Source organism: Theropithecus gelada, chromosome 8 (assembly GCF_003255815.1).
Source record: "Theropithecus gelada isolate Dixy chromosome 8, Tgel_1.0, whole genome shotgun sequence".
Taxonomy (NCBI): Eukaryota; Metazoa; Chordata; class Mammalia; order Primates; family Cercopithecidae; genus Theropithecus; species Theropithecus gelada.
In genome coordinates this window covers 134,843,190-134,987,368 of record NC_037676.1, presented here as the reverse complement: position 1 = coordinate 134,987,368, position 144,179 = coordinate 134,843,190, and the positions used below count along the sequence as shown (strand labels likewise).

General features: G+C 40.1%; 1 protein-coding gene across 8 annotated transcripts; it reads left to right on the top strand.

The window, feature by feature from the left end:
• Positions 1-25,849: 25,849 nt before the first annotated feature.
• LRRC6 (leucine rich repeat containing 6) lies at positions 25,850-120,704 on the top strand. Of its 8 annotated transcripts, XM_025393944.1 has the most exons (13): positions 26,035-26,923; positions 39,619-39,786; positions 44,233-44,310; positions 51,283-51,596; positions 56,886-57,058; positions 62,119-62,342; positions 68,652-68,834; positions 71,444-71,521; positions 76,941-77,000; positions 80,665-80,734; positions 81,780-81,875; positions 107,540-107,625; positions 118,644-120,704. In XM_025393944.1, exons 5-13 carry the CDS (start codon positions 56,990-56,992, stop codon positions 118,816-118,818), a joined length of 1,041 nt encoding a protein of 346 aa, XP_025249729.1. In that variant the 5' UTR covers positions 26,035-26,923; positions 39,619-39,786; positions 44,233-44,310; positions 51,283-51,596; positions 56,886-56,989; the 3' UTR covers positions 118,819-120,704. The 8 variants fall into 8 exon arrangements, with proteins under 8 accessions (XP_025249723.1, XP_025249724.1, XP_025249725.1 ...); XM_025393938.1 differs by lacking the exons at positions 26,035-26,923; positions 51,283-51,596 and adding an exon at positions 25,850-25,992; XM_025393936.1 differs by lacking the exon at positions 51,283-51,596 and having other exon boundaries at positions 25,957-26,202.
• Positions 120,705-144,179: the final 23,475 nt, after the last annotated feature.

The following is a 144,179-nucleotide window of genomic DNA, read 5'->3' as shown; positions in this document are numbered from 1 at the left end:
GCTACTTAACTGCTTTCACTTTGGACAAACGATTTCACCTTTCTAAGCTTTAATTTCCTAGTCTTTAAAATGAGATAAAAATATTACCTAATTCATCTAACTTTTGTGAGATTAAACAAGTTCATGCAGGCAAAAAGCTTAACACTTCAAACAGTGCTACATCATAAGCTTTTCTGAAGAGGGAGCTGCCATTATTATTATTATCATTATTATTGTATAATAATAGTAGTGGTGACAGTAGTAGTAGTAGTAGCATTTATGACTTCTGGGACAATGGAAATTCTTCTATTATTGGGTGAGAAGATAGAAAGGAGAGACTAACTGTGGGCTGAGGCTTAGCTACAGCCATGTTAATCTAGCTGAATAAATACTTCTTCCTATATTTAACACAAGTTAGAATGGTATAAAACCAAAATACAGATTTTGAGGTCAGATAGACACATATGTAGACTTAGACCCAGACATAGACTCTGGCTGATCCACCATTTCTAGCTTTGTGATATTGGACCTATTGGTCAACTTCTTTGACCCTCACTTTGCTCATTGATAAAACAGGCCTGATTTCATGACTTGTGGCCTTCTCTGAAGTGCTTGCTGCAGTATGGAGTGATCGATCGTATGGCTTTGTTGTCATAGAGAAGACCAAATAAGAGAAAGTAAGCTTATATAGTGGCATGAGAAAAGATTGGCTTTAAAAATAACTTCTTTAATTCAATTTTCTTTATTTTGAAAGTGACTCACCATCATTTTATTTAAATAGGAAGGAAAGAATTCAAATAAGCAAAAGAGAAGAAATTACACATCATCCCTCAACTCAAGAATAGCCACAGCCAACATCTTGATGTTTATCCAAGAAAATTATCTTGGCTGCAAGGTTGATGAGTTATGAGAGCAGGCCACCTAGAGAGGGGGACTTTGGGCCTAGGAGCCGCCACCATCTGGGGTCAGTCATGTGGCCATTGCTCTGTTGGAAGCAAAGGGCTCTACCAGATGACAGGCTCAGCCCCCTGCTGTGATTTATTGTCAGGGAAGTGCCATCAGCTGTCACACTGTACCAGTGTTGTCCCACTTCCCATCCCCAACCTGGGGGCAAGATGGCTACACAATAAAAGTTAGTTTTAAAGACACTTTATCCAAAGGGAAGCAGGACAAAAACTAAAATCTAGTGCATTCGGTGTGTCTTCCCACCTTCCTTTTCTCCCTCCCTCATTTTTTCTTCAACTCTCAGCCCCTTTGTTAGTTCTGGGGTCCATGCAGCTCAGGGGCTCACAGTCAAGATGGAGACAACTCCAGGTAGCCCTTCCCATCTCTGCCTGGATAACAGAAAGACAGACAGAAAAGCTTCCCAGGCATCCTCTGTACTTCCCGGCACAGTGCTCAGCACACTGGTCTAAATCCAGTGTCCGTCTTTCCTCATGACGACAAGCTCCAGGAGGGCGAAGACCATTTCCTCTGTGGTCATTACTCTACTCCCAGTGCCTCTGGGGAGGTACTTGGTAACTGTTGATCAGACTGCTGCTATTGAAAGAATATATGAGCCAGGTGGTATTTGTAGTGAACAGTGGTTGTCCTGTTCCGTATCCCAGTGCTATGGTTTGAATGTTTATCCCCTCCAAAACTCATGTTAAAATTTCATTGCCATTGTAGCAGTGCTAAGAGGTGGGACCCTTAAAAAAGGTGATTAGGCCATGAGGGCTCCCTCTTCATAGACAAGGTTGGTGCCATTATAAAAGAGCAAGCCCCCTCTTGCTCATTCTTGCCCTTCCATCTTTCTCCATGGGTACCACAGCAAGAAAGTTCTTGCAAGATACCAACCCCTTGATCTTGAACTTCTCACATTCCAGAACTGTGAGCCGATACATTTCTGTATTATAAATTACCAAGTATGTGGTATTCTGTCATGGCAGCATAAACATAAGTAAGACATGCCCAGGCATGGTGGCTCACGCCTGTAATCCCAGCACTTTGGGAGACCAAGGCGGGCAGATCACAAGGTCAGGAGATCAAGACCATCCTGGCTAACAAGGTGAAACACCATCTCTACTAAAAATACAAAAAATAAATCAGCCGGCATGGTGGCGGGCGCCTGTAGTCCCAGCTACTTGGGAGGCTGAGGCAGGAGAATGGCGTGAACCTGGGAGGTGGAGTTGGCAGTGAGCCGAAGTCACGCCACTGCACTTCAGCCTGGGCGACAGAGCAAGACTCCATCTCAAAAAAAAAAAAAAACAAAAAAAAAAAAACAAAAAAAACAAACAAACAAAAAAGAAAATGAGGAAGATACTCTATCACTTTGTAGGAACCTCACTGCCTTTCCCATCAATCTCTCCTTTTAAGTTAGTCAGAACACATTTATGTTGCTTGCTACAAAAAAGAAAATAATATATATCAAATACGCTCTTTTTGTCTTTAAAAAGTTTAATTGAGGTGAAGTTCACGTGACATAACATTTCCCACTTAAAGGTGTACAATTCAGTATCATTTAGCACAGTTGCAGTGCTGTGAACCACAACACTGTGGTTCCAGAACACAGTCTACCAAGTTCCAAAACATTTTTTTAACCTGAAGAGAAAATCCTGTACTCATTAAGAAGTCGCTCTCCATTCCGTCCTTCCCTGGCCCCTGGCAACCACTAGTCTTCTCTCTATGGATTTATTCTGGCTATTTCATATAATTGGAATCATATGATATGTGATCTTTTGCATTTGGTTTCTTTCACTTAACATAATGTGTGTATGTGTATCCTACTCACATCCTAGCATGTGTTAGCACTTCTTTCCTTTCCATGGCTGAATAATAGTTCATTGTGTGGATATATCACATTTTGTATATTCATTCACCCACTGGTGGATGTTTGGGTTGTTACCACTTTTGGGGCTATTGTGAATAGCTGTGAAATGCTCTTGAAAAAAAAAAGAGTGAGCTTGGCAGGTAAGGAAAATGGAAAGGATATTTGAAGGAAAGGGAGCAACTTATTCCAGGGCAGAGGTTTTCCTACCTGGCCTTCCCTCTTTTCACTCTCCCAGGCTGCAGTCTCCACGCAGCAATTAACAGTGATCTCTCTAAAGCTGGCATCAGGCCACATGGCTTCCTTGTTAATTACCTTCAATCCCACCTTACATTTCCTCTTGCTTACTACACCATGGCATGTAGCGCTGCTCCCCTTTCTATTCTTATAACATCACCAAGCTCAGCTCTACCTCAAGGCTGTGACACTTGTAGGACACTAACACAGAACTTCTCATGGCCAACTTCCTCTCATCATGCAAATACCTCCCCCATAGAGAGGACGTCCCTAGCATCTTAGGGATGTTCTCCCTATTCATGCACGCCACCCCTGGTCACTCAACTATCTCATTATCAGAAATTATCATTCTTTTTTTTTTTTTGAGATGGAGTTTCACTCTGTTGCCCAGGCTGGAGTGCAGTGGTGTGATCTCAGCTCACTGTAACTTTTGCCTCTTGGACTCAAGCAATTCTTCTGCCTCAGCCTCCCAAATAACTGGGATTACAGGCAACCGCCATGGCTAATTTATATATATATATATATTTTTAAGTAGAAACAGGGTTTGCCATGTTGACCAGGCTGGTCTTGAACTCCTGAGTTCAGGTGATCAGTCCGCCTTGGCCTCCCAAAGTGCTGGGATTACAGGTGTGCACCATCACACCCAGCCAGAAATTATAATTCTTATTCATTGGTGGTGTGTGAATGTTGTTGGTTTGGTTTGGTTTTTGGTTCCTCTCTGTTCTGCCCTATTTTTTTCATCAGAACAGATGCTCTAAGAATAAGTAATTGCTTAAGGAGTGGATGGCTGTATATGACCCATTAGTGAACTGGCAAGGAATATATTGTGTCTGGTGCAGAGAAATAGAGCTTCAGGTGGCGCAGCATGTGGTAGAAATATTGACTGTGCCCAGATTATTCAAGATGCCCTCTGTATACCAGGCACACTCTAATTTAGCTTTAGAAATTCCGTGGCGTGAGGATTTCACAGTACCAAAGGGAACTGAGGCTTGTCTATTATTTCTCTTTCAGAGTCAGCATAGAAACCCTGGAAGAGAGTTGCTCCTGAAAAGCAGCTTTGCAAAGCGGGGGCAGCATGGTGGCTGGGAGGGGTCAGAAGATCTATGTTCTCTTTTAGTGCTGTGTGGCTTTGGGCAAATCATCTAACCTCTCTGAAATTCGGGTTTCTCGTTAGCACAAATGAACAGAATATGAGGAGAAGAGTTTTCCATGGTCTATTACAAAATGTGAGATAGGTTTGTGCATACTTACTCTAGTTTCATGCTCAGAACACTCTGCCTTATGTTGTGCTGTGAGGTTGATAGGGATTATAGTTCTCATTTGACAGGTGAGGGTCCAGGAGGGTGAGTCGCTTGCTTGAGGTCAATTGTCAACCACTGGAAGAGTCAAAGTGACGTCTGCCTCCAAGTCCAGTACGTTTTCCACTTGTGCTTCCCTGCCTACCTCACGGGGTGTTGTGATAATTAATGACAAGTTATAAATACATATATTTTATTATTATTTTCTGTCCCATGCTTATTGTACCACTGGCCCTAGAAGTAAGATTGAGGTCCTCCTTGCTTCTCATTGCACCTACTGGATGATTATCCCCTCTTCTCCCCTAAAACCTCCAGTTTTGAAGCTCGTGACACCAGTCTGCACTATCTGCTGCCACTTCTGGATGCAAATACTAACCCCTCATTTCTTGAAGACTTTAGCATCTCTCTCATTGTCAATCTTTCTGGTACAATTCCAGTCATTCTTGGTGAACTCCACATACACATGGATTTCCCCTCTCATACTCAGGCCCATCAGTTTCTTTATTTTTATTTTTGGATTTTTATTTTTTTTTCTTTTTGAGATGGGGGTCTCGCTCTGTCTCCCAGGCTGGAGTGCAGTGGCAAAATCTCAGCTCACTGCAACCTCTTCCTCCCAAGTTCAAGTGATTCTCCTTCCTCAGCCTCCCAAGCAGTGGGGATTACAGGTGCACACCACCACACCCAGCTAATTTTTGTATTTTTAGTAGAGACGGGGTTTTGCCATTTTGGCCAGGCTGCTCTCGAACTCCTGACCTCAAGTGATCCGCCCACCTCAGCCTCCCAAAGTGCTGGGATTATTTTGAATATTTTTAAAAAACTGCTTCATTGAGTTACAATTTATACAAGATAACATTCACTTGTTTCAAGTATACAATTTAATGGTTTTTAGTTTTACAGTTATGCAAGCATTATTGAAGTCCAATTTTAGAAAATGTGTATCACCCCCAAAAAGATCCCTCTGCCATTTGCAGTCACTTTTCATTCCCATCCCTCAGCCCCAGGCTACTAACCACTAATCTACCAACAGTCTATAGAACTGCCTATTCTGGACATTTCATGTAAATGGAATCATACAATATGTGGCCTTTGTGTTTTTAACTTTTTTAACTTTTATTTTAGGTTCAGCAGTACATGTGCAGGTTTGTTATGTAGGTAAACTCATGTTATGTCATGAGGCTTTGTTGTACAGATTATTTTGTGTCCAGATACTAAGCCTAGTAACCAATAGTTATTTTTTCTGCTCCTCTCCCTCCTCCCACCGTCCACCTTCAAGTGGCCTCAGTGTCTGTTGTTCCCCTCTTTGGGTCCGTGGCTTCTCATCATCTAGCTCCCACTTATAAGTGAGAACATGTGTTATTTGGTGTTCTGTTTCCTCATTCGTTTGCTAAGAATAATGGCCTCCAGCTCCATTCTTGCAAAAGACGTGATCTCATTCTTGCAAAAGACATGGTCTCATTCTTTTCTATGGCTGCATAGTATTCCATGGTGTATATGCACCACATTTTCTTTATCCAATCTTGTCATTGATTTCATGTGGCATAATGTTTACAAGGCGTACCCGTGCTGCAACATGAATCACTACTTTGTTCCTTTTTATAGTAGAATAATATTCTACTGTGTACGTATATCACATTTATTTATCCATTCACCAATTGATGGACATTTTGGCTGTTTCTACCCTTCGGTTATTACGAAAAATGCTGCTATGAAATTCACACACATGACTTTGTGGAGACAGGTACTTTAATTTCTTTGGAGTAGATACCTAGGAATGAAATTGCTGGGTCATATGGTCAATTTGTGCCTAACTTTTTAAGAAAATGCCACACTGGTTTTCAGAGTGGGTGTACTATTATGTATTCTCAGCCATGGGGTGTGATTATTCCAGTTTCTCCACATCCTCTCCAGTGCTTCATAATGTCTATCTTTTCTATTCTAGCCAACTCTGAGTGGATGTGAAGTAGTATATTATTGTGGTTTTGATTTGTATTTCATTGATGGCTAATGATGTTGATTATCTTTTCATGTGCATTTTTCCTGGCCACTCACTTTCTCTGCTTCTTTCCTGCTTATAATTTTGTCTCTTAACCCTAAATTAGGCATTTGCACTCACAGTCAAGCCCTGGACCTTGTCATTCCCATAACTGCACCTCCCCCATGCTATCAATATTGAACATTCCACTTTTAACCATCACCATCTTTCCAGCTCGTTCTTTCTTCCAATGATTTTTCAATGACTGGGATCAAATTCCACTGGTCCTGACACCTTTTCACTTATCCCCAATCATATATTCCTTTGTGTTCTTATTCGGCTTAGATTCCATGCGCTGTCAATAAAATCATTCCCTTGTATCTCTCTCCATTCATTGTACTTTCCGGGTTAAATTCTAATTCTGGTTGAATCGAATACTCTATTATTCAGCTTCACCCACATGCTAAACATGCCTTGTGAAAAAAACACACAGCCGGGCCTTTCTTTGAATTCATAACCACAAGCCTCCTGGTGTGTTTGGTGGTGCCTCGCAATCATCTTACCATGTCCTATTAATTCACTTTCCCATTCTCCGGGTGATTATTTCGTACTTATCCTCTCTCCTCAAAGCTTCAGTACCTCCTTGCCCAGTGTCATTCTTAGATGATGTCCTTCCTTTCTATTTTACTGAGAAAATAGAAGCAATTATGAAGATACAGCTAGCTATTGCCACCTCATATATCCCACCTACGGGCATCTGTTCCTACTCTGCCTTCCTTCCTGTTTCTATAGAAGGAAAATTCTTGCTGCTGTCTAAGGCCAATTTACCACTCATGCATTGCAGCCCACCCTCTCTTATCTACTTATAAAAATTGCTCCAGGAATTGTCCCCTCCCTCCTACAGCAGTAGCATGCCAGCGTGTTGTAATAATACCTGTCTTAAATAAGACCTCTTTTGATTCTTCACTGCTTAGACCGATTCCCCTCCTCCATTCCTCTGCTTACAGTAGCAGTAAAACTCCTTGGTAGATTTGAGTTCTATGCCTATTTGTCTCCCATTCTTCTCTTTCAAGTCTTTCTCAAACCCACCCCAATCAGGATTTGACTCCTACCGTCCACACAAGTAGCCCATGTTAAAGACGTCAACAACCTTCAATGTTGTTAAATCCAATGGTCAGTTCTTAGTCCACATTTGACTTGACCTAGCAGTATTTGATGTAATGACTCCCTCCTTCTTAAAGCACTTTTCCCACTTGGCTTCTCAGTTTACCAAACTGTTTTTATATCTCCTTTGGTAATTCTTCCACATGTTTTCAGCATTTAAATTTTGGAGTATGCCAAACCTCTTCTCTGTCTAAATTCACTTCTAGAGTGGTGTCATCCGTACTCACGACTGTAAACCATGACTCCTTCAACTAGATCTCCAGCCTGGACCTTGTTTCTCATGCGTATGCCAAAGTTAATTCGCAAAATTTCCATCTGGATGGCTAAGACATATCTCAAACTTGACATGTCCAAAATAGAGTTTGTAGTTCCCACTTCCTCCAAACCTGTCCCTCTACTGTCTTCACTATTTTAGTTAATGGCAATGGCATCATTCAAAAATTTAGGATTCATCTTTGCCTTGTATTAGTTTGCTAGGGTTGCTGTAACAAAGTATTATAAACTGAGTGACTTAAACAACAAAGCTGTATTTTCTCATAGTGACAGAGGCCAGAGGTCTGAGATCAAGGTGTCGGCAGGGTTGGTTTCTTCTAAGGCCTCTCCTCTTGGCTTGTGAATGGCCATCTTCTCCCTGCATCTTCACATCATCTTCTTCCTTATGTGTCTGTGTCTGTGTCCAATTTTCCCCTTCTTATGAGGACACCAGTCATATTGGATTAGGCCCACACTGATGATCTCACTTTAACTTCATTAACTCTGTACAAATTTGGGTGGGAGGGCACAACTGAGTCTACAACAGTTCCTTTCTTTCTCTTACAACCTATATCCACTCTATATATTGGATCCTTCAGTTGGGTCCACCTTGAAAATATAGCTTACACCTGCTTACCAGCTTCTATGTTATTATCCCCTCTTGTTTAGTTTACTGCAATTGCCTCTTCAGCTGATGTCTCTGCTTCTGATCTTTGCTCCTAGAGCCTACTGTCAACACAGTAGCCACAGTAATCCTGTTACAACAAAAATCAGAGTATAACATTCCTTCGCCCAAATCTTCCACTTGCTCCCATGTCCTTCAAGGAAAAGCCAAAGTTCTCAAAGCCTTCAAGTCTCCACATGCTGTGGCTCCAGCTCCATCTCTGTCCTCATCCAATACTCACTTCAGCACGTGGATCACCGTGCCCTTCCCTGGGCATGTTTGAGCACTCTCCTCATCAGGCATTGCCATTTGCTGCTCCCCTGTCTGGAACCGTCTCCCAAGACATCCATACTGTCCATTCTCAAATGTCACCTTCTCCTAAATAAGGAAGCAACCCTCTCCAGCACTCACATCTCCTTCCTCTGCTTGCTTTCCCCCACCCCATTAGCACTTAGTAGTACCTGACATGCCATGAAATTACCTGTTTATTAGTTTGCTATATCTTCCTGTATAACTATAAGCTTCTTGAGGGCAGGCACTCTCTTTTGTTGTAGTTGTTTTACTGCTGTATCTCCAACACCAAGAACAGTGCCCATTACCTAGTGTAACTATGTAATATACACATGCACACACACACATACACTCACATACATTTACATATACATATAAACATGTTTTTTATATATTTATATACATTTGTATTGTGGATATACATAAATGTGCACATACATATCTATGTATTCTATATTTGTTGAATAAAGTAATGGCATATGTCCATATGGAAAGAATGAAGCAACAGTAGTGAAATGCTTTCTCCCTCCATTTTTCCTTTTTCTTTTTTTCCTGTGTGCATATGCTCACTCTGAATCTATGGCTTTTTTTCACCTCCCAGGTCTTGCTTTCTCTCTGTCCCTGGATCCCCTTCTCCCTTGCCCTTCATTCTCCTTCCTGGTTCTGCAGTCATCAGAGGGAGGCCACTTCCAGCCTGCTGCTGCAGCCACCTGCATTCTTCATCCCCACCTGGCTCGTTCACCAGCATGATGGACTTAGAGTCACCAGGACGTGATGTGGTTCTGTCCTAGAGTTGTTGATGTGTCCATTTTCCATTGATGGAAGCTGCTCCTTATAGATACATGTATTTGTAGATGAGAAGAAATCAGGAATGCTTATTTGGTTCTGAGCTATAATAAGCTCAAGTGTTGTAATCAACTTAGCATGTTTCTATTCCTTCTGCCATCACACACAACTGGTTCAAATGGACACTTTTCTCCCCTCAGGGAAACAGGGAGGAAAGGAAAGTCAGGAATGAGTAATGCTAGCCCTTGGCAAGGTGGAGGTTGTGAATGGACCTGGCAACATAGGTAGCTGGGAATTGGGAGACGGTCAGGTTGGAGATAGAAGATATGCACACGATGGTGAAGTGGTGCAAGGGTTTGGGTTTGAGCACCTTCACAAGGCACTGGGCCAGAGCTGGATTTTGGCTGCCTAATGACTAGGGTATATCAATACCTACATGTCAGAAATACCTCTTGTTCTGTGTGCATTTGTCTCCCCCACTGACTCCTTGCTCCTGGATCAAAATCTCTCAGTGTTAACAATTTAAGAGCTGTGCCTGGCTGCACGCAGTTCTGCAGGTTGGCCAGCTTGGAAGCTCATCAAGCTGATGGACACTCTAAAATGATCTGATCCAACCTCCTTTTTTATTGACGAGGAAACTCGAGCCCAGCAGAGGAATTGAATGACTCAGGTCATTGGGAGAGTTAGGTATATTTATGATACAAATTGTTATTTAAAAAGAAATTAGTTCATTTCTATGACTTGGGTGGTCATTCTTGAGGTCTCTCTTTACCTTAACCCTCAATCAAATAATCAGGAAGCCCTATTGGCTCCCTACCCCCCACCCCAGTTTATACAACAGTCACTACTTGTCACTATTTTCACTGTCACTACTTCTGTAAAACAGTATCACTAGCCTCCAAACTGGTCTCCCTACTTCTACTCTTACTTTCTCACCCAGCCCCCTACTAGTCTCTTTTTCATACAGCAGCCAGAATAGTCTCCTTCAAAGTAAATTATATTACATCACTTTCCTACTTAGACCATACATTGTTTCTCCTTGTTCCAAAAAATGGTCTCCAAACATTTTGATATGGACCATAGGCGGCTGCATCTCCTACGTGGTCTGCTCTGTAGTCTCATCTAAAACACTCATACCCCTTGTTCATAATCCTCCAGCCACATGGGCCTTCCTCTGGTTCGGCTTGTGTCCCCACCCAAATCTCATCTTGAATTGTAATCCCCAGTTGTTTAGGGAGAGACCTGGTGGGAAGTGACTGGATGATGGGGGTGGTTTCCCTCATGCTGTTCTCATGGTAATGAGTGAATTCTCACCAGATCTGATGGTTTTATACATGGTAGTTTATTTTTAAAAGTCTCTCTCTCATCTGCTGTCATGTAAGACTGTGACTGTTTCCCCTTCTAGCATGATTGTAAGTTTCCTGAGACCTCCCCAACCATGCAGAACTGTGAATCAATTAAACTTTTTTCTTTATAAATTACCCAGTCTCAGGTATGTCTTTTTAGCAGTATGAGAACCCATCTTGGTTTCTAATATCATTCTCCAATGAAAGAAACCAGAGATCCTTGGAGAATAACTGATTCTAGGGCTGGAGATATGAAACATACAAGATGAACCTGGGCTGTCATGTAGTGCCAGAAATTAAGGAAGTGCTCAAAACAAAACAAAACAAAATAACCAAACTCATAATGACAGGTGTAGGTCAAAGTGACCTAGAAACTAACTGAAAGAGTTTCTAATGGTCAAAGATGAACTAATTTGAACAATAAATTAAAATAATAGTGGATTCTAACCCAAAGTAGAAAGTAAATATCCATGAGTCTATACTGATATAAATAAGTAATAAAATAACTAAGTTAATGGAGGAGAATAAACTCTTCTCTGGAGAAGAAGTTCAAATAATCTACAGACACTACACACTGAGAGGGCAGCATAACTTCCCACTCCTTCAGTGTGGGCTACACATTGTGACTTTCTTCCAAAGAACACAGAATGGAAAGGAGGCAGGGAGGAGGAAGGTGGAAAGAGTTACTTTACAGAGAAGAAATCCGACAAATACTACTTTAGCCAAGGCCAACATAAGCAGTGATACTTCATGTGACCAATACCTGTGATGTTATGAAAATCGTATTTTATCTCTGCAGTCTTCCTCTCAAAAATCTATTACCCCAGTTTAATAACAAGAAACACAGCAGACAATCACTGCTGAAGGACATTCTATACAATACTTAACCAGGGCTTTGTAAAACTTGCAAATATATGATCAAAAGCAAGAGGAGCCTGAGAAACTGTCATGGCAAAGAAGAGCCTAAGGAGACAGGACTAAATGCAATGTGGTAACCTGGGTTGGATCCTGGAATAGAAAACTGACATTAGGTAACAGCTAAGGCAATCTAAATAAAATGTGGAGTTTATTTCATAATAATGTATCAACATTGATTATTTGATTGTAACAAATACAGTACACTAGTTGTATTAGTCCATTTGTTATAAAGATACTTCTTGAGACTGGGTAATTTATAAACAAAGGAAGTTTAATTGACTCACAGTTCGGCAAGGGTAGGGAGACCTCAGGAAACTTACAATCGTGGTGGAAGGGGAAGCAGGCACTTTCTTCACAGGGCAGCAGGAGAAAGAAGAGGGAGGAACTTCTAAACACTTATAAAACCGTTAGATCTCATGAGAACTCACTATCACAAGAACAGCATGAGGGAAACTGTCCCATGATCCAATCACCTCCCTTCCTCGACATGTAGGGATTACAAATCAGGATGAGATTTGGGTGGGGACATAGAGTCAAACCATATCACCAATGTAAGATTTTAATAACAGAGGAAACAGGATACCTATATAATGGGACCTCTCTGTACTATCTTTGCAATTTTTCTAAAAATCTCAAACTGAAAATCTAAAAATTAAAATTTAATTAAAAAATAATTCAGGTAACATAACTCAAACTACTGCATATCAAGCGGTTTTTAAAAATATGAGTCAAGTGTGGTGGTTCATGCCTGTAATCCCAGCCCTTTGGGAGGCCAAAGCAGGGAGATCACTTTAGGCCAGGGATTTGAAAACTGCCTGGTCAACACAGTGAGACTCTATCTCTACAAAAAGGAAATAAATATTCACAGGATGCCGTGGTGCACGCCTATAGTCCCAGCTACTTGGGAGGCTGAAGCAAAGGATTGCTTGAATAAGGCTACAGTGAACCATGATTGTGCCACTGCACTTCAGCATGGGTGGCAGAGTGAGACACTGTCTCTCTCTCTCTCTCTCTCTCTCTCTCTCTATATATATATATATATATATATATATACACACACATATATATACACACACACACACATATGTGTATATGAGTCAAATCACTATTTCTTGTCACAGAGAATTGTCATAGTATATTTTACTTTTTTAAAAAAGCAAATTTTAAATTAATGTGTATAGTATATTCCTATTATAAAAACAATAAAAAGAATGTGGAAGGTACACAAGAAACAATGGCGTTCATTTCAGGGAGTGACATTGAACTGCTGAGGTGATATTATTGACTTTTTCCTTGTATATCTTTGTATTTTTGACCTGATATAATAAGCATATATTAATTTAAATTGGTTAAAGTCAATGAATAAATAAAGCAAAACCCCAGATGATTCTGATAATCAGGTTTGGACACCAAAACTCTAGTTCCCCCCATCTCTATGACAATTATATTTCAAGTACAAATAAGGACAACTGACATTCGTAAGTACTTCGTAGCTTCTAAAATCCGTTAATAGAAATACTCTAATGTCCAACCAGCTCTTAAAAATAAGTTTTATTATCACCCCATTTTATGAAAGAGGCTACTCAAGGACTTGCTCAAAGTTGCACAGCTCATCAGTTGGAGAACAAGGAGTAACTGTAGGTTTTGCGACATGTGCCATCTTTCCTCTCTAATCACATCACCCAGGCACAAATACCTCCTAGTAGCCTACATAACAGAAAATAATGATTTTTGAGCCAGATTCAAAATGTTCTAGAAAAAATAGGCCATGTTATTTTAAATTATCTTGAATTAAACTCCTAAGGAAACTGGTAAAACACTCTTAGTTCCCTTACATGAATTAGAATAAATATCCACCAGTCTTTTAAACAGTATTTTTGACATAAGTGATTTTGAATATATTAATAAGGGTATATTAATAACGGATCTGTCAGTTGCAAGTTAGTGACATCCAACTCAAACTAATTTAAGGGAAGGAACATTAAGATCCCATATATACAAAAAGTCCAAGGGTGATTTTCAGGTACGGCTTGATCCAGATGTGCTCACCATGACTTCAGGGATCTCTCTCCACCTTTTTGTTCTTCTCTCCCATATATTGGCTTTATTCTGATGCAGGGCGCTCTATTTCAGTGGTCAGAGAGCTGCCAGCAACCTCAGCAGAAAATAAGTGTACCTAAGAGTTCCGGCAACAGTCTCAGGTTTGACCCTCATTGGTTGTCATTATTTGACTTGTTGTCCCAGCTTGGGCCATGTGTTCAATACTGTCATTAAAGAAAGGCAGAATTGTTACTGGCCAGGCCTTAGAGAGGATATTTTTCCGCAGCCTGGAGGTGGGGTCAGCCACACCAAACCCTCATGGAGAGTAGAGGGGAATCTCCTTCGTGAAAATTCAGGGTGCTGTTACCAGAAGAGAGAATGGACACCAGGTAGGCAGAGCCAAGAGATGTCTTCAACGCTAAGTGTAAAATATTCCCCACAGGGAACCAGATGTCTAGATTACTGGGTTGGGTAATATCTAAAATGTGAAAGAGAAATTGCTATGGTTTGAATGTGTCTCCCAATGTGGCTGTATTGGAAACTTAATCCCCAATGCAACAGTGTTGAGAGCCGGGACCTTTATGAGGTAATCAGGTCATGAGGGCTCTATGCATTAATGCTGTTATTGCAGCATTTGAACCAGATTTGAGCCAAAACTTTGTTATTTACATGATATTAAGAATTAGGAAAAAAAGAATGAGAAATATGAGTGGTAATGGAGTAGATATAAGGATGTCACATTTTTATATTGCTTCATAGTTTACATGAAGTAACTTAGTATCCTAACTTAGTGGTAATTTAATGTCCTGTATGATTTATATCTGGCTTAAATACTCTCAGGAAAGCTAAGAAAACCATGCAGTTCCTGGAGGACTACTTCACAGTTGGTGTGTAATGGGCTCTGTGGTAAATTACCATACAGTTAATGCAGGTAAATATCGAAACCAAAAGCAGCATAATTTAGTGATCGAAAGCATGAGCTTTGGAGTCAGGCAGATTTGAGTTCAGGCCCTGGGCTCTTACCTTGGGCGAGTCACTTATCCCTTCAGCTTCCATTTCTTCATTTGTAAAACAGAAACAACAATGCCAACCACACAATGGGTTAGGATTAAACAGGAGAATGCACACGAAACTGGCAGCACCTGGTGAGAACTCATTGAAGGTGTGGGTCTGCCTACCGATGAGGGAACCTGTTACAGCAGCCTGTCTGAAGAGATGAGATGAGGCAACCCTTGCTCTGGGAAGGCAGAGTCACCTGGTATCATCAAAGTATGATAAGAAAAAAGACTCTCTGGAGAGCAGGGTAATAATGACTTCATTATTCTGCTAGAATGTAAGCTTCCAAAGGGCAGTGATCTTTTTCTATGTTATACATTGATGCCCCCAAGTGCTTAGAAAAGTGTCTGGCACAAAGTGGCTGTTCGGAAATTATACGTTGAATGAATGAATGAATGAATCATTTGCATTCTGATATTTGATCACTCATGTAAGCAGGCACTAAATGGAAATACCTATGTAAATATATATGGCCAAAATCTTAATATATTGTCAATATATTATCCTTTGTAATTTTTATTAGCTTTCCCTTCTTGATATCTGCTTTGCAACAGACTACAACTGGGAGTAGACTCCTTCATGTATTATTTTATTTAATTATTCATTCAGCAAATGTTTCCTGGTTCATTGAGTGTCTTCTGTGGGTGAGGCACTGTGCGTGGTGTTGGGGAAATTAAATTGGAAAAAGCAAAGTTTTCTGTCATCATGAAGTTCACAGTTCAGCAGAGACAGACTAGTGGTGGGATAGTTAATAAGTCAAACGTGATCAATGATACATAAAATACTAGCAATACAGGAGCCAGTGGGAGGACAGAGGCAGGCATCGAAAACTTAACATGTTCCAAATCTTTATTTATACACCTTCAAATCCATCCCTCCTCCATTCTTCCCCTTCAATCTTCATTTCAGGAAACACAGTCAGCAAGAAAGTAGGAGGCTTCATTGATTCCTCCTCTTTTCTCAATGTAAGTTCCAGGATCTCTTCTCTCAAAACTGTCCTAAATATCCCCACTTCCCTGTATCACTACTGCTCTCCTCCTAGTCCAGCTGACTCATGATCTACCTGGGTGTCTGCTGCAGAAGCTTCTTTCTTGCTCTCACTCCTCCCAGTCTTTCCACTCATACCCACCACCATAGCATAATCCAGGTTCCACAATGCAGTATTGTTGGAATACTGCATTCCACAATCCAATATTGTGGAAATGCTGCATTGTGTAGTAAAACAATATTTTAAAGATGTGAATTAGAACAAATCATCTCTAAACCATGTAAAGATGTCCCGTCCCATTTGGAATGACACCTTGTCTCCTTACAAACATGATTATTTGCTTCCTTCCCAACCCTTCCATTCCTCCCTGCTCCCCTGCCTCACCATGTTGGGCTCCTTTTTCTGTTCTTTGAGCAAACTAGGCTCTCCCAGTCTAATAATTTTTTGCATTTTTCTCTCTCTGGGAAAAAATCTTCCTTTGTTCTTCATATAACTGTTTCCTTCTCCTTCTCAGGTCTCACCCCAATTGTCATCTGTTCAGAGATGACATTTGATGACTGCCTTTGACTATGAAATCAGCTCTTCACTCTCATTCTGTCATCACTCTACTTTTCTTTCATAGCCCATGTCATCATCTTCAGTCTTCTCTTGTGGTATTTATGTGTTGACTCGTTCATTGTATGGTCACTCTGAATGAGTATAGAAACTTCAGCATGATCAAAATCTTTTCAATCTTGGCGACTGCTTTATTCCCAGCCCCCAGGGGCTCAATACTATTTGCTGGGGTGGGGGGAAATGGGTCATTGGATTAATAGGACCCTTATGTCCACCCAAATTAGAAATCTTTACACTAACTACACCATGTTCTTGAAACACAATTATTTGGGCACACACACATATTCAAGTAGGTGAGATACAGGGCAGGTGGAAAATTACATTAAAAGTAGAGTGCAGAATAAATATTGTCAGTCTTCTTCATTAAGGCAGTGAAAGCCTTGAAAATATGATTCTCTCTAAGCTGGAAGGGGCAAGTGTGAACTGTAGAAGATTTGTGGCTAAGACCTCTCTCTGCTTTTGGACAAATGGTGCCTAACAGAGCTGTGTGACAGAGAAAGGTGAGATCATTTTTAGCAGATGTCAGCCAACGTCAGAAGGGTTGACTGATGTGACAAAGTCTTTTCACAAAAAACTCAAATCAAAGAAGATGACTGACAGTGAAGTAAACATTTTAGAACTAGAGTAATTAGGAATATATTAGCAATTAAAATAAACTTATTATCATTAGCAAAACTGGCAGTTACTGGCAATTTCCCCAGGGGCCTCATTTCAAGTTCATCTTAGTTGATTATATTAAAAAGGATTAATGTGTTCAGAGATATGGTTTTAATTTTTGTGCATTTCATGTACTCACATCCCTATTCATAATTAGTTGAACTTAATGGTTCTGAAATAATAATCTTGTGGATACCACGTTTTCTATGAGTTGGACCCGGGTATTCTAACACTAAAACTGAATAAAGCTATTGTTTACTTACTTCTCAGAGAAAATTAAATTAGTTTCTTAGAATTATTAAATTAAATTAGATATGTTTCTTAGTTTTTTCCTCTATAATTTCTTTAGGCCTTTAGCACCTGCTACCACTTGTCTGCTAGGAAGTAACAGAAAATGACAAAAACCCTGGACTTAAAGCAAATAAACTGACCAAGTAAAAACTCTGAATACCACCCTTCTCAGATTAATAGGGTCTTCACTGTGTGGAAATGTGTGTGATGGATGAGACATCACATGGTAAGAGGGAAAGGATTGAACTCTCTATTTCCTTCACCCTTTGGTTCTTCTCTTCTCACAATGGGGAGGCTACTTTTTAGCATCACAAGACATCAGTGCTTTATCACTTAGCATTATTTGTTGCTAGCAATGAAAATGACCCTGGCAACAGAATCAAAAGGATTAGAAGAATATTGGGGAGCTCATATGAATTATGGAAATCTGAGTAGGTTTGTAGCAAATAATTTGTCCTTGACCAAAGAGAAAGACTGGCCTTTGTGATCAGTTTCTAGGAGGCAACTCTAGTGTCTTTATTTATCTGGGGACATTGGGTAACACTGGTTAGTCCAACAATGTGATTTAGGGGACTCATGTAGTCTTAGGGTGGGGATTTTCCATGCCAGAAAGACCAATCATGTAACTTAGTATGGGGGTGAGGGCTTTGGCTCACATGATATCAGTCAACCAAGCGACTGAGATTAACTACATGGACAATCAATCAGTCAATCAATTATGCCTATGTGATGAAACCCCAATAAAAAGTCTGGACAATGAAGCTCAGGTGAGCTTTCTTGGTTGGCAGTGTTCTATACCTGTGAGCAAACATTGGTGCTGGGAGAGTAATGTGTCCTGACTCCACGAGGAGAGAGCAACAAAAGCCTCTGGACTCTGCCCCATGTATCTCTTCATTTGGCTGATTTAATCTACATCCTTTTTCTTTAATAAACTGTAGCTGTTTCTGTAACAACTTCCAGGAAGTTCTGTGAGTTCATCTAGTGAACTGATGAAACTGAGGGTGGTTTTTCGAAATCCCTGAAATTGCAGTTGGTGTCAGAAGTGAAGGAAGTGTTGTATGGAGAAAGTGCCTTCTAAAACTTTGTAGTTGGTCTTAAAAATTTGCTGTAGCTGCACCAAAGCTTGCAATGGGCAAAAACCGGGGGTGCCATGGAGTGCCAAGAAGGTAGAATCAAGAGGCATATCAACCAGGTAAAACAGTCTGGCCAGGACACCATGGGGATGACTCCACTAATCTTTCTGTCTACAGGTGTTCCCTAAAGAGAAGACCTACATGACCTCACCATATGAGCAAAGTGAGGTCATGTATTCCCACACTGGCCATTCTTCCAGGGGTGGGAGGAAAATAGGAGGGGTCACTTTTAGCTTTTCCAGCAGAAAACTGGCAACTGGACTTGCCCTCCAAAGAGATCCAGGGGAAAAGACGCTGGGTACCAAACATGGCACATTCCTACTTCAAAAGTAGCACATGAGAAACTATCAATAGCAGCAAGATTCCATTTTGTGTTAGAGATACTCTATGCAGAAGAACCTGAAGGCTTGGTCTCCTCCTACTGAGGCTGTGTAGGGGCCAGAAACAATAGCTGCCTACCCCCAGGGACACTGGCAGGATGGAGCTGGGAGGCAAAGGAGAAGGCTGGACTGAGGGGCAAATAAGGAAACAGGTCAGGAGACCAAAAAGAACGAGGGAGGGCATGTTATTCTAGGTGCCCATCCAAGAGTAGCTGACCTGGTGGGAGGCTGTGCTGGCTGGGTTGTTCTGGGCACATTGAGGATATGCCTCAATGGGCTCAGAGGGGACCAAGGGGCGTCTTTAGCTCAATGATTTTCCAACCCTATTTTTGTGGAGTATCTTATGAGCTGGGTTCATGTGTTCCCCCTTCAACATCAAACAAAATCCAATACTTCTCTTTTCCCAGGTCTACATAGACAAGACATTGATTAGATTGTCTCAGTTCTCCTCAGGTTGGTCCTCATGGTCATTGACCCCTGATTCAACCTGAAAAGATCCTTTTTTATTTGTCCTGTATATTAGGATTTGTATAGAAGACTTAGGCTGCTAAATCAAAGCTCAAATACCTTGGAATCCAGCTGCTATTATGTGGATTTGATTTTTCCCCTCCAAATCTCATTTTTAAAATTTGATTCCCAGTGTTGGAGGTGGGGCCTAATGGTAGTGTTTGAGTTATTGGAGCAGATCCCTAATAAACAGATGAGTGCCTTCCCTTGGGGGTGAGTGCATTCTCGCTCTGTTAATACCAGAGAGAGTTGGTTGTTAAAAAGAGCCTTGTCTCTCTTGCCTCCTCTCTTGCCTTGTGGTCCCTGCACAGGCTAGCTCTCCATCATCCTCTGCCATGAGTGGAAGTGTCCTGAAGCCCTTACCAGATGCAGATGCCCAACCCTGAACTTTTCAGCCATCAGAATCATGAGCCAAATAAGTATTTTTTCTTTATAAATTACACAGCCTCATGTATTACTTTATAGCAACACAAAATGAGCTAAGACACTAGTTTGTTACCTACGTAAAGTGTCACCTTCTACTGGAGGAGTAATGTGTCCACACTGCTGACCTATCCCATTAAAAACAGTAGTGAAAGGGGCTTGTTCACTTCCCAAGTCAGTGTATTAAAATTAGTCCCATATTTAAAACAGATATTTGACTATATCTCATGATTCTGTGGGTCAAAAATTCTACCAGGGATCAGCTGGATGATTGTTCTGTTCCTTGTGGCATTGACAGTGGTCAGTCACTCAGTGATATTCAGCTGATGGATGAAATGGTTCAGAGAGTCCAAGACAGCATCAGTGATGTGTCTGGTGCCTTGGCAGGAAGGGCTGGAAGGCTGGGGCTGGGCTGCAGGGGGCGTCTACATTCCAGATGGAAAAAAAAGTTAATCTCTTATATTGGATGCAACAGATCTACTTAAGCAATGCTGCCCTCCTCCAGTTTTCTCTGCAAAACAGTTAAGTTTGATTTTTTTCAGATCTTTTTCACTATGTTGATACAAAGCAGACTGAATTTCTTTATCTGTAAGATGGAGACAGTAATTGTACCCACTTTTTAGGGTAACCATCTATGGATTGCTTTGTTTCAAAAAAAAAAAAAAGGAATAGTTGGCTGGGTGTGGTTCCTCACGTCTGTAATCCCAGCACTTTGGGAGACTGAGGCAGGTGGATAACGTGAGGTCAGGAGTTCAAGACCAATCTAACCAACATGGAGAAACCCCATCTCTACTAAAAATACAAAATTAGCCAGGCGTGGTGGTACATGCCTGTAATCCCAGCTACTTGGGAGGCCGAGGCAGGAGAATCTCTTGAACCCAGAAAGCAGAGGTTGCAGTGAGCCAAGATCACACCATTACACTCCAGCCTGGGCAACAAGAGTGAAACTCCGTCTCAAAAAAAAAAAAAAAAAGTTATTGGGTGCAAAAGGAATTGCAAAAACCGCAATTCCTGTTGCACCAACCTAAAAGCTCATACTGAGTATTTTCTACATGTTAAATACTCTTCTTAGTGTTTTACATGTAATGTGTCAATTAGTCCTCAAGGTGCCTGGTATATGGAAGGCACTCAATAAATACATGCTGATGGAAATAAAGAAGGAAGGAGGGAAGAAATGAACCAAGAAGGGAAGGAAGGAAGGGAGGGGGAAAAAAAAAGAAAGGAAGGAAGGGAAGAGAGGAGGGGGAAAGGGGTAAGAAAAAAGGGATAAGGGAACAGGAGGATGAAAGGAAGGAACTGAGACTTGTAGTGGTGCTGGTAAACTTGGGAGGTTGGTTTACCTTTCATAAAGTTGCAATGAAGAAACTTTTCTGAAGAAAAAAATGCAAAGTATGGTGTAATTCTAGTCACAATATTGGTTACACATCATAAAAATATGAACTTATATAAATTAAAATGAAAATAAAAAGAACTAAATTGCTTTCTAGGCCAATGTCCCTGGAATTTATCCAGCATAAAAGAAGTAGGAGGACTATTTTGCTGTTACTGGAATTAATGAAAAAAAACAAACTGTTTAAGATTTATTTTTTCTACTTGTATACATGAAATGTCACAACTGTTTTTTCAGGAAGCACAGCTCATCTTGTTATAGTTCCAAGAGTCAAAGAAATAAGTCTATTTGGACAACAATTGGCATAAACAGACACACGTCGCAACTCTTTAAACTCTTTCGTTCACTTTGAGTGAAATGAACTTGACTTACTTAAAGCTGTCACATTGTGATTTCCCGATTGTTCTCCCTGTCAGTGGACTGTGACAATCACAGCGCACTGTCCACATGTCCTTCATAGCCCCTGGGTCCTCTGTTTCTAAGAAACACAGTGGCTGTGATGTTGGGTTGAGGAAGGACACATCATAACCAGCCCAGCCTGGCCCATGACAAACTGCAAAGAAGAGATTGTTGATTTCCTTGCTTTCTCACCCAAAGCTTTTCTCTGCTTGTATCAGTCTGTTTTCATGCTGCTGATAAAGACATACCCAAGACTGGGCAATGTGCAAAAGAAAGAGGTTTAACTGGACTTACAGTTCCATGTGGCTGGGAAGGCCTCACAATCATGGCAGAAGGCAAGGAAGAGCAAGTCCCATCTTATGTGGATGTCAGCAGGCAAAGAGAAAAGCTTGTGCAGAGAAACTCCCAGTTTTAAAACCATCGGATCTTGTGAGATCCATTTACTACCACGAGAACAGCAAGAGAAAGACCCACCCCATGGTTTACCTCCCACCAGTTCCCTCCCACAACACGTGGGAATTATGGGCACTACAAGAGGAGAATTGGGTGGGGACACAGAGCCAAACACTGCTCCACCAGAGCGTCAGGACGATCTGTCAAGACCTTGCCTCTGGAACCAGATCTTATCCTAGATTTTGGTTAAAAGGTCCCAAGAAAAGGTACTGTCCAATGACCAGAGAATAAGGTACCCTTCCTGGTAAACGTGCTAGATCCCTTTACAGCAGGGACACCTCTGTGGTTGGTGATCCTACTGAAGTGACAAGATGTGGGCCTTACACCCAAGACAGCCAAGCTCTTGAAGAAATTGGCTCACTGACTCATTCATTCAATCATTCAACAAATATTTATTGAGCACCCAACGAGCGTCAGGAATTGTGCTGAGAGCTAGGATTCAGGGATGGAAACAAACAAACAACAACAACAAAATTTCCTCTCTGGCCTCGAGTAGCTCTCAGTCTAAAAAGTGATGCAGTATAGAATTCAGGTTTAGGCACAACATTCTGATTCACCATGCTTTAGTAAAATAGTATCACCGGGCTTTGGTTTCCTAATCTGTAATATGTTCATGACAATATGACCTCCTCGAGGGTTACTGTGAGAACTGAGTTAGTAATTTCAAAGTACATGGGCAGTGTTGAGCGCACAGTGATTAAAAATACCTTAGAGATTTTTCTCCAGTAGAATGACAGCCTCGTTGTTTATTCATTTATGAATGAATGAACAGAATGCTTGAGTCCCACAGATGTAAAATTTCACAGGAAAAAATTCAAGACACGTGTCCTAGTCTATTGGTACTTCTATAATGAAATATCTAAGACTAAGTCATTTATCAAGAATAAAAATTTATTTTTATTCTTGATAAAAGTCCAATATTGGAAGTCCAATATAAGGGCACTAGGCACCAGTTGCAGTAGCTCACGCCTATAATCTCAGCCCTTTAGGACGCCCAGGCGGGAGGATCCCTTGAGGCCAGGAGTTCAAGACCAGCCTGGGCAACATAGTGAGATCTTATCTCTACAAAAAAAAAAAAATTAAAAAAATATTAGCCAGACATGATGGTGCTCACACATAGTCCCAGCTACTTGGGAGGCTGAGGTGGGCGGACTGCTTGAGCTCAGGAGTTCAAGGCTGCAGTGAGCCATGATCACTGCACTTCATCCTGGGCGACACACTGAGACTCTGTGTCTAAAATAAAAATCAGGGTGCTGGTACGTTGGGTGCCTGATGAAGCCTGGTCTCCACACTTCCAAGACGGTGCCTCGTTGCTGCCTTCTTCTGAGGAAAGGAGCCCTCTGTCCTCACATGACAGAAGGGATAGAAAAGGCGAAAAGGGGTGAACTCCATTTGGCTAGCCCTTTTATAAGGGCATCTCATCCTATTCATGAGGGTGGAGCCCCTACAACTCAATCACCTCCTTAAGGCCATGCCTCTTAATACTGCGACACAGGGGATTAAATTTCAACATGAATTTTGGAAGGGACAAAAACATTCAAACCACAGCAGCCCCTTTGACAACTAGAGAGTTTAAGAGTAAGATTGAGAGTTCAAGAGTGATGAGAAAGAAAATAAACTTTCCATCTGAGGAATGGGAGCCCCCTTTAAATTATCAGGCCCAGAGAGGCACTGAAATGTGACAGCAGTCAAGTTCCAGTCAAGTTCCAATCCCATTAAGCTAAGTAATTGTTTCAAAGCTGCCTGCCATAATGTCTCTAGACTGAGTGTTACCACCGATGGCTATAAATTAACCTAACAATGCTGTACACTGGACATCATAACTCACTCCCCATAGTTTAACAACGTACAGCCAATAACTAATCAATGTTATTTCTGTAAACAAGTGAGAATTCCTAACAAGCAACTTTCGTTGTCACCCCTCTCCTGATTAGTCCTTTTTTCTTTAAAACTGGAGCCTCAACTTTGTTCCGCAGAGCACTTCCCAGTGTTTCCCAGGCTTCAGTCCTCAACCTTGGCCCAAATAAAACTCCCTACCTATATTAATTTTACCTCAGTTTCTTTTTTTAGGTCAACAATGAGTAGGTCTGAGAATGAGGATAGAAGCTTAGAGCCAACATATCAAACACCTGGGTTGCAATTGCTCTTGAGAACTATCTACGGTCTGGAGTGGCTCCCTTTGTCTCCTGATCCAGAGGCTGAGATCCTTTTTTTTTATTATTTTTTAAAATTTTTGTTAAGAGACATAGTTTCTTTGTGTCACCCAAGCTAGAGAGCAATGGCACAATCCTAGTTCACTGCAAGCTGAGATCCTTTATAGTAGGCCTGACCTCATGGCTCTGTCAGCTTAAAAACTAACCTTTCTACCCAGTAGCAGCTTCCTTCCAGAAGCTAGATCCTTTTTAGCCTTGATGAACCCCTTGTTGTTAAAATGCACAATTCAAGCACAGGCGTATCTGCTAAACTTGCCTGCTGCTCATAGCATTTTATCTCCTTTGTGAGTAATCAGACATCAGCATTCAGACCTGTCAGTGGCACAGCCACGGATGTTTACCCATATTGTCATCTTCATGTGGAAATAGAGAAGTTGCAGCTTTCGAAGGTGAAGTCATCTGTCTGATGCCACACAGTAATAAATCTGTGTATTTAATCTATGTTTCCAATGCCAGAGCTAATACTGTTCACCTCACACTAACCTGCTTTCAGAAAAATAATAGTGGATGTCAGGCAAGTTTATAGTTTGAGTGCCTTTTGGCCTCCTTGGAAATCCAAATATTTCACTCCTTAGAAATCCAAATATTCAGGGAAATAGTGCCTGAAATCCCACTCTTCCAGTTCAATTCCTTTGGCCTGGCATTTAAGGCCCCCATTACCCCCGATCTAAACTCTCATTCTTACTGTTTGAAGATCTCTTCTATCTAGCTCTCTTTATTGTCAAACTAATGTGTCTGCTTCCCCCCATCACCTCAGTCTGTTAGACTTTCCTGCCTCTCTGTCCAAGTTCATGAACTTGTCTCTACCTGGCAAACTCTAATAATTGCCAGCTGTAAATGCTTAACAGCTATTTGCTAGAAAAATTAATTTCTTTGCACTCAGCATTGCTCTAGGAATCTTCTTTTAAAATGCAAACATAATACACATATCAAGATAAGAAGCACGCACTCCATACTGTTTACGACGACTTTTGGAGAAGGGTCTGGGGAAACGTGAGGGGAGTGTGGGGCTGTAGGAGATATACTTCCTACATTTTACAATTAAGAGACTGGAGAATAGGGAAATTGATGGAGGGGGTAATGGGTGCCGTTTATGGAAAACTTGTTAGCCGGAAATGGGTGTTGGGGAGTGACTTTAAAAAACTGGACTATGACAATGACAACGAACCTTTATAGTGAGCCTGTTGATTTTATAGTGTCCTTCCTTCGTTCAAATTATCTAAAGCTTCACAGTGATCCTCTTAGGTTATTACTTCTCATCTTACAGATGTGGAAACTGAGGAGAAGTAAGTGTAAGGTCACGCCGCTGGTAGAGTAGAGGGCGAAATCCAGATCTCTTGGCTCTGGAAGCTTGAAATCAAACACAAAAAGGAAAAAGTCAAAGGCGGTCTGGAAGGCACAGGAAAGAGGAGCGTCCTGATTCTTTGTTCAGTCTGGACCAGTGGGAGAGGGAAGCAGTCTGTGGCAAGTCGGAGGTGGGACGAGGACGAAGACTGGGTTTGGGTTGGAGAGCCCCTGTCTGCTGAGACCCTTCACTGCAGTCTCCTCCGCTTGCTCCGCGGAGCTCAGGAAACGTGTCTTGGCCCCGCGCGGCCGCCGTAGAGTCCCCGTTGCCATGGCTCCCGAATTCCAATGGGGACGCGCTGAGGAGGGGAGCTGAAGGGTGAAAAGCGTCCTTCGGGGTCCGGGTCCGGCTTGCGGGGCCAGCGAACTGGAGAGGCGCCATGGGCTGGAGTAAGCCCCCCTCCACCTTCCGTCCTCGGTCGTTCCCCTTGTGGACATCGTCCCGGGTCCCGTGGGATCCTTGTCGCCGGCACCAGCCCCGCGCTGTCGGTTCCCCGGCGCCTGGGCGGACCCCAGCCCCACCCGGCCCTCCGCCCCGCAGCCCCGGCTGCGCTAGGTCCTCTGCAGACTGGCCGGGCAGCCTGGCCTTTTCCAGCTCAGGTTCCTAATCTGTAAAATGGGCGGGGCCGTGGGAAGCAGAGGAAGAGGCAGAAAGGCACTGGACTCCAGGAAAGGGGGTCGGGAAGGTGCAGGGTATTTGGCGTTAGACACACCGGGTTCCGGCCAAGCGGCTCCTTACTCGCTGTGAACGTGGGCCAGTCACTGTCTCCAAGCCGCAATCTTCGGACTCATTCCGGAAGGCAGTGTAGCCTAGCGGTGGAGGGTCCCGACTCTGGAGCCAGGGTTGAAGTCCTCCCTCTTCTTGTGACTTTGAGCGAGTGACTTCACCCCTTGGGCCTCAGCTTCTTCATCTCCAAAATAAAGGCAATCATAGTACTGTTTTAGACACAGTAAGTGTTATAAACGTGTTTTGTTGTTGTTATTTTTGTTTGAGACGGAGTCTTGCTCTGTCGCCAGGCTGGAGTGCAGCGGCGCGATCTCAGCTCACTGCAGCTTCCGCCTCCCAGGTTCAAGCAATTCTCCTGCCTCAGCCTCCTGAGTAGCTGGGATTACAGGCGTGCGCCACCACGCCAGGCTAATTTTTGTATTTTTAGTAGAGACGGGGTTTCGCCATATTGGCCAGGCTGGTCTCGAACTCCTGACCTCAGGTGATCCACCCGCCTGGGCCTCCCAAAGTGCTGGGATTACAGGCGTGAGCCACCGCGCCCGGTCGTAAACGTGTTTCTTAAAAAATATACTAACAGACTGCAAGGTGATGCGGGTAATTTATTTATGTTGGATGAACCATTTTGATATCAACAACGTTTTTGAGCTCCCCATATGGCAGTTTTGTACAGCTCCACCTAAACGATCACTTATCATTGTAAAAATGTCATAATTAACTTCTTTTTAAATCAAGAGACCGCTCCAGATGATGGGCTTTCTGCCCCGGAAAACCTGACAGCCTGCAAGTGGGAGGGGCGGGGTGGGGGGAGTGATTTGTAGATGTTAGAACTCCTTTCCTAAACCAGCTGCTGATAGTTCTTCCTCTCTTCTCAGGGCTGTTTCCCCATGCCCTGGTGTCACCCTAGTTGTTGTTGTTGTTGTTGTTGTTGTTGTTTCCTTCTTCTTCTCTTAGCTTTTTTATGTCGTGAATTTTCCTTTGCCCTCTTTCTCTGAGTCGCGTCCACTTTGACTTGTTAAATCATTAACTTCTCAGACTTGCATTGGAGTGTTTACCTTGAGTCAGGTATTCAATGCAGGAAACAGTGAGGAAGGAGACAGATGTAGACCTGCCCTCCTGGGGAGAGAGAAGACAAACACAAGCATGGTGGTTACAGCCGGGAGAGAGAGGGGTGCCTGCACCCTGAGGGCATGGGTGGGTGGAGGCTTCTCTGAGGAAGCGGTGCTGTCTGGAAGGGAAACAGGAAGGCACAGTGAATTGCCCAAAGGTGAGAAAGAGCAGGGCTTCTTGGTGGCTAATTGTCACTGACAGGAACTGGCGTGAGACAGAAAGAAGGAGTGGAGGGCAAAGAGAGAAGCAAGGCCTGACAGGTAGGCAGGGATCGGCTTATACAGGTTTTGTACTTAAGATTTAGAAATGTATCAAAAGAGCCACAGGGAAACCAAAAGGTTTTGTTCACGGGCATGGCTTGGCCCTGTAGGAGACTGAGTGGGAGACAGTAGTCTGAACTGAGGTCATGGCAGCAGGACAGATGACAAGCACTCCTCCAATGAGTAGCTCTGATGTGCCAGGCTTGGTTAACATGCTTTACCTTCATTCTCCTGTTTGATCTTCCCAGCAGCCTTTTAAGGCAGGGAAGGATTACTGACATCTCCATTTCTGAGGTGAGGCACAGAGAGTAAATCACATAGTAACTGTCAGCGCTGGGAACAGAACCCATGAAGATTTCCTCTGGGTCCTGCATTACACTGCACTGCCTCCCACAGGACTGAGGCTAAGTGGACAGATTTGAAAGATGTGGATGGAGAAAGTGGTCCTCTCTTGCTGTGCCACAAACCCTTTTTACGTGTTCTCTCTCTCCCGTGCTTCCCAATAAATGGCCTTCTGCCTCTTGCCAACATCTCCTGACTGCTCCTGTGTGCCCTTTTTTCCACTGCCTTTCCTGTATTTTCCAGAAAAATATGCAGGGATGTCATTAGTACAGGTTTTAGAGAGACCATGCTCAAAATATCATCTAGTGTACCTGTTCATTTTAGAGATGAGAAGGGGAACATTGATCCAGCCAATGTCACATCCCGTCAGTCAGGAGAGACGTTGGACCTAGGATATGAGCTTCTCGGCTTTCACTGCTCTTTCCACAGTTCTCAGCTTCCTACAGCTGAAGGAGAAATTTGGGCCCCTGAGAAAGGATGATAATAATAGCTCACTCACACTTATTGAGCTGCTTATTGCCTTCTAGTCAGTATTCTGAAAGTTTCTGTGTGTGTGTACTCATTGAATTCTCACAAAAATCTTTTGAGGTAGTCACTAGTATCATCGTATCCATTTTGCAGATGAGGAATCTGGAGCACAAAGAGGTTAAGCAGCGTGCCCAGTGTCACACAGTAAGTGGTATATCTGGGATGGTAAGCAGAGCCCACACTCTTGCATATGGTTGCTATATTGTCTCTTATGAGTAAGAGACAGTTTGGTGAGAAAAAGAGAGGTCATGGTGCAAATTCTCATGTAAAGTGGAAGAGGCTGCTATTTTTGGTGTTCGTGTCTGCTCAGGAGGACCAATACTGAGCCTGGGGATGGTGGCAAGAGGAAAATGAATTAGTTCCTCTCTGTGCATTTAATCTGGTGTGTATTGTGATTTAGAGAAGATCTAGGGTCTTTGTTTTTAAATTTTATATGATTGAATGCATTTTGTGTTACTGTGACACCTTTGTCATCTATGGATCTTCTTTGGTGAAATGACTTCAGGTATTTTGCCCATTTTATACATTGATTTGTTTTCTTATCATTGAGTTTTAAGAGTCCTCTATATATTCTGGATATAAGACATCAGATATATGATTTGCAAATATTTTCTCCCCATCTATGGCTTATATTTTCCTTCTCTTAATTATTTTGAAAGAAGTTTTAAATTTTGAGGTTTAATTTATTATTTTATAGATCTTGCTTTTGGTGTCATATCCAAGAAATCTTTGCTAAGTTTACATAGATTTTTCTCTTTTTTTTCCTAGAAATTTTATAATTTTTGGTTTTATACTATTCCATCATTCATTTGACTCAATTTTTGTATATGATGTGAGATGTAGATTAAATTGTTGTTGTTGTGTGTGTGTGTGTGTGTGTGTGTTTAATGTGGAAATCCAGTAGTACCAGCAACACTTGTTAAGGACTATGTTCTCTCCATTAAATTGAACCTTTGGATAAACCCGTAGCATGAATATGTGTGTTCTGGACTTTCTTTTCTGATTTACTGATTTATTTGTCTTCCTTTGTGCCAATTTCACACTCTCTTGATTACTGGAGCTTTGTAATAAGTAGTCTTGAAATCCAGTAGTGTTTTTCCTCTAAATTTTTTTTATCTATCAAAGTTGTTTTAGGTGTTCAGCTCCTTTGCATTTCTCTATGAATTTGAGTAGTATCTTGCCAATTTGTACAAAAATAAGTCTCCTGGGATTTTGACCTGGATTGTGTGAAATCGGTAGCTCAATTTGGGGAGAATGAGCATCTTAACAATATTGAATCTTCTGACCCCAAAACAAGGGATATATCTCCATTTATTTAGATCTTATAAAATGTCTACAATATTTTTGAAGTTTTCAATAGACAGACTTTGCACATATTTTTCTGATTTATCTCTAAGTACTTCATATTTTTGATGGCATTGTAAATGGTTAATATATAGAAGTATACTTGATTCTTTCATATAGATCTTATATTCTGCAATCTTGCCAAACTTTCCTGTTCAAGTAGCTTTTTATATGAATTCCATTTGATGTTCTCTGTAAACAGTCATATCATCCGCAAATAGAAATAATTCTACTTCTCTACTACGTGAATGCCTTTTTTTCCCCTTGCCTATTGCTAGAACCTTCAGTATAATGTTGAAGAGGAGAGAATGGATTTCCTGGCCTTTTTTCCTGATTCTTAGGGGAAAAGTCTTTCTCCACTCGATATAATATTGCTTATAGGTCTTTTATGGATGCTCCTTATCAAGTTGAGTTCCTTTTTATTTCTGGTTTTCCGAGTTGTTGTCTTTTTAAAATCAGGAATGGATGGTGGATTTTGTCAACTGCTGTTTTGCATCTCCTGACATTATCACTTTGTTAGTTTATTAATATTGTATGTCACATGGATTTCTGAGCATTATATCAACCTTGTATACATTGGATAATCCCCCCCTTAGTTATAATGTATAATCTTTGTATTACATTATTGGATTGGATTTGCTAACTTTTTTGCCTAGGATTTTTACATATGTGTTCATGAGGTACATGGGTCTGTAGTTTTCTTTTCTTGTAATGCATTTGATTGGTTGTAATTCTGGCCTTACAGAATATAATGGGAAGTATTTTTCCTTTTCAATTTTCTACAAGAGTTTGTGTATATGGGGTATTATTTTCCCCTAAGTTCTTGGTAGAAGTAGTCAAATGAGACATCTGTGCCATAGTTTTATTTGTGGAAAGAAAGGTGTTTAACTACATATCCAGTAGATACAGGGCTGTTCCGCTCATCTATATATTCTTGAGTGAGTTTTTGTAAGTTGTGTCTTTTAAGGGATTCACCCATTTAATTTAAGTTCTTAAATTTATTGGCATAAAGTTACTTATATTTTTTATCATTTTAATATCTGTAGAATACATATGCTGTCACCTCTCTCACTCCTAATATTGCCAATTTGTGTATTCTCTCTTTTTTGCTGATAAGTCTGACTAAAAGTTTACCAATTTTATTTTCTTAAAGAGCCAGCTTTGATCTTTATTGATTTTTCTCTGTTTTTTCCTGCTTTTCATTTCATTGATTTCTGTTATAATCTTCATAATTTACTTTCTTCTGCTTATTTTGGATTTTATTTGTTCTTTTTCTAGATCCTTAAAGTGGAAGCCAATATTCGATACCTTTTTTATTCCTACTATAAGTATTTAATGCTATACATTTACCGCTAAGTAATGTTTTAGCTGTATCCCGTAAATTTTGATATGTAGCTTTTTTGTGTGTGATTTTTAATTCTGTTCAAAATACTTTCTAATTTTCCTTTTTATTTCCTTATGCCCAAGTTTAAAAAATTACTTTTGTATGGTTTGTATAGATTTTTAGTTATTTTGGGCTAGAGGGTAAACCCTGTTTTATTACTCTATTATGTCCAGAACCTGATGTCACTGCTAATCTTATGATGAAGTACTGGTCCTAGCCCTCAGCTTTCTCTGTCCTCTGGTTTCAGGAAATGAAAACCTCTTCATAGTGCTCCCAATGCGGTCCTCTGGTTTTACACTTCCTCTGTCAGCCTTTCCTGATTAGTTGTGTCTAGCAGCAGCCTTTATACGATACAATATAATTGTTCTTTAAGTTACTGTTTCTCTCACATTTCTCTAACACCTGACATGTTACACTTACTAGTACATTCCCTTCTGCTTGTATCCTATCTCTGTTCAACACCAGGGCAAGTCTTTACAACTACATATCTGCCTTGGGCCAGTAACTATCTATGTTCTGCCTACCAGGAATAACAGTGTCCTTGCCACTCTGGCAACCTGTAATCTGACTCCAAAATCCTATCTTCATTAGCATCTGCTTTCATGCACCACTTCTGGTATCAACTCTTTCAGGTTGGGCTCCTCAAGAAGCTGAAATCTAGGTGGGAATTAGCATGCAGGAGGTTTATTAGGGAGCATCGTTGGGGTGGGTAGGAAAGAAATCAAAATAGAGCAGAGGGAGAAGTTGGGCTGTGATGCATCTAACAAAGGCCTTAGGAAACCAACCAGGAGATCTGAACTTGGAATGAACCTTCTGACTTGCCCAAGTTGGGGTGAAGAACTGGGTCTTTACAGCCCCTACATTAACCAGTCATTGAATGTGGACTTTCCCGGGAAAGGAAAGGGCATGACCTTGGTTGAACAATCTCTTCAGCTGAGGCAGCTCAGGAAGAAGGTGGGCAGCCCAGGGCTGTCTGTCAATAAAGCCCCCAGCAGCTAGAGGAATTAATCCTTCAGTTTTGAAGAGGGACCTGAGAAGTGCATCATGTCATCCACGATGGCCTGAGATGCCCTTTCCTGGTTTATCTAACAAACATCTACTCATATTTCAAGATTCAACTCAGGGCCAGGCGCAGTGGCTCACGCCTGTAATCCCAGGACTTTGGGAGGCCGAGGTGGGTGGAACACGAGCTCAAGAGATCGAGACCATCGTGGCTCGATTTCTATTAAGAGACCCCGTCTCTATTAAAAATACAAAAAAAAAAAAAATTAGCTGGGCGTGGTGGCGGGTGCCTGTAGTCCCAGCTACTCGAGAGGCTGAGGCAGGAGAATGGTGTGAACCTGGGAGGCGGAGCTTGCTTTTAGCGCCGCTGCACTCCAGCCTGGGCGACAGAGCGAGACTCCGTCTCAAAAAAAAAAAAAAAAAAAAAAAAGATTTAGCTCAGACTCCTCCTCCATGAAGCTTCTTCTGACCTCCCTTTTCTCAGTAGCACCGATCACTCTCCTGCACACTCATCATACTTTCTATGTGGTTCTCTCAGTGCCCCATAGCACTTAGTGCTTCTGAGTAGCACACTCTACTAAGTAGTCCCTAAAGATATCACTAGACTGGGGTGCCATATGGCTGTTGCCGCAAATTATGATGAGCCTGGGTCAGCAAGAAAAGACAGGCAAGTGTACAATCCTGCTTTTAAGAGTTTCCATTGAAAATGGTTAAAAAATGTTTTAGATGCTGCAAGAGGTGACCTTCACCCGTTTGTAACCCCTTCATTCTATTAAATCTCAATTTCATGTACATATCTGATAGGTCTTTCAAGATGTCTGAAAATGCTACAAAATCTTCAATAAATACATATTGGTTGATTTTATTCTAATCTAGCAGGGAAAAAGAGTTGCTTACAAAACATGATGTAAAGCCTGAAGGAATGAACACTCAATTATTGGCTTTGGGAGTTTTTAGAACTTTGCTCAATGTAATGAAAAACTTTAGAAGCAAACACAGCAGGATAGCCTCCAGTGTCCCAGAAACCTCCTCAGCGTGCCCTCTGTCCCTGCTCCCTGCAAAGTCATTTTACTGATACACCCTCAAATTTTGGAGAACCCATTCATATTAATGAATTGGAAAGAAACTTACGTGAGCTGGATGTGTTTTGATTAAACCCTTGGATCCCTTCACCGCATCTTTTAGTGAGGGGAGTATGCATCTGTGGTTGAAGCTGTCAATATCCTTCATCAAGTACTTATTTCTCCAGTCATGCAGGTATTGGTTAGCACTCACCCATCTGCATCTTATATTTTGCTATTTGAAATTTCCTAAAATAAGGAAGTGAAAGCAGTATGTTTTATATTGTGCCTTGGCATATTTTTCTTCCATACCACATAATAGGTACTATAATACCGTTTCTCTTGAAATAGTCTTATGATAACATATTAATGTTTCCAAAGCATTTTATTATTTATTTATTTATTTACATACTTACAGAAAAAGGGAACTAACATTTATTGACCAATGACTGTATACCAGGCACTGTGCTAAGGGCTTTACTTAATTATTTAATCCTCAAAAAAATTTTAAGAAATAATTACTAACATTATCTCCAGTTTACAGATGAGAAAACTGAAAATAGATGAACAGTTTTGCCCAAATCTGTGTATCATAAACAGGTAGAGAATGGTGGGGCAAAGATTTGACATCATCTTTTCATGACAACACTACACACCGCATCCCTTAGGTTACGTTCTGGTTCTAAATTATAGCACAAGTTCATTCTAAGTCCTTAGCTCTCCAGGGCTCTTTACCGTGGACTCAGACTTGCCTAGCTTTTTTATATTTCCCGATTCCTTCAATGCTTTGCTCTAGCCATAATGAATGCCACATAATTTACGGAATCCTCTATGGCCTCTCTTCTTCTGAGCTTGCTTCTTGGAATTGTCTTTTATCTGCTCCATTCTCTTGAATAATCTTACTCATCCTCCATGTCTCAGCTGAAGATAGGGGCCTTTCCATCTTCTCCGAAGACTGGATTAGAAGCTCTGGGTATCCCAGACCATCCACATGACCCCAGTGGTATGCACACCGTACTTCTTTTCTGCCTGTTCTACCAGGCAACCTCCATGAAAGTAAGGACTGTCTGCCATTGTGTCTACAACATCATTACTGAAGGTATGTTCACTATATTCTTGCTGCAAAGTGAATGAAGATACCCTTGCTCCCTGGCCTTTGCACTGTGCTGTTTCTTCTGCTCCACTCTCTTCCTTTTTTCTGGTTAATTCTCATGTGTGCTGTGTATCTCTGTCAACATTCCCTGCTTCTGAAGCTGCAGCTGGGTTGGGTGCTCCTCCTAGGTGTTTCACAGTATCCAGCTCTTCTCTCAAGCTCATCATTCATCTTGCACTGTTGTCACTGCCTTTTATTAATTCTGGACTGAAAATTCCTCGAGGGCAGAGTTTATATCTTTTTTTATTTAACTTTTTAATTTTGTTTTCATTTGACACATTATTGTACATATTTATGGGATACATTGTGATGTTTCCATACATATACTGTATAGTAATCAGATCAGGGTAATTAGCATATCCATTATCTAAAACATTTATCATTTCTTTGTGTTGGAAACTTTCAATATAGTCCTTCTAGCTATTCCAAACTGTGTATTATTGTTTTTAATTTTATATTCAGAGGATACATGTGCAGGTTTGTTACATGGGTATATTGGATGATGCTGGGGTCTGAGCTTCAAGTGAACCCCTCACCCAAATAGTGAACATAGTACCCAGTAGGTCATTTTTCAACCCTTCCCTCCCCTCCTTCCTCCATTTTGGAATCCCTAGTGTCTATTGTTTCCATCTTTATGTCCTTGTGTACCCACTGTTTAGCTCCCACTTGTAAGTGAGAACATGCGGTATTTGATTTTCTGTTTGTGCATGAATTCACTTAGGATAATGACCTCCAGCTGTATCCATGTTGCTGCCAAGGACATGTTTTTTTTTTTTTTTTTTTATGGCTGCATAGTATTCCATGGTGTATGTGTACCAGATTTTCTCTATCCAATCCGCTGTTGATGGGGACTTGGGTTGAATACATGACTCTGATATTGTGAATAGTGCTGCAGTAGCACACGAGTACAGGTGTCTTTGTGACTGAATGATTGATTTTCCTTTGGGTAGATACCCAGTAGTGAGATTGTTGGGTTGAATGTTCATTCTGTTTTTAGTTCTTTGAGAAATCTCCATTCTGTTTTCCATAGGGGTTGAACTGATTTGCATTCCCACCAACAGAGTATAAGTGTTCCCTTTTCTCTGGATCCTTGCCAACATCTATTATTTTATGACTTTCATAATAATAGCCATTCTGACTGGTGTGAGATGGTATCTCATTGTAGTTTTAATTTGCATCTCTCTGATGACTAGTGATGTGGAGCTTTTTTTTATGTTTGTTGGGCACTTGTATGTCTTCCCAAAGCATTTTTAAATCTCTAGAATAATCTCACGTAAGTGCAGTGCTATATTATTTGGAGTAGAAATTTCTAAAGGCGAATAATGCTCCTTGGACTTAAAGAATGTTTGCTCTAAATTAGATAGTCTATAAAACTGAAAATGCTTTCCTGTTCAAAAGCATGAAACACTATAATCTCCATGCACCATGTAGATATCTTTATACATTTCTTCTTGGGAGCTCTGGTTTTTGTTCTGATGTTTGCCATTACAGGTGAAGCAGCATTGGGTAACAACAATTTCCTCCATGCTATAAAATGGTAAGCCACATGGCAGTTTGCTTGTGATAGGAGAGTTTAGAAAAGGTCCACTGGGAAATTCCAGATCTTCACAGTTCTATCCTCCTCTGTGATTCTCCATTTTCTTTTAATGTATCCTAATTGTATATAATCATTGCTGTCCAGGCAAACGTCTCTGTTGTGCCTCTTCTTTCCTTTGTGTGTGTGTGTAATTTAGTTATTCATGCTAAGGGAGGTTCCCTAAACTCCACCTCTTTAAACTAATAGGGATTTTTCTCATCTTCAGTCTCATGGTTAGAACATATGAATCAACATAATTATTTCCTAATATCTACATGCCTTCAAAAGAGAAGATCTGACAGTTGCATAAAGTTGTCGATTTTACACACATAATACCTTGATGAAGAGAGTTTCTTAGCTAGTCGCAGTGGCTCACACCTATAATCCCAGTACTTTGGGAAGCCAAGGCAGGTGGATCGCTTGAGTCCAGGAGTCTGAGACCAACATGGGTACCATGGTGAAACCCTGTCTTTACAAAAAAAAAAAAAAAAAAAATTGGTGTGGTGGCATATGCCTGTAGTTCCAGCTACTCAGGAGGCAGAGGTAGGAGGATCCCTTGATCCTGGGCTGCAGTGAACCATAATTGTGCCACTGCACCCCAGCCTGGGTGACAGAGTGAGACCCTGTCTCAACAGAAGAAAAAAAGAGTTTCTTAAATGTTCAGAGGTATAGCAAAAGAATACTAAAAGGATATTTGGTATTGGTAGAAACTTTGTCAACCCTGCAAATCTTTAAGAGTGGGCAATTTGGAAAAGTGTAGAGTATAGACTAAGGGCACCTGTGATACCTTCAGAGTGTAGACTAGAGGTGCCTGTGACACCTTGAGCAGCCCTGCAAGTCAGAAAGTCCAACATGGCAATATGAGGCCAGAGACCAAGTGATGCTTAGGATGCTATCAGAAGTCCCCTGAACACATTCGACTTAAGCGTGGATGACAGCTCCTTTGGAATTCAAATTAGGTTATATCTTCAATATGGATACAAAACTAAGACTTCAACCAGAATCTGAGGCAAGAGTATAAGTAAAGGCCTATGTATCAAGTTATAAACCAAACTGCTAAATAAAATACGTCTCCCTCCCTTAACTAGTATACTTTCATAACAACCCAAGGGCTGCATTTCCTATGCTGGAGTTCTATGACAGAGCATGGTGGCTTGGGGAAATCTTGCCGTCTGGCCCTCTCTTCCCTTTTCTTCCCATCTCTGACTCTATCCTGTCCCCTCACGCCCATGTATGAGCATGGACACTTCAGCCTAGACATCCATGCCATCCACCTCCCTGACAAACAGCTGATCCTTGGACACCCCTAGGCATTGGGATATGTACCTGATGTCATGGTCTGTCTTCAGGAATGAACCTGGAGAAACTGCCATTGCAAGGTTTGGAGTAAGGCTTGGAGCCCCTTGGACAGAGAATCCCATCATTCCCTCCATGGATCATGGTCCAGAGAGGAAGACTTGGGCCCTGGATGGGCACGTCCTCCTGGCCCCATGGACTCCAGTTCTAATAGAAGCAAGGCCTCCAACAATCCACCCCCTTGCTCTATGGATTTGAGTAGTCTAAGTTACAGATATACCGTTAGTCATTGAGGGTCTTATTACTAGTGGTCAATAATTTCCACATTTTGTTAAATGTACAGATAACAAGGGTTGTGCTATCTCAACCCCTTGACCCATGTTGTATCCTTGCTAAGATAATTCTTATAGGCAAATAACAGATACAGATCATACATTTTACTTTACATGGGAGCATTGCTCTATCCTCTGGCTGTACCCATTTATTCATTATCAGTTGATTTAAGCTGTTAGAACCAACTTTGGTTAGGAATATAGAGAGTAGTTTTAATGCTTTTCTCTTACAGGTTTGGTTTTTCTCTTTTCCTTGATTATAGCACTCTATTTAAGCTGGTTCGCAAACCATCAGTGAAATTCCAGGGACAGCTGAATGGTGCTGGCAGCAAGGGTCCCAGCGAGCCAGACTGGTGGTGTACTGTTAGCCTCCGTCCTTGGTGCTTTGGGCTGTCCCTTACCAGGATCTGATTTGTGACTATTTCTGCCTGTTAGTTAAGCCAAGGCTTAGAGCAGCAAGGACTTTCCCCATGTATGGTATTTAAATCTCCCAACCTCTACATTACTCTGGTCCTTCTTCCAAAGAACTGTCATTGCCAGCACCCGTATCTCCTACCACTGAAAGTAGCAGAGAGTTTAGCGAACTCCACATGAATGATCAAGTTTTTACATGTTTTTACATTTAATAAAAAGGCAAACTCCACTTTTAAGGATGTGACATAGAGATGTGGTAGCAGAAGTTGCTGTGAAGAACTCTGTCTCAGTTAGAGGCGTCTGCACCTTCAGGAAACCTGGAATTTCTAGAGGCTGTTATTTGCTTACATGTGAGGCAGTGGAGCATAGTGGTTAAGAGCAGGTGGTCTGGCACTGAACTGTGAATTTAAAACCTGGCTCTAGCACTCATCACCAAGACCCAGGTAAGTTATTTAAACTCTCTGTGCTTTATTTCCTCATCTGACAAATGGCAATAGTAACTCCAGATAGTCATATATTAATACATGCAAAGCATTTAGAATAGTACCTGGCACCTTGTAAGTGACAGTGAGTCTTTATTATCTCCTGGGGTAGACATACAATATTTCCATATCCTACAGAAGATGTGAGGGTTCAACAAATACCATTTTTAGTGGCAGTGGGAAATGCTTGGTTCCTACTTGTCATTACCTCTTTGGTTTCAATGCATCTTTATGAAGATGATTCATGATCTTGTGCTTGGCTGTGACTGTGGACCATAGATAGCGCTATGTCCAGTCTCCTGGCGCATCTTCATCACATACTGCTGACCTTCTGTGGCAGGCGAACCCAGGGCAACACATCACTCTTGTCAGAGGGATGGGAGCTCCTATGACACCTCCTCCTGTGAGGGGCTTTCAAAAACACTTCTCCTGGAAACACAACAGGTGGTGGCTGCTTTATAAGACTGCTGTGCAAGATCTAAGGCGTTCCTTTTCTTTCTTTCAAGCTTCAGTTAAATTAACAAACATTGGTTAAATGAATGACCCATGACCTTTATCTTCTGAATGGTGGAAGATGCTTTCATATTTCTGCCCTCTGACAGCCCAGTTGTGCCTCTCAGTAACAAGTTGCTCTGTCTCAGATTAGTTAGTGGATCTCATCCATTTTAACATGGTACCATCGTAAGATTCCATGTAAACATTTTTATAGCCATTAACTCTCAACTCCATCTCCATCCATACAGCAAAATATATGTAGACCCTTCACATTCAAAGGCAAATATAATATCATCATGTCTTCTTCTTCCCTCTGATTCACATCGTGCATCACAAAACCTCCAGGAGGAGGTACCATTTTCTCTTTCACTTTGAAACTCTCTTGGGCCTGGAGAATTGACATTTAACTGCAAAAATAAAATAAAATAAAATAAAACAAATGTGTTAACAACACAATAATCTTACAATGAACAATGGGGACAGAAATGTAATATGTAACACATTTTTTTTCAGTCACAGAAGATCTTATTAGACGGAATGCTGAACACAATGACTGTGTCATTTTTTCCCTGGAGGAACTCTCCTTGCATCAGCAAGAAATAGAAAGACTAGAACACATTGATAAATGGTGCCGGGATTTAAAAATTCTCTATCTTCAAAATAATCTTATTGGGAAAATTGGTAAGTTTCAGTACTTAGTTCTTATGGTTTCTTTAACATTGTGAATGAGAGAACTTTGGAAAGTGCTGTGTTATTTTTAGAAGAAGACAATCACTGAAAAAGAATTCCATGGGAAAACAGACACAGCCATCTCTCAGTGGCTGTGTGGGGGACATTTGCCTAAACATTTCTGTGTGTAGTGAAAACAATTTCCAACAAGAAGTTGGGAGAGTAGGTAAAGGTGAGGAATACATTAGTTAACCTGATCATCTAAAAAGACAGAGAACACATCAGACCTGATTTTTTTTTTTTAAGTTTGAAAGGGAGGAGGTATTTGTCATCGTTTTACATCACACTGCAAGACAAATTTATATGAGAATTGAGGGAGTCCTTGTCAGGTGACTGCAGAATTCAACAGCTAGTTTTGCTATATTTATTGTGACCATATATGTGCAACGCATTGGGTTCAGTATTGGGTATTGAGGGGCTTCCAATTTGGAATGGAAATTAGAGGTAAATGCAGGAATCGGGTCAGTGAAGATAAAAATATCAGCATTATAACTGATAAAGCTCTTCTAAGAAAGTGGCTTAGACTTGCAGCCAAGTGGGCTTGCTAATATTGCCCTCAGAATTAACTTACCCACCCAGTTACATGCAGAATTGGATAACCACAAGTTTCTTCTACCCAGGTGGGCCTTTGCTTTATGTCAGGAGGTAGGTTGAGACCACGTGCTGTCTGCTGGTAGGAAGATCCCAGAAACCAGGAAAGAGGGTAGGACTGGGCATGCTCAGTTTCTTCTCTTGATTAACCTATCAGATAAGTTGGTCTTCCTTCCCCCACCACACCTGACTTCTCTCACAGAAGAATGATGAATTAAAGGGCAGAGGGAAGGGAGGCATGTGGAGTTACTCTAATGGAGGTCCTGCCACATGCACACAGAAGGAGAATCCCCAGGACCCAGAAAGAGAAAGCACAGGCTCTGGCATCAGGTAGACCTGAGTCAGAACACTGCCTCTGCCGTCTCCCTCTACGCAGTGTGAAATTTGACAAGTCAGTTACTTGCCCAAGTCTTAGTTTTGCCATCCACAAAATGGCTAATAATGCCTAATGTATAAATTGGCATAGGGATTACATGAAATGATATGCTTAGTGCTTGCTCACCATGAGATAAGTACTCATTACAGGATAGCTGCTGTGCTGCTGCTGTTATCAATTTGATCATTTACCCCAGTGTCTCCAGGCTAGCCAAATGAAGGTAGGAGCAGAAAGGAGAAGCCAATGGAGTTGGAGGAAAAGGGATGGAGTCAGGGCTGATGAGGCAGAGTGAGTGCCAACCCCTGTGTGCCCTGGCACGAGAACCCAGAGGTCAGCTTGCAGGATTATATTTAACTTCCCATGGTGATGTGCAGTGGTTCACAACAGGGGCATTTGGCAATGTCTGGAGATATTTTTAGTTGTCGCATGTGTATAGGAGGATGGGGAGGGGATGCTATTGGCATCTAGTGTACAGAGGCCAGGAATACTGCAAACCATCCTACAGGGTTCAGGATGCCCCCCAACACACACACAAGAAAGAGGCCCAAAATGCTAGTATTGCTGAGGTTGAGAAACCCTGGTGATGTGGTTGCTTCTAGTTTCGTGGATAATTGAAAATTGGCTTCAGGCTTGCAAAAAGCCTAGATTTGCATCATTTTTGGAAGATTTACTAAAATTCTCTGTATTTTTTCAGTTAATTATTTTTGGCATCTTTAACTTGACCAGAAATTAGAAACTCTGGCACATTGTTCAATTAAAAAGGCTATTACAGAAAACCACCAGCTTTTATGCATGGGGGCATGAAAGAACGGTTCTAATTGTACAGATCTAAAAGAGTTCCCAAAATTTTAATCTCCACAGCTGGGTCCATCACAATTACTAATTAGGAGCATGGTATTTCAGTCCTTTTCAGAGCTGTGAGAAAGCTTAAATTTTTGCTTCCAAAGTACTCTTAAATTAAACACTCTTTTAAATCCTAATAATGGGATTTTTCAGTGCTACTCCACCCATAGGCATTTAGGCACTTATTTAGCAAGTAAAACCACCCCTCTAGGATTCAGACTCGCTCTTGTGCCATTGAGGTAGAAGTTTGTGAAGCAATTGCCTTTCCTAAAGCCCTGTTGCCCACGGGAAGACACAGATGGTCTGCGGAGGAAGGTGCTGCTTAGAGGTGACCCAAGAGGGAGCCCAGGGGCCATGTGGGGTCTTGTCAAGTGCCCTGCCCCCAGACCTACTGAATCAGAATCTGTGGGCTCCTGGAATCAACCCTTTCAACAGCTTCCCAATGGGCTGCATGCCTGGGCCAAGCTGAGAGCCACAGAGCTTCTTAAATCCCAGAAGGCAGAGGGTCTACTCCAAGTTCACGGGCCTGCTTAGTTGATGAGAACTGTTTCTAGAATGGTCTCGCTAGAACTCGGAGTCCCTTTTCACTACCCAAGAGGCCCTTCCATTTTGACTTACAGAGCCTTTTTTTTCCCTCTCTGTCCAAGTTGGGCCCTGTGGTTTTGAGGAATTAACTTAGGAAACCCTCCCTGAGCAAATCTTACTTTTCTATCATATGACTCCTTTAGTGTTTACAGGGTGGATGCATATAACAAAGGTGGAGAAGGGAAATCCTATTTTGAAGAGGTATTTTATTGTGGGCTGGCCATTTTAACAATAATAAAGTATTTTGTTCAGGATATGGATGAGACTCTCATAGTTCTTAGCACATAGAAACCTCCAAATCTGCTGGGCACGGTGGCTCACGCCTGTAATCCCAACACTTTGGGAGGCTGAGGTTGGCGTATCACGAGATCAGGAGATTGAGACCATCCTGGCTAACACAGTGAAACTCTGACTCCAATAAAAATACGAAAATTAGCCGGGTATGGTGGCAGGTGCCTGTAGTACCAGCTACTCGGGAGGCTGAGGCAGGAGAATGGTGTGAACCCGGCAGGCGGACCTTGCAGTGAGCCAAGATTGTGCCACTGCACTCCAGCCTGGGCAACAGAGTGAGACTCCGTCACTTAAAAAAAAAAAAAAAAAAAAAAAGAAACTTCCTTATCTTTGACTCTTGAATGCTCGGATGTTTCTAAAGAGCTTTTTCAAACATTAGGATTACTTAGAATAATTTAAATTCTGAGAGAAATGTTTGTAGTTTTTTCCCCCAAATCCTCCATTTAAACAATGCATAAATTGAGATTCAGAGATGTGAACTGTTATGTTCAGGTCTATGGAAACAAATATATGATGTTTTGTACATTTTAGATTAACTATTAGTGGTGATAAGGGTGATGATTATAAATCACCATGTTTGAGCTTCATGATACCCCTGAGAAATGGGCAGAGGATGCACTAATTGAGTGAGGCTGCCCCCAGTGCACATTCCTTAGCAAAGGTTTCTACATTCCTGTCATCTTAGAAAGGACTGTTCTTTTAAAGTGTACTACAATGATTTAGTTCCAGGTTCTGAAGTCAGATTTCCTAGCTCTACCACTTAACCTTGGACAAGTGAATTAATTCTCTGTACCTTGGCATTGTGATTTGAAAGAAGGAGACAATAGTTTTGACCTCATAGGTTCATGATGAGGATTAAATAAGGTAATATGTACTAAATGCTTAGAACATTGTGTGACATGTGATAAGCACTCTTGCTATGGTATTATTCACTGTTTTTCAAAGGCCCCATTCTGCAGCAGTTCTGTGACTTGTTTATGCTTGTTGTTCTGCCTGTATGAGCTTTCATGTTTATTAAATAAAATAATTCTGTATCAGGTTGATTTTGGTTTCAAGTCAAAGAACCCCAACTAAATGTGGCAGAACAGTAAGGAAGTCAATTATCTTACCCAACTTTAAGTCTAGAGGTAGAGCAGACTCCAGAATCAGACAGGGTTGGTCGATTCCTTCTCTCTGCTCTACCAGCTCTCAGGCTTTGTCCTGCAGCTGCTTCCCTTATGATTGAGTATAAGTATCAATAGAGATAGTAATTCCTTATTAACATCCAGCAGGAAATAGAGATAAGAACGCCCCAAGCATGGAATATAGATCCTTCCCTTCTATCTGATTAGGAGCACTGGGTGTGCATGTCCTCTCCTGTATTACACAGTTGTCAAGAGACTGCCATGGCTTAAACTTAGGTTCCTGAGCCATCACTAGCGAGAGAGATTGGATTGTCATGCACTGGCCCAACTTGGCTAAACCTAATTGCCTGGAGTTAGGGCTAGGTAGAGACATGAGCAAAACTGGGTGTCATCAGGAAGGATGGAGGGAGCAATGGGTCCTCCTTAGGCAGCCACCATGTCTGATGTACAGGTATAGATTTGGAAAAGCAACATGGTTTTGATAACCATAATAATAATCTTTAGATTTTCTTTATTATTTTAGTAATAGATTACATAAAAGTGTCTTTATTTTGAAGATTATCTTAATTACATTATCTTGTATTTCAGAAAATGTTAGCAAACTCAAGAAACTTGAATATTTGAATTTAGCTTTAAACAACATTGAAAAAATAGAAAACTTAGAAGGTAAGAATGTTTCTTCTATTATGCTATTATGAATTAAAATTGAGATTTAAAGTTAGAAGGTCAGGTGCGGTGGCTCATTCCTGTAATCCTAGCGCTTTGGGAGGCCGAGGCAGGCAGATCACCTGAAGTCAGGAGTTCGAGACCAGTCTGACCAATATGATGAAACCCCATCTCTACTAAAAATACAAATTTTAGCCAGGTGTGGTGGCATGCACCTGTAATTCCAGCTACTCAGGAGGCTGAGACAGAATTGCTTGAACCCTGAAGGCGGAGGTTGCAGTGAGCTAAGATCGCGCCATTGCACTCCAGCCTGAACAACAAGAGTGAAACTCTGTCCCCGCCCCCCACCCAAAAAAGAAAAAAGTTAGATTTAAACAGTCTTGTAAAAAATAGATATGCTTTTAAAAATAACATTTTACATACATCTTATAGTTATTCTTCTTATAAAAATTCAAGCAATAAGGTGATATGTAAATTCAAAAATGGAAGTCCACTTTACCCCTTCCTAAGTAGCCAGAATTAACACTTGGGTGTATACAGGTAGCCAGAATTAACACCTGGGTGTATACAGGGTGATTTTATTTCATTTTGCTTTCTATTAATGGTATCATACTATGAGTATTGTTTTGAAAATTAGTTTTTTCCCTACAATTACCTTGCTTTTTTGATATCCAGGAAAGGGGGTGTGGGGCTACGTACTGGAATCATTGTAGACTGATTTATCTAACCATCTGTCTGCAAATGGACATTTGGGTGCGTTCCAGTGTTTTGCTATAAAAAGCATGGCTACAGTGAGCCTCCTTCTACATTTTACTTTGTGTACATGTGCACAGTTTTTTCTAGGACAGACACTTAGAAATGGAATTCCTGCATTTAAATCAGCATATTTTGAAAGATACTGCCAAATTGTTCTCCAAAATATTTATTGTATCGATTTGTACTTATACTGATAGTCCATGTGAGTACTGACCTCTACACAGCTTCACTAATACTTTCTATAAACAATATTTTTTAAGATAGGAAGATATTTTTGTTTATTTTTATAGTAGCCATCCTATCCTAATAGGTGTGAAGTGGTGTGTTATTGTGCTTCTGATTTGCGTTTACCTAATGACTAATGATGTTGAGCATTTTTTATGTGCTTACTGGCCATTTGAATATCTTTTTTGGAAAAATGTTTATTCAAAGCTTTGGCCCATTTTTAAATTAGTTATACTATTTGTCTTTTCACTGCTAAGTTATAAGTGTACTTTATATATTCTAGATGCTAGACTTTGATCAGATATTTGATTTGCAGATATATTCTTCCAATTCGTGGGTTTTCTTTTCAACTTTTGTGATGGTGACCTCTGGGGCACAATTGTTCCTAGTTTTGTCTGTAGTTTTTTTGTTTGTTTGTTTGCTTTCCCTATAAGTGTCTTTGGTTTTACTGTCTGGAGAGTATGGGCCTTTATAGAATGAGTTGAGAATTGCTTCTTAATCAATTTTTTTCAAAGAGCTTGTAAAAAAATTTGTGTTAATTCCTCTTTAAATATTTGTTAGAATACACCAGGAAAGCCATCTGGTCCTGGACCTTTCTTTGGGAAAATTTATTGATTATTAATTTAATCTCTTTGTTTGTTGGAGGTCTATTCAGATTTTCTGTTTCTTCTTGACTCAGTTTTGGAAGGTTATGTCTTTCTAGAATTTGTCTATTTCACTTAGGTTATCTCATTTTTCACCATACAGTTGTTTTTACTACTCCCTTGTCATCTTTTTCATTTTTTTAAATGTCAACAGTAAAGGCTCATCTGTCATTCCTGATTTACTAAATTTGAGTGTTCTCTTTTTTTTCTGGTTAATGTGTAGCTAACAGTTTGTCAGTCTGGTCAATCTTTTCAAAGAACCAACTTTTGATTTTGTTGATTTTGTCTATTGTTTTATATTCTCTATTTTGTTTGTTTCCATTGTAATCCTTATTATTTCTTTCTCTTTGTGTTTTCTCTTTTTTCTAGTTTCTTAAGACAGACAATTAGGTTATTGATTTGAGTCATTCTTTTTTATGGAGGTATAAATAAAATTATATGAATTTTCCTCTGAGCATTATTTTTTTGCATCTGTTTTGATATGTTGTGCTTTTGTTTTAATTAATCTCAAAGTATTTTCTGATTTTTTTTCCAATTTTTTTCTTTAACCCATTACTTATATAGCAGTGTTAATTTCCACATCTTTGTGACTTTCCAACATTTTCTTATTTTACTGATTTCTAGTTTCATTCCATTGAGATCAAATAAATACTTTCTTTGATTTTAATTACTTTTAGCTTATTGAGACTTGTTTTATGGCCCAACATTTGATCTATCCTAGAGGCTGTTCTGTGTACATTTGAGAAGAATGTACATTCTGCTATTCTTGGGTTTAATGCTCTAAATATGCGTGTTAGGTCTAGCCTGTGTTTCTTTCTTTCCTACTCTTCTATTTCCTTGCTGATATTCTGTCTAATTGTTTCATCTATTATTAAAAGCAGGTTATTGATGTCTCCAACTATTATTGTTGAATTGTCTCTAGCTCTCTTCAATAATGTTAGTTTTTGCTTTATGTATTTTGGGACTCTGCTCTTAGGTGCATATGTGTTTATAATTATTTTATCTTTTTGATGAATTGATGTTATTATTATTATAAAATGTCATTTTTTGTCTATAGTAACAATGTTTGCCTTAAAGTTTATTTTGTCAGGTATTGATATAGTCACTCCAGCTCTCCCTTTTTTCTTTTTGGTTACCATTTGTATGGTATAACTTTTCCTATCTTTTACCTTTCCAACTATTTCTATCTTTGAATCTAAAATGTTTCTCTTTAAATAACGTATAGATGAATCATATTTTGATTTTTAATCTATCCTGTCAATCTCTGGCTTTTAATTGGGGAGATTAACCCATTTACACTTAATGTAATTAGCAATAAGGCAGAATTTCTGTCTGTTATTTGCAATGTTTTTCTATATATCTTATGTCAAACTTGTTCTGTTTTTGGATTACTGTTTTCATTTTTGTTATTTTTGTGTGTACCATTTTAATTCCCTTGTTCTTTCTTTTATGTGTATTTTTGAGTTTTTTTAGTGGTTTCCATGGGAATTAAAATTCTAGTTCAAATTAATACCAACTTCATTTCAATAGTATACAGACTTTGCTCCTGTATAGTTTAGTTTCCCTCTCTTCATTTATGCTGTTATGGTCACATATCACGTCTTCACATATCATATGCCTATTAACATAGATTTATAATTATTTCTTTTTGCAGTCATCTTTTAAATAATTTAGCAGAAGAAAATAGGTACAAACAAAAATAAATTTATGTTGTCTTTTATATTTACTTATATAGTTACCTTTAGTAATTATTCTTATTTTATTAAATGAATTTGAGTTTCTCCCTAGTGTCTTTTCATTTCAGCCTGAAATACACTCTTTACTATTTCATGTAGCATAAATCTGTTAGTGAAAAACTCTCATTTTTTCTATCTAAAAATATCTTAATTTATTTTCTATTTTTGAAGGGGAGTTTTCCCAGATAGAAAATTACTTTTTGACAATTACGTTTTTACCATTTCTTCTTTCCTTCCTCCCTTCCTTCTTCCATCTATCCATCCATCTATCTATTATGTTTTCCAATAACTTTTTTTGTGTTTTTTAAATCTCCCCAAGAACTTCTTTCAATTGGATTTTTAGTAGTATTATACTGATCTTTTGTGCCTTTTAACTTGCATCTTTTATTTAAATCCATTTTTGTTGATATTGTACATTTTGAAATATTTCACCAGATTCAAATTCCAAATAATCATTTCCTTTTCATCCCTGTTCATTTTATAGTTCAGTCCATCTACAATTAACTCTTTAATTTGGCCATACTTTTTTTATTATTTTAGTTTAAGTTCTGGGATACATGTGCAGAACGTGCAGGTTTGTTACATAGATATACACATGTCATGGTGGTTTGCTCCACCCATCAACCTATCATCTACATTAGGTATTTCTCCTAATGTTCTCCCTCACCTAGCCCCCCAACCCCCAACAGGCCCCAGTGTGTGATGTTCCCCTCCTGTGTCCATGTGTTCTTATTTTCAACTCCCAGTTATAAGTGAGAACGTGCAGTGTTTGGTTTTCTGTTCTTGTGTTAGTTTGCTGAGAATGATGGTTTCCAGCATCATCCATGTCCCTGCAAAGGACATGAACTCACCCTTTTTCATGGCTGCATAGTATTCCATGGTGTATATGTGAATTTTGGCCATGCTTTTTATTCTTCTGAACTTACTTCTGTGTTCTGATTATTTCGTTCCTGTGGTGTGTATTCTTATTTTATGGATGAGATATCTTCTAAATCTCTTTGGAGATACTCGTTAGAAATTTTCGCTGCCATTTTTTTTTTTCATCCCCTGAATTATCTTCTTCATCTGAGGTTTTCTGTTTTATTTTGCAGACTTCTATCTTGTGCTATTTTTCTCTAAATGTCTGATAACATTTGGTGTCTGATTACAGTCACAAAGGATTTCGTGTATTAGGTGGCTTGTGTGACTTATTCTGCAGTTGTAAGGTTCTGCTTGCCTATCCAGCCTCAGCCTGCCTGGCAGAGCCACTGTGCACTCTGCCAGTGGGTGGGGCATGCTGACTGGCAGACTTCACTTTAGAGTGCAGCCATGGAATAGAGGCAGACAACCTGTTCTCTTCACCCCATTGCCATCTGCTAATAGGTGAAATTAGGAGGACTGTACTTAGGTCATGGCAGATTTTAGCCTATTTGCCTACTAGGGTAAAAATGGATATTCCAGTGATTATCAAGGTTAGGTATTTACAATTACATAAATCTGCCTCATATATTTTCATTTTTCCTTCTCAAAAAATTACCATTACCAAAGCCCTCAAACCTGGCCTCAGTTCTGGGATCAAGATGATCCTTTTAATCATTGGCATTTTTCTGCATTAGAAGAGGAGTCATTGCTGTCTCCCAGCTAACACTTTACAGCCCTATTCTCCTGTGAACAAATGGAATAACAAAATTTACTCTATGTCCATGTTTTGTGGTAATGAATTTTCTATCTAAAATGACAAAGAAATAATTAAAACTGGGACTCTTGGCTTAGTTGTCCAGGGCTTGTTAGTTTTGTGAAGTAAGTATTCTTACACCGTATGAGAAGTTCTGTTTGTGTGATTTGTTTTATTTATGGACCACTAGAGGGCAGCATCGTCACTATTGTCTTTTTGAGCTTGGCAAACTGCAGGCCAGCCCCACTCCTGCCTTTTACCTGGACAGGTCTCTTTGTGCTCTGCTTTCCAGCTTTAACACAGATGAACTGGGTGTAGGGAAGGATTGTTTGGTGAGGGTGGTGGAGGGGGATGGGGGAATGGAGAATGCATCCTATCTGCTGGCAAATATGTACTTTTGTTTAATTTTAAGGGCTTGAGGTGACAGAGGAGGAAGATGCGGATACACCTTCAGCCCACCTGCTTAAGTAAATCTCAAAATAATTTAAGAAATAAGTTGTTTTGCTTTTTTACTTTTTTTCCTTGGATGGCAAAAACATAGCTGGTATCTTTTTTTTTTTTTTTTTTCCCCCTCCTGTTGAGGATTCACCAGGGTAGAATAAAATGCTTTTGTTTTCCATCCCTTACCCTAACCTAGAAGGAGAGGTAGAATTTTCCATAGCATGAGCTCCCCCACCCACCTTGGGCAGTCAGTATTGTTGATTTCCGTGATTTTTAGACGCCAGAGGGTCACTGAGCTGGATCTCCGCAGAACAGGAGATAGAGGCTGGGACTCCACTGCAGGAAGCACTGTCGAACTCCAGAGACGAGATTTTCTCAAGCTTGGTCAGTTTGGCAAGAATTGTTCATGTTTAGGATGACAAACGTAGTTTAATTTCTTAATTGTAGGCCAAGTAGACATTACGATTTGATACTTTGAAAAATATAATGAACATTTGGAGGGTTCTTTATCTACAAAATTATAGCAACATCCAAAGATATATGACATTTTTACCTCATTGGAATCTTTCAAATGTCACTTTTTTCTTATATGAAAGAAAAATGTAATTAAAATATCTTCTGGAGCCTCCTAAATTAAACTTAAGAAATGCCACCTAACCTATCTTAAGTCAGTTTACCCCAAATATATCTTCCACATTTATAAAATTCATCTGTCATTTTGCCAATGTAAACTAAACATACAAACATAGAGATATAGACTTAGTTTTATTTATAGATATAGTTTTGTACACATCCTTCATGTAGTGGCTGAGTCTACATTTTTATAATTTAACAACTTCATTATCAAGTTTATTGATGTGTTTTAAATGCAACCTTATTGTTTGGTGCTGGAGGTGTTTTTAATTATGTTCGTTATTATGAATATAACTGTTCTGAGCAGAATTGTACGAGTTACCTCTGTTTCCAGTTGAGATATTTGGCTCGGACTTTTCTTCCCGCAGATGAAATTCTAGCAATGGAGGAGAAAAGAATTTAAAAGCCTATTTTATATATTGACAGACTGCATGCTGAAAGGTATAACTCTTATGTCACAGGCTTGCCGATATATGTTTTTAATATTATCCACGTTTTTATTAATTTAATAGAAATAATGATTTTGTTTCTCCCTTTCATTTATATAGTTATTTTTGAAGATGTGAAGTTAATGAATTTCACCTATATAGTAAAATCTAGAATATATAAAAGCATGTATTTGTTCTTGTACATTTTTGATACTTATCTTTTGCACAATCAATATTTTTAGCATAGTAATAGTTCACAAGGTCACAGTGCTATACTTATGTCCCTTGTCAATCCCCTCAGACCTCTAAGTCCTACTGCCCAGAGGTAGCTACTCACAATTCCCCTTGCTTGTTCTATTACAAGTGTCTAAATAATGCACTCAGTATTATGCTTATCTCCCAAGTATTGCACTTACATCATGCTTATCTGCTGTTTCTTGATATTCCTATTTTAGATGTCATCTATTGACTTCCCAATGTGGAAGATGCAGATTTTGTTCTCTCACACCATCCACAAGGTTCTCAATTTTCTCCTACCCACCCTCCATGTACTTTCATATAACATTAACAGGATATCATAATGAAATATGGGATCTGGACCCATTTACAGGGACTGGTCTTTTGAATTAACTCTGTGTTGGGAGGAGATGTTACACTCGCTGCCCAACTCTCCCACATCTAATCTCGGCCTTTCTTATCCCACCTGCCTCCTCCTGCCTTCTTCCAAGCTGGTCTGCCCATCTCCACCTGTGTCATGAATTCCAGTCAGGTCAGTCCTGGGCCACGCCTCTGCTGGCTGGTGACAACTGCTTTTACTTACAGACTCAAATATGTGTTCCACAGAATTCTAGCTTGAGAATTTTAAGATGAAGATGATGATGATATTTTAGTAATAAATAGCTAACACTGGCAAAGAAACTCTGTAGCACAGGGGTCCCCAAACCCTGGCAGAGGACTGATACCTCTGGCCTGTTAGGAAGCCACCGCACAGCAGGAGGTGAGCAGTGGGCCAAGAGGGCCATAGTGTCTGAGCTCCACCTCCTGTCCGAACAGCCGCTGTTTTAGATCCTCATAGGAGCGGAGCCCCATTGTGAACTGATCTTGCGAGGGATGGAGGTTGCGTGCTCCTATGAGAACTTAACTAATGCCTGATGATCTGAGGTGAGACAGTTTCATCCCGAAACCATCCCACCCCACCATCCGTGGAAAAATGGTCTTCCATGTAACCAGTCCCTGGTGCCAAAAAGGGTGGAGACCGCTGCTCTAACATATCAGTTCAGAGAATCTTTTCAGGTGGGCCAACCTGGGTCCAAATCCCAACTCATCCATTTAGGAGCTGTGTAAATTTTGGTAACTCCTTAGCTCATTTGCATTGCAGTTGCAAGTATCTATTGCCAGATAGATCCCAGAAGCAGCCGTTGCTGGAGGATCCACCTCCAAGATGGTTGCTTCAGTTACCATCTGGCGCCGCTTCTGGGCTGTTTCTTTCCACAGAAGCAGGTTTCCTTCTCTCTCACTGCTTTACGATTCTCCAGGTGGCTCAGGGTCTCTGAGTGTGGTGGAGTAAAGGTAGCCAGACACTTGATGTGGCTTCTGACATGTCCCAGAGCAATTGTTTGTAGGGCAGTCCTTCCAGTGTGAGCATTTCAGACATCTAGGCAGCCCCAGAGCTTCAGTGGTGCCCCAGTCTGTTGGTCAGGCAAGTCCCTGGGGCCAGCCCCAGTGTAGAGAGAAGGCGAAGGATTCGATGCCATCTCTCCATGAGAAATGGCATGCGTGCACATAATGATGGGCATCTCGGAGCCAAGTGCCCACACTGAGCTATCTGACCTTCAAATAAAGATAGTAATTGTGATATTTCTCTCATAGGCATGATGTTAGTATTGAATAAGATACTGTATATGGAAGAGCTTAATATAGTCAACAGCAAATAAATATTAGCCATGTAGTTAATAAGCTTGTTATGTACCTGGAGCATACTTATCACATTTGAGAAAACTATGCTAACTTATATCTTAGTTTTCTGTCAGTTTTATGTATTTTATCTATTTGTATACTTTAAAAAATTCCCAACTATAACCATGTTGCAAAATTTTGAAAAACAGAATGATGTTTAATCTTAATTCCACCATTGCTATTATCATTTTGCTGTATTTGTTTTTCTGCCTTTTACATTGTTGTAATTTTGGCGCATGGGCGATGTTATATCTTGCTTTTTCCATTTTCATTATATCATGAGCTCTCCTCTTCCATGCTGTGATAGTTTTCATAACCATCATTTTAGATGTATTTATAACATTAAACATTGAATAGATGTATTAGAGTTTGCTTAACCATTTTTCTACATTGAGTCTCTTCCTACATGTGCTTATTTATTTTATATCATGTAATTATATTTACTAGAATTTAATGTCCAACTATAATAGTCACCTACACTCAGTCTTGTCAATTCCATTTTTCCCCTCAGTTGCTCAATTATCTTTAAAGTTGTCTTTCCTTTAGTTTTCACCTGAGCCAACTAACTAATCTATCTGTTGACTTATCTGCTGCACTTACCCATTTTCCTTCTTTGTCTTTCTCATTCTTTCTTTTCTCCTCCCCTCTCTTCCTCCTCCCACCTCTTCATTTCTTCTACAAGTATTTCTTGACCTTCTATCTTATGCCAAGGCATTTTTTACGTATGGGAAATAAAGTAATTAACAAGTCAATCTTCCCCTCTCCATGGAGCTTAAATTCTAATGGGGAAGACAGGTCATAAACACTCAAACAAAAAAGAAAAACATCAGATATGACAAAGGATGTACACAAAATTAAAATGAAACAATATGTGTGTTAGAGAGTATCTGATTGCCATAAAAAGAACCAAAGAAAAGACAGTGTCTACCAAGTTTCTCTACTGTAACATTACTATATTTCACTTTTAACCAATGAGTAATTTGTGGGAAGATACTTGAACATTATGTAGATATCCTATTCCTCATCATACTTTCATGCACTGGTTTTAACATTCTAATGACTTGTTTTCATTCCATCATTCTTTTCATATTTATTAGATGACATTCTTCTTTAAGAAAAAACTTTGCCTTCTCCCCTAATTTATTCGTATTTCTTATATTGGCATAGACTCATGGATTCTTGTTTTGTTCAACGAATTATGTTACTACCATTATTTAGTTTAATGATCACAATGTCCCAGGTTTGGCTACAGAAGCCCTTCCAAGTAGACTCTTCTGACATTTTAAAATGTTCTTATCTTCCTTTGAGTACTTTCTTGCTTAGTGGTACATCAAGAAGTTCTAGACTCCTCTTTTCTTTTCCTACTTTTATCTGTTCTTTCCTTCTTTCAAACTGTTTATATTCTTGAAATAAGTATATGAAGGAGATTATTACCATATTTCATTGCAAAAGGTGATAAGAACCTGGGGTATGGATAATAAGATTATAGTAGACAGAAAGTATATGATAAAATTTAGGAGTTAAGGTCTCTGGGACTTGGCTAATGACATGAAGGAGTTAAGAGAGTAATTTAACTTTTAAATTTATGACTTGACCCTTAGATGTGTCAAATTCATGTCTAAAACCAAAATAGTGATAGTATTGAAAGAGTTCAGACATAAACAAGGCAGAGAAGCTGTGTTGAGGAATAGAGAATAAGAGGAAATAGGGAGAATTCCATTTTGAACATGTTGAATGTAATATGTCTTGCAGACATTTGGAAATAGGAGTATGATATTCAGATAGTGGGTTATCATTTGGAAATCATCAGAATCTGGGGTTAGTTAAGCCAATAACCATGACTGTTGTCATCAAGAAGATGATGATAGAAAATACTGGGTCAAGGGTGGAACTCTGGGATATATCACCATTGAAGGGATAGAGAAGTTTATAAAAGAGATGAAGAAGAACAGACTACATTATAAGGAGAACAAGAAGAGAGTAGTATCACTGTTACCAAGACGGCTGAGAATTTTAAGAGATAATTCATGAATAATTGTGCCATATGCAGCAGATTGTTCTAGTGAAAAGTGGGTTGAAGACGGTCGATTAGACTGCTAATATCATGGTCCTTGGTCACCTTTAGAGAAGCAGATCTTATAGAATGCCAGGAACAATGAGTTGAGCGATGAATGGGAATTGAGAAAGAACCAATGAATATAGGTTTAGGGTAGCTTTCAATGTCTAATGGGCATTGCCTACTTCTGGATTCTGTGTTTGCACATTTAATTTTCTTTTCCTTGTATTTTTTTTCTCTTTTTATATTTTCTCTATGTTAGACATAAGTGTGAACTCAGGGACTATGTTTTTTTTTTTTTTTATCAGTTTATTCTAAAGACCTTGCTTGGCAACATCTATGTAGCAGGCACCCTGCAACTCCTGCGTGGGTGGATGAATGAATGGATAGATGGATATAGAATGAGGTCATACATCTGAAAGTTCTAAGATAGAGGTTGCTTATTTGGAGGAGATTGGCTTGGGGTCTGACTTAATAAGAAGAAAACATGAAATTCTGGACCAGATTGAGTCAGGTGATAGAATAAGGGAACAGGAAGGGAACACCATCATTTAATGAAATTGATTCCATTATATAGCCTTCAGAAATGAGGAAACCTCACCAAAGGTGACACAGTTGCATAGCTGTAAACCAATCCAAATCAAATTCATATTGATGACATTAATCTATCAGGAACTGAAATTCACTCTAAATTATATAGCCACAGAAAAATTACAAAAAAATAGATAATAAGGAATCATAATGGAAAGGTGTGTAGAACTTTGAAGAAATAAATGCAGAACAAGGTGGACCTGGGGTATTAGCTGGGGAAGGCTTTCTAGACATTGGAGGTTGCAAAATCTGCCATGTTAATCCCACAAGCATGAGGCAGTCATAGTGAGAGATAATCTTATATTGAACCAAGCCCACAAAGGCTGCTGCCTAAACTAGGTCAACTCTTCTTAGTTCACGGAAAGAAACTGTAAGGTTTCTGCTCATGAGACAGCTGTGCTTGCTTCTTTCCCTATAGGTACATTGTCCAAGAAGTCATATGATAATTAGAGTGCTCATTGAGCTATTCTAATCATAGCTCATGTTTACTGACACTCTCAGTGGCAAGCATTATGCTAAGCGCTTTACATGAGTCATCTTATGTTATTTTCACAACTTCTGACTCTGGTACCAATACTATTATAATTCTATAGATGAGCAGGCTGAAGCTTGTAACTTACCCAAGGTCACATTAGCAAGGATAAGGTAGAGGAAGCACTTGAACTTGTATCTGTCTAATTCCCAAGTCTGGACTCCTAGCCACCAAATTTGCATGGAATGTGAATGAGGGGATTAATTCAAATTCAAATTTAGATTCGATTCAAGTTTCTATAGCATCTGGCTCTCTCTGTAATGAAGGTGGATGGGTCAGATTTACTATAAAACCCTACTTCAGTGACTCACCCTTTTTCTATTATTCCTTCGAACATCAAAACATCTTATTCTTCACTTTTGTTAATACCTTCAGTTCAGTTCTTGGTGGCCTTAGAGCCATTCTCTCTCTGCTAGGTGACTTTGCAAATATTGGTTCTGATGCACTGGTTTTATGAAATGCCTTTCTTTTTGGAGAAACTTTCCACTATCATCCTCCAAGATGAAATATGTCCTACTGACCTGCTAAAACTCAAGAGGACAGGTTCCAGGTGCCCTCTCTAGTAGGAGTTTTGTTCTGAGGTAGCACCCACTGTAGTAGCAGCTTATACTTTTGCTTTTTTCATGCCAGATAGTGACCAAATCAAAAAAAATTAACCAGTCTTGTTGTGAGCAGGGAAAGTGATTTCCCCTGGCTGGAAGGACTCAGAGGGTGAAAATAAGGGGAGACAGAAATAGAAAAATGAGTTAAGATGAAGCCTTTGAGTTGATATTTCTGAAGAATCACTTCATGGTAAGCAATGCAATAAATCAGCAGACTGAAAATACTACAACTGTTACTTCTGTTATGTGCTATTACACATGCTTTATTACCACTGTGATTTTTCTTTATTTGCTTTGTTTTCATTTTATTTTTCTCAACAGGATGCGAAGAGCTGGCAAAACTTGACTTGACTGTAAATTTCATTGGAGAGCTGAGCAGCATTAAAACCTTGAAGCACAATATCCATCTGAAGGAGCTCTTTCTCATGGGGAACCCATGTGCTTTCTTTGACCACTATAGAGAGTTCGTGGTAGCAACTCTTCCACAATTAAAGGTACGGTTATTTTAATGGTACAGAAATCACAGAGAAATGAGCATGAGCAACTATAATAATTCCTGCTTTACTTGCAGCAACAATGAATGTGTTGTTTCAGATAATGGAATATTCCAAAGAGCCCAAAGTAATTATCTGAGTGGCTAGACCTTTAATATTGTTTGAATAGTTTTAATAAATCCCTGAAAAATAAATTGCATATTTTTCACCTTTCTCATCCAAAACATACAGAACTTAATTTGACTTTTTCTCAATGAGTTCAAATCATAGTTACAAAGAACATTCATCATTACTGATTAGAATTCATTATTACTTGTAGCAAACCAAAAGTTTAGGGTTTTAGAAGTAGCTACAGCTATGTACCTTTGCATTACATAGTCTTAAGCTACTGTGCTTTTATAATTATTATTTTTTATCATTGCTTTTTCTTAACATTTTCTCTGTAGCAGTGGTTCACTATCTTTTTTAAATTTTTCTTTCTTTTTTTTTTTTTTTTTTTTGAGAAGGAGTTTCACTCTTGTTCTCTTCTTGCGCAGGCTGGAGTACAATGGCATGATCTCAGTTCACTGCAACCTACGCCTCCCAGGTTCAAGTGATTCTCCTGCCTCAGCTTCCCAAGTAGCTGGGATTACAGGCATATGCCACCACACCCGCCTACTTTTGTATTTTTAGTAGAGATGAGATTTCACCATGTTGGCCAGGCTAGTCTTGAACTCCTGACCTCAGGTGATCCACCTGCCTCGGCCTCCCAAAGTGCTGGGATTACAGGCGTGAACTGCTGTGCCCGGCAAGTTCACAGTCTTTGGTGTGCATCAGAACACGTGGAGGCCTTTTCAAAACACAGACTGCTGTGCTCCTCCCCCAGGGTTTCTGGGTCAGGTCTGACATGGGGCCTGAGATTTCACATTTCTAACAAAATCTGTAAGTGCTGCTGCTGGTGCAGGGACCTCATTTGACAACTACGACTGTTTATGTTACTCTTATACCATATCCCCCCAATCGAATAATTTTAGAACTGAGGGGAAAATATTATTTCTTGAGAAATCATACAACAGAGAATATTAAAATAGCAATGTTAAGTTTCATGTAAGTCCAAGAGTTCCCAGCCTGCATGTGGCTCCATGTTCCTGGAAAGAGAATGCATGGATACATCGCCTGTGCAACAGGCATTTTTTCAGTTCTCAAAGGATATTTGTTTCTTAGACTTCTGTGTTCTCTGCAGTCAAGAGACTGCTGACTGCTGGATTAATGGAATACATTTCTTCTACTGTAAAATTTCTCAGATTAAGAGAATGAGTGATTCAGGTAATTGAATATAGAATAAATAATAAATTGTCTCATATGTAACCTAAACTGATCGTTATTATACAGTGATTTCCTAGAAAATGAACTGATGAGACCCAGACTATCATAGAACTAGGTCTTGTAGTGTAATGCTGTGAGCCATGCCCTTGGAAGGGCTAAGGGTCCAGGAGTCCTCGTGGCCACCACAGCTGAGCCTGTGGCAGTGCCGCAGCTGAGCCTGGTCAGGCTAGAGGTGTGAGAGCCATCATATGGCTGCCGCAGACAGGGTCAGAGGTTGTGCCAGGTACTTTGTGCACAGTGTTTCTGATCCTCCCAGACCCAATCAGGGAGACAATTAGGTGCATTCAGAGCTCGGGGAGTTAATGCTGCTTGTTTAGGCTGACACATCTGGCAAGTGACGCCAGTGGGATTTGAACCTACATGAGTCCAACCTTGATGCCTCCACCATTCACACTATACCCACACTCACTGCTTCTCTCTGGGTTAAATTACAGGCTTTGGATCAAGTCTTCCCTTTCAGAAAGACTTCTCCAAATCAACTGCTTCAATAGAAAACAACCCCTTTTTGAAAAATAGCATTCATATATTTATTAATATTTTAAAATAGTTTGATATACTATAGAATCTTAATTACCATTTCATTGAAAGCTTGTGAGCTGCTTGAAAGGAATTGTGTCAATAAATGTATTACTTTCCTAGGGCTGCTGTAACAAAGTACTGCAAACTAGATGGCTTAAACAACAGAAATGTGTCATCTTATAGCTCTGAAGGCCAGACGTTCAAATTCAAGATGTTGATGGGGTTGGTTCCTTCCAGGGGCTGCAAGGGAGAATCTGCTCCATGCCTCCCTCCTAGCTTCTGCTGATTTGCCGGCCAATCTTTGGCATTCTTGAGCTTGTAGATACATTACCCGAGGGTCTCTGCCTTCCTCTTCACAGGGCTCTATCTTTATAAAGACACCAGTTATATTGGCTTGGGGCCCACCTGCTTCAGGATGATTTAGTCTCAACGAATTACATCCATAATGACTCTGTTGCCAAAAAGTCCATGATTTGAGCTGCTGGGGGTTAGGACTTCAACATCTTTTTTTTGTCAATTCTACCCATAATAGCAGAGTAGTTATTTTAGATAGTCACATAGAAGAGGTGTGAGGAGAGTCAGCCCTTCTCAAGGATTTTCTTCCCAGTGTCTGAGCCACTCCAGAAGTAGGTAGACCCTGCAGTGCAGTGGGAAACAGATTTGTTAGCAGACAAACCAAGGTCTGACACCTGCTTCCCCTGCCTGTGAATTGCGTGCCTCATTTTACTGATGTATAGCGGGATCATAATTCCTACCTCACGGGAGTTCTGTGAGGCCTTCAATACACCTTAGTGTCCCTTTCTCTGCTTCAGCACTTGCACAGTTATTACCAATAAGTGTGGACACTCCACCTTTGTGCTGCAGGAATCCTGGGTGAAGAAAGATAAAGAAACGCTCAGCTTAAAACTGAATCTATGATTCTTAGGCCTTCTAAACTCAGACGTGATTTTGGCTTGAAGGAAATGTGGGCCAATTTCAAAGATGAACAGAAATCACCAAAAAAGTGAGGTTCCTAGAATAGGTGCTGGGGTACAGTCCCAAACTTGTCATTAGTTATTATTATGAGGTCTTTTGCCTCCTGTCAGTAAAGTGACAGAGGGTTCAGTTGTCATAGCCTTTTAGGAATAGTAGTGCTAATTAAGTCAAAATACACTTAAACCGTTTATAAGACAGAAATCAATCAATCAATGTACTTCAATTACAAAGAAGAAAAGATCACCTTGCTCCCCAGGGTTCTGTTGGGAAAAAATCTCAGTCGAAAGAAATTATCTGTAATAAGCTAGAGTTTTCTAGCTTATTATAATACACAGTTATATATAATGTATTTATGTTAATAATATATATTTATATATAAATTATACTATATAAATTAATATAACAAAGTACTACAAATTGGATGACTTAACAGAAATTTATGAAAGTACTATATTTATATAGTATTAATTATATAAAAATATATTTATAATTATGTTGATTCATATATTTATATTAGTGTATTTACTTATGTACACTTACAAAATAAGTAAATTTCATTTATCCCAAAATTTCCAAATTGATTTGATCCCAACCCTGTATTAAACTAGATCAGATTAAGTATGTGGACCACAATTACTTAATGCCTTAAATAATAGGTTTTATTGCATTGGGTTTATCATTATGGCCTCATACATAATGGTATGAGGATACCTTTATTGAAGGATACGACAAGAAACAGCCCTGTGAAACCTGTGACTGTATGGACATATTTCTGGAGAAACAATGCCTGACATCTCTCAAGGTCTCCATTATGAAACTCTGTGCTAGAAGTGTGTTTTAGAGCTGCATGTTAGAGGAAAGCTACAAACTGTATTTTTTCCTTAAAGACCATGAAAATTGTGTAACTAATTACGTTTTTCTATTTCACTTTGGCTGCCAAGAAGCTAGGAACCAAATCTGCAGCCCATCTATAGCAACCATATGAGTTCTTATGACCAAAGCATATTTGGAATTATCTTTTTAGCAAATCTCTACATAATTTTGACTTATAATTCAGCTGATTCTAATAATTTTTTAATTTGTATTTTACTAAATCTTTCTGTGTATTTTTCCCCCTTTTATATGTTTCTTATTGCTGCTGTAACAAATTGAGACAAATTTAGTGACTTAAAACAATACAAATGTATTACCTTATGATTTTGGAGATCAAAAGCCTGAAATGGTTTCACTGGGCTAAAATCAAGGTGTTGTCAGGGCTATTCTTTCTTCAGGCTCTAGGAGAGAATCCCTTACTTTGCCCCTTTCAGCTTCTAGAGGATACTTGCATTTTTAGGCTCATGGCCTCTTCCTCCATCTCCAAAGACATCAGTATGCCAACTTTACATTTCTCCCTAACTCTGACACTCATGTCTCTCTCTCGTACTTATAAGGACCTCTGTGGTCCTTACAAGAATCACCCTGATCACCAAGATCCTTAACCTAATCAAACCTGTAAAGTCCCTTTTGCCATGTAAGGTAACATTCATGGAGATTAGAACATGGACATTCTTGGGGAACCATTATCTTCCAACCACACCTTCCTCAATACCTCACCTCATTTTGCAGAATAAGGCTGGGTAGATAAATAGGTATCTGTTAGCGCTAACATTTTAGGTTGTAATTGACACTTTTATTTTAATATTTTACTTTGGAAAATCATAATTGAAGTATCAGATGTAAACAATGCTGTAACAATAGCCTATCTATCTTGTTAAGGGTGAAACATGGGCTCATTTGTATTAGAGCCCAATCATGCGTAATATTCAAGGCCTTTTTTTTTTCTGTAGAGAGCTTTTGAGAAGTGCCATTGTTGTACTTTGAAGCTATGATTTGACTTAAGCATTGACATTTTTGACATAGTGAGCAATTATAAAATTAACATAAAATATTTTGAGAGTTTGTATTAATTATCATTTTTAACAGAAGACCTAATCATTATTATTGCCAGTAAAGGTATTTTTAAAACTGTGTAAATTGTATGAAATAAACATTGATTTAGAACAATGTTCTGATATTTCCCATTAATTATATTGTTTTAATTCTCTATCACTGTGGTGTATTATTATTTCTAAGTTTCAAAAGTTCTAATCAAAATCAACCTGGGGCTGATTCACACTGCTACTTTTGAACAATTGTACTATATTTATTGTTTTTTGTTTAAGTGGTTGGATGGTAAAGAAATAGAGCCTTCAGAAAGGATTAAGGCATTGCAGGAGTATTCAGTAATTGAACCACAAATCAGAGAGCAGGAAAAAGATCACTGTCTTAAACGAGCCAAACTCAAGGAAGAGGCTCAGAGGAAACACCAAGAAGAGGATAAAAATGAAGACAAGAGAAGTAATGCAGGCTTTGATGGACGTTGGTACACAGACATCAATGCTACTCTGTATGTAAATTATTAGTTTACTTTCTAGTCAACTTTTGTTAAAAGCAGCAAACTGTATTCTCTTTCCAAGTTCTTTGCAGTACACTTATATTCCGGATTAATTTGAAGAATAAAATATGATGTGAATTTTGGATGGAAGAATATGAGCATCCCATAGCTTGTGACAATTCTGTAAGGCTTTCTTTCCTTGGGGGAAAAATTCCTTTTTAAACTAGTAACTTTAATTTCCATCTAAAATTATTCTCAGAAAAATCCATAAAATATGTACAGAAAAGATGAATTAACAGGTGTACTTTGATTTACAAACTAGGAGTATTTTAGAAAAGTTAAATACAAATCACATTATTATAATTTGATTAATTCTAATTGTATCATACAACATTCTGTTTTCTTAATTATATACTGAACACATTCTTAATATGATTAATAACTTTTTTAAATTAAAATTTTCATGTTTATGTATTTTAAGTGAATTGCAACTATAGTCAGTTGATTTGATTCCATACAGTTAAAGTATAAGGTATTTACATAACAGAATCCCTTAAAATTGGGGAAATAATACTTATAGAGTATTTCAGACATACATAAATGTTTGAAAATAGTTATATAGGTAGCTTGTAGTTCTACCACCTACATTTAATAAATGACAATATGTTTGCTTTGGATCTTTTTTTAAATAAGAAATAAAATATCATTAAGAGTGTAGAAGCTCCTTAAGTACTTCCCCTTCATCCCATTCCTCTCTTCATCCTGGTGGCGTCTGCTATCCTGAAGCTGGTGCGTATTTGATATATGTTGATTCATTCATATTTTTAATACCTTTATTTCACAGGTATGCCTCCTTAAACAATAGTAGTTTGAGTATGTGTGTTTAGCATGAATGATATCTTTCTATAGCTTTGCTTTTCATGCAACATGTTTTTGAGATTTATGCATATAAAGACATGTAAAACTAATTCATTTTAAGTATAGAATAATATCCAGTTGGATGAATAAATTATAATTTATCCCAGAGGTAATATTCAAAATAGTTAATAGCCAGTATTTCACTTGCCCTGACCAATCAGAAGGTGCAGCAGCTCCAACAACACATGCGATCCTTCTAGTGGTGCCAGCCGGTCAACCTGGACACAGCCATCCCTCTTTGGCTGGCCATGCACGTTGTTTTCCCTATTCCCATTTCCAATTCTCACAAGAATAGAATCTCCTGAAAGTAGCATCATGGTCTATCTTGGCCAGGGCTGTATCTCTGGTGCGTGGCACAACAGAAAATGCCCAATAAATATTTCTCGAATCCATGTTGAACATTTGTTGAGATATTCAAGCAGTGTTGCCCTTGTCTCCTTGTTCAGGTATGAAAGTTTCTTCAGGGTATTTAGCAATGGCATTGCTACAACAATCATGACATCTTTTCAACTTTATACATATTGCCAAATTGTTTTCTAGAGTAATTGTAATAATTTATACTAATATATCAATATACAGGAGTTTTCAATCTTTGCCAATACTGGATAATATATTTTAAAATATTGGCTAATCAAGTGTGTTGCATAGTATATAGTATCCTCTATTTTTAAAAAATTTAATTTGCATTTCTATAGTTACTAGTGAATTTGAATATTTTAAACATCTTTTATATGTTTGTTGGTTATTCAGATATCCTCTATTCAAGTCCCCTACTTGTTTTAAATAAGTTGTTAAGTTTTTTTCTTATTGATAGTTCTTTTATATTCTGGATACAAATAAAAAATATATTCTTTGGTGGTTATGTGCTTTACAAGTGTCTTCTCCCAGTCTGTGACTTGTGTTTAATTATAAGTCCTTGTGTTTTATGAAGTTTAAAAATATTAATGTAGTTAAACTTATTTGTACATTTTTGTCTTGTTTATGGAATGCTTCTTTATCCCAGTACCATATCTGTTTGTATCTTTTTATCTGGAATTAACCTTTGCCAATGTATAGGGTAGGGTACTAATGGTTTTTCATATGGGTAGCTAATTGTCTCTGTACCATTTATTAAGGTGCTATTCTTTTCCCACTGATCTGAAATGCCACCCTTACTAATCCCTTCAAACCATGTATTCATGGGTTCATCTCTGAGTTCCCTAGACTGTTCCATAGGAGCACTTCTACCTGGTTTTAGTTTGTATAGATTTATAGCATATCTTGATATTTGGTAGGAGATATTCTCATTTTTCAAAGTTATCTTGGCTATTTTTAGTTCCTTACTTGTCTGTATGAGTTTTAGAATCCGCTGCTAATCAAATTCCTTAAAAATCCCTAGTGGAATTTTGATTGAAATTGCATTTAATTTGTATGTTAATTGGGGGAAAGTTGGCATCTTTATGACATTGATTCTTTCCTTGCTGAACTTTGGAAGAGCTCTATTTACTTAGACCTTCTTCTGAGTCATTCAATGAGGTTTTAAATTTTCACTATAAAAGTCTTACACCATCTTTCATTGTCTCTATTTCTAAGTATCTTGTAGAATAAGATTTTAAAAATAGATGTAATTGGTTTTGCTGATATTTAAAGGGACAAATTATTTCTGTATACTGATACTGTATTAATCTTGCTAACCTTTATGAAAGAGGCAATCCTGCATTTTCTAACTGGAAAAATACATTGTTTGTAAGCAGTAACTTGAAAATTGTTTTCCAATCCCTCTCCTTCTACTTTATTTTCTTCATGTTGCCTGCAAAGGTCTCCAGTATGGAGTGGAATAGTAGCGTTAAGAATGGGTATCTGTATCTTGTTTCTGACTTTAAAAAGAATGTTTGCAATTTCTCATCATTAAGTATAATGTTTGCCATGGGTTTCTGGGTCTTGTTAAGTAAGCTTCCTTCTATTCTTAGTTGATGAGGAGCTTTTATCATCACATGCATTATATTGATTTTTATTAAATGCTTTCCCCAAATTTATTGAGATAATAGTGTTTTTCTGTTACTGTGTTGAATTACATTAATAGAATTTCTAATGTTAAACCATCCTTGAATTTCTGGGATAAACATCCTTTGTCCATGATTATTTGCTAATGCATTGCTCCATTGATTTTGCTAATATCTTATTTTAATATTTGAACCTGTGTTCATAAGTGAGTTTATGCTATAATATCCTTGTCTCATTGTATTTTTTTCCTGCTGTTTGGCATCAAAGTTATGTAATAGGCACATACAATATCTTGGAGATAATTTACTATCCTTGGCTTTTAAAAGTTTACAAAAGTTAAAATGATCTGTTCCTTGTATTTTAGTAGAAGGTTACAGTGGGGTTTCTTGCAGGTGCCTTCTTGCCTCCCCCATAGACCTGGCTGATCCTTAAGTCTTCACCATTCTCACCCTATTTAGCCTGTTTGAACAGAAACATAGACATTCTGGAGGAGAATCATTGAAATCCTGAATCATTGAATTAGTTGGTGAAGAGTAGGAGGTTATTTCCCTCTCAAGGCTTCAAGAAGAAACACTACAGAGAATCAGAGGCTGCAAGAAAGGGAGATGGACATTTACCTCTTGACTAGGTAGAGCCTGCCTCCAGCCTGGAGAATTGAAAAGATAGAAAGTGACCTGGAGCAGAGGGATCAGGGAAGAAGGTATTAATGGCAACAGCTCACACTTCATATGCCAAGGATTTTGTGAATATCTTTTTTTTTTTTTTTTTTTTTTTAAATCAGACAGAGTCTCACTCTGTCTCCCAGGCTGGAGTGCAATGATGCGATCTCGGCTCACTGCAACCTCTGCCTCCTGGGTTCAAGCGATTCTCCTGCCTCAGCCTCCTGAGTAGCTGGGATTACAGGTATGTGCCACCATGCCTGAGTAATTTTTGTACCTTTAGTAGAGATGGATTTCACCATGTTGGTCAGGCTAGTCTCTCACTCCTGACCTCGTGATATGCCCACCTCGGCCTCCCAAAGTGCTGGGATTACAGGCGTGAGCCACCCCACCCAGCCAGGATTTGTGAATATTGTATAGACCAAGTGGACATGGTAGAAGAGCTGGATTTGAACTGTCTTGAAGAGATGCTGTCCAATAGGACAGCAGCGATAAGAAACTAAGGGGTGGATTATCAGTGGCAGAAGCTGGGGAGTTATCACAAAAGGAGCCAGGAAGTATATTGACCACCTCAACAGTGAACAGTACACTTGGAGGGTTCTTGTAGTGTCTCCAAGAATGACAAAGGTGCTTGCAGGAAGAGAAAGCCAGGATCTGGATATTGGTCCCAGCGAGGGTAGCAATAGCCAGGTTATGATAGGAGTGGTCATATAAGAGATGTTCACCACCTTCTCCTCATTCATCTTCCCAGGCCCCAAATTCTGAAGGCAGGAAGCCTCTGAACCTAAGAGGCCCAGTGGTATGGGATTCAGAGGAAGGAATGGATGACAATGAAAAGTGGGAGAGGGTGTCCCTCTTCCCATGCACACCCCAATCTGAAACAGGGCCAGGAGAGAGAATGGGTTGGAGAGGGAGGGAATGGCTTCGATTTGAAACTTAGGTCTGAACTTTTATTTAAACTTTAGACGCTTTAGTATCTGAAAGTGAATGTTTAGCTGAGATTATCCTGTTCTTAAAAGTGACTATAGAGCTGTGGGATCTGCTTATGGATGAGTAGAGAGTTCTGAGAGAGCAGGTTTGAAGGCAGTGGTTGAAGAGAAAGTTTTTTTGATCAGACACTAATGAGCTCACTTTGTTTCATCAACCAGCTACACACATTTATATGCATTTTGCCTTGGAGACATGTTATTTAGCTGATATCTCTGATAATTTTTCTTAAGTGCTGTTATTTTTATGTTTTTATAATTATTATTTTAGCTTGCAAAAGGCCAGATTGAACCAATTAGTCACTTTCCAGGAAAAATATAATTTAAATGGTTAAATGAGAATGGAACCAATTATTTCAGTGGCATTTATCTAGAATATTGTAGAATATTATAGATACCCTTCATAGATTATTCTTTCAATGCCATAAAGAACTGTAGCTGTATAGCAAAATGATTTATTTATTTTCAGCAATTTGCATTATTTTGCTTATTGAAATATTTAGTTGCATTGTATCTGTAAAGACAGCAGAATTTTGCTATATATTCTATTGATGCTACTTAAATTTCATGTTCTAGTATTTTTGGTTCATCCCTTTGAAAAATATCTTTCACAATATTTTCGAGATAAAGAAAATATATTTGAAAAGATATTGTCAAAATGAAGAAAATATCTTTAGTTTGAAGATCAACTAAAGGAGCCTTTCTTGTCACCTCATTCAATAACAAAACCCAACATGTATTGAGTACCTACTATTTTCTATAGTTGGTATTAAAGGCATCATGTAATTTTTTTCATTTAATGTCATCTAATAAAGTGTCTATTCTAGGGAGAGGTAAGGGGAGAGAGACTATACCTAATGTTTATTGCTTGAATGATGTCATTTTCTTGCCACAAGAATAGAATCTCCCTGAAAGTAGTGTCATGGTTTGTGTAGGCCAGGGTTGTATCTCTGGTGTCTGGCACAACAGAAGATGCTCAATAAATATTTTTGGGATCCATGTTGAATAAATGTTGACTATCTCACATAATACCCATTTGGTGACATATAGAGACATTGTTTAATTCTCTGACAGTCTGCAAAACATGAATAAAAGGGAAGAGAGACCTGTTACCATATAAAGCTACATAATCAGAAGTTATCCATGAAAAATAAACTAGGTACAGGCCATACTATAAAAAGTGTCATATGTCCTACAAGCAAATTTTGGAGATAAGAGAGTCATTAAAAAACCTAGAAATAATGTGATCCAATTTGCCTGCTAGAAAGGTCCCTCTGGGAGTAGTGTGGAGAGTGTAACTGACAGGTACGAGATTAGAAGTGGGGTGATTGCTTGTCTGATCATCAGAATCTCCTGCAAAATATAAAACACAGATTCCCAGGCTTCAGATCTACTACTTCAGAACTACTTCAGATCTACTGAATAGGCTTTCTGATGAGAACCCAGGAATCTGTACTTTTTATAAAGCTCCCCAGGTGATTCTTAGCAGTCAGGTCTGTGAACCCTGGAATCTGATTACCTCAATATTCCTGATGATAGAGTATGAAGGTCTGCCCTATTCAACCTTTCAATGTAATGAATGTTCACAGCCTTGGGTTGATCTCACTACATATCCAGGCCAGGGTAACCAGGCCTGGATAGACTGTCTTTCAGAGTCACTTTGTCATTCAAAGGTAAGAAGATAACATAAGAAAAGTATGTAGATATTAAAAGGCCAGCATTAAGGATGAAGCTCATGAATCCATTATTGTTCTTAAGTGCTCTGTTTTTCCTAGTTCCTCTTTAGAGAGCAAAGACCACCTACAGGCACCAGACACAGAGGAACACAACACAAAGAAATTAGACAACAGTGAAGATGACTTGGAATTCTGGAATAAGCCCTGCTTGTTTACTCCTGAATCGAGATTGGAAACTCTTAGACACATGGAAAAACAACGGAAAAATCAGGAAAAATTAAGGTATTTCATTCTTTCCTATGAGAGGGAAGCAGTAGCCACTTAAGAACTATATTTTCATGATTGCCCATTTTTTTCCCCCATTATTTGTGTTAAACCTTTAGCACTCATATATAGATTTTGTTTTTTCTAAGTATAGCTTTTTGTTGAATTGTATTGGCTAACATCCATTAATATCAAAGTACCTTCTTTAGAACATCATGAATTATGACATTTTAGGTAGAGGTTTTTTGTATGTCTTCAGCTTTTTACAACTTTTAATATACCCAATAATAGTGTATTAGGGTACACTAATACATTAGTATTTCTAGTCTAGAAAAAGTTCATTTTGTGGAATGAATGGGCTCCTTTTTGAGTCTGTTCTATTAATTTGCAAAGTGAAGAATTGGAAATTAGTTTTATTAGACATTTTATTTTCCTAATACAACTTTCTTCGACATTTAACACTATGATTTCACTTTTGAATTGTTTATCTATAATTTGATGATTTGTTAGAAACTAGGATGTTTATGCTATTATCTTCAGAGCAGATTTTTCAAAAACAGATTTTGTGTCATTCCATTTCATGTCATTGCTTAAGTCTAGTATGTAAAATATATAACTTATGGGAATACTTATTATTCATGAGCTTGAGAAAGTGATAAATTAGCCCTGAAATATAGTAATCTACATGGCAATGCCTCAAGTGAAACAAAACACAATATCTCTCTCTGTGATTAACAACTAAAAGCAAGAAAGTAGAAGTAAAAAAGATTTGAAATCTCAGCTGCTTTCATAAAATTTTCATTAATTAGAAATACAGGGAGGTATAACAATCAAAAATCAAATTTTATCTAAAATACTGGTTTGTAAAACGTGGGTGATTTTCACACTAAGGGACCACACAGCCCTTTGGGAAGAGCATTGAATAAGATTATGTATGCATGTCCTGACTCCACTATTACCCTCTGTGTGATGTTGGCAAGTACCTAACTTCTCCTCATCTGGTTCTTCATCTGCTAAACAGGGATTATCATACCTGTCTTACCTACCCCACTGTACTGTTAAGAAAATCAGATGAGCCCATCCATACATGTGAAAGTGCTTTGCAGACTCAAGAGCCCTTTAAAATGGAAGTTCTACATGTTTATAGACTGTGAAATATTTCTTACATATATACCCATACACACATATGGTATATTTATATATCTGTGGGTATATATAAATAATATCTAATCTATTATGTATTGAGCCTGAAATAAGGAGAATTTATTTTTACTCCCTGACACCTAATAAAGTAAGGCTGAATGGGATGGAGATCTGAGTCTCTATGTTTTGGACACCTTAGACTTCCCAATCCAGTGAGTCCCTGAGATGTTTGCCTCTGATTGTGTTGCCATTTTTATTAACTGGGTGTAAGCAGGGACAGAAGAAATCTTTTATTCCTAACTCTGATCTGCTTTACACTGAGTAGGGTTAAGCCAAGGGCTTGTGAATGCCCCTTAATTGTCCTGAGTCATTGAAATATTAACTCCATTGGATCTGGAGGCCCAGCTTAAGATGCAGAAGAATGTGAATGATTTTTTCTAAAATAAAGTTAACTGATACAAAATCTGTATTAAAGTTACAATAGAAATTTAAGGCAAAGAATTGCCAACAGTTCCATCATCTAAACAAATTTTTCCATCTGATCTAGATATCGTCCATATTTGCCTATTTAAGTTTCTATATACTTTCAGTAATCTTTTAAATAGAATTTACATACTGCATTTTAATTTTATATTACTCAATTAATCTTCTATTATTTGCTTCCTTTATTTACCCCTTATCCAACCCTTCAACGTAATCAGTGTTGTTAACAGGCTTGGGTTGATCTCACTACATTTTTTTTAACCCTTTATAATTGTATAAATTATCTCTGCAAGTGTAGGATTTGGGGTCTTTTTGTAAAACAAATACGTATTTATGTTTTATATATTTTTTCTCACCAAAGACATCATAAACACTTTTCTAAATCAATAAGTAATGAGCAAACACATTTTTTAACAGCTGCAAAATATGTTATAGCATGAATGAAACACAGTTGATTCAACCATTCCTCCACTGATGGGCACTCACAACAGTTCCAGGGGTTTGCCACAGTAAATAATGCTGTGAGAAATATCCTTTTACATAGATTATTCTGTGCCGATATTTTTATTTATATTGAATAGATTCTATTCAATTGGTATGTTAAATGTTGTATTTTAGCTAAAGCAGAAGTTCTGTACACAAATGGAGAGTTGACAGTGATCTGGGTAAATCATGTATAAAATAGACTTATTTAAATATTAATAGACAGTCATGAAAGGGAGTTTTCTTCCCTCATTCAAATTATCTGGCAAATTGTCTTGGTCATTTTTTTGCTGTACAGGTACAGATACAACCACGTAAAAAAATCTGGCTTGATTGTCAGTTCCCAGCATAGAATTAAAGGAATGGACTTCAGAACAATGAATTGCTGATGTGCTCATAAAAGTTCAATTAATATTTTTAAAACTGTTTCACAAAAATGTATTAATTGCTTTTATATTCTCTTTGCTTATTTTTTCTTTCCATGCTGCCCCTTGTTCTCACCCACCATCAATCTTAAGTGAAAGAAAGAAGAAAGTGAAACCACCCAGGACTTTGATCACTGAAGATGGGAAAGCCCTAAATGTAAATGAGCCCAAGTATGTGAGGCCAAATAGAGAGTTAAAGACCCAAAAGTGTCAATCAATGGTGTTGGTCAATCATTGTTTCAATTCCAGGTTTGCTCTGCAAAGAATATATCTGACTGCTCTTAACAAGTTTGATGAGTCTAAAAATAATGTCATTTGGTGCATATTTAAAGGGAAAACATCTATTATGTTTTCAAATGCATAATTGTCTTGGCATCTAGCAAATGATCTTGGCATATGGAGATCTTAGTTATTTAGGTACCCCATGAAACTTTGGACCATATACAGTTTTATGCCTGAAAATTGCCACCACATTGTTGTTGTATTTATGAATTTTTAAAACTCTGCCATGAGCAAGCTGGTTGAGAATACTGATGTACCGTCTATACATCTACTTTATACTATGGAGTGCATATACAAAGCCTTTGAGAGCTAGGGAAGGAAATCAATATAATAACCTCAATGAATTTAATAGAGGACAGATACTCAAACTGGAAATCTTCAAGTATAATAATATCTAACCTACCCTCTTTATCTGTCTTAAAGTTTGAAATTAAAAAGCAGGACAGAAAAGCCTTTTGTAGCCAAAATACAGACCAAAGAGCCTACAGACTAAATCTCATTCACTTCATTTTATTACTCAAACCTATTTTCCGTCATGATTTCATTTGCTCTGTCATGACCATGGTGAAGGCACAATCTTGAATTATTTCTGGGCATCATTTATCTTCACGGCAATCACAGGTGGTAGACAGCCTTTCTTTCTTACATGTCCAGCCTGGGCCTGAGAGAGGTGGAGTGACTTGCCCAAGGTCACACAGCTAATAGGTGGTGTTTCTGAGTTGCTCATGCTAACCTAGTTCTTGTGACTTCCATGATAAGATGTATAATCCCTTCCCCTTACGCACCTACAGCAGACAGGAATGCAAGACAGAACACTAGGCTAGGCCCTGGGGATAGAGCAGTGACTATGACAGGTTTCTTTCTGACCTCATGGAGTTCAGAAATCGAGTTTAGGCCATCTCTCTTTAGCCTACAACAGAGCTCAAGGGAGACTCCCGAAACTCCATGTGTCTCTGGTAGGACCACCACTCTTCCCACACACTGCAGCCTCACCTGCCCCTAAAACCAGTTCTACTGAGGGTGATTCTATGAAGAACTGATTACCCACCACCTCCTCAGTGGCACTGCCTCCCGACATGCGATCGTCCCCTGTTCCTGCCCTCCCAGGTCATGCACCACTGTCCAGAATCTTATACCCTAATGGCGCTGATCCAACTCAACTCATTCTCACCTCTTTTGGACCCCTGTGCCCTCTGGAGCTTGAGCCTGGACAGCAAAGCCTGAAGCCTCCACCATTTCTCCTCTTTCACTAACTGAAGCGGAGGATTCACTTCTGCGACTTCCCACTGTTCTTCCTCACCACATACGCCACAGGGACAGTTACAGCCCATTGCCACTTTCAGGTCATCTTTCTCCCTTTCTCTGTTGAAGCACAAGCCCTCTAGATATAGCACCCCTGCCCCTTCTTCCTGCAGTCATCTACATCACCCTGATCAACTCTCAACCCCAGCCTTCTCAATTCATTGAAGATATTTCACCCACACCAGTGTCTCTCTCTGCCTCTCCTGCCATCATCAGTCTTGGTGATGACTTTATCAAACATATAAGTGATCCACCAGAAGCCCTGGCCTCTCAGTTCCCCAACCAGCTCACTTCTCCAGCTCAACTCAACCACATGATTTCATTTTCATTCCTAGATTTGCCACCACCAATATCTCTTCCACGTCAGAAACTTCACCTCGAGTGTCTCACTAGATACCATTTCTTATGTTCCTGGGGGAACTTCCTCCACTCCAACAACCACATGCCCCCATGAAGACCATAAGATAATTCACTCTCCTATTTTTCTTACTCTCCCGTAACCCCTCATCTTCTCTTGCCGTGCTTTAGTTTTATGGTTCATCACAGAAATCAGTCCTTGGGCCAGGTGCAGTGGCTCACGCCTATAATCCCAGCACTTTGGGAGGCCGAGGCAGGCAGATCACTTGAGGTCAGGAGTTTAAGACCAGCCTGGCCAACGTGATGAAACCCCATCTCTACTGAAAATACAAAAATTAGCCGGGAGTGGTGGCACATGCCTGTAATCCCAGCTACTTGGGAGTCTGGGACATGAGAATCGCTTGAACTTGGGGGGCAGAGGTTGCAGTGAGCTGAGATCATGCCACTGCACTCCTGCGTGGGCGGCAGAGTGAGACCCTGTCTCAAGGAAAAAGGAAAAGAAAAAAGAAATCCATCCTTGTCATTTGTCTTCCGCTCTCATTTTTTTCTCTTTCCATCATCCTCACCTCACAAAATCCCAACCCTATTTAAATCTAGCACACTACCCACTCTTGGGCTGGTCCTCCTGTGTGGCTGGAGGAGACCATTCACTTCTACTTGCTGGTCTTACCTTACATTCATAACTACAGATCTCAAATGGACTCTGGCAATCTTCCTTTATTTTCTGGGACCGTCCATTCTCCCACGGTCCTGCAGGTTGCTCTCATACCTTCTTTCTCCTTACTTCCAACATCATCTGACACTTCCACAGTCTTAACTGAGGACCTTGTTTCCTATTTCATTGAGAAAAAAAGCAATCAGGAGACTTCTTTTCCTCCCAACATCCAATTTACCAGTGTAGCTGGACCTATCCCATGTACTCCCCTCTCTTCTGCTTGCTGACGGTGAACTTCCTATGTCTGTGTAAACACCCTGACTCCATCCCCTCTGCCTATCAAGGTCTTAGTTGCTCAGTTATCCTTGGTCTTCTGCACTAGTTCTCTCCACTCTGCTAGATCAATCTCACCCATGTGCAAACAAATTCTAAAAATCTCTGTGTTAAAACAAAAGCAACAACCTCCCTTCCCCTGGTTTTCCTTCCAGCCACAGCTCTTTTTCTCTGCCCCCATTTAATGGAATTGTCTGCACTTGGTCTCCAGTTTCTAACTTCACATTCCTTCTTGAAACCACTTCTGTGTATTCCATCATCCTGAAATTTCCTTAGTCATATTATTTCCACATTCAGTGTTCAATTCTTAGTCTTTGTCTTACTGGACATAGCAGATTTGGATCAAATTGTTCAGTACCATCCTTCTTAAAGCAATTTCTTCCCTTTGCTTCTGATTTTTCTTCTACCGTACTGACTGCTCATCTTTCTAAGCTTTGATGTATCCCTTTGGTTTTGTTTTTTGGGTGCCCTATAGCAAACTCCTCAGCTGTCTTCCTTTTCCTTTAGCTCTTCATGGCTCTCACCAAATCCCATGGCTGTAAACACACTCTTTACATTGCTCCCAACTTGATCCAACCTCTTCTCTGAGCTCAAGACTTGTCTATTCAGTTATGTTGTTAAGAACATATAGTTCCTCTTCAACGAGTTTTGGTTCCTGGTTCTTTGTTCTATTCTAAAAGGTAATCGTACCCATTCATCTATCAGCCCTCCCTATCTCTGCTGTGCCCAAACACCCTAAGATGTACCATACCTGTCCTTCCCGTGAAACACCAACCCTTGCCTCCTTTGATGATGAGGTCAACAGTAGCCAATCAGAATTAGCCTAGATTGTGCAGTCCATCCCCAGCCTGCAGGGGGAGGGCACAGGAACAGGGTCTGTGTTAGGGATAAAAAACTCCTGCTCTCCTTTGTTTTGCTCGCTCTCCCTTGCCTCTGCCTTGCATGCAGGAAGTGCCCTTCTATAGAAGTATATTGCCTTGCTGAGAAAACTTTTGCCTGAGTGTTGGTTTCACTTTGCGGCATTGAAAATTTGTTTCTAACAATTAGAAGTTTGACATCACTGGGTGGATGTAAGAGAGTCATTGCACACTTATTATAGCTAAACGAGAACCCCTGATTTCAAGCCTCACTACCACTCTCCAGCGTCGTGTGCTTGTGTCCCTGTGTTCTCCATCTCAGTAACACACATTCACCCCTTGGCTAAGACCAGAAACCTTGGATTCTCCCTTGATTCTTCTCTCTCTGTCATCTTATCAGTGAGCCCTGTGAACTCTTCCTTCGATATTATCGGAATCCAGCCATGTCTCACTGACCCCACCACCACCTGTAGCTGACAGTAACTCTTGCTTGGACAGTTGCAATTGCTTATTAAGTAGTCTCCATCGTTCATCTATTGGCCTCCTACATTCTGTTCTACTCAGCTAAATAAAGAAGAAAAAATGGAAGAAAGGACACATGCTCCTTTTCTTAAGGGACATTCTTAGAAAGTGCCATACAACGACTGTCCCTCGCCTGACCTCACCTACCTTCAAGGGAGGCCACAGAATGCAACCTTTGTTGTACATAGCCATGCACCTAGTTCAAACCATAGTTCCTGTCACTAGGAATAAAGGGGGAAGCAGATAGCAACTAAATAGCAATCTGTGCCATAGGAAACTTCTCTGAAATTACTTCACAAGTAATAAGAAATCGAGGCAGAGCAGGAGCACATAAAAGGCTCCTGAGAGGAGGTTCTACAAATGCACGGGCCATTTGAGACACTGAAGAAGTCCCACAGGCCTGGACTATTGAAAGCAATGAGACAATTTCTGCCACAAGCAGAAATGCTGCTAACAGCCACATCTATCGCTAACTTCACATTTTCCTAAACAGTTTAGATTATGTTCTTTAATACTGTTGAGTTGTATATTTTATAGAGTAATATGATAAGTGAAATGCTCAAAAGAAAATTGACCAGGCAATTCTGATAGCATGATATTCAGTGTGGAAGCTAGACCTAGGACTCAGCCTCAGGGTACAGTTGAAAGATGGTAGAGCTTTCAAATCCTGCCTAGCCAGGCTCGTGCAGACAAAGTGTAAAGACATTTATTATAATTCAGCTATGCCAACCTCTTTGAACCTCTGTTTCTTCATCTATAAAACAGAGGTAATAGATAATGGGCAGTGTCTCAGCCTTTTTCAGGGCAATGGAAGGTCAGTGATGAAAGGAGAAGAAAAAAATAGCAAGAAAAAAGAAGGAAGACAGGACTCTTTAAAACCTAAGGAATCGAATGCAGGATAAAGGGGAGGCAAAAGCAACCGTTAGTTCTCCATAAATAATTCCAGTGTTTTAGTTTGCTTCTGGCAAACTCACATGAAACGGAAAAGAAAACTTTAGCCACCAGATGTCTCTATCTCTGCACCAAAGCTAATTTTTTTGTATGTAATTTACCTTAAGATTCTCACATTTAAACACTGTAAGCACAAATAACGTATTAATATGTTGTAGGTTTCGCTGAAATTTTAAGATTACCATTGACATTTGATTGTCCAACCACCAAAATAAGTTGTCATTGGACATTATTATGAAATTACTATCTAATTTGCTTCTGAATTTGTGAAGGGATTATCTATACAGTATCCTAACGTCATCTTTTTTTCCCCCAAATGTGTTATTCTTAGAATTGACTTCTCTTTGAAAGACAATGAAAAGCAGATCATCCTGGACCTTGCTGTCTATAGGTAAAGGCATGTTCTATGTATTTATTTAATGACATTTCTGTCAGTTTTCATTCTCAGTAGTAATTTTTTAGTTCTGAGAAAATTGGAAATGGAATTGACTTAGACCTATAGTTAAATGAATCTTATTTGTTAAGACAGAGAAGTTACTATAATTTTTCAAAGCATGAAAATGAAGGGAAAGGTAAATAAAGCCACAATTTCATGGCTATGAACTCAGGAATATCTAAGGCAGAGTTTAAATAATTCTGAGACCTATGCTGTTTTCTGATGCTGATACTACAAGGACCCCACTCTGCTCTTTGCTGGCATAGTCCTCTGTTTTTGTCTAAAATGCCTTCCTATAGTAATAGGTATCAGGTGGTTGGCTCCCCTCCCTCAGTCCCATCTCAGAGGCCTGGGGGAACACCTAGCAGCCTCTGTCACCAGTGGACCCTTCTTTCCTGCTGCCCGCTCACATCCTGCCTGTTTTCTCACCCATGGGTAGGAGTGGCACAGACCTCCTGCCTGCCCTCATCACCACACCCAAACTATTGTTGTTTTCTCCTCCCTAAACCTCCATGGCTTTGACACTCAAACCTTCAGCCTATATCACCTTCTGCCCTTCTTTGTGGAAGCATCTAAAGGCAGCAGGTCACTCTGCCTCATTCCCTGAAGATTTTAGACCCTGGTTCGCTGTGCTGATACATCCTTCTGATGACCTCAGTGTCCCCTGGCACCATCTCAGAGGCTGCTTGCCTGTGCTTCCCTCTGCCTGTATCACCCTCGGTGTCCTTGTAGCTTGCTGCCTCGTGTCCTTCATGCCTCTGCTCAGATGTCACCTCATTAGAAGGGCCTCTCTGCCCCACCATGTGACATAAAGCAGTACCTACCCCTGCCCAGCACTTCCTTCCACTCTCTCTACTTGGCTTCCTGCTGACAAAGTGTAAATGTACTTGTATTCTTAAAAGTTCGTGGTCAGAGCAGGAAGTTGTTTTGTTTGTTCTTTCCTCTCTACATCTCCACACCTAAAACCTGGCACCTGTTAGGCGCTCAATAAATACAAGAATGAATGAATGAATCAACAAATACTGATCATGGGAGTATGACATTGACATGTGCGAATGAATGGATGAATGTTTACATGCATGAATTATAATAAATGCCTTTCTCTTTTTAATGGCTTTTGATGTACCCCATTTTATTTAATCTCTCAGTAACCCTGGGAGGTAGGAGGGATTATTACCCAACAGGGGGTAAATTTTCCAAGAGTGAGTCTTGTCAAAGTAAACAGGGACCAAAGGAGCCAGAACATCAGCCCTCAGGACTTCAACCAACTTTGCTGTTTTGATTGTGGTAAAATACACATAACTTAAAATCAACCATTTCAACCATTTCACAATGGACAATACCGTGGCATTTGATAAATTCACAATATTGTACAGCCATTACCATTGTTCCAGAAAATGTTTATCACCCCAGAAGGAAACCCTATGACCCTTAAGCAGTCACTGCCCATTCTCCCTCTTCATGGCAACCACTAATCTGTCTCTATAGATTTGCCTAATTGGAATCTTTCATATTAATGGAATCATACAACATGTGGCCTTTGTGTCTGGCTTCTTTAACTTACCATTATGTCTTCAAGACTCATCCGTGTTGTAGCATGTGTCAGAATTTCTTTCCTTTTTATGGCCAAATAATATTCCATTGCATGGATATACCACATTTTGTTTATCTGTTCACTAGATGGTGGACATTTGGGTTGTTTCCACCTTGGCTCTTGTGAACCAGGGCTAGCCTTAGTGTGGTCCCTTCCTCTCCACACCAAGCTCTCTCCGATCAGCTGTATGCCTCTTCACAGAATTCCTGTCAGTTCTTCTGCCTGCTTGCTGCCAGGTCATCTGCCTTTACAAAGATCCCAGCTCTTCTCCAGCTAGCTTCATATCCTCTGCTCTTCCAGCTTCCCAAGCTGCAGTTTCTACTGTTTGACAGACAAATCACTGTTTCATTCTAGTAAGTCCTTTCCATTTTTAGGCCCTATGCCTGGAGTTTAATGAATATATAACCCTTTCTTTTTCAGCTCTGTTGGCTGCTTCCTGTTCAGTTCTCAAATGGAAACATTCCTCATTCCCATGCATGTGCATTTTAAGGGGTGGTAATATTTCTCCAGTCTATGTAGTAAAACTCTTTCATTCTCATGATTCTGTCTAAATGAATTATGCTATAATTCCTGGTTGTGTTTATGGGCACATGGGTGTACACTTGAAAGTTAAATTCATTCATTCACACCTGCTTCCTGCTTTTATTCAACAAGCATCTATAGAATACCTACTATGTGCCAGGCATGGGGAGACTGTAACTGGCATATTCTAAATCCAGTCATGATCTCCTATCACTTAGAGCCCTGTAGGGGAGGAGGACCGACAATAAATAAGCATCTGATGAGTTACAAAGGAAGAAGCCTGCTGTCAAGGAAAGGGACAGTGTTCAGGGATGGGAATAATGGTGTGTGGGGAGTGGTCAGGGAAAGGGGGAGACATGAGCAATAATAATTGAAAGATAAGAAGTAGCTTGTTCTGCAAAGAACTGTCAGACAATTGTTTCTAGCAGAGAAAGGCCATGTAGGTAAAGATAGATGAACATTTTAGGGGGTCTAAGCATGGAAAATACTACACAATCCATTAAAGTGTAGATATCACATGTGAAGCTGTAGAGAACCTCATCTCTATTATTATTATAAAAATTGTTTTTAAATGCTGTATAATAATACTTGATTAACTCTAGCTATGTATTGGGCACTATACATGTTCCTTCCTAACAATCTTAGGGCTAGATGCTAGTAGTATCCCCATTTTACAGAAGAGGAAACTGAGACCTAGAGAGGTTAAGGAATGTGGTCCCAGGTAATAAAGCAGGAAGAGGTGGAGCCAGTTCCCCACAAGCCTGTGTGACTCCAAACCTATGCCTGTAACCCTTGTATTAGCTTACCTGCCTTAACATTTGTGATTTTTAAAGCAGCTCTGTATTTTCTAATGTTCACAATTAGTATTTTGAAGTATGTGAATGTAATTATTTGGCTAAGCTTCTGATTTTAATGAGCAATATGAAATCTAAATCTTTAATTTGCTCATGAGTGGAGGAGAATAATTGCCACCTGATCTTGAGGTCACTGCCATAAACAGAAGGGTTTGCTTATTCAGCAGGATGTGCCTTTGAGGGGAGAAGCAAGCTAGTCTTCCAGGAGAGATAGTATCAGGGCAGCTGCAGAACAGCTGCAGGGGATCCAGAGCCGCCGAGGAAGCAGGAGCTGGTGGTTGCAGGCCTCAAGCAGAGTAGAATCAGCATTCCTGGCTATTCAAGTCTTAGGGGCTTAAAATAAAATATTTGTGAAAGAGCATGGCAAGCTGTTTTTTGCAAACCTCTGGTGTTTCAGACCTCAGATATTTTTGGGTTAGGGGCAATCAATGCCAAGTGTACTTGTGGGTCTAAAAATGAAATTGCTGATACATTGAATTTCCTTTGGTCTGGGGATTAATTTAAAACTAATTTTTTAAAGACCCGTTTAGCATGGATATTTTAAACGTCCTTCATTTAAAATCGTCCTGTAAGTGTGAATTTGTATTTGCACTTCTTCAAACTTGATATATTTTTTAAATTATAAGATACTGTGTGTTTAATTTTGAAGGTATATGGATACCTCTTTAATCAATGTTGATGTGCAACCAACTTACGTGCGAGTAATGATCAAGGGAAAGGTAAGTAGAACCCTGTAGACTATTACAATTTCAAAAGCTAAGCTTTGAACTAAGCTGTGGTGCCTCACTTTTTTTAAAGTATTATTAAAATAGAAAAAGGGCCCAGGCGCAGTGACTCATGCCTGTGATCCGAGCACTTTGGGAGGCCGAGGCGGGTGGATCACCTGAGATCAGGAGCTGGAGACCAGTCTGGCCAACCTGGTGAAACCCCATCTCTACTAAAACTACAAAATTAGCCAGGCATGGTGGCTCATGCCCATAATCCCGGCTCCTCGGGAGACTGAAGCAGGATAATTGCTTGAACCTGGGAGGCGGAGGTTGCAGTGAGTCAAGATCACCCCATCGCACTCCAGTCTGGGCTACTAGAGTGAGATTCTGACTCAAAAATAAATAAATAAATAGATAAATAAATATAATAAAACAAAACTAAATAGAAAAAGGGGAACCAAACAGAGTGCTATTTTTTTAGCACATGGTTTTATATATGGGAGTGGTATATGGTGGGAATGGCTGCTGACTATATGTAGTTGGATATCATTAATATTTTAAACCTGTGTCTATTGTGTTATACTTTTTTCAAAACTAATAACATAATCATATGTGTGGGAGCCTATGCATGAAATTAAATAGTACAGCCATTCTAAATTGTCAGTGATTTCATTCATAACAACTATAATTTTATAATTTCTAAAATACCAATTTTTGCTAATTTAGGCTACTATGGGCTTGAAGATTAGCTGAAAGATTTTTAAATGGAAATACGTTGATTTTTTTTTACAAGGCTTTCTCTATAAATTGCTTTTTAGTCATAACTGAACCCATAAGCACTTCATTGTTTGTGATTGACAGCTGTTCTTTAGACTGTTTGTTAAAATAGGTAAAATAGTTCGTGCACAGAAAGCACAGCTCATATAAATATTTTTAATAAGTTTAAGCACATTTCTTAATTGAAGGGTGTATCTTGAATTTGTAATGAAAATGCCCCTTGTAGTCACCCTCTCATGTAACGTCCTTGCTCTCAATGATACTTTCTACTTATTTTCAGCCATTTCAGCTTGTCCTTCCTGCAGAAGTGAAACCCGATAGTAGTTCTGCTAAAAGATCTCAGACAACAGGTCATTTGGTCATCTGCATGCCCAAGGTAGGTCATGTCATTTGGGCCAATTTCAAGTCTGGATATGAGGGTTCTTGAAGGAACTTGACCTGTCAGGACTAATGATGACTTCTGATTAAAGTACATTTTAGTTAGGGGCACCAGGAAATCTCATAGCAGCTGAGGTAGGAGAACAAAGGTCTATGAGAACAAATAACTCAGACTGGGGTGTGTTTAGGGCCTAAGGTGGTTTATCCTTTCCTGAAAGAACTTAAGGAAATTAAACTTAAAAAAATTAATTTGTCCATAGAAAGAACTTGGATTTGTTATTAGAAGCCATACGAATGAGTTGGGATATTTCCTGTGTAAGCTGCAGAAACCCCGAATAAAACTGGCTTTTATCATAAATAAATGGTTCATTTCTTGTAACAAGATAGGAGAAGGTGGGGGGTAGGGAGGCCAGGTACACTGGGTCAGGATCTTTCTGATATGTCAACTCTGTCCTCAGACTGGTTTTCTTCCATAAGATGTGCACTAGCAGTGACTTGGGCAGCATACTTTCTTGTTCCTATCTTGCATGAGATAAAAAGACAGAGGATCAGAGAAAGAAACACAGAGAATCTCTCCCATCACAATGAAACAGAAGTTCCCCTGGACTCATTAGGTCAGTTTAGCTGAAGAGCCCACCACATCTTGATTAGCATAATCCTGAACCAATCTCTGGCCAAAAAGATGGTAGTACAATAGACTTCCATGGGTTCAGCATCCATGGATTCAACCAACCAGGAATCAAAAATATTCAGGAAAAGAAGTGTGTCTGTACTGAACATGTACAGGCTTTTTTTTTCCTTGATTCCCAAGACAATACAGTATAATAACTACTTACATAACATTTACATTGTACTAGGTGTTATAAGTAATCTAGAGGTGGTTTAGGATGTACAGATGTGTGTGGGTTATATACAAATACTATGCCATTTTTTATTGGAGACTTGAGCATCTGAAGATTTGGTGTCCAAGGGATGTCCTGGAACCAGTTCCCCACAGACACCAAGGAGTATTTTGATTGGTTTCTATTAATCATACCTCATCCCATAAGTTAGGGGCAGGGTCAACTTTGCCCAAGACATTTAGATTTCAAAGGAGAAGGGTAGTAAAACAGTCAAAATTGGGTTCTGCTGATGAGGAAAAAGAGGAGAATGAGGGAATGTCAGCTATGAAGAGTACAAACTTGATTAACCAAAAAGATTTTCTGTAATAATTTAATAATCCTGCATTTTCCTGTAGCCGATTTCCAACGGATTCATTATAGGTAATCAATTATGTATTTTTACTCAGAGGCAATAAAATAGCAAATACAATTTGTTGTCAAGTAATAAAATAACAAACACAACTGTGAGAATTGTATTGTCCTTGATGACTAAAACAAATTAAAGAAATGCTTCTATAGTAACCAGAATATTCTATAGGGAAATCTAACAGATAAGTTAATTACCTCAGTACTTTGATATAGACATTTATATAACACTGTGATTAGCAGCCTGTTGTTTTTGTGTCTGTGTGAAACTTCTAACTGGAAAACCAGACATTAAATAGAGACTGCTAATTCCTAAAGGGAAATCAAGACAGATGATCTGTGTGTCTTTTGCAGGGTGCCAGGCAATTGCTGAGAAAAGCTCTACTGTCACTGTTTATGAGTCTTAAACAACTGCAGCATTCTTTTCCCCTTTTCCTTTTTGTTTTTTATCTGTCTAAATTTTTCACATCAAAAACACATGAAAATAATAAATGGCTTATTGAGGAAAAAGCATTTTAGAAGTGCTTGATTGGAGATGAAATAATTTTTATATATATGGACTAGGAATAGTTCTATTTTCCTCATTAATAAATTAGGAATAATATTTTCCCTTGAGGGATATATTTTTTAAGATTTTCGACTACTATGTTAAAGTAATATTGATGTAGAAGTTCATCGTCTTCTATCATTATTCCTTTTAAAAGGTAGATAGTAAAAACAAACTTTGGGGAATAATTTCTTGCTGAAAATTAATCATCTTTTTCATCCATAAGTAGTTATTTGCAAGGACTTTGAAGCTCAAACAACAGATCTTAGGCCGGGCGCGGTGGCTCACGCCTATAATCCCAGCACTTTGGGAGGCCAAGGCGGGCGGATCACAAGGTCAGGAGATCGAGACCATGGTGAAACCCCGTCTCTACTAAAAATAGAAAAAATGAGCCGGGCGCAGTGGCGGGTGCCTGTAGTCCCAGCTACTCGGGAGGCTGAGGCAGGAGAATGGCGTGAACCCGGGAGGCGGAGCTTGCAGTGAGCCGAGATTGCGCCACTGCACTCCAGCCTGGGCGACAGAGCAAGACTCTGTCTCAAAAAAAAAAACTCTACATATTAAATTTTAGGACACAGCAAGTGATTCCCTTCTGCCTCCTATGACACTCTTAAAAATAGATTACCTCATGGTAATAATACCTNTTAAAAAAAAAAAAAAAAAAAAAAAAAAAAAAAAAACAGATCTTATAAACCACCGAAAGTTAAAAAAAATTCTAATTTCATGTATACTCAATATTAAAATGTATATTTCTTAAAATTAACATCTTTCTAATTATTATTGATTGAAACATTTTAAGTACAAAGTTTAATCCATGGAGCTATTCTGTGTTAGTCTAGACTTATAAACTTACTGTGGAATTGTGTGAGTCTGACCTGCATTATAATTACTGAGGGAAATTCTTGGAGTTATGAAACATACTGTAAGAATCAACCTTTGTCCATCATCGACAAATTGATGAAGAAACTGTGATGTGTGTGTGTGTGTCACTGTTTAATATGCTAAAATATTATTCAGCCCTAAAGAGAGTGAGATTTTGCTATTTGCCACAACATGAATGAACCTGGATATTATGCCAAGTGAATTAAGCTAGACACAGAAAGAGAAATATTGCATGATGTCCTTTATATATGGAATATTAAAAATAAATTCAAATGTACAGAGATAGAGAACAAACAGTGGTTACCAGTGATGAGGGGGATGGTGGATGGAGGAAGTAAATGGGAAGGTCAGAGGGTACAAATTAGCAGGTATGGAGGATGAACAAGTCTAGAGATGGAATGTACAAGATGATAATTATGGGTAGTAAAATTGTACTGTATTTGGGATTCATGCTAAATGAGTAAGTTTAGCTGCTCACTCTTGCCACAAAAAGAAAAACTGATGAGTAGCTCTGAGAGATGATGGATATTTTAATTTACTTCAGTATAGTAGCCTTTTTATTACTATCTATGTGTATCCCATAACATCATGTTGTATACCATAAATATACACAGTAACATCTATTCTTTAAAAAAAACTTCACAATCTATGCATCCAACAGAGGACTAATATCCAGAGTCTACAAAGAACTTAAAGAAATTAGCAAGAAAAAAGCAAACAATCCCATGAAAAAGTGGGCTAAGGACATGAATAGACACTTCTCAAAAGAAGATAACAGATGGCCAACAAACATGAAAAATTCACAACATCACTAATGATCAGGGAAATGCAAATCAAAACCACAATGTGATACCACCTTACTCCCACAAGAATGGCCATTATCAAAAATATTTTAAAAATAGACATTGGTATGGATGCCATGAAAAAGAGCAAGAATACTTCTACACTGCTGGTGGGAATGTTAACTAGTATAACCACTGTGGAAAACAGTGTGGAGATGCCTTAAAGAGCTAAAAGTAGAACTACCATTTGATCCTACAATCCCACTACTGGGTGGAATACTACTCAGCCATAAGTAGTAATGAATTGAATTAATGGCATTTGTAGCAGCCTGGATGGGATTGGAGACTATTATTCTAAGTGAAGTAACTCAGGAATGGAAAAGTAAACATCATATGTTCTCATTCATTAAGTGGGAGCTATGAGGATGCAAAGGCATAAGAAGGATACAGTGGCCTTTGGGGACTAGGGGGAAAGGGTGGGAAGAGGATGAGGGATCAAATATTACAAATTAGGTTCAGTATATATTGCTCGGGTGATGGGTGCACCATCATCTCACAAATCACTGCTCAAGAAGTTACTCATGTAACCAAATACCATCTGTTCCCCAAAAACCTATGGAAATAAAATAAAATAAAATAAAATAAAACATGTAACATAAAATTTACCAGCTTGAAAAAAAGAACACTGTATAATTGGAATGCCTTTGGCTTCAAGTAACAGAAACCCCTTACTCAAAGTGGTTTAAATAATAAAAAAAAAAAATACACTTGTTCACCTAAAAAAAAAAAACAGGATCACATAGACACTTAGGTATAATTTCAATTCATTCACAGTATTGTATTGTCAACATGTTAAGTGATATTTAATAGTTCTAGAATAGTCTTTAATACTTTTTAATATTTGGATACTCTAAATCAATTTTTAAAATACTAGATTTGATGTTGAGTAGTTCCCTCTTTGTGTCAGCATTTGTAAAGAATACTGTGAAGGGCGGACCTTGTTTTGCCTATGCATGGGATGGTTCTATCATGTGAATTCAATGATAATCTTTGTATACATTTTCTAGGGACACAACATTTGTCATTGAATCCACAAGTCTCTATGATATTTCATATATATGAATGCTTCATTCAGCATTTTTTCATGATGTCAAATTAATATTTTTCTCTTTTCTTGCTCCTAAATGAGGCTGGGTCTATACACTCTGGGTAGTGACCACTAGGCAAATTTCATGAGTCTGTCTTTCCCCTGTCACGTGGGTCATGGCTATGTTTTGTGTTGCTACCATGTCAGTGGAGGTTCCCAGCTCAGCCCCTTGTTCCAGGAGGTTTCACTTTGTGCTAGCTCTGCAATCCCAGATGCTTCCCAACACTCACCCCTGGGTCGATGGCATACTACAGATTGCTGTAATATGCAAATATCATAGTCCCTAGTGTATGGCCAGGACTTTTGTCTCCATTTGCCATCTTTATATCTTACCTTGTGGGTATCACATTTCCCAGAAAGTCAGTTGTAACTGTACTTCCTCTGCCGTTTTAACAAGGGTGACTGTCTAGGCTAGAAGTGGCAAGTGAATTAGTAGAAGAGGTGTACTCTGGCCATCTCATAAAGATAGCATCCAGCAATGAGGGAATCATAAAAAATGGTACACCTGCATAGAGCACTTACCCGGAATGGAGTCTGCAGGACTGGAAGTTGCTCTGGGTGAGTCAGCAAGTGAGTGGTGAGTGAATGGGAAGGTCCAGGATGACTATACACTACTGTGGCTTCATAAACAGTGTACCCTTAGGATACACTAAATTTACTTTTTAAAAGGTTTCTTTCTTCAACAATAAATTAGCTTACTGTAACATTTTTACTTCATAAGCTTTGTAATTTTTTTCCTAAGTTTTGACTCTTATGATAACATTTAGCTTAAAACACAAATACATTATACAGCTGTACAAAAACATTTCCTTTCTTTATACTCATATTCTATATGCTTTTTCCTATTTCTAAACATTTTTGGCCAGATGCAATGGCTCATGCCTGTAATCCCAGCACTTTGGAAGGTTGGGGCAGGAGCCCAGGAGCTTGAGACCAGCCTGGGCAACATAGTGAAGCCCAATTTGTACAAAAATGAAAATAAAAATCAGCCAGGCATGTGACTCATGCCTCTAGTCCCAGCTACTCAGGAGGCTAAGGCAGAAGGATGGCTTGAACCTGGGAGGTAGAGGCTACATTGAGCCTAGGAAGTCCAGAGGCTACATCGAGGCTGCACCGTGTACACCACCGCACTCCAGCCTTGATAACAGAGCAAGACCCTGTCTCAAAAAATAAAAATTGTTTAATATTTTGTTTACTTTTTAAAATTTTTTGTCAAAGACTCAAACACACACATTAGCCTAGGCCTACATAGGGTCAGGATCACGAGTCTCTCTGTCTTCTGCCTCCACATCTTTTCCCACGGTAAGGTCTTCAGTGACAACATTATTTTTTTAAATGTAAGTAGAGGGAGCACACTCTAATATAATGATAAGAAGTATAGCACAATTAAACATATAAACCAGTAACATAGTCATTTATCATCACTATCAAGTATTATGTACTGTACATAATTGTATATGCTATACTTTTATATGACTGGCAGTGCAGTAGGTTTGTTTACGCCAGGATCACCGCAAACATGTGAGTAATTCATTGTTCTACTACATTAAGATAGTTACAGTGTTAGTAGGCAATAGGAATTTTTCAGATCCATTGTAATCTTATGGGACCACCACTGTATATGTGGTCCATTGTCATTGGAAATGCCATTATGTGACACATGACTATATATGTAAGTCAGACCAAGTCACTCTTCCCATTTTATTCAGAGTTAAAGGCAGAGTCCCCTGATAACCTGTCCCCCCACCCCATTATCTACCTGACATCATCTTCTACGTAGTCATTGCAGCCACATTGGCTTCCTTGCTATTTCACAAACATGACAAGCATCTTTCTACTTCAGGACTCTTGCACTTGCTGTTCTTTCTGCTGGAATGTCCTTCCCCCAGATGTCCTCATAATTTGCTTTCTGATCTCCTTCAGGTTGCTGCTCAAGTGTCACTATATCACTGAGGCCCTTCATGATACCCATATTTATAAAACATCTCCTCCCAGTCTCAGCATTCTGTATCCCTATTCCTGCTGTATTCTAAATCTCCTGTTCCTGCTGTACAGTCTAAATATTTAATTGTTTATTTCTTTTTCTGTTTTCCCCAACAAGAATTTAAGCTTTATGAGAACAGGGAGTGTTGTCTGTCCTTGTCAATGGCACCTAGAACAGAGCCTGGCAAAGAGTAGGTCTTCAGTAAATTTTTGTTGAATGAGTGAATACCTTAAATGTATCTTTAAAATACATTTTAATATTTAGAACTTGCATCTCCCCTAAACTACTCTCCCTCTCAACTATTTCCTCATTGTTTTTCCGTACGTATTATTCCGGATTAACTTTAAAATGAGTTTCTCAAATTCCGCCTCTGAAAAGGCTGTTGGAATTTTTATTGCCATGGATTTAGAGGCAGTGGGAAGAAATGATTAAGGGAATGGGCTCTGGAGCCAGAGAACCTGAATTAAATTCTGATATTTCACTCAGCAACTGTGTGACCCTAGCAAATTATTCATCTCTCTGTGCCTCAGATTCCTCATTCATAAAATGATGTCAGTAGTAATTGAGGCCTCAAAAGGTTGTTTTGAGGATTATACAAATGAATATAAATAAAGTACCTAGGACAGCGCTTGGGACATAATACACACTACATTAATGTTTACTGTTAATATTATTCATTGCTAGTAATGCATATTATTAAATAATATCAATTGCTACTAGCTAATATTTTATAATTATTAAGATTGCATTGAATTTATAGATTGTAATAGGAATGAATTGATGTATTTACATTATCAAAACTGGATATTCAATAATGTGTTTCTCCATTATTACTCTTATTATATGTCCATTAGAAGGTTTTCTTTGTTGGTAGTTTTCTCTTTATAGTTGCTACACATGTCCTAAGTTTATTTATAGATATTACATGTATGATTTTAGTTTCTATTTTGGTTGGGGTTATTCCCCATCACATTTTCTAAGAGTTTATGTCTGGCCTTCATCCAAGTTCTTTAAAATGTGTAATCAAACTAAGTTCTATGTACATAATCTTTTCATCATCGTCCTGAGGATATCTAGCATATGATTTTACCACAGTCCAACTTAAGATTTAACTGGAATTTTGCATGCACTGAGAGGCTTGTTCACTCGCATCAAGTCATTAAATTAAACTGCCATCTCAATTCTTAAATGACAAGTTACAGGAACACTCCAAGAATATGCTGCATGATTTCCTTCGGGTGTTTCTTCGGAATAATTAACTGAGATTAAGGAAGTTGCCATGTGAACTGAACAGCAAAATATATTTACCACTTCAGTTGGTGAATATCTTGCTTAATTCTGTTTGTCCTGAGCACAAGAAGTGAAGGTCACATATTAAGGTCAATAATGCAGACATACTTCTAAAAAACACAATCTCAAACCAGCCTCCTCCTTCTTAGTTGCACATGTTCCACAGCACTTTTTCTCTGCTCAAATATACTTGTGATATACTCAACACAAATGCACTTTTATTCTCTGATTGTCAAGTGGGTCTATAGGGTTGCCTGGGCATCTTGCTAGGTTTTTCTTGTTTCATCCATACTTCTGCTCTTTTATTTCTCATTCTCAGCTCATTTATAAAACTTCCAACTGAAGTTCATTCCTGAAATTTCTAACTGAAAAAAGTGGAAGCCTCAGAAGATAATTTCCACAAACTTCAACCATGATGGCTACCAACCTACCTGCATTTATATCCCCTTGTGCAACCTGGCCTTCCTTCCTTCCTAATTCTATGAATGAACTCTCTGTGGTGTATGCAATCCCTCTAGATGTGTTGGATCCTATTTCCACTTGCTTTTGAAAGACTCCCCACCCCGCCCCCGCCTTTGGCAGTTCTCTGCTTTCTATACTTTTCCTTTGAATGTCACCTCAGAATCTTACATTAGAAAACATTCTGAAAGGTCTCCCCTCTTAACAAAGACAGAACAAAATAAAAACATCCCCCTCTGTTTATTGCCCTGGTCCACTTTATTGCAAAACTTTTAAAAAAGACGCCTCTATTTGCTGTTTCAAATCTTTTCTCATTATCTGTCAAATCAACCCCAATTAGGCATTATCTCCTCCCCACCCCTTCCACTAAAACATCTCTCTTTGATGTCTCCAGTAACCTCCAGATTACTAAACCTAGTCATCATCCCTGGGTCCTCCTGGTATTTAACCTTTTAGTAGGCTTTTTACCCCTTATGCAGTTCTCCATTTTTAAACCCTTGCTCACTTGGGTTTCAATACACGGCTTTCACTCTACCACAAGATACTTCTGTCCACTGGAGTCCCTTGCCACCAGGTGCTTCATTGCTGGTTGTTTCTTATACCTAGGCTTCTGCAAGTCGGTGTGTGCAGTAGTTCAATTCTGAGACCTCTGTTCTTCTCTATTTATACTCCTTCCTACATACTACCATCTTCTCTCATAACACCTCTAGAGCTCTGTCATCTGCTAATGGCCAACTAAGTCATAAGGAACAGCAATCACACTGAGAACTTAGGAAGAGGGACTAAATATTTTAAAAACATCTTAATAGTACAAATACCTACCAAGATAGTGAATAGCCACTGTCCTCTGAACAAAAAGAATCCTTCAGTGACCACATGGGTGGGAAGAAAACAGCTAAAGTCCAGAGCCTGCCAAAAAGGGGACTCTAATAAATCGCTCTCACTTTGGGATGTGATTCTGAAGGACCGTCACCTCTGAGTAAGGTGAGTAAGATATAAACCAATCATCAGAAGTTCTCACAGCCTGTCTTCACACTATCTAACTTGGACTTGAGCTTGAGTGAAGGTTGTCTCAGATAAGTAACACCCACACATGCCTGGCAAAACCCAGTGAAAATCCTTTCTAGAAGAGGCAGGCTCAAATTGTATATATTATAAACATACACGCATATGTATATATGTGTGCTGTGTGTGTGTGTGTGTGTGTGTGTGTATATATATTTCAAATCAAGTATCCAGCATGCAAAGATAAACTAGATACACACAGGGACATGAGTAGGATTCAGTAGAAACCCAGTCTAGCTTTGAAATTTGATTATGGCAGGTTGTTGCTCTTCTTCCTTGAGGGCAACCTTGAAGGTCCCACAGTTGCTGTAGGCATTAAATTGTTAGACACAGACTGTAAAACACTGTTTTAATTTGGTGTCTTTCAGAAGCAAAAATTTACATAGAGATTGTAGTAGAATAGTTTATTTGGAAGTATGGGAATGCTGGAAGGGAAGGCGGCCAATAGAGAGTTCTCTGTTAAACCAGCTTCCCTAGTGGGAAAACTCTAGGAGACAGTGCTAAACACATACCTCAGCACAACCCTACATAAGGGGCAATGGAACTGGGACATGTGTGCACCAGCCCCTGAGGATCCTTGGTTGATGGCCGCCCCCTGTTGTGGGGTGGTAGTGGCATTGATGTTGGTGTTTATTATGTTAGGAGGCAATCGTCAAGCATGAAATGTTTTATAAGGAACCAGAAAATACAAAAGTGGTTTAACATACTTGAAAATGAATGAAATAAAAAATTTTTTAGAATTGAAATATGATACATTTAAAATTTAATGAGTGGATTTAACAGCAGATTAGAAATAACTGAAGAGAGCACTGCTACACTGGAAAGTAAGAAGATTCAGAATGAAGCATAGAGAAAGAAAATATTAACACAGACCCTAAGAACATGTAGAATAGAGTGAGAAGGTCTAACATGTTTAGTTTAGTTAGTGTCATATGGAGAATAAAGGAAGAATTAGTAGAGATAATATTTAAAGAGATAATGGCTAACTACAGGATTTATACTTAGGGTTTTTACATGTATACCCACTGCACAAACTGAAAACATTTTGTATGCCTTCAGTCTGGGAGATACTATCCTATACTTTTTATGAATAGAAAAATAAAATTGGCTTGGCCCCTGCCCTGAAAGACTTTACCACCTTCGGAGATATATCTACAGTTATGACTATTTAGCAAAAATTGTATATACTCTGTGATAAACAATTTAAACAACTCACTTTCTGCAATAACCCTGTAACCTAGGGATTTTTATTATCCAGATTATTTAATGAGGCTTGCTGACGTTATATAAATTTCCCAAGGTCATAAATAGATGTGTCATGTCATAGAAAACACTAGATTGGGGTCATTAGTTCTCTTCTTTCAGAATCCTCTAATAAATGTGATACTTAGACACACCATTTAGGCTCTCGCTTTTATCCTTATACCAGTTAATAATAAACACAAAGACATAGCCACTATTTATTGAACATTTACCATGTGCCACACACAGTGTTGAATACTTTGAACATCTTATGGAGTAGGGGTGATTATCCTCATTTTGCAGAAGAGGAAATGAAATTCTGATGTTGCCTTAAATCATAGGGTATGTTTCCAAATGAACACAAACAATGCCTCATAATTTTCATCTACAGCCAGATTACTTTTGGATCATTAGCAGCTTAAACTAGTAAAGTGCTTCACCTTTAAAATTTTGTTCCCAGTATTTCTACTCTAAAATAAGGAAGTAGTTTAGGGTATTTCATGAGTATCAGTATCTTTGCAGTCTGTATTCTCCTGTGAAATTCCCTCCCAACCCCACTAAGAAAATTGTTGAGGATCAAATGTAGATACAATGAAATGTATCCTTTCTTCCATGATTCCTCATACCACTTTAATTGGAAGACACCTGCATAGTTACCCGGCTTGTTGTCAACTGGGAGACAAGGAAATACACATTATTTCCAGATAATTGTTTTCTTCAAGGTTATAGAGAAGCCTCTTTTCAAAATCGTGGACAGCTTCTCTAAAACCTTGCCTAGCCTCCTCCTGGACCAAGGGATTGTCTTTTTTCTGTGTTTCCTGGAAGTGAAATAAACAAATGTCACTTAAATAATGAAATTTATTGCTGTCAACTTCATACATTCTTGTCAGAATAAACATACCGTAGATACCAGATGAAGGTCAGGCCCTAGCTGCTCAGAAGGTAAGTCAGATCTCACCAGGAGCTCCCTGCACAGCTGACCTTGATCCAAGAATGGAATCAGCTTTGTGGGCACTGGAAACTCACAGGCCTCCTGTTGTGAGGTGAGGCTCCTAGGTATGAGGGAGAAGGGCTCCTCAGGGCTACACATAGGGCAGGTGGTGCTCTCAAGAATGGCAGTGCTCAGTGGGCTCTGGGGAACAGCCACATTTTGATACAGACCCATCAACTGCATCTTTCTTGTATTCTTTATCTCCATGAATCTGTATACGGTTATTTTAAAAATAAAATAAGAGGTGACCCAAGGCTAGCTCTTCACTGGTCAAGTGATGTCTCTGTCCCTGACTGCAAAGGCTCCAAACACTGTCTTTCTGTGACTTGGTTTCATAGCTTCTACAGAACTGCAAAGTTGCCACTTAAAATGGGCTTTGTTCCTTTTTCCCATTGGCCAGGGGGGTGGGTGACAGGTCATTCTTCTTATTGCCAGCAATGGGGAGGAAAACATAAGATAATATCAGACAACAATTCAAGGTAACCGGGAGAGGCCATAGACTGTGGCAATCCCCTGCACAGCTGTCCCTCGTCGGACAGATCTCACCACAGTCCCTTCGAGACTGGGAACCAGGCTGATGCCCCCATCACTCTGGATCCTTACAGGGGGCAACAGGAGAGGGAGTATTGCTCTTTGTTTCATTCCAGTGTTTCTGATATTGAAGCTTTCTCCTAGGCAGTGAGGCTAAAGTAGCCTAGGCAAGTCAGCCTGATTATTTGCTCACTTGATCACCTACTGTGAACAACGCTACTGTGAGTGGGAGAAGCCTCAGGTCCTGGGTACTTAGCCTGCAGTCAGACAGAGGGGTTGACTTCAGGATGTCATTTTGTTCCTGAGGCGCAAAACCCTCTTCAGCATCTTTAGAGACTGTCTCTAGCAAGGTTGTAAAAGAAAATTTTCTTTTCATTTTATACATTATTCTCAGTCTTAATGTTTGTCCTAACTTAATAAAATATTTTCAGTTTTAGACTGCAATGTGTGAACGATCTTCTATGGGGAACTGTCAGAAGAGTGACCTTCCAAGTAGAAAATAATTTTGAAGGAATCAGTTGATAGTTAGATTTGTCCTCTGGTTACTCAAGACCATATAACTGCCTTGTGTAACTGTCAGTGTTGATTTTACATATACATATCAGTAACTGCATCTTTACAAATTTTCCTCATAATATAAATATTAGCAAATTATGGGCCTGAGAATCAATGACATTTTGTATGCACCTGCCAATTGACGGGCCACATAAATGCATGGTGAGGATGGACTTCCTATCCTGCCATTTTGCTGATATCCAGCCTCAATAATTTAAAATGGTCAAATGGACCCATGACTTCCTTGTGTAGACCGGCTCCTCCAATAGTCCTCCTTGTCTCAGAAAATGGCGCCATCAACTGATACCCAGTTGTTCAATTCAATGATTGGGAGGCATCCTTAACTACATCTTGCGGGCATCACTACCAAAATATATCCTGAATTCAGTTACTTAGCACCACTCCCACCATCACCTCCCATCAAGCCAGTGTCCTCCCCCAACTGGACTACCTTGGACAGCCTTCTCACGGTTTGCCCTGCTCTGTTCTTTCCACTCTTTGATACTTTCTCCATAGGGAAGCCAGAATGCCCTTTTATTTATTTTTTTGTTTACAGTTGAGTTTTAAAATATTTTTTCTTTCCTATTATGAAATTATTGCTGTTGAAATACAACAAAATGTAAAGAAAAAAAATAACTCAATGGTCCCACTATCCGGATAAACATTTTGTTTTGTTTCTTTTCAGTCTTTTGTCTGTGCTCAGGTATAATTATTTCAAAGTGATTGCTATTTGTTTACTTTTTAAAGAAGTAAATTTTGCAAAATAAAAAATGTACATCTTGCAAATAATAGCTTTATTCCCTTGTTGAAACCTACCAATGACTTTCCATAGCACTTGAAATATATTCAGACTTCTTGTTGTGGCCCAGAAGGCTGTGTACAAGGTAGTTTCTGCCTATGTTTGTGGTGCCTTCTTCCATTTTTCTCCTCTCATATTCTGGACACAGCTTTTTTTTTCTCTCTCTCTCTCTCTTTCTGGAACACAGAGGATTCTAATAAGGTTCTGAAACACAGGAGGTTCTAATAAGATTCTGGAATACAGAAGGTTCTAATAAGGTTCTAGAACCTTATTCCCACCGGCAGGACTTTTGTGTTTTCTGTGCTTTTTTTGTTAAAAGCATTTCTGCCCCCTCTCTGTTTATATCTGTATTAGTCTGTTTTCACATTGCTATAAATAAATACCCAAGACTGGGTAATTTATAAAGGAGAGAGGTTTAATTGACTCACAGTTCCATGTAGCTGGGGAGACCTCCAGATCACGGTGGAAGGTGAAGGGGAAGCCAACTTGGACCACAGCAGCAGGAGAGAGAGTGTGTGAGACATCCAGAAATACTGCCATTTATCAAATCATCAGACCTCATGAGAATTCACTCATTATCGCAAGAACGTCATGGGGAAACTACCCCCATTCTTGGTACCAATTTCCTATGTTAGTCCGTTCTCACACTGCTCTAAAGAACTGCCTGAGACTGGGTAATTTATAAGGAAAAGAGATTTAATTGACTCACAGTTCTGCATGGCGGGGGAGGCCTCAGGAAACTCACAGTCATGGTGGAAGGGGAAGCAGGCGCATCTTACATGGCAGCAGTTGAGAGCGTGTGAAGGAAGTGAAGGGGGATGAGCCCCTTATAAAACCATCAGGTCTCCTAAGACCTCCCTCACTATGAAGAGAACAGCCCGGGGGAAACCACCCCCGTGATCTAATCACCTCCCTCCCTCCACACAGGGGGATTACAGGTCCCTCCTTGACACATGGGGATTACAATTCCAGGTGATATTTGGGTGGGGACACAGAGCCAAACCTTTTCGTATGAAATGGTTTTTATACAAACCAAATTGAGCCAAACAGATTTGTATTAAAAAAAATACAAATCTGTTTCCTTTGTATTATGCAGGTTTGGGCTCAAATATTACATTTTTAGAGGGACCTTTTTTTTGAATACCAGAGCTAACATAGCCAGTCACAATCTCTCAGTCATCTCTCTCAGCCATATTACTTGGTTTATTTGATCACAGTATTTATTACTGTATGAAATGGCCTTATTTGTTAAATTTTGTGTGATTTGTCTTTACCTGTCGAAATGTGGGGATTATGAGAGAAGAGCCTCGATTCAGCCAATGAGTGGAGTAGTACTTGCCTTCCAGTAAATAAATATTACAACAAATAAATATTAGTTGAAGAATGAAACCTCCAAAGCTTCTTATTCATTCCTTATCATGCCTTATCTGATTTTTGAATATTTTCTGTTAGCCAGTGATTTGCTTATTATTTTATTCTGCTTATTATTTGTAAAATAAGCAGAAGTTTTGGCTTTGGTGAAATCTCATATGTTATTTTATTTCTATTTTGGTGATTACTTCCTTTTTCCTATTTATGACATCTTTAGCTTTAAAGATATTCTCCCACATTTTCTTTTAGAAGCTTTACCATTTTAGCTTTTACCTTTAAGTCTGGGATTCATTTCAGATGGGTTTTTATGTATGGTATGTAGTAGTGGATAAGGGCCATTTTTTTTCCCCTTGTGGATTTGAAGATCTAGCCCAAAAGATTTTACTTTCCCCATTGAGTTGCTTCAGCACCATTGTCAAAAATCAATGGCCTCATAAAGAAGGGTCTATTTTTAGGCCTGTATTTTTTTCCCATTGATCTCTTTATCCTTATGCCACTACTACCCTATACTAATAATTTTAGCTTTATAATACACCTTTAAGGCTGCAATTCTTACGGTTTGTTTGTTTCTTTTTGATGATCATTTTGTTTATTATTTGTATCAGTATATAAATTTAGAAATCAGTTTATCAATTTTCATACAAAAACATTGTTGGGATGCTAATTAGGATTTTATTGAATCTGTAGGTCAATCTGGGAAGATCTGACGTCTTAACATTATCAAGTTTGCCAATGTATGATCATGAGGTGTCTCTCTATGGGTGTTCTAAAATTTGTTTCTCAACAGCAACTTGTCATTTTCAAGGTAAAAGTCATTGGGCATTACATATATATATATGTGCACATATATATATATGCACATATATATGTATGTATATATTCTTTGAAGTTTATTATTTTTATCTGTCAGAAACTTCTATCGTACTGAACAAATATCTTCTTTTACTGAGCTCAACAGAAAGTTTGTAACACTTACTTTACTTGATTTCTCCATTGTATGAGATATTGTTGGATTCTCCTCTTCCTTTTAATCTTGCTCTTAGTTTTATATAATCATGTACTCCTATTCTTTCTTCTATCTTTCTGTCCTTTCCTTTGCAGTCCTTTTTTGTAAGTACATCTTCCTTTGCTCATTTCTTAAATGTTCACTTTCTTTTGTGTTTCTTATCCAACTCTCCTCATTCTTACCCTCTCCTGATTGATCTTATCCATTGAATTGACTTCGGTTACTTCCTAAATATGATGGACTTTTAAATATGTATCTGCAGGATTTTCAGTTAAAATCTGAACTCTATTTCCCTTCCCACCTTACTACACCTCCCAAATCCCTTTTCTTAATGAATATTACCATCATCCACCCACTTGATATCATCTTTGTCATCTCCCTCTATCATCACTCTTTACATTCAAGTCTGCTAGATTTTTACCTCCTTCATACCTCAAATTCATTCTCTCTCTTTAATGCCACTGTCTTTGTCTTGGCAGAGATAACAATTATCTCTTACCCTATTACTACAATGGTATTATAAATAGACTTCCTCTTTTCAGATTTTATTTCAATATATACTTTGCTTTCCAGCAACCTTCCAAAAGTGCAGACTTTATGGTGCCAGTTTCTCCTTTTATGAAGCCTATTAGTGGGGTCCCTCTCATCTTTAGAATAAAGTTATAACTGCTAAAACAGCCTACAGTTCCTGCATGCTGTAGACCTTGCTTACATCGACAGCCTCAGCTCCTACTGTCTCCCCTTCTAAAGTCCATGCACTAGGAATATGGAACAACTTACAGTTCCAGGAACTTGCTATTCTCTTTTACTTTTGTGCAAGTTTTCCTTCTCTGTGAGAGGCACTTTTCCTCCTTTCAACTGGATATTCCTTTTCTAGCTCAGATAATGCTCCCTTGGGAAATTTCCCTGAGCCCCCAAAGCTGGGATATGTCTGTCCTTGATGCTCCTACAGCACCCTGCATTTATTCTCTGTCTTATTGATCTCACTGCCCTAAAGCTGTGTGCTGACTTGTTTTCTCTTCTATTAAACCACAGCTCCCTGAAACAAGAACTGTGTCTAGTTCAGTGGTGTGTTGTAAGTACTCAAAAAAATACCTGTTGATTGAAATTGAGTGAATTAATGAATATTTTAAAATAAAATTGGAGGATATTGGCTATTTGGAAAACATTAGTTCGTCAAATACACCAGACACCAAAATAAATTTCATATGGATTTTAAAGAATTGAGTGTTATTTTAAAAGCATTAAGAAAATAAATAAAGATAAATATCTACTTTCATTCTTTAAAGGATTTTCTAAACATAAAATAATTTCAAAAATCACCAAGGAAAAGCAATAGTTTTAATTATTTACAATCTATAATAATTAAATAATTATTTCATTATTTACAGTGTAAGAGTTGTATGTCAAAACCTACCATTCAGTAAATACTTTTTGTTCACTTGCATTTCATCTGTGTATTTATTCAACAAATAATTGTTGAGGGCTTACCACGTGCCCAACACAGAACTTCCTGTCCTCATGGAGTTTACATTTTAGTGAGGTAAAATAAACAAGTTAAGATATATTATTTTTAATGCCGATATGTCCCATTGCCAGAAAAAAAACCACAAAAGACTAAAGAAGGATAATATGTATAAATTCATAAAAGTATTTCAGAAAACAATTAAAACTCTACTAGCAAGGTGGGAAATGACAGTTACAAAAGAAACACAAAAGATATGAGAAATTTCCATAATATATTATAATAAAATATTATATTTTTTCATGTTATTATCAAACATTTAAAAACTTTTTACTGCTTCTTATTTATTTTTATTTTTATTTTTTTTGTTTTTTTTTGAGACGGAGTCTTGCTCTGTCACCCAGGCTGGAGTGCAGTGGCCGGATCTCAGCTCACTGCAAGCTCCACCTCTTGGGTTCACGCCATTCTCCTGCCTCAGCCTCCCGAGTAGCTGGGACTACAGGCACCCGCCACTTCGCCCGGCTAGTTTTTTGTATTTTTTAGTAGAGACGGGGTTTCACCGTATTAGCCAGGATGGTCTCGATCTCCTGACCTCGTGATCCGCCCGTCTCGGCCTCCCAAAGTGCTGGGATTACAGGCTTGAGCCACCGCGCCCGGCCTTCTTATTTATTTTTAAATAGATAATATATATTTACAGGACAGAATCTAAAAGCATTAAGTAACTTACAGTACAAAGCAATCCTTCCTTTCATCTCTCTTTCTCAACCATCTAGTTCTTCTTTCTAGAAGCAACCACTGCTGCCAAATTTAAAAAAAAATTTTTTTAGTTCAATGCTAATGAGGGTTCATTGAAAGAGTACTCTCATAAACTGCTAGAGAAAATAGGAAATGATTTAATCTTTTTGGGAATAAAATTACTGACATATATCAAGCCTTAAAATGTACATTATGACTTAATAAATCTAAATTTGGATTCTCTCCTAACAAAATAGTTCGGTATATCATACAATATACAATTTATGTACATGGGTAGACACCATCATATAAGAAATTGGAAACAATCTAACTATTCAAAACCAGTCCATTAAATGATAGTGCACACATAAAACAGAATATTACACAATTATTATCTCTCATCTGTAGATCAAAGTATATAATTTTGAATAGCAATGTAAAATATTTCATCAGTGCAGTGACCATGTTTGTCTGGTTCATCCACAGCATCCCAGCTCCTAGAACAATTTCTGGAACACTAATAGGCATCTTGTAAATGTGGGTTGTATAAATTAAATTGCATCCAGCAAAGCCTGGAAGCTGCAGTATCAGCTAGGACTGTTTTCAAAACTCATCTAATCTAAGAATCACCTGGGGAGAGCTTGTTAAAAACTAGATTCCCAGGCCGCTATCTGCAGATTCTAACTAGAAGGTGTGGGAATCTTGTTTTAATGACCACCCCCAAGGTATGAGAAACACAACATAAATAAGAAAGGGTCTAATGAGAAATCAGGAAACACTTGAGTATTGAAATGTATACAATACAGGATTTATAAGGGAATTTATTATTTAGGAGTAATTCAGGAAGAATATTACACAGATAACAGGAGATTTGAGAAGCCAAAGAAAGGAAAAAATGTGTACCATCAGGAAGTTACCACCATTTCTGCGACAGAGGGAGAAGTTGGTGTTGGCAGAAAGCAAACACCAAGGTCACCTGGAAAGGTCACCTGGAAGAAACCAAAACTGCAGTAGCCATCTTGGGCAGGGCCTGGAGCCACAGAGTAGATTCTACCACTGCTGGAGGAATTGTTGATGCAGACAGGGATTGTGAAAGCGTGTAGGGTTCTTGGCCCTCCGGCTTCCCTCCATTGCCTCCCATTGGCCAGGCCCAGGTGGAAGTCAGTTAACATAGGAGGCCAGCAGGTTCTGTGGATAGTGATAGTGAAGCCAGCAGGGTTCTGTCTTCCTGTGATTTATAGAGCAGAGCAAAGACAGGGCAGGCAATGGATATGAGGACAAACAGTCTCAGTGCCTGTACTATGCGTTAAGACACCATGTCACACCCATATGAAAATACTGCAAAGGTCTGCACTGAAGAGTGTAAAAATCATTTATTAATGTTCAGTTCATTTTAAGAAACTATCCCCTTAACTTCCATGATCTTCTACTCTGGGGCAATTGTGGACAATGGATTGTATTTCATGCAAATGACCCCTTTTAAGAGGATATATAAATGCTAAGTGATCTTGAATACAGAGTCCAAGACCTACCTCCTATGAGACAGTGGTCTGCTAGAGAAATGGTGGTCTATAGGCAAACTAAAGCCCAACAGAACAGCACAATTAGCCAGTGATTCAAATGTGTGAATTTGTAGAATCTCTGTGATGGCCATTATGCACATTTAGACAGTTTCCCAACAGGATTGTGTGTCATGAGTATTTTCAGAGTGAGGTTGGGTGCAGGAACAGAAATTTGACTAAAATAGTCTAAAGAGAAAGGAAAGTATTTTTATCTAGCTAGGCAAGAGGAAAAGACACTTTTCAAAAGCTATCACTCCACTGGAGTTAGTATTTTTGTTAACATCACACACCTTATCTAAGGAAAATAAAGATGTGTGTAAAATACTACTCTTGAGCTGAGGTAAGTAACTGTGTGACTTGGGAAGAAAGCATTGCAAAGTTCTCATCACCACTTATGCAAAGTCCAAGTGCCATGAAATAAATTCCCCCAAATCTCTCCTTTGTTCTTTAGCCTTCTCTCCAGCTACAGTCTGCCACATATTTCGTGTTAGTTTGTGTGGTCATTTACTTTCCTGTCTCTGCTCGTGCTTGTTTTCTCTTTCTGGAATATTCCTCATCTACTACATGACCTACGTCTTCTGGAAAATTCCTGCTTATCCTTTAAAATTCATATCAAACCTCACATCCCCCAGTAAGCCTTCTAATGGCCATTAGGCACATTTAGATAGCATCACAACAGGATTGATTTAGATTTGTGTCCCCACCCAAATCTCATGTTGAAATGTAATGCCCAGTGCTGGAGGTGGGGCCTGGTGGGAGACAGTTGGATCATGGGGTCGGTTTATAATGGTTTAGCACCATCCCCCTAGTGCTGCGTGATAGAGTTCTCTTGAGATCTGGTGGTCTAAAAGTGTGTGGCACCTCCTTCCCCTCTCTCTTGCTCCTCCTCCTGCCATATGAGATATGCCTGCTTCCCCTTCACCTTCTGCCATGATTGTAAGTTTCCTGAGGCCGTCCCAGAAGCTGATGCCATCATGTTTCCTATGTAGTCTGCACAGCTGTGAGTCAATTAAACCTCTTTTATTTATATATTACCCAGTCTCAGGTATTTCTTTATAGCAGTGTGAGAACAGATTACAATACCTTATTTGATTTCTGCTCTCTATCCTTTCTAGCATGGCTCCCTCCCTTGGGCTTCCATAGTAGTCTATGCATATATCTAGCAATTGTACTTTTTTCAATGTATTTTAACTGTTTATGTATCTTTCTCCCTCATGAGATGATCAGGAATAATTTTTAATCTCTCATTCCATATCTGCCTCTCAGTCCTATGCTTGGCATATAACAGATGCTCAGTAAAATTTCTTGGAGCAGATTTAATGGAGGTAATAGTTGAAACTGTGGGAGAAAGTGAAATCTCCAAGAGAAAGAGAAATTTACTGTGATTTTCATGTATACTTTTATTTAAGAAGCCAGGTTAAACTCACAGGAAAAAGTTAAAGTTGATTGATTTATGTTTTCTTTCTTAACAAGTATTCCTGATTGCATTCATGTCCTTTGTTCATTCCCTCTTAATTTACCAGTAGCATGTCTTCATCTGAAACGGAGTTATTGTTTGCTCATTTTTATTTAAATTCACTTAAATATTAAGTTAAACCATAAGAAATCATTTTTCATGGATCAAACATAGATATTGGCAATTTTTATGGTTCAACCCAAAGTATAAGGATTCAGAGCTAAGTAGCTTCGTTGCATCCGTTTACTGTATTTTTACACAGCTCACATAGTCTATGTTTCTTGGTATGAGTAACTTTTATAGTTGATGTAGATCATCTCAATGCACGTACTGCCTCGGGATGTAATGAAACTTCAACCCAGGTACTATGTAAGTAAAAGTTGGAAAGTCATGCATCAGAAAAGCCTCAGAATGGACTTTTGTATTCTGTAGAAAAGTGAACTCTATTACTGCCTCCATGTTCACTCCCAACTTTCAATTGCATGGCTCTATGAGAGTTAAAATAATGTAACATTATTAAAATGTTAATTTGTTCCTTTATGCCTATCCCACAATTGAATTTTCAAGTAGTTGATTACATTTCTCTCTGTGGATTCAGGAAACCGTTAGTCTCACATTATCTAATTTACTAAACATATTTTGGCCCTTACAACTTTTCCATTAGTCATTCCTAAACACATTTAGCACAAATGAATAAGACGATATTTGATGTTAATGAGCATTGCTTCCTCGAGGCAGAGCAACCCGGGACTGCAGGTACAGTGGGAAACCAAATGTTAGGATTGCAAAACCTTGGAACACTGAACCTATAGACCTCTGCTTGGGCAAATTCGATCTTATCAGAAAAGGTAACCTACTATTAATATGAACGTTGACGTTAAGATGAATTTCAGTGTTATTATGTATGTTGGCATTAAGATGAATTTCAGTGTTATTATGAATGTTTGTGTTAATATTTTATTTACAGCTGACTCCTTAATTCCTTCTAACTTTTAAACTTAAAACAATCTTTGAAACTAAATGAGCTGAAAATACCTTTTAAAAGAAGAAACACATTTAGATTCTGGTGCACAGCAAATTCCCTGTGAATAAAAGTTCCAAATTTGTGATTCTATTTGCATTTCCATAAACACAGAGTCTTTGTGCTTATTATGTGACAAATAACAGTGTTAGAAATGGGGTGTTTTAAGACTCTAATTATGCATATGTTCCCATTCTCATTGGTGCATGTATTGAAATGTAAAGCTATACAAAACTTGTGCTTTGGGTTCAAGAGCTTTCTTTTTTTTAAGCTGATATTTTAATGAATTTTAACTAACATTGACTTCATTTAAAGGAATTAAAATATTAAGAAGTTTAAAAGGTGCTAAGGTGCCACTGCTCCTTGGGAAGCAGATTCTGAAATGCAGATGAGCATGCAAAATGTGTGTTAAGAAGTGTCCTGGGGGTCAACACCCGGAAAGGGAGGGAAGAAGCCAAGAGTGGGGAAAGGGAGAAGTTGAGCTGTGACGCAAGCCCGACAAAGGTCTCAGTCAACATCTCAGTGAGCTCCCTGGCTGACTTGAGTCTTTTCAATTGGCCAAATCAGGCACAGGGGAGTATCCTCCAGATCTCACATTGATCAGAGAGATTGGATTGTAGACCCCCAAGTTCTCACACTCACATGAGAGTTCCAGGTCCCAGGCATGGTAAGGAAGGAGCAGAGAGTTCCAGAACAGAAAAGACCGTGTGGTCTAGACCACAGATGAATTACGGGTAGTTGGTACGGACAAGGTCGTTCACACCTGAAGAAGAATCCCAGTAGCCCATCACATGACCAACACACACGGGTTTGAAGCTGACTGTGGTTATGTTCCTATATCTCTTGCTAAATAAACATACATTCAAATTAATTAAAATTTAATAAAAGCAAAACTTTAGTTTCTACATTGCACTAACCACATTTTAAGTGCTTAGTAGCAACAGGCAGCTGGTAGCTATTGCGTTGGATAGCACAGAGCATTTCCACCAGAAATATTGAGATAGTAGGAAATATTGAAAAACAGAATTGCAGAACATTTTGCTGGACAGCACTGCTCCACATGTATTACACAGGCACATCTCTCGGAGGTCTTGCTGCCTCCCTGGGATACTGCCAGGAGGAGGCCCTTCCCCGCATTCTCTCTCTCCTTCTCTAAATCTAAGGAGAGTCTCTTTTTAATCTCCATAAAACATTAAGAAATACCTTCCCAATTCTGTTTTTTACATTTATAATTGACATCTGATTTGGTTAACTATAACTGGAATCAGCAGCAACTGAAAAGTGTTTTCATTCCCTTAAGAGAAGGGCAGGATATCAGGAAATATTTAGATTCATCCCACTCATTCAGTTAAAGAAAAAGAAGAAAACCAGTTGTTCTCATATTTAAACCATACAGACATTCATACCCTGCCACAGTAACATCCACAAATATAACATTGGTCAGCAAAAAATTAATGGAAAGCAATACAATTACATTAAGTGTATTTTAAAACCTAGAAAATACAACATTTTAGACTTAGCCTACTCCAAAATAAACCATGTTTGATAATACAAACCTGCTCCGTTGGGCAAACCTTTCTGTGAGTCACCTTCTTTAATTATTCAGTAAACATTGTTTTGGTAGCTTTAGTTGCCAATTCTTCCATAGCATTCTTCTATGAGTTTTTGTAATGTGGACTGCATCGCTTTTGAAACATTTCTGAACAAACCCTTCTAGCCTTGGTATTTAAAGTTTTTAGCAGCATTCATTATTTTTTTCTTCTGGAGCTTCAGTAAAAGTCTTACCATCACATAAACCACTTGTGATTATTCTCTCCCAGTCTAGTGTTCAAAACTTATATTGAAAGGGTGGAGCTGAAGATCTTTCCACATCACATATACACCCTCCCATGAGACCCATGGGAAGAGGAAGATATACTTCTTATGTTCATGGTCTGCAGTGAAAGGGAGCTGCACGACATCACACATACATACACGTGTTGCATTTTTACAAAATATAATTGAAAATTATACAACTGCACCATGTAAAAAAACTAGTCTGGCACCACTGTATGATGTTGACACAGGAGGACTGCCATCTAGGTGTGGGCATCCATCAGAGCCCAAACCTCCCCGAGTTTGATGCTGCAGTCTCAGACTGGGAATCATTTCTTCATTGGTTCATTTATAATTTATTTATTGAAGCATACAGATGATAAACAATGGGCTAGGCTTTGGGGGTTTACTAGAGCCTAGAACCAAGAATCTCTAATTAAATAAGAAACAAATTACCCATGTATTAATATGATTAAGTGACCAACACTTCAGTATAGTAAAGCTTAGATAGGAGAATGTGGCTTAGTGTTAAGGCGAAATTGGGGCTTCCAATGCCCTTCCCAAATATATACTGTAAATTGAGATACATGCCTGAGCCAGTAGATGGGAGGCAGATGATGACAGACCCTTGAAGTCCAAGCCTAGTCTTTTCCCTAATCATTTGCGTGAGCCTGGATCACAGATGTGCAGCACACCAAGTCTCAGGCAGAACAGAGAAAGGCAGATAGCCCTCACCCTTGAGATCAATGACCCTGCCCATCAGAGAGGCGTGGCAGGTGAATGAGTCATTCCCCTGCCATAGAGAAGGGCCTGGTGAGGGTGGAGAGGGGAATGGACACCCACTCAAGGTCACTCTACTTAAAAACAAAGGGCAGATGCCATATTGGTCAATGGACCCAGGCACATGAGAAGAGAGTTTTTAAACTTCTCTCCTCCTGCTAGCAATCCCTGTCTCATAGGAATGTTTAGGGGTGGGGAAATTAAATAAAATACAGTGTTGATATTGGTAGGTGTGTGCCTAGCACACCATTGGAGTCTGACAAGTAGCAGCCGGTTCTCTTTTCCTTCCCTTCTCTGATATCTCAGGAGTTTCTTGAGAGGAGGTATTGGGTCTGAATAATTTTTGTAGTACATTTGTTGAATGGAATCATTTTACTTATTGAGACTTCAACATGCTTAGCACTGAGCTTATTTAGTTTAAAAATGTTAGAATTATAGGATTTTTTAGACCAAAAAAGGGGCCTTTCAGATCATAAACCAATTCCTTCATTTTACAGAGGAAGAAACCAGGGCCCAGTGAGCTGGGAGAATGAGGATTCAAGCTCCCATCTCAGAGTGCTTTCCACATTTCACTAGGAGCACCTCAAAGGCAGTGTTTCCATCACATCTGTATCCCCAACACCCCACAAAAGTATCTGGCATGTTGTTGTCTCTTAGATAATATTTGTTAAATACATTAATTCACCATATCTCCTGCTTGGCCTTTGACAGTTGTAGATAGCTTGTGGCTTTGCAAGACTATTATGATAGATACAATTCGTGATGTAACCTTCTCTACACTGCATGTAAGAGCTTCAAGATTGAGTCTTTCATGGAATATGTAGAAAAAAAAATTAAAATGTTTTAGTATCTTTTAAATTACATATATGTATGTTTTTAAAGGTACATCAAGAAGTAATGCACCACGTGGTGTGTGTTTCATTTTTATTTTAGGTAGGAGAAGTAATCACAGGTGGTCAACGAGCATTCACATCTGTGAAAAGTACCTTGGACAGGAGCAGAGAACACATAAATACAAGGTACCACCCGCCCAGTCTGTCCTTAGCTGTATGATATTGTTCTCTTCATTGTCATTTGTTGGTTGGAATGCAGCTTCCAAAATTATACAATTATTTAAAGTTCTGAGATGATTCATACCATGAATGTTAATGTTTGTTTCCCAAACCATAGACTCTTGCTTTGTAGGGCTCCTGATCCCTAAAATCAAATCTGTGTATATACAGGTCCCAATGTGTCATCATGGTATAACATGACTGGTAATGTCAACACCAATGACGGCTAACATTTACCAAGTGCTTGCTTCGTGTCAGGTGCTATTCTGTGTGGTTTACCCATATTCACACATTTAATCCTCGTAATTTTTATGCTCAATTTCCAGTTAGGGGAGCTGAGGGAGGGAGAAACTTAGAATGTACTGAAGGTCATGTAGCCGTGACATGCTGGGACAACCTCGCTGGTACCGTTGCTGTCACTGCCTCCCTTTTAAGATCTGTGTGTCACTCCACAGACGCCTCAACTCTCAACGGCACTAGGGCCCCTCCTGTCAATCTCCTGACTGTTGGTCATTTTCTGGCCTTTGCTTAAATTCCTTTCCCAACAGGACCCTCATCCTCTTAAGACAGTATTCATTCCCTTCTTGGTATCCTCTACTGTTAGACAGCCTCTCTCTGTCTCTCTTTGATTCCTAAGTGAAGGTCCAGGCTCTGCTTCCTGGAGACGGTCAAAACCAAGCCAATCTCCCTTAAGCAATGACATCCCATAAAGTAATTTGCACAAAGCTCTCCCCTTTCTCAGTTCTTCTCTAGAATGAGATCCCAGTTCTTCCAACTGTCCTTCTGCTTCTTATGATTTTCAGACTCTTATCATCCAGATGGTAAAATCTATTTTGAAGTAAGGCAAACTATCTTTGTGATACAAATGTATATGCTAGAATTACCATCATAAAAATACCTGAACAAGAGCTATATTTATGTGTTGCATAATAAAGCACTCAGGCACTGGTATGTTCAAAGACAACTGCTGAACTTTGGTAGAGATTTTTAAACATGGGGTTTGTTTGAACAACAGGTATGCAATTGAATTCCTACTGAAAAACGGGTTGCTGTTTTTAACCTTGGAAATCCACTCTATTTCCCAGCTTAGTGATTTCCATTGCACAGACAAGATTCACGGGTATTATGTCTATTATGAATATTCACAGTCATAATTAACCCCCAGCAGCATCAACACATGGAGAGAGTCTGAATCTAATTTGTGAGGAATCAGCAATGGAAAGTCAAATCATTGCAAACAGTTCGGAGCTGGTTTTCAGACCCCAGGAAAACTATCATTACTGTGATTACACTTGAGGATTCAAGATGTCTTAGCACGATTCTTCATAGCAGTCCCTCCTGTGGTATTTTTGCGAAGCCTTTCTTTTTCATTTTGATGACTGAGAAATGATCACACCACAATCACATATAAAATGCCTGTGGGAAGGTAGTTGTGTGGTGCTCCTTCATCACTGGCAAACTCTATTGTGCGCGTTATCCCAGCCTCAGGCCAGGCAACCGCATTAACCAAGCAGCTGCCCGTTCCAGCTGCTCACGGGAACTGAGATCAGGCAGGATTGTTGGTTTTAGGCAAAGGACTATGGATGCAGCGGTCCACCGGGAGGGCCACAAGAGGCCCCTTGACCCTCTCTTGGCAGAGTGGTTTGTTTCTCATGCTGGGGAGAAAGTGAATGGAGGGGGAAGAGAAACTGGGGTAGGGTTTTATTCATCAGGACTGGAGGGTAACACTCAGTGACCTCTTGTACCCTTAACACTGTAAAATGAAAGAAGATGCACAAATTCCTCCAAATGAAGGGATTTATTGAGTGCTGACTCTGCTACATAATGTTATGTGTTGTCTGTCTTTCATCTTCAAGAATAAAACTGCAGATAAATACTATTATTTATAATTTACTGAGATTGAGAGATGGCATTTGCCCAAGATGTCAAAGCCGGTAAGTGGTAGAACCAGGATTATACAACCTCAGACTTGTCTTCTTCTTCTTCTTCTTCTTTCTTGTTTTTTTTTTTTTTTTTTTTTTATTTAATTTATTTATTTTTTATTTTTTATTTTTTTGAGGCAGAGTCTCGCTCTTATCAAGTGCAGTAGCAGGAGGCTGGAGTACAGTGGCAGGATCTCGGCTCACTACAACCTCTGCCTCCCAGATTCAAGCGATTCTCCTGCCTCAGCCTCCCAAGTAGCTAGGACTACTGGTGCCTGCCACCATGCCTGGTTAATTTTTATATTTTTAGTAGAGATGAGGTTTCGTAATGTTGGCCAGGCTGGTTTCAAACTCCTAACCTCCTGTGATCCGCCTGCCTTGGCTTCCCAAAGTGCTGGGATTACAGATGTGTGCCACCGCACCCGGCCAGGCTTGCCTTCTTAATCTCTTCCTGGTGTCATTTGATGAACAGAAGATTTTGATTTTAAAATAATTAAAATTATTAAACTTTTTTATGGTTAATTATTTTATGTTTGTTCTGTTGTAGAAATTCTATCCTGCCCTGAGGTCATAAAGGTAGTCCTTTATGTTGTAAGGCTTTATACTTTTGCCTTTCACATTTAGGTATAATTTGAGGAAACATCTAATCCATCAGGAATTAAGTTTGTTTAAAGTATGACAATTTAACATGTTTAAAGTATGACAATTTAACATGTTTAAAGTATGACAATTTAACATGTTTAAAGTATGACAATTTAATTTTTCCCAGTGTGGACACCCTACTGTCCCTGTGTCTCTTATTAAAATGGTTATTCTGTCTACATTAGTTACCAAGGCCACCTCTGTCATAGACCAGGTGTCCACATCTGTATGGGTTTGCCTCTGGTCTCTATTCTGCTCTACTTCCTTAATTTCCATAGTCTTATAATGAGTTTTATAACTGGCAGGAAGTATCCTCTCACCTTGTTCTTCTTGAAGAGTGAGTTGGCTAATTTTATCCCTTTGCACTTACATATATATTTCAGAATCAACTAAGGAAGTTTTACTCACACACAAACACACACACACAGGTATGTATTGGGATTTTCTTTGGAATTGTATTGACCACATAGATCAATTTAGGGAGAACAGTTCTTATAGTATAATATCTCTCTGTCCTTTCTTCAATCTTATTTGATATCTCTTTATAACTTTTCCATAAGTATACCAATGTTTTATTAATTTTTAGGTGTATGATATTTTGATGCTATCACAAATGTATTATTTATTTTATTTTTTTCTCTGCTGCTGGCATATAGATTGCAATGTACTTTTCCATTGTGGTAAAATACACATTACCTCAAATTTACCATTGTAATAATTTAAAAGTGTACAATTCGGTGGCATTTAGTATATTCACAATGTTGTGCAACCATCGCCACTAAGTAGTCTACTTTTGTGTTTGATTTTGTAGCCAGCAACTTTACTAATCTCTCTCATTATTTTATTAACATATCTGTGGGTTCTTTTAGATTTTCTATATGCCTGCAAAGAATGGCAGCTTGCTTGCTTGCTTTCTTGCTTTCCGATTGATCCTTCTCTCTTTTATTTCCTCTTCATACCTTACTGCACAGGGAAAGGCTCCGGGATAGTGGTGAGTAGTGGAGTGAGGGCAGCATCTTTGTTGTTCTGCTGAGTCCAGAGGGAAGCTTTCCATCTTTTCCTAGGAAGTCTGAGACATGTTATTTAAACATAGTAATTGTAGTGGTTTTATAGTTCATGTTTTCATATTCCAATATCTGAAGTTTTTATATTTCTATTTCTGTTCTTGTTAATTCTATTGGTTCTTGTGGGTTGTTTTTTTTTTTTTTTTTCCCCCTTGAGTAGTCATCTTTTTTTTTTTGTTCATTTATTTGTTTTTTTGAGACAGAGTTTCTCCTTTGTTGCCCAGGCTGGAATGCGATGGCATGATCTTGGCTCACTGCAATCTCCGCCTCCAGGTTCAAGCGATTATTGTGCCTCAGCCTCCTGAATAGCTGGGACCCACAGGCACGTGCCACCATGCCCAGCTAATTTTTTGGTATTTTTAGTAGAGACAGGTTTTTGTCATGTTGGCCAGGCTGGTCTCAAACTCCTGACCTCAAGTGATCCTTCCGCCTCAGACTCCCAAAGTGCTGGGATTACAGGCATGAGCCACTATGCCTGGCCTAGTTGTTTATTTTTTACTGTGAGCTACTGCATATAGAACAGTTCTCTGAGTGACCTTGGACCAACCCTTTCCCCCTACTTTCTTAGTTGTAGTTCACAAGAATAATTGTGGAATGTGCTGGGAATACAACATCTTGAGATAAGAGGGAGCTGGCTGAAATAGCCTCAGTTCTGTTTCAGTCGCCTTCCCCACTCCGGAAACATATGTCCTTCAAAACTTCATCCCAGTGATCATGTGGTCCAGGGGTATACAATCCAGGACGGGCTGCTTCCTGGGGTCCCTGTGCTGGGGTACAAGTGGGGCATGTGCAGAAGAGATGCCATCTGCTTCCCAGGCAGCTTTCCTGAGCTTTGGGGTGCAGCCCCCAATGCACCTATGGTTTCTGTTGTTCTCTGCTGCCTGTCTATAAGGAATAAATCTGCTTCATGCAGCCTGTTGTATATGGGGGTGTTCTGTTTTACTGGACTCCGGCAAGTTGGTAACCAGTGCACAGGCAACTTGCTTCACACTCCACTGCCTAGGAAAATAGTCTGGTGCTTCCTTAGAGGCCTGGGAGGTACTTGGCCAGGGAACATTGGCATGTGCTGCAGAGAAAAACACTGCCAATTTGGAACCACTTTCATCTAAATTCAAGATTGAGGATTTTTAACCAAAAACTGCTATAAACTTTCTAGCTTGTGGTGACAACTCAGTTTTCCTCGGCCCCACTGAAGCAGCTTTCCTCAAAGTGCCTTGCGGAGGTGAGCAGTGGGCATTTACTTCTCGTTCACTCTTAAAACAAGAGAAGCTCTTTGGCACTGCACCCTTACTATGGAGAGGGTGTCCCGTTAGACTGCCCACCTGGCATGTTCAGGGCCTTGGCCTCTGTCTTCAGACTCCATAAGGTCAGATTGACCAAAGTACAACTTCAAGGGCTCCCCAACTGCTCTCAGGGCAAGGTGGCTTCAGGCCTCTGCTCCTCCTTCTGAGTTCCCACTTTCCTTGATTTCTGACCTTGTAGTTCCTTGTGATCTTATCAAGTCTTTCATGATCTCAAGAAAGTTTTCAGTGGGAGGTGGGAGTCTTTGGTCCAAATATGCTAGCTTACTAGGACACCAGAAAAAGTTCTTTCTTTATGTTTTTTGATAAAAGGAATGAATCTCTGATGTGTTTTGCACTTAGTGATTGATTTTAGGCATTTTCTTTTTCTTGCTTACTTCCATGATGATAAATCTATTGATTTTGTCTTCCAGCTAGTCTTACTGGATTCTAGAGGTGATGTTTCTGAAGGTCAGGTGATGGGTAAGACCAGTGATGGGCATCTGTCCTCTGACATTAAGGCGGGGAAAACAAAAGAGAAAAGGCCCCTCTTCTCTTTATTTTGGAGATTACTATGATCCTCAAGTGCCCCGGGCTTAGCTGCTCACTGTTTCTGACTCCAGAGATCCATGAGTAATTGAAATCCTCTATTGTGATTTAGTTCACAGCACTTTGGGAGGCCAAGGCAGTGGGATCACCTGAGGTCAGAAGTTCAAGACCAGCCTGGCCAACTTTCGGCAAAACCCCGTTTCTACTAAAAATGCAAAAATTAGCCAGACATGGTGGTGTGCACCTGTAGCCCCAGCTACTTGGGAGTCTGAGGTGGGAGGATCACTTGAACACAGGAGGTGGAGGCTGCCGTGAGCCAAGATTGCACTACTGCACTCCAGCCTGGGCAACAGAGCAAGACGCCATCTGAAAAAAAAATTGAAAAGTACCATGTCAATATCAGTGGCTATTGTTATTAACATAATTATTAATTATTTGTACAACTGAATAACTCTACTAAGTGATAACTACAATTATAAAAACTTAGTCATAACTGGTCTAATTTACCTAGGTAAAGATTCACATTAGGTTATGGGATTCCTGGTTCCCAGGGAGAAGTTGGCATTCTTTTCCCTATGTTTCTATATGTACTGATAGATGATATTTGGACCTGACTTGTATCAGGATATATTTGGCTACTAGTAATAGAATACCTTTAAAATGTAGGATGTTTTATTGCCTCAAAGAACAATTATTCTGGAAGAAGGTGCTTTTGTAGGTGGTTCGCCAGCTTAGCAGTTAAGACCCCAGGTCAGCATCTTTGTATTCTATTGGCCTTTCCTTGAGTGTCACAGATGAACTCTGGAGTTTCAAATAGCAAATCCTCATACTAGCACCCTCCGTGAGAAGGAAGGCTTGGTAGGCAAAATGGTAGCCTCCAAGATGGTGGTTTCAGTGGGGGCATCATGGCTGGAAGGGCAAGTAGGAGCTCCTAGAATGCTGATAATGTTCTGCTTCTTAATCCACGGTGCATTCAATTAATGAAAGTTTCACTCTTATGATTTGGTCACTTTTCTATACATGTATTGCACTCAATAAAAAGGCTTAAAAAGTATTAAAGTCACCACATAAGAAATGAAATATCTGTGCTTGCCCCAATCCTGAGCCTGACCCTCAGCTTCAGCCTCTAATGGACCCCTGCCCCTCTCCCTTCTCCCACATCTGCATCAGTGAGGAGGGGAAGGGATGGGGGGGCTCAGTGATGGTGTGAGCATCAGATAAGACTGTGAACATACAGGTTGAGTATCCCTTATCCAAAATGCTTAGGACCAGGCTTGCTTTTATTTTGGATTTTTTCAGATTGTGGAATATTTGCATGATACCAGTTCAACATTCCTAACTGGAAAATCTGAAGTGCTCCATTGAGCATTTCCTTTGAGCATTATGTCAGTGCTCAAAAAAGTTTAGATTTGGGGGCATTCTGGATTTCGGAACTTCAGGTTAGGGATACCCAACTTATATTGAGAGATGATTAAAAACGGCAACACATCCCTTTCAATTCACCAAAACAACTGGGTCAATTTGGTCAGTCAAATTGTCTCACTTGGGCACACATCATATAGCTTCTTTAAGTACAATAATGACTATATCACATCTCTTTTTCCTAATGACAATAGTATTATTTTATCTTCTTAGTAAGGTTATTGAGGATAGGAAGACAGCTTTTCATTTTCAGTCTCCAGGACACACACAAACCTGGGTGCATAGTAGGTACTCAGTAAACACTTATTGAATGAACGGGTACATGAATTGTGAGAAGCCAATGAAAGAGAAGGTAAATTATCTTGTTGTGACAAATAGCAATTAAAGAAAAATTGGAAACTTAGCAGGACAGTAACAAGAAGTAGTGTCAGTGTTCTGTTTTCTAACTATATTTACATGACACTAAATATAATAAATAGGTTGCTAAACATCATTCCCTTACTTGAAAAATCCATCTCTAATTTTCCTAAAAATAAGCACACTCCTTACTGCTTGAGTATCTAAAAGTGAAAAGAAAAATGTGATGGGCGAGGTGCCCCAGTTCCCAAGAGTTGTGGCACCAGCACTTGCCGCAGAGCTGAAGACTTTCAGCGTCTTACCTTAAACACTTCTCCAGGCAGCCTCCTCAACAGATTACCTTACCCAGCCATCCAAGCTTCCCTCACTCACCCAGGCCCTACCCTGACTGGACTGGGCCAGACACTCCCACTCCTTCCCCCATCCCCACCTTGGGCACCTCACTCTCTGCAGATATCAGGCTAAGAGTAAGCAGAACAAATATTTTCTTACCTGTTGTCAGTGTTACCTCTCTGGAATGTTCTTCCTCCTCAAAATCTTGGAAAATACCACCCCCACCCTGCCCCCAGTGCCAGGTGCCAAGTTCCCTTACTCTATGATTCCTATCGTAATTCTTTCCAGGCCTTGGTGATGTTGTCTCCTTGTGCTTTAACCTGACTTGTTTATCCTGCTTGCAGAGCCCTTGCCACCCTGGTGCAAAATAGCCAAGTATATGTGTGTCCTCCTCATTTGATTATGGGCACACACCATGTCTTACTCATCTTTAAATTCCTGGCACTGATTACAGCACTGCACACCTAAAAGATGTGTGCTGAAAAGCATAGTGAATTGCATTACCAACTCTTACCCATATCCTAGTACATACTGACTGATGCCACCCTTTTCCTACATGGCACTGACACTTATGGAATGCCTGCTGTGTTTCTGGCACTTCTCTGTGTCCTTTACATGGATGAACTCATTTGATCTTGACAGAGGCCCTATGTTCATTGTCATCATCCCTATTTTAAAGATGAGGTCTTTGAGGCACAAAGTGGCTGAGTAACTCACAAGGGCCAACAGCTTAGCAGGTAGAAGCCAGGATCTTGCAAGCTACCCTAGATGCTCTACTGCCTCTTGACTTGCAGTAACGAACTTTGTTTCTTGATTACCAAGAAATAAATGAGACGAAAGAGGGCCTAGCAGGTTGTGGGTTTACTGTGTTGTAACACAATTCATGCTGACCTGGAGAACTGTTTGTTTTGATGGATATAAGCTTATGTGCCAAATGTCAAGAATAGAAAACCCCTCTTTATGCTGTGTGTTTGGTGCCTCATTTTCTGTGAGGAACAGTATGGTGATGTGAATACCAGAGATTTGGATTCAGTTCCCAGCTAGTTCTGCCTGTGTTTATCTGTGGGACCTTGGCTGACTATTCCTCTTGTCCTCCCACTGGGTCTGAGGATTGGATGACACAAGTAAAGGCCTTAGCATGGGGCTCAACAAAAGACAGTGTGTCGAGGGTCCCCAGGATGACCCCAGGTTCAGAGATTAATTAGAGGAACTCACAGGACTCAGCATATAATTACGCTCATGGCTAAGATTTGTTGCAGCAAAAGAATAGGAGGCAAAATCAGCAAAAGCCTAAGTCCAGAAAAAGCCAGGTGCAAGCTTCTAAGGGTCCTTTCCCTGTGGAGTCACACAAGACATGCTTAATTCCTCCCGCAATGGGTTGCAACAACACATGTGAAATGTTGTCCATCAGGGAAGTTGATTAGAGACTGAATGCTCAGGGTTTTGTTGGGTGCCGGTGGTAGGCACCCTCTGCCTAGCAGGTGCCAATGTTATGCAGTCCCAGAAGGAAAGCATAAACCAAATTGACTGCACACATTGCACATTGCAAGGCATAGTGAGCTACCCTTATTGTTTAGGGAAAGTTTCATGTGGCTGTAGGGAACAGCTTACCAGCCAATGCCCAACCTTGCAGGCCTACCTTCTAAAGATAGTCATCTCTGGTCTGCCATGTTTACTGTTTTCTGCACAGTCAGCCACCAACCTTATGATGACTGACTATGCAGAAAAGAATAAGCAGCATCATAGCTGACACCACAAAACTCTATTCTTTTAAAGGCAGGTGGTTCAGTGAATACTGTGGCCCCGAGGCATCTGAGAGGAAGGTATGTTCAGGACATGACCACAGCACCATTCATTTCTCTGGAGCATTAATTCTGTCTTTACTGCTCACCCACATTCCTTCACATCTTTCAGGGCATCTTTGAATTCCCACCTCTTTCATCCCTTCAGAGGCTACACAAGCCCCTTTCCATTTTTTCTCCTTCCTGTGGCATATGGAGTTTATGGTATGCTGTTTGGACTTCTGAATATACTATTTCATATTCTTTGTATATTTTGTATTTTTTCTTCAGCAGGTCCTTGTGTATTAGTCAAAATAGTGTGGAGGATCAAAAACTCAAATGCCTTCAAGGGCTAGGCAGATTACAGAAATGAAGGGAGATGGTTGCAAAGACAATAGAGAGCTGACACTTTCAAAAGAAAATGGAATCTTCCTGCCCTGACAAAGGGTGTTCACTGGATGAGCTTAGTCTGAAGGCATCAGTTTAGAGCTCCTGGATTCAACTGACTGTGATTTTCTTTAGGTCAGAGATAATTTCTTATATAATTTCATTATTTCCCCAATAGAAAAAAAATGGTTTTTTCACCTATTCAACAACATTTATTCAATACAGCCATCTGCCTAGGATAAAAGATGAAAAAGACAAAATCTTTGCATCAGAGATAAAGTATTGTGTGAAAACAGACACATAATGAAACAGGTATATGACAGTGTCATAAATTCTATGTTCAAGCCACATTGTGCTATTAGATATTACCAGGAACCAGGTCTGTTTGCACAGACCATGGTTTCCCTGGTGCCTATACAGCACCTGGAATATCATAGATATTTAACATGTATCTGTTCAATGAACATTTGAATGAATGGTGCAGTGACTCCAAAACAATTTGACTGATTATCAATATAATTTGGGGGAATGTTATAAAAATACAGGCCACCGGGCCCAACTCCAGTCTTATTGAATCAAAATTGCAGGGAATGCAGTCCAGAGACCTGATTACCTACAGTTTTCTATCTGACCATGATATTGGGAACATTGGCCAACCGAGGTGCCCCCTTCTTCTGTTTCATGCTTGCTATTGCCGAGAGAACTGAGTGAGTGCAGAAGGCACAGGTTCTTGTGGGAGGAGAGGTTGCTGGGGCTGCACTTAGCTATGCACTTGAACTTGTCGTGTAGATGCCCCTGCCAAACCCCTACAAGTTAGATTGTCTGAAGCAGGAGGGTTCAGAAGCCTGATGAGCTGCATTAAGGAATAAGACCTCCGTGGAAGGATTCAGTTATTAATCTTGGCTGTAGGGCTTTGCTTGCTGTATCATTTCAGTTATCAAATACAAATTCTTAGGGAGGTAAAGTTTCACAGGTGACATCTCCTCCAATTGCCTGTGGACTAGCAGAAGCCCAGTGACTTTTTTTTTTTTTTTAAGCACTTTTCTTCTCCACAGGTCAGAATCTACAAGGCTCTAAGCTTCTTGACGCTAGGGACATTCTCTCTCTCTCTCTCTCTCTCTCTCTTTCTATGCTCCAGGGACATTACTTGCCAAAGTTTGCTGAATAAATGGATGGGTGAGTTGAATCTATTTGAAATTTTAAAGGATGTAGTAGCCGTTTCTGTTTGTCTTGTTTTTGTTATTGTAGAAGCAAGCACATGGAGAAACTAGAAGTAGATCCTAGCAAGCACTCATTCCCTGATGTGACTAACATAGTTCAAGAGAAAAAACACACACCCAGAAGACGACCTGAACCCAAAATTATACCAAGCGAGGAAGACCCAACCTTTGAAGACAACCCTGAAGTGCCTCCGCTGATTTGAAATATCTGGCTGCATTGCCACTGGCTGAGACCCACCAGGTCCAGTTTTGGTTGGTGTAGAGACCACATGCATATTATTCCTGGGATTAACACAGAGTTATTTGTCAATATCGCTACTCCAGTGTTTTAACTTACTTTGCATAGTAATATCCTTAAGCTAGCTTAAAATTAAAATGTATGTCTTAAATGCTATAACTCATCATTTGCCTATAATAAAGGGTTGGTATTGAAAATGTTTAGTAAGATCATAGAACTATTGCATAAAACATTGATTATAAATCCCAAAATTGTCTACTTATACAAAGTATTAATTCATAGATAAAAGGACTGAGTATTAAATTGGTACTTCAGCAAATTGGTCAAGCTTAGAAGTTAAACCTATAATTTCAGACCCAACTGGAATACTTTAATATGATTTTAAACAGCATTTCCATTTTCCTTCTCATGATGTGTCTGCTTTCTCTGGTGGCATGGTATAATGGCAAGAATACGAGTTTTTAAGCCAGACACCCTGTGTTTGGATTTCAGCTCAATCACTTTGTAAAGACCTTCAGCAAGTCCTTTAATTCTCTGAGCTTTAGTGGCTTCATGTATAATCTGGGAATAATAACACTTGCCTCACAGGTTTGTCTCAAGATAAATGGCAGAAAGCACTTAGTACAGTGTCAGCCATTCATTGAGAGCCTCCTCTCTCTCCTTCTTCCATTTCTCCTCTCTCTCCTCCTCCCCTTCTCCTCTCTCTCCTCCTCCCTGCTTCTTCTTCCCCTCCCTCCCCAATTACTTTTCTCCCCTTATTCTCTTTCTTCACTTTTTTACTCCCCATCCCACTCTTCCTCCACTATTTCCTTCTTTACTTTTTAAATATCTTACCTCTTCTTTATCTAGAACATTATGAATTCAGTATTTCACATACATTGTAGGACAAATTACTGTTACTCTGATCATGATATAGCAGCATTTGAATCAGTTTCCCCAAATATTCATTCAACAAATACTTATTAAGCAACTATTCAGTGCTAGCCCCCTCTCTGTTCATCAGGGATTTAGTAGTAACAAAGCAGACAAATACATACACACAGACTATGTCAGGTGGTGTTCAGAGCTGTGAAGGAGAGTCAGAGTGAGGGGATCAAGGGTGATGGGTGCTTTTTCAGACAGGGCCATTCTCTATTAAACAGGCTTCCAATAGAAGACTCTGCTAATGTTTAGCAGATAACCAAAATGCATCAGTTAGAAAAAATGTGATGAGAATGAGGGACTGGTTATAGGAATGCAATTGGACACAAATCTGGGAAGAGCTGTGTAGTGAAGCTCTGGAAGGGAGAGGTAGAGAATTGGAAGAAGCAGCACTGGCGCAGGTAGACAATTCAGAACTTGCACAGAATCTGAGAAGCTGAAGTAGGACTGTGACTGGGAGCTTATGGAGAGGTCTATGGAAATTATCATGCTGCTGAAATTGTTGCCTCTATTTATCTGCTACCCCACTGGTCCATGGCCAAGATTCTGGTGGATGGGCTTGAAGCCAGCCTTCGTCAGCAGGCCTGCAGTAAGAAAGATGGGATGGACACGCAGCGGTGGAGATCGAGGGTCAGCTGCAGCAGGCTGACCCTCTGCATCTCTCCGTCACTGCAACTGATGGAGATGACTAAGTGTAACACCTTTCTTCATGGTCAACTCTATCCAGGAACCACATAGGGAAGGAAATTCTGGAAAATGGTTCCCAGCCTTAGCCAACTTGACGTATTATAATCCACCAGAACGCAAACTCTACCAACTTGGAAATCATGTACATTTGTCAGGACCGTATTTAACTTCTACATAAAGAGAAAGCAAAATTATACTTTTGACCAAACTAATACAATTATCCATTAAACAAACAAAACTGTGCTATCTGTTATGGACTGAATAATTGTGTACTCACAAAATCCATATGTGGAAGCCCTAACCCCCAGTGTGATGGTATTTGGAGGTGGGCCTTTGGGAGATAATTGGATTAAATAGTATCAGAAGGGTTGGTTCCTCATGATGGGATCTGTGTTCTAAAGAGGAAGAGACACTGGAGACCGCTCTCTCTCAGTCATCTGAGGACATAGTACTAAGTCAGGAGGAGATCTCGGACTTTTGGCCTCCAGAAGTGGGAGAAATAAATTTCTGTTGTTTTAAGTACCCAGTCTATGGTACTTTTTTTGTGGCAGCCCAAGCAGATGAGGACATTATCCCTCTCCCAAAAAAGATATACAGAGTCCTACATGTGACCTTATTCATCCATGACTGACGGTTATTTCTCTTCTGGAGGAGTCACGCTCTCATTTTTATATCCTGTGAATTAACTATTGAGATATAAAGTTAGCCACTATTAACACATCTTATTTTAGAATGGAAAAAAAAGAAACAAAGTGAAGGGATTTACATCTATAGATAAATTCCTATGTGGATGGAAATATGTGGTCCACGGTGTTATTTTGGGTCCCCAGGAATTACCATTGTTTCAGAGCCAATGTCCAGTAATCCCTGAAATGTCTGGGTGTTTCTTTCCTCTCAGTGCACAGTCACCCTCGTAAATGCGGGTCCCTTTGCAGAAAGCTAGAAGGAAGATTTACAGAATAAAATTTTGGCAGTATAGCAGGGTTCTTCCCCAAGGAGATCCAGCTGTCAGGTAGTAAACCGGGAGGATATCTGCGGGAAGAGCGTTCCAAAACCTAGACAGATTTTTATATATGGATATGTGTGTTTACACACATATATATTCTTATCAAAGCAAGGAAGAAATACCATCACTACTATAGATCTTGTGTTTGAAGCTGATCACGTGGCTGCAGCTGGTAACTGATATTTATAACCACCTTCTTCCACTACTTATTTCATGTTACCTTTCCTTCAGCAAGCCACTCCACGGGGTAGTTCCTGACGTCATGGGGCAACTCAGTCTTCATTCCTGCACATTCTATGCTACTGACAGTCCTATCTGTATTGGGCTGTTTAGTTTTCCATTTACTGTTACCACAAAACTGGAAGTACTAAAAAGATGCCCCAAGAATTATCTGCATTTCAGTTAAATCCCTCCGTCTTCTTTCCTACTGCCCGTGAGCAGTAGCTATTCATTTTCTTGTGACGGTGAAATCACCCAGCCAGTACACTGACTTCCTTCTTTGCGTGTTAGTTCACAGCACAAAGACCCCAACATGGCCCGATTTGTCTCCACTTGCAATCAGAAGGCAGCATTGTTGTGTTTTCTGATGAAAGCACTCTTTCCTTTGGAACCAATCTCTCTAAACCAGCAGAGCCCCAGGTTCCAGAGGCAGGAAGTAAAATGTTGTCAAGTTAATTAGTAGGGGCAGTAGTAAGCAGGCCATACTCATTCCCATCCCTTGGTCCCAGATCTGTGCATCTTGGCTGTGAGAGAAACAGCACCATATATTGAATGGGGATTCAGATTCTATGTTATATCCCAAGGAACATTACCTCATCCACAAAAAGCATTATATCACATGCTGGCACTTTAATTAAACCTTCAAAAGGCCACTTCATTGTTCTATCAGGCCAGCTGCTCCGGGTAAGTTCATTGAATTCTATAGCATCATTCTATTGGCATGCTTCATTTGCTGGAAATTGAGTCGCTGGTTAGAAGTGACGCTCCATGAAATACTATGACAGTGAATACGGCATTTGTTAGGTAAGTCCACAGATGGTGGTTTTGGCAGAAGCGTTGTAGGGAAGGAAGAAAGATTTATGTTCAGAATAAGTGCATTTTCCAGTGAAAATAAGGGTCTTTCTCTTCCATAATAGAATTGTTCTTGTATAATCAACTTGCCACCAGGTGGCTGGCCGGTCCTATAGGGCCTTTAAGTGGCTATAAGTGGGACTAAGTGTTGGCTTCTACTTTTGTCATATTTGTCACTGTGAAAGTCCAAAAACATCTGCAAATTACTGGACATTCTTTCCATCAAGAGGTGGAGTCTCTGCCCTCTTACCTTGAATCTGGGCTAAACTTGTGACTTGCTTCTAACCTATAGAAATAATGTCATAAGGCTTTCATGGCCATACCACTAGATGGCTGTCATAGCCACACCAATTCTGGTTCATTCTCTTGGGACACTTGCTCTGGGTGAATCCAGCCACCATGGGAGAAGTTCAACCACTCTGGGACTGCCATGCTGGAAATGCCAAACATGGGTGTTCCAATCACAGCCTCAGCGGTGTTCCTGGCTACCGCATCAACTTCCAAACAGACAAGTCTGCCATCTTTTATGTCCAGTCCAGTCAAGCCTTTAGATTACTGCAGTTCTAGTCAACATCTGGCTGCAACAGCAGGAGAGATCCCAAGTGAAAACTGTCCCGCTGAGCTTTCCCAAAATTGAACCCACAAAATTGTGGGCAAAATACAATGGTTTTAATCTACTAAATTTGGTAGGTAACTTTTCGTTTGGTAGCAGTAGCAATCAGAACGTATTTGGCACCTGGAGGTGGGGCTTTACCAAAACAAAAACCTAAGACATATGGTTATTGCTGGGGGCCAGGGAGCAGTCAAGCTGGAATGACCCTGAGGTGGCTGATGCATTTGGATGCTCCAGGAAACAGACACCAAGAAGAAGTTAGAACTGCAAGAGATTTACTGGGGGGTAATGCCTAAGGAAGAAGGAGAAAAGGGGGAGCAGAAGTACAAATGGAAAGCCTTAAGACTTTCAAGCTTAGATGTGACTTTGACACCTGTAAAATGAGGCAGAAGGAAGAGGAAGGAGGATTGGCTAGAAGGACCCTCTAACTGCAGCTCTGAGAAAATCTCAGCCAATGGGGAGCTCCAGCACAAAGACTGTCACAGAAGACGGGCATGTTGGGCAGAAATGGCCAAGCCGGGATGCCCTGCCATGTAGAGTTATTGACTGGAAGCTGCCTTGAAGAGTGTGGGGGCCTCCGCCCGAATGCTGCAGTGGACCTGGCAGGCACTTGCCCCTGAGGTTGTCGACTCTTTGCACTCCTTGTGGCAGGTTCTGTCTGGAAGAGGTCTGAGCAGTGCATCTCTGTGGCTACACAAGACTATTAAGGAAACTTGACAGGCCCCAGGAGGCTGTCAGTGAGGATGTACAGGAAACTAAGGAACATGCTCTTCCCTGATGGAGGAAAGGAGGTCCTCATTATGTAGTAGAAGAAAATTTAGGAACTGTTGCCTATGGTAACATGAAAAAAATTTTTAATGCACCTACTGACTTGGTGCATTTAATGAAAGAGATTTCCAAATTGAATGCCGAAAGTGTCCGCTAGGGTCTTGCAGCTACAAATCACATGATACAAACAGTGATAAGCTAAAGAGGACATGTAAAGGAGCTAACCTGGCTAGGTTCAAAACTAAAACTTTCTCATCCCAGTCTCTTTCAGCAGAGTGAAACTGGCCTCACCGTAACTGTGGACCACTGTGTTGTTTGGTGTCCCCTTGGGTAGTGTTTCCCGAAGTTGGGGGTACACAGGCTGGTATGTGACTCATGCCTGAGAAGCTTCTAAATGACAGTGGGCCAGGGTCTGATCCTGTGGGCAGAATCAGTCCAGACAGCGAGAGAAGGGCTGTACTGAGGCAACGGGAGAATGTGGCCCTCTCCTAAAGCTGGCTGAGGTTCCCTGAGCAAAGGACGGCCTGGGTTCATCTAGGGCACCGTTCATTTGCACTGCCTGGAGGGGTGAGGAGACTGAAAGAAGAGGTGGGAGTGTGCTGCAGGACACTAGGGACTGAAGATGGAATCTCAAAGGATTGGAAAGAACCAAGGATGTAGGAGAGAGGGACAAACAGAGAACCTCTGAAGGAGCTAGGAAAGGTCTCAAGAGGGAGAAAAACTGCCTCCAATTCTCCCCCAACCCTGCAGAGCAGGAAGCCTGACCAAGCCCCTAAGAGCAGTCAAGGTCCTATGTTTCCTAGCCTTTGACTTGAATGAATAAGGGAGGGGGTGGTCACCAGGACCCAGAGAGACAGCTGAGTCCAGTAGGCAACTGACAGGAGCTGCGAACCTCTTCCAGGGGCAGCCAGCCCAGTGCCACCCACAGGGAGACAGCTGGGAGAATAGACATCTTAACCTGACTCCCTCCTTCCCTCCTATCTCTTGCTAAAGCTTCCCAGTGACCAAAACCCACTGGAAGCCAGAGGCAAGGGAGCCTGTTGATGGGGTCCTTCAAGGTCATCTTCCTGGGCACACAGCACGGTGAAGGGTGGGGGAAGAGTCAGCATTCTCCCTTTTATCTTCCTTCCTCCCCCACTCCACCTCTCCCACACTGCAGGAGGGGGCTAGATATCCAGAGTCCAGTAGACCATGACCTGAGCAGGATGAGAGAAGGGAGAGGAAGAACTCCATTGCCGCCACCTTTTCTGTTGCATTTCTAACCTCAGCATCCTGAGAAGGGGACTGAGGAGGGAGAGGAGACAGAGGATGCAATGCCAGGGTTTTGACCATTTTAGGGACAATCTCATCTCTGAATATAGATGAAGAATATGAGTCCAATGGTTGAAGGGCCAAGAAGAAATGCCACAGGATCAGCCTAAGTCTTCATCCAGGGGCAGGAAAGGGCCACCCCCACTGAAGAAAGGTGAAGGCATAGTGGGAGACAAATCTGTTGTGTTTGGATCACACTGACAAGGTTAACATTCATGCTTAAAAGTTCGTGGATAATAAGCAGTGATTCCAGAACCTGGCACTCCGGCTGCTCCTTCCAAAGTCCCCCGTGCCACCCTCTCATGCTCTGCCTCTGCTCCTTTTTTACTTCTGGGGACCTGGTTTGTTTATGGCTCCCACATGAGCACCGCCAGCAGCAGGAGAGGCCTTCAGTTCTCCTCCCAGTCCTCACAAGGAGGAAACTTATCAGGCATGATGCCCAATGCCCTGCATGCCATGCATTTTCCTTCCGATTTTCTTCTCAGGCCTTTCTTGAGCAGCATGAACCAGCCCTGTGGTATCAATGCCCATCCCGGCCACCGTCCCCCACACAGCTGTTTGTGTCTGCATTCTCCTCCTGGCTGCCATGATGAGCCTGGCAACTGCATGCCCCTGCATGTGAGTGGCATGCAAATGTCCAGGTGAGACCACTGACAGTGACCACTGAGGAGATGTGAGTCTGACTCAAGCCCCCCAGGCCTGAGTGGCAGTGTCCTCCTTCCACGCTCACGGGAAGGCTGCCCTCCATGTGATAGCTGATTTGCAGCATGCGGTGTGTATCTGTCACCCTTTGCAGCCTGTCACAGCTTTCCTGATGCATTTGGATGGAAAGTGCTACCCCATCTGCAATTGACGCATGTCAGGCCAATGCGTCTACCACTCTGTGGCAGACCCAAGCTAAATTAGTGGTTCTCTTCTACGTCTGCTCCCTAGTTATTGCTCTTTGCATTTGGTCTGGTGTTTTCCTTGTATTCGAGATCAGCTGCAGCTTGTCCAGCTGCTAGGGCTCTCCACTTAGCACACATTTACCAAGGACCTAGGAGGTGTGAGGAGCCATATCAGGTGCCAGGGAAGATTCGCTTGCAAGGTCCCATGATTCCAGTTCTCATGTTCCTTCGCTGAGGACTCTGCTCCCTCCAGCCATCACATGAAGGCTGGTCACTGAGGGTCGCCTCTTCCCTCCCAGCTCTGCTCCATATGCACCCCCTCCCAGGGCCCAGTCTCATGGCTTCTGCCACCAGCTCTGGTTGGATGCCCCTGAAATCTCCATTTTAGGCCTTGAATTTGTGCCTAAACTTCCTCTCTCTTCTCCTGGATGTCTTATACGTGGTTCCATACAAAGTTCAGTATCTTCCTCCTCATTTTTTCTGCCGCTTCATCTTATTCTGCCTCTTCTGGCTTTTGTTTTATGGATTAACTTTCCAATCACCCAGATTAGAAAACATGGTCACTGCTTCCTATATTCAACATTCAACTGGCAACTAACTCCTGTACATGCTACCTCAAAGAAAGCATCTCCAGTTCTCTCAACCCTGTCTACATTTAATCCCCATCATCTGCTGTGCCAACGTGGCCCCAACCTCTGCCCTCCTTGATATAAATGCCCCCTTTGACTGTTACCCAAGGGCAAGGTTGAACACATCAGATCTGGGCCCCAACCTGCTATGTGCCACACCTCCCACCACCTTTCCCACAGCACTCACCCTGCTCACAGCCCCAAGGTCGTCACCATTCCTGACAGCCAGTGTGACATATCCACTGACCCCCTGCTGGTGCTGTGGACTGAGGCTGGTGGTGTGCTGGATCTGAGGGGCCCAGGGGAGCTCCTCTCAGGCTTGGCCAGGAGTGGGGAGTGCTGCCAGGGCCCAGGGACAGAGTGAAGGTCCTGCTGGTGGAGGGGAAGGCAAGACAAAGTGCACAAGGCATCTCTTCCTTGACAAGAACATCCAATTGTTGGAATCATTGTAAACCAGTGGAGCCTTTGTCAGAGAGAAATGAAGTCTGATATAATGAGCTATCATCTTGCTTCAGCTGCACTGGCTAAGTGTGCCAGTCCACGTGCTATCGAGGTGAGAAATCATGGGCCACCATGACCCAGGAGCTCCTTGCAGCAGGACCCAGGGTTATGGAGAACCATATTATTTACTCTGCTCACCTGCACCAACAAAGGAAAAACAATGCTGTCTACTATTGCTACCTAACAAACCATTCTGTATTTAGTGACATAAAGCAACAATTTTATTATGCTCAGGGTCTCTGTAGGTCAGAAATGCCAACAGGCATAATGAGGACACTTTGTCTTTTCTCTTATGCCTCAGCTTGGAAGACCCACAAATCAGGGGTGATTTGGAATCTGGAGGCTGGAATCATCTGGAGATGTCTTTATTTGTACATTTAGCAGTTGATGCTTTTGACCAGCCTTCAAGTGGCCTGACAGCCAGAATGGTCACACATGTCCAATACAGCTAGTCCAGGCTTCCTCAGGGCAGGGCAGAGTGGCTGGGTTCCAAGAGTGAGCACCCCAAGAGAACGATGAAGGGATGCATGGCTTTTTTTTTTTTTTTTTTTTTTTTTTGACAGAATCTCACTGCAACCCCCGTCTCCCCAGTTCAAACAATTCTCCTGCCTCAGCCTTCCGAGTAGCTGGGACTATAGGTGCACACCACCATGCCTGGCTAATTTTTGTATTTTTAGTGGAGACAGGATTTCACCATGTTAGCCAGGATGGTCTCCATCTCTTGACCTCGTGATCTGCCTGCCTCAGCCTCCCAAAGTGCTGGGATTACAGGCATGAGCCACCACGTCTGGCCAGATGCATGGCATTTTTAAACCCTAGCCTTGGAAGTTTGCATAGCTCATTTCTGTCATACCCTAAGGATCAGGGAAACTAGAGAGTCCTGCCCAGGTTCAAAGGGAGAAGAGTCTCTACCTCTTACTGGGGAGAGTACAAGGTTCTCAAAGAGCTTGTGGAACAACAGATATTGTTGGGAGATCTTTGGAAAATACAGCCCACCACAACACCCTTCCTCCTCCATGAAGCTCAAGTTCTCTTAGGTGACATTGCAATGTTCCCTTTGTCAAGAAGAGGAGGTGGTTCCTCACCTGTTGTTGTATAAATAAAAGATGTGGGCGATGGGGGTGGGGAGATACAGATTTAATTTTACCCCAAGGCCATTTTTAGAACCTACACCACTGCCTGCAGCTCCTTCCTTTGGAGGGTTCTAGAGATAAAAATATTTACAAATCAATGCAAGGCCAAATAAAGATCCTCAGAGGCAGTTAGAAGAGTGCTTTGGAATTATGAATTAGATCCTCTTTAGTATTCCTTAGGTTATGCAGATAAAAATAGAAAACAAAAATTTTTATTTCCTCTGGCTGCAGTTCTCTGAGAGCCACACTGAACTGTAATATTGTACTTACCTATTCATTAATTATTTTTCTGGTAGTATCTTTGCATTCTATGTAATATTACTCGAATTTCCCAAGGTGTCAGTATGTGAGTTTATCTGTGATCATCGTCATGGCCTTAATTCAAATTTCCCTGGCTCTAGCCCCATCTGCTAATGAAGGACCTCCAGCTTGTGGGCCCATGTATTCCTGGGGAACCTCTCACCATGCCAATGTTTCTCTACCCAACTGGACAGCACCTTCTGGGGACATCCTCCCCTCCAGCCTCCAGTCTCTGCTGCTGTTCTTTGGACCACTACGCATGCCCCGGGCTCTGGCCATGCCAACATGTCCAACAATTGCAGGCAATCCTTTACTATTAATAGAAGAGTTCCCAGTGCAGTTCTTTGAAGGCTCTCAGACTTTAGAGAATAGACTACTTTTGCATGACTTGAAAATGTTTTCCCTGCCCTTTGTTCTGTGTGCAAGTGGTGGGTGTTGGGGTAGAAGTGAGAATACCTTCTCCCTCTCCTGTGTCTTCAGCCGTGGATGGTCAGTGACCATCACCTAGCCAGTGGTGCATAATGAGAGTCCTGACAGTGGGGATCCCTTGTCATTGTTCTCACCTGTCCTCAAAGTAAAAACAGATACTGGATCTCCAAGAAAGCTTCAGGTATTCTTTCCAAAAAGCTCCGATAATTGACCCAACTTTGTACACCACTGGTGAAAGGACTGCCAGCCCCTTCAGTGTCATTCCAGAAGCAAAGCCTCGCATTCTAGGACTTGAGTTGATGTCCTCAATTGATACTCTTTCCATAATCCATGCTTCCATTCCTCTCTCTTCTCAAGCCCTGTCTTCTTAATCCTCTTCCCCCAACAGGACCCCAGCTGTCCTATTTTCTTGGAAGTACCAGACCTCTAAGTGATCAAAGCTAAGCCTTCTGCTGTGTCTTAAAAACGTTGTCAATTGCATCATCCTGGGAGCCTCAGAGAGAAAGGTAGGATCTTGTTTTGCTGCAGGCTGACCCTGTGAGGCTTAGGTTTAGGTGGGGCCATCTGGAAGAGTAAGCTCTACCCCTTAGAACGGGGCAGGAGGAAGGGAGGACTCTTCCATTCTGAGATACAAAATAAAACCCACCTCACACCATGAACATTATTTTCCAAACAACCTGATTTGGACTCCATATGGTAGTCATATATATTCTTTCTGGTAACATAACTTTGCTTGGCCTCATTTCTTGTGAACAGTCGTGGTCTTATTTTGTTCAAAGATTGTTCATGTAATTGCTGCCTTGGGTAACCAACAGAGCTGTAGGACGTTGTCAGACAATGACGCATTCTGTGCCCAATCTCTTCTCCTGAATTCCCAGCATTCTCCTCCAAGTCAGGAAGGCAGTGGTATTTTTATTTAAGTAGCTACACTATGCAAAGCCATATCTCTCCTTAGGACTCAGCCAATTTCCTCAGGTTCTGCTAAAGGCATATTTTGGAAGTGTCACCACACTATCCTCTGAAGCACCACTCTTCTCGGGAGGTTAAAGTCTGTTCTTGATACAGCTCTTGAAGCCAACCCCTACTGTCATCAGGTTGAGTTCTCCCCCAAAAATGAGTTAACAAAGCAGGTCTGAGGCTGCTGTCCTTAGAAAGACCTGCAGGCATGGCCATCATTGGAGAACTTGGATTTGGGGAGGGTTTCCACCATTCCCAGAATTGATAAGGGTGGCACAGTACCCAAACAGACAATGTGGTATATGTTCAATTCCTGCTTTCCCTTCGGGGAGTCTGGAATTTTGCTATGTGCCAGGAGAGGCAGAGAATAAAAGCCTTGGGCCCTGAGTCTCTAAGAAGTATTCCTGGTAGACAGCATTTAACACATGGCACAACTCGTTGCTGGAAGAATTTAACATATGCCATGTGACCCCATGGGGAAAGGACTCTTGGGAGCTTTCCTCTGGGCTTTTCCCCATGCACACTTCTTTTGCTGATTTTGCTTTACATTCTTTTGTTGTAATAAATTATCGCCATGAGTATGACTATAGACTATGTCCTGTGAGTCCTCTGAGCAGATTACCAAACCTGGAGATGGCCTTGGGGGTCTCTAAACACTCCTTCATCCCAGCTTGTTCTCCCATCACTATGAGTCTTTCCTCAATCACCCTACCATTCCCTGGAGACACCCGGATATACGTGGTGATATGGTTTGGCTGTGTCCGCACCCAAATCTCATCTGGAATTGTAGCTCCCATAATCCCCATGTGTCATGGGAGAGACCTGGTGAGAGGTAACTGAATCGGGGGGGAGGGTTTTTCCCGTGATATTCTCGAGATAGATGGATAATAAGTCTCATGAAAATCTAATCGTTTTATAGTTTCATGCACATGCTCTCTTGTCATCCACCATGTAAGAAGTCCCTTTGTTCTTCCTTCATCTTCTGCTATGATTGTGAGACCTCACCAGCCATGTGAAACTGTGAGTCCATTAAACCTCTTTCCTTTATAAATTACCCAGTCTTGGGTATGTCTTTATTAGCATCATGGGAATGAACTGATGTACCTGGACAGCAGTAATGAGTCCAGCCAAGGTGGACCCAGCCTGTATGCACACTGAGATCTGCTTTATAATACATTTTCCAATGACCTAATTTTTAATTCACATTTTTCTATACATTACACTTCATACACCATTATAATATACCTTGAAATTTTGTGGAATGGAATGATACAAATACATAAATGAAGGCTATTTGATTATATACAATAAAATTAGGAATCAATAAAAGGATAGCTAAAACAATATTTTTGAATCTATAAAAACAGACTACAAAGTGATAATTGGGTTAAAAAGAAATAAATGAGTTTAAATGATAATGAAAAGATGATTTATCAAAATGTGAAAGATGCAGCTCACTGCTTAGAAGAAAATTTAGAACTTTAGTTAAAAGATACTTTTTTGGATAAAGTTATAACTCTCCTATAAATATAGAATAAATAAATGTGGGAGATTGTATTTAGCTCACTAATGAGTGAAACTGTAGGGTATTACAACTGCTACAAAGAGAATTCAAGAGTCATTGGCACATAGCATGCAGATGCTAAAATGAATTTACAAATAAATACAAAATCAGTCTATCCACAGGGCAATGGCCAAATGCAATCTCCTTGACACATTTTTGTCTTGTCATCAATTGTCTACAAATTATATGGTTGTTGAAATAGACAATGAAATCTGGAGACAACAAGGAAAAGTGGGCCAGAGAGGTGACCCAGTAATTTAGTTTTGCCCATTTAAAAGTCTTTCACTTTTCTTGAACTTTAAGTACGTTTATTAAAAAATATCAAAGACAAAAACAAACTCAGAATTCAACTCAGGAAGCTAGAAAACAAGGAAACATACATAACTCAAAGATAGAAGAGAAAAATCAATTATGAAGATAGGGCAGAAATCAATGAATTAGAGGACAACAACAATGAAAAACAAATAGAGAAGACTGTTTATTTGAAAAGACTAATCAGATAAACTCTGGCAAGATGTTTGAAAGAAAGAGGGGCCGGGCGCGGTGGCTCAAGCCTGTAATCCCAGCACTTTGGGAGGCTGAGACGGGCGGATCACGAGGTCAGGAGATCGAGACCATCCTGGCTAACATGGTGAAACCCCATCTCTACTAAAAAATACAAAAAACTAGCCGGGCGAGGCGGCGGGCGCCTGTAGTCCCAGCTACTCGGGAGGCTGAGGCAGGAGAATGGCGGGAACCCGGGAGGCGGAGCTTGCAGTGAGCTGAGATCCGGCCACTGCACTCCAGCCCTGGCGACAGAGCCAGACTCCGTCTCAAAAAAAAAAAAAAAAGAAAGAAAGAAAGAGGAAGGTGATGCAAATGATGAAATAGAAAAATGATTAACAAAATGTAGGATGAAAGCGTGAACCCGGCTACCTATGTAAAAGAACTTTAAATTTCTTAATAAAATATTAAATAAACTGTACACCAATACATGTACAGGAAATTTCAGGAAAACTATCTCATGACAAAATTGGCATTAAAAATAGAAAACTTAAATTGACCAATAACTTTTAAAACTTTACAACCTTAAGAAACAAACTTTGATCTACAACCTCCTTCCCCCACCAACAAATTCCCAAGTCCTTGGAGTTTTATGAGAATTCGAGAAAATGTTCAAAATATAAAATAGTCTATATCATTTAAGGTGGTCTGAAAAAGGAAAAGAGATGAAAAAGCTGCTTAAATATTTATATGACACTTAACACGATTTTAGTATCTAACTAGATATTTAAAAAGTATATAGAGCAATTTCATTTATGGACATGAATATACACTCTTAAATACAATACTAATTGCCCAGGAGCCGTGGCTCATGCCTGTAATCCTAGCACTTTGGGAGGCCGAGGTGGGCCGATCACCTGAGGTTAGGAGTTCGAGACCAGCTTGAACAACGTGGTGAAACCCATCTCTACTAAAAATACAAAATCAGCTGGGCATAGTGGCGCATGCCTGTAATCCCAGCTACTTGGGAGGCTGAGGCAGGAGAATTGCTTGAACCCTGGAGGCGGAGGTTGCAGTAAGCCAAGATTGCACCATTGCACTCCTGCCTGGGCAACAAGAGTGAAACTTCATTTCAAAAAAAAAAAAAAAAAAAGGAACTAATTTAATACCATTACATTAAAAATCACACATCACTAGCGAGTAACCTTTATCTCAGGAATGCAGAAGTGGTTTAACGTTACAAATTCAACCAATTTAATTTACATTAATCGATAGGAAAGGAGAAGCATTGCATCATCATGTCATTGGGTCCGAAGTTTAATAGTTACGATTTTGAAAGGAAAAATATAAACTCTTAGAACAATTGATATTTGTTAAAAAGAATGTTAACTTGGTAAGAATTTTTACCAAGCACACAAAATCCTTAAAGAAGATCAGTTATTTATATACATTTTATTATGTTCGGCACAGGAAAAAGATGTTTTCTATGCCTGTTACTGCTCAACATGCTACTGCAGATTCTGACCCCCCAAAGAGACAAGTACAAAAATAAGAGGTATTAGGATATCCCTACTTGCAGATAATGGGATTATTTTCATAGAAAGCCTATGAGGAAAAAGACAAGTTGTTATAACAAGTAAGTGTGATAAATTTTCCAGATATGAGATCAGCAAAGTCTCATAGTGTCCCTCTACATCAGTAATCTTGAATTAAAAGTGTAGTAGAATATAAGCTGCCATTTACAAACAAAAATTTGCCATTCAGAAACAAAATTCATAAAGTACCTAAGGATTAACCAAAGACTGAAAAATATTGAGAAAAAATTTAGATTCTATTACAGGACATGAAGAAGTCCTTCTAAATGGTTGTACATACCATTGTGCATGGATAGGGTGATAAAATATTAAAACTTTGTGAAATCTTTAATAATTAATGTATAAATCTAATTCATTTCCAATAAAAACAATAGCATTTGGGAGTTCAGCAAATAGCTAAGACAAATTTTAAAATGAAAATGAAAATGAACTGTGGATTCACTTTACTACAAAGGCATTCCCTTAGTCCATCACCATAAATGCATACTAAATAATACAAATGAAGGTATTGTGATAATGACAAAATAATAAAAAAGGAAGAAATTTAAAACAGACCTTTGGAAATTGTATGATAGATGCTAGAAATACCATAATTAGTAAAGGGCTGAAAGGTGAATTACTTAGTAAATCATGTTGGGAAAGAGAAAATACAAGAATCCCTACTTCCCAACTAAGCAAACATAAAGTTCAAATGGGTTAAAAATGTAAATTTAAAAGACACATTTACGAAGCTAATACAAAAAAAAGAGGTGAATATGTTAAGATCTTGGGGGAGGGGGAAAGATATTTTCAACAAGGCCCCTCATGCCAAAAGTTATGTGCAAATGTCTAAAACAAGAGGTAAGTGTCAAAAACACCTGAGAGATTCACAGAGATCAGAAAAAGAAGAAAAAAAAGGAATAGGAAATTAACAAAAGGCAAAATCTAATTGGCTAATTCATATATTTCACTAGCAATCAGAAAAGACAAAGATAGCCAAACTTACCGTTATTAAGTACTGAGAAGATGTGGAGAAACAGGAACACTCTTTCTTCTCTCAGAAACTGCAGGTCTTGGTGACCTTAGGTAAGTGCAGGGAGAGTGATGGTCAAAGCACTTAATAATTAGTTTCCCATGCAACAACCAATCAGAACAGATGCCTGACCAATCACAGAGAAGTCATCCTGTAATGTATATGCCAGCACAACTCACAGCTAGTTCCAGAAAGAAAAGTGGGTCTGGGTTTTACAACAGTGTTGTCTGTGATAGCAGAGTTAGGGGATACCCGTGTCCAGCATTCAGGGAAATGCATGAAGAAAATGACATTTATGCTTCAAATGCCATTCTTTTAGGTGTCAGACATCATGAGTTAGATGTACATACAGAAACATGGCTAGATCTTGAAAAGTAGTAACCAGAAAAAAGACTAAGAAATTAAGTGAAAATTAAAGCATGAATTAATCTTGGTAAATTTTAGAAATCACATACCCCATGAAACACATGTTTTTAAAGGATATATATATATACCACAATGAATGTATGGAAGATAATTTGAAGGACAGAGACAAAATAAAATGAATTGGATGTCTATGGAAGAGTGGAATGGGTATGGGGACGTGGGATGACAGAGAAAATAATTAAAATTCATATATCCTTGCATTCATAAATACATAAATAAACCATGCAGAGGCTTCACATGAAGTAATAAGGGTGATATGTAGTGAATGAAAAAATATGATGAACTCTTTTCAGTAAAGCTTAGATCCTAAGCAGGAAGAGGGGATAGGAAATCAATAAATAGTAGAGCACCAATAAATAGAGAGCACCAAGAGGCAGGATAGTCCGTGTCCCCATTGAAGGACAAGGACAAGGCTGTTGAGATTAGCATACCTTTGTACTTAATTTGCACAACACTTGAAATGGTGGTTGTAGGAAGGAAACTGAGGAAAAGGGAAGAGACAGGCAGGCAAGGTGTGTGACCTCAGAATGCCTGAGAAGATGCCAGACGTCCCAAACAGCACGTGGGGTGTGTGACCTGCCACGATATTTCCTGCCTTATGAACTCATTTAAAGGGAAAGACGTACAATGAACCATCAATAGATTATCATTTCATTTAGTTACACATTTAATGAATTGTCTTTACCCAAAAAACAAAGGATATATGGAACCAAGTAGCAAAGACCACAGCAAGGGTGAATACATATGTGATCACATCTACATACATACCACATGTATCACACATACATATTTAATTTTTTATAAACATATATTTAAAAGTTAAACTTTTTCTCAGACTGTTTTTGTGGTCGTGATATTGATATTTTCCCCGGAGCTTGGGGCAGACGGGGCACCCGCTGCATTTGGTCATCTGAGGGGTCACAGTGATGAGTCCTTTGGGAGTCTCTCTGAAGATGAGAGTGGGTATCAATAAACCACAGGCCAGATCTTCCCACTGACTGTTTTTGTACAGACTGTGAACTAAGGACAGGTTTTATATTTTTAAATAGTTGGAAAAATTCGAAAGAATAATCATATTTTATGATATGTGAAAATTATAGAAATGCAAATTTCATCATCCACAAAGTTGAGTTGGAACACAGCCGCGCTGGTTTACGTTTTGTCCATGGCTGCTTTCTCACTGCAGGAACAGAGCTGAGTAGCTGCAACAGATTTCCCATGGCCCACAAAGCCTGAAATATTTCCTCTCTGGCCCTTCACAGTTAAGTGCACTGTGGAGAAAAATTTCCCATTGAGAATTGTTCAAAGAAAAGCTGTGAAAACATGTCATTTCTTTATTGGTTAATGGGTTATAAAAATCACCTCTCAGGTCACCTTGAGAAATCCCTGCCTCAAAGGGCAGCAGTCAGTGTCAGCTCCATCCCCAGACCAAAGCACCAGGCACCCTCCAGCCTCCACGAGTGCAGATACTCACAGCAATATTTTCACAGCACTCTGTTTATACTCACTCCACTTTAAAACAATACCTTTAATCATTTGTCATCTCACATGGGGTCCTGCAGGCTTTTGCCTTTGCAGGAAACCAGGCATTTCTGTTTCTTCTTTCTCTTTTCCTTCCCATATCCTGCTCCTAATTTATGTTTGACTTGTTTGCTGAGGAGGCAGGAGCTAGAGACTGCTGAGAGCTCAAAGGGATGGGAAGTTCATCCTTCAAGTCCCGCCCACTCATCACCGCTTCTCACCTTCCCCTGACCAGGCTTACAAGTGGGTTCTTGTCTGCTTTCTCTTTGGACCCCACAAGCCCCTGTAATGAGTGTGCATGACTCTGACAGCTGTGGACTTAGGGTCCTTGGCTACAGCCCCCATGTGAAATATCCCATCCAGTTCTCCTCACAAATTGTTAAAATAACCCCATTTCTTAGATTCCAGCACCCAAATCAGGTCTTTTACACTGCCCCTCATGCCCAGAAGTGGCACAATAATTCTTGGGAGTATTATTATCATTTTCTCTCTCTTTTTTTTTTTTTTTTTTGAGACAGTCTCGCTCTGTCTCCCAGGCTGGAGTTCAGTGGCACGATCTCGGCTCACTGCAATCTTTGCCTCCCGGGTTCAGGCGATTCTCGTGCCTCAGCCTCCAGAGTAGCTGGGATTACAGGCACAAGCCACCACATGCGGCTAATTTTTGTATTTTTAGTAGAGACAGGGTTTTACCATGTTGGCTAGGCTGCTCTCGAACTCCTGACCTTAAGTGATCCATCCGCCTCAACCTCCGAGCATGCTGGGATTACAGGCGTGAGCCACCGTGGCCAGCCTGCTTTTCTATATTTTATTTTGAAAAGCAGGATACCTATAGCTTTAACTCTAATAGCCTCAGTGTGTGATAATTGCTCTATTCATCTGTATTACCCTTGATTATATGTCACTTGAAGGCAGGGGCTGGATTGGTCACTTCAGCACCCGGCACAGTGGTTGGTTCAGAGGGAGCATGTGGGAAACCTTTGTTGATTGAATTGAAAAAAAAAGTTGATCAGACACCCATTTGTCTTGATCTTTCACCTGCCCTGAAAAGCGCAGGAGATTTTGCATAGCCTGAGGCTGCTGAAGATAGTAACGCTGCACTCCACTCAGCTGTGGATTTAATTTGAGTTCTGCTTTCTGCAATTTTCATGCCCCTGTTTTTTGTCAGGGGACATTTGCTGAGCACCTTCTCTTTGCCAGGGACTTGGGCAAAAGGGGCAGAGTGATGCAAGAGGCCCTGCAGCCCTTCCACAAGGCCGTCTCCCATGCCGCCTCAGCCCATGTTCTCCCCTCTGCCCTCCCACCTGAGTCCTGGCTGCCTCTGAGTCTGCCTCCCACACCAGATTGACAACTGCTGGAGAGCAGGGCATGGGGTCAAGTTCCTGCACCTGTGTCCTGAGTACCTGACACCCATTTGGTCATCTCAATAACTACCTGTCACTTACGTCATGTAGCCCATGAGAACAGGGAGGCCTAGTGGAAACCGGGCTGGGAATGAAGCCAGGTTCTGTGGCCTCAAGGGCTGTCCCTTTTTACTCCTGATTACCTGCAAATCAATTGTGTAGTCTGGTCTCCGGTCAGGTGGCCTTTGCTCTGGGCTGTGGTTATTTTAGAAGCTAAATATAACTTCATTAACCATGAGAGGTGTCAGGAAAAATATAACCAGCACTCACCACAGCCATTCCTCCCCATCAGGGTAGGGAAAATCAAAGCCCTCGAAAACAGCAAATGATGCTGAAAGCCTCTGAGCACCAGACCACACGGCAGACCCTGGGCCCACAAAGACATTAAACCCCAGGCCCTGTCCTTGGCTGCTCATGGTTTGAGGAGTCCTCCAGTTGCAATTCATTGTGTGAGTACTCATCCCAACTGCATGAAGCATTAAGATGGGACCACAGAGGTAAGCAATTAAACCTGATTAGAAGCACTGAGAAGGAAGGTGGGATTACATGAGGAGGGAAAGAGAGGAGAAAGCTAAAAAGTTGGAAAATGTGTGGGTTTCTCTCCAGGTTCAGATTAAGCAATGTTGTACTCATGGACCTGGCACCTGTTAGGATGCAAAACCTTGCTAGGTACTTCCACACTCAGCGTCTGCTTGCTCTTCATAACAGCACTAATGAGGTAGAAGTATTTATGTGATCTCTGCTTTACAGATGATGAGCTGGGACTCAGGGAGGCCAGGGTCCCAGCACAGAGCCACACAGCTAATGTAAGCATGACCAGCAGTTGGATTTAGACTGGACTCCAAGCCCAGGACTCTTTCTTATGTACCACAATTGCCTGTCCTAGAGAATGTGAAGACACCCCTGGTCCCCACAGCAGACCTTGCCCTTGGCCCACTCTCCAACTATCCCAGATCAGAGCTATAAGCTTGTGGCCCACTACCCCAGGCTAAGCTTCTAAACCAATAGCACCAACAGGTGCATCAGTTATCTCAATTAGGATTTCTAAGTTAGGATTAATTTCACTGCATATAATAGAAAATAAAATACATGGATAAAATAAGAGAAACATTTATTTTTCCCTCATCAAACAAGGGTCCAAAGGCAGAAAACAGGGTGAGTGATATGTTTTGACTGTGTCCCAATCCAAAGTCTCATCTTGAATTGAATTTTATTCACCATAATCCCCACGTGTCAAGGGCGGGACCAGGTGGAGGTAATTGAATCACCGGGGCAGTTTCCTCCATGCTCTTCTGGTGATAATGAGTCTCACGAGATCTGATGGGTTAATAAGCATCTGGCATTTTCCCTGCTTGCACTCACTTTGTCCTGCTGCCCTGTGAAGAAGGTGCCTGCTTCTCCTTTGCCTTTCGCTGTTATTGTAAGTTTCCTGAGGCCTCCCCAGCCATGCAGAACTGTGAGTCAGTTAAACCTCTTCCTTTATAAATTACCCAGTCTCAGGTATTTCTTCATGTCAGTGTGAGAATGGACTAATACAGTGAGTATGGAGGTTACATGGTGTCATTAGAGAGCAGCCTTCTAACTCTCTGCTCCTTCATTCAACCACATAGTTTCTCTATTGAATGTCACGTCGGGGCCTGATATAGTTGCTGAAGTGCCAACCATCACAGTCATGGTCCAGCCAGCCAAAGGGGAAAAGTACATGTCCACAGATGTCTTTAAGGAAGTTCCTTGTAGTTGCCACACACTTCTACTTACTTCTCATTGGCCAAGACTTAGATATATGGTGACTCTGTGCTCCAGGACGGGGTGGGAAATGGAAAGTGTTTCTGTTCTGCATGACAACTTGCCCAGCTTTGTTTCCTGCCATAAAACCAAGGCTAGTGATCGCTACCAAATCTGGTAGGTAGTGTGAGTGCATATGAAACCAAATGAGCCCAGGACAGGAGGGATTTATTTATTTATTTATTTATTTTTTTGAGATGGAGTCTTGCTCTTGTTGCTCAGGCTAGAGTGCAATGGTGCAATTTAGGCTCACTGCCACCTCCGCCTTCCCGGTTCAAATGATTCTCCTGCCTCAGCCTCCAGAGTAGCTATAATTACAGGTGCCCACCACCATGCCCAGCTAATTTTTGTACTTTTAGTAGAGATGAGGTTTCACCACATTGTGCAGGCTGGTCTCGAACTCCTGACCTCAGGTGATCCACCCTCCTCAGCCTCCCAAAGTGCTGGGATTACAGGTGTCAGCCACTGTGCCCAGCGATGGGAGAAATTTTTACACTGCCATGTTCCAGCAAGGTGATGTCAGGCCTGTTACTAACTTCTCTGAACCTTGGTTCCGTTGTTTATAGAAAAAGGATAACCATATCTTTTCACACGGGTGCTGTGAGGATAAAATAAGTTAATACCCATAGCAAAGGATCATTCCTTAGGCAGTCACATTCTTAGGCAGGGCTGCCACATCTGGTTGTACAGGTATAGTCTGTCCAGCTCCAAGAGTTGACTTTGCATGTACTAGGATGTGAAGTTTTTCCCCTGCCAGGTAGACTTTGTGGCCTCATTTTACAGAGAAGGAAACTGAGTCCTGGGGCAATTAATCAATTTACTCCAGTACACTGCAGTAAGCGGCAGAGCTGGGATAGAATCATTGTCTTTCTGGTTCTGTCTTATCCCACGCTGCTTCCCTCAAAGACTTCCATCTGCTCACAGGCTTTACTCCTCCAGGATTCCAGGAAGTTTCAAACGTTCTGTCGTCCCAGTCAGATCATTTTTCGGATTTTGTGCTCTAACCTGTGACTATAAAAATTGTTACTGCCTCTGTCTCTCCAAGCGGAACACTTGGTCCCCAAGTACTAGCCACTCAGCTTTTCAACTCTGCCCCCGTCAGACCCCTGTGTCAGTTAAGTTAATGGCTTCTTACTCCTTCCTTTCCTTCCTTTCCTTCCTTTCCTTCCTTTCCTTCCTTTCCTTCCTTTCCTTCCTTTCCTTCCTTTCCTTCCTTTCCTTTCTTTCCTTCCTTCCTTCCTTCCTTCCTTCCTTCCTTCCTTCCTTCCTTCCTTCCTTCCTTCCTTCCTTTCTTCCTTCCTTTCTTTCTCTTTCTTTCTTTTTCTTTCCTTCCTTCCTTCCTTCCTTCCTTCTTTTCTTTTTTCTTTTCTTTTCTTTTCTTTTCTTTTCTCTTTCTTTCTTTCTTTCTTTCTTTCTTTCTTTCTTTCTCTCTCTCTCTCTCTCTCTCTCTCTCTCTCTCTCTCTCTCTCTCTTTTCTTTTCTCATCTTCTTTTCTTTTCCTTTTCTTTCTTTGACATAGTCTCTCACTGTCACCCAGGCTGGAGTGCAGTGGCGCAATCCTGGCTCAGTATAACCTCTGCCTCCCGGGTTCAAGCTATTTTCCTGACTCAGCCTCCCAAGTTACTGGGACTACAGGCATGCGCCACCACGCCTAGCTAATTTTTGTATTTTTAGTAGGGACAGAGTTTCACAATGTTGGCCAGGATGGTCTCAATATCTTGACCTTGTGGATCCACCCACCTCAGCCTCCCAAAGCGCTGGGATTACAGTCATGAACCACTGGCTCCTGGCCCTTATTACCTTTTCTTAATCATGTCCTATAAGTTAGACAGTAAAAGTCCATGCCTTCCTTTAGTGTGATGTTAAATTTCAAAATTATACCAATTGGGAATGCATTTGGCTGCAAGTGATAGAAAACCCAACACACAATGGTCTAATACATAAGATGTCTAGGTAGCCTAGGGTTGAGCAATCCAGGGCCAGACTACTAATTCAGAAACATTGGCTCTGTCAATCTTCTTATCCTACCATCCTTAGCATACACCTTTCATCTTCATGGTACAAACTGACTGCTGCATCTTCAAGCAACACATCAACATTCTGGACAAGAAGTAGAAGAGCAAGACAACCCCAGAAAAGGGTGAAAGGGGGCACACTTATCACACACAAGGACCTACATTGTGGCTCCCACTATCTCACTGGATGCCACTTGCTGCAAGGGAGACTGGAGCTACAGTATTTTTAACTGTGTACTGTTTTGCACCCAAGAAAAGCTGGGCTCTATTAGAGAGGAAGATGGAGAGAAAGTATACTGCATAGACAACCAGAAGAGTTGGCTGCAAAAATAAACTCAGCAATGCATCGTAAAATTAATCAAAAACAGTGATAATTTGGGGAAATAAAATTCCATTTTGGCCTTTGAAAGACAGATATTTTTACTTGATCACAAGACAGTGTAGTGATCCTTGAAGCCAATTGCATGCCTTCACAATGTGTCATGCTGAACATCAATTAAGATGCAACGTTTTATTTTCAAATTACTATCAAGCTTCTGGTTGGAGGGAACATGTGTTGCCTACTCCTGATGTTCCTTTCCGTGTGGATGAGCATCCATTAATATTACCCTCCTTGCTTCTTTCTCATTGACTCTGAACTCAGGCGGTAAAAACAAGGATGTTATTTATGACACTCCCACATATCTTAACCCCAAAACTTTTGATAATATTTCATATCCTCTTTTTCATTAAGATTTTGTGGTCTAGGTTTTTACCTCTGTAACATTTACTTGAGGAAACTTCTGAATTATTCTGATTCTTTATCTCCCCATCTCTTCTGAGAACAGGGCATGTATTAACCATGAGTGTTTCCAAGCCTGGCCCCCTAGTAGGCAATATGTGTGATTTTGCCCACTTACCTCGAAGTTTCTGTCCTTCATGTCACTGCCCTACTCAAAAACCTGCAAAGGCTGAGCATTCTGGAACCAAAGGCCTGACTTCTGTGGAACAGCTTTGCTGCCCCTGTACTGAGTGTAGAACACACAAGTGAGCCTGCACTGGGTGGCATCCCTTCAGCTAAACCCAGGAATCCCCTCCACACCCATTCAGCTGGTTCTACATACAGGAATATAATGAGGAGGTTTTATGACCAAAGAAATCTTGGTGCACAGAATCTATTCCAAGAATGCTTTGCAATGTCTGTAAAGTTCTTGTATTGGACTCTCATGTATAAAGCATGTTTAAGGAGCCTATTGTGGTCCAACACGATGCTAAGCACATCATATACACCCATCTCCAATCTCCAAAATGGCCCTGCAATGTTGGGAATATTGTCCCCATTTTACAGGTGAGACGGTTGGGTTTCATTGAGATTAAATGAGTGATGTTTCGTTGTTTTAGTAAGAAGGGCCTGGATTAAGCTCAGATCTGTCTTATTTCAAACCCATGTGCTTCCCACTGTATATGTTTCTTTTATACTATACTGATTTATATTAAAAAGCATGAAATTCCATATATGTACATCAACTAGAGTATAGCTTTACTTTCATTGACATATATAGAATCACAAACTCCCTTTTTTCATCAAAATATTTGCAGTGACTCTCATTTTTATTTCAATGTCTCTTTAAATAAATCCTTTACTCCTTTCTTTTAATTAATTAGCCAGGTTGCTAAGCTGGTACAGTTAAGTGGTGTTGAAGTGTCCCCAAATTAATAGTGCCTCGTCAGCACTGGCTGGGCATTAAATTGCCATCTGAAGTGTTACCTGAATGCAGTTAGCACCCCCTGGACTGCTGACTTCAGGCAAGAATGGGCGCTCAGCAGAAATATCAGCAGGTTTGTAGTAGCCATCAGCAGAATCCCAGGGTCAGAGAAGGCAAAGTCCTCCTTGCCCACCAGTGTCCTTCCAATCACTGTGTTCTCCTGGGTTGCACTATCCCCGGTATCTTCAGCCCCCCAAAACTCAAGGTCCAAGTCTTCCAGAGCCTGCTGTTCTGGGCTGGCACTGTTCTGTCCCTGGCTCGCACTTTTACACAGAGCACATGGCATCTCCAACCACCTAGATAGATCAGCTATGAGGGGTGCCAGTGGGACAAGGGCAAAGTCACTCCCTGGCCCTGTAGAAACACTACCCCTGCCTTCAATGCTGGGTCTTACCTGCCAGGGACCCCTACTCCAACAAGAGAGGAGCTGGTGGTGTGGCAGGAAAAAGGGGAGCCCCCAAGAGGAACTTCCTTCAAGTAAGACTTCAGACAGCCCAACCTGTGATTGGCATTGCCTGCATTGTGAATTTCCTCCGCAGCATAAACTTCAGTGATGCCCAAAATAGC

What these genes read in the sequence shown, in the direction of transcription:
- LRRC6 (XM_025393936.1), top strand. Translation starts at nt 25,983, where the DNA reads ATGGGCTGGAGTAAGCCCCCCTCCACCTTCCGTCCTCGGTCGTTCCCC. An exon ending in GAGTAATGATCAAGGGAAAG is followed by an intron (nt 80,735 to 81,779) that starts GTAAGTAGAACC and finishes ACTTATTTTCAG; the next exon opens with CCATTTCAGCTTGTCCTTCC. An exon ending in AGAGAACACATAAATACAAG is followed by an intron (nt 107,626 to 118,643) that starts GTACCACCCGCC and finishes TTGTTATTGTAG; the next exon opens with AAGCAAGCACATGGAGAAAC.